Genomic DNA, 144,179 nt, shown 5'->3' with positions numbered 1-144,179 from the left:
GGGAAGGGCTCGCTAGAACGAGCTTTAACTGGTTGGCTGTAAACAGTTTCAGGCTAGTCTAAACCAAACAACCGAGAATCAACGCGGAGTTCCTGCAGGTTGAGAGAGTACCTGGCTGCGAATGTCCAGTAGTGATGGATTGCCTTGTAGGCCCCAGAGCAGTTGGGGAAGTTAGCATTCTTGTTCAAGAAGCTGCTGGGTCACTTAGAGCTATGAAAGAATGTTGTGAGTTTGGGATTTTCTTTCAAACGTTCAGGATTGAGGTTAGGGCTGGTGGTGAGGATCATGTAAAGAGGTTTGAGTGGCTGCCTTAGGTCCCGGTGTGGGAAGCTTATTCTTTTGGTGTCATCACGTGTCCATGGGAATTATTTAGAATGTGGTCTGCCCTCACGAGAGGAAAGGAGCTGTGAAGCCATTGCAGTTCTTCCTCCCTATGTGGAAAATCGAATTTCTGGAAACATCCTCTATATTGGAGATTTTGCCTACGTAAAGGCTATCCTTATTGGCTAGCGGCACTAATTACTTTAAAAGTAGTATGGAAGTACAGTATCTGAAGCATCACTGGGTTTTGAGCTCACTTCTGTGGAAAAGAATTTAAGGGAGGGGTCTAGACTTTCCAGGGAAGTTATTGCCTGGCTGTGTCCCTCTAGTCCTAATTTTATACTTAACTTTCCCCCACCTCCTTCAGCCTCATCTGTTTCAATGGTGCAACTCTCTTCATCCCCTTTTGGTTACCAGTCACCTTCAGGCCATTCAGAGGAGGAAAGAGAGGGGAATATGAAGTCAGCCAAGCCCCAAGTGAACCACAGTCAGCATGGGGAAAGCCAGCGGGCCTTGAGCCCCCTGCAGTCTACTCTGAGTTCTGCTGCATCTCCTTCCCAAGCATATGAGACCTATATTGAAAATGGACTCATATGCCTTAAACACAAAATTAGAAACATCGAGAAAAAGAAGGTAACTTTTTTTTTCTTCCAGTTCTGTATATGCGTGATCTTAAAAGATTAAGGAGCTGACAATTTTCTTTCAGAGCTCGTAGGTGTTCTTTACTAAAAATTTAACTAATCTTAGGTTTAGCTGCTTTAAACAAGCAGGCTACATGTTGGAAGTATTAAACATTTTCTGTTTCATTTGTCAAAACAACTGAATAAAAATATTCTTCATAGTAAAATTATTATGCATGCTGCTGTTGAAATACTTTAAGAGCTAGCTATTTTAGGTCAGATTAATTCCTTATGTAGTATTAATGTTTCTTTTCATAGATGTGTTAATAGCTGATTTTCTAGCTTGTTTTCCTTGTGACTTTCAGCAGCAGTTGATATTGCAGTATTACTGCTGCAGTCATTGGAAGGTTTAACCGTGGTAGAACTAGAAAATGTTTTACCACTTACTTTTGTGTTGTTAAGTGAGGATTTAAGATTGCTAGGTGAAAGCGTTGTAGTCAGCCTTGTAAAGAGACCCAGGAGTTAAGTCTAGCTACAGAAAATGCTGTTGTAAAGATCTAAATCGTTCCTCATTTCCTGAGTCATGTAGCCTGTGAAACAGACTGCACGTTGCTTTGCCGTATTATGATTCTCTTCTGCTTTTGGACAGGTGAGGTTGAGTAACTGTCTGGACCTATGGGCTCTTAAATACTTTTGTGCCAAGACCTAGTGAAACCTTAAAGTTGCTTTTAATGGAGGGGTGTGAAGAGACTCTTCAGAGTCTGGTTGACTCTATTTCTTTTCTTTTTTCTTTTTTTCTTTTCTTTTTTAAGCTAAGAAAGTAGTAAAAAGGGCAAGTTGCTAGTAGCTTCTCTGTGGCTCTCACCATTTGTCTTTTTAATGCATGCAGTTGATCACAAGTGTGATAAGGTGAGTGCCAGGTCAGCACAGATTCCCCATCAATATGATAAATGGTCAAAGCAGGATCTGTTGACAGAGCCTCCCTCAGGTGGAGGACCTACATATATGTATACGTATGCTCTCTAGCTTACCTGTAGTAGCTCTTTAATTTTGAATACCTATCTGATAGTACCAGTACTTCCTTCAACCTTCTGGGAAAGATTTTTGCCACTAAAGCCAATACAGGAGGAGCCTAAAAAGTGCTTTTAGAATACCATAGTGGGGCCGGGCCTGGTGGTGGATCATACCTGTAATCCCTGCGCTTGGGAGGCCAAGGCAGGTGGATCACCTGAGGTCAGGAGTTCGAGACCAACCTGGCCAACATCATGAAACCCCGTCTGTACTAAAAATACAAAAAAAATTAGCCAGGCATGGTCAGGGGTGCTTGTAATCCCACCTACTCAGGTGGCTGAGGCAGGAGAGTCGCTTGAACCCGGGAGGTGAAGGTTGCAGTGTGCCAAGATCGCGACACTGCACTCCAGCCTGGGCAACAGAGTGAGATTCCATCTCAAAAAAAAAAAAAAAAGAATACCTTAGTGGGTTTATGTCATTATTATGGGGCCAATAAATGCAATTTATTTTTCATAATTTCCTTAAGTATCAAATATAATATGAAAAATAACTTCAGGATGAGCCTACTGTAATGATAGAAAAGAATTCTTTTATGTTTCTGTACTTCCAATAGGAGTTTCCTTTTAGGAAAATGCCACATAATTCAACAGGTAACTGAACTAACAGTTTAAGCATGAGATTAGAGTAGGGCTTCTCAACCTCTACACCACTGACATTTGTACTGGATAATTCCTTGTTGTAAAGGACTGTCCTGTGCATTTTAAGATGCTTAGCAGCATCCCTGGCCTCTAACGACAAGATACCAGTAGCACTCTTCACCCCCCTCCCTCTCCCAAGTTGTGATAACCAAAAATATCCCCAGACATTGCCAGGTATCTTTGGGGGACATGATTGTCCCCTGTTGAGAAACTACTGTGTTGGGGACATATGATTTACTAGGTAAGTCCCCTTGGGTTAAGTAGTCTAGTTTGTTATTAATAGAGTCATTAGGAGAAAATAGTTTTATTACTGCTTAACTTTTGTAATTCTAGACTCATGTGATTCTGTGTATTTTTTCTCCCCTGACTGGAACTCATCTACAGTTGCCGCATGCCTTATAGTAAAATGGTAGTCTTGCAGATTGATAGCTTGCTTCAAGGACTTTGTTTTCCTAGAGACAAAGTCTGGCATTTAGTTTATTTGCTTCTGAATTTTATATCAGACTATAGTAGATACAAGTTTCTCTTTTGTAGCTCAAACTGGAAGATTATAAGGATCGCCTGAAAAGTGGAGAGCAACTTAATCCAGACCAGTTGGTAAGTGGCTTATGATCTTTTAGTAAGACTTGCTGGTTTTCTTTTCTTAATAAAACTCTACATGGATTTAGTGAGACCAGAGTCTTTATAGCACACACACACAGTTAAAATCCACAGTTTGTTCAAAACTGTTTCAGAAGCCTTTGTTGTTTCTACTGTTAGATCTCAGATATGACTTTCTTTTCTGTTGACTAGAAGACAGTATGCATGGGGGTGTAGATTGTTAAACAGGAGTGAAATTGTAGACTCTCACTAAGAGTTAACATACAGATTTAAATTAAACTTACGTGCCAGAGTGGACTGAAGGTGAAGAGAAGGGCATACTCTTTCAGCTCTTCACTGGTGTATTCTAAACCTGACATCTTTGTGCTCCAAAATGTGAAAGAATATTTACTGTAGCTTACCTTAGTTTTCTCTAGCTGCCTCACCTTAATTCCTTTCATGGTCTCTTCCTACTTTTCTATCCTGGATTTTCGTGTCGCCTCTCAGGAGACATGTTATCTGATAGATATCTGGCCTTTAAAAAAAAGAAAAACTTACTGTAAACATTAGGCTACTTGCATTTTTTCCATTGGTTAACTTGTCAATGATATACCTGGTAATTGCAAATTTTATGTAATTTGTGAAGGAGAGTTTGCAATGTGGAAAGGAAACAGTGCTTTGTGGATGTTTGCCATTTTGACTTGATCATGTCTCCTGGCTAAGAAGGGACACATTTAGTTGAAAATTATTTGATCTTGTTTGTGGGTCTTTTTGTCTTTATGTTTTTCAACTAAAATTTTTGGCTATACATCATAGATACTGGCATTCAAGGACTTTTCCCATTCCATAGTGGCTCCTCTTCACTGACCCAGAATTTTTGTGATGTAGTAAGTTATAATTTTGCTGAGACACATATTCGAATTGTGTGAGCTCTGCGAATGGTGTGCTCACTTAGCTGGGGAGAGGACCTAGCTGGACATGCAGCATTTCAGCGTGGCTTTGTTTTGAAGTCATGGTGTGTTCAGTAACTCTTAAAGTGATAAAACTTTTTTTTGTGTGTGTAAATATTCTTGAATAAAGTGTCCTGTTAGAGTTGTGTTCTTTATTTTTGAGAAACGTCGGGGAGAGGGGGTTGGAGATTGATCATTCCCATGGTAGCTCTCTAAGAAATGTTAAGAACATGCTATATTAATTGCTCCAGCCAGGCAACCTTCATTCTTAATATTTCATTACTGTCTTTATAGCCACATATTGCTTCTATAATAAATGTATGAACTTTGTTATCTGGAGTCATATGCTGACAACTGCCCAATTTATATTGCCAACAGATCAGTCTTCTGAACTCAGTATTTCTGTGTCCATTTGCCTATCTGACACTTTGTAATTTTTCCCTGTTCCCCAAAATCTGCTTCTCCTCTAATCTTAGCTGTGTGAGTTGATGGCTTGATCAACTAGAAGGAGTTGCCAAAAATCTTGGAGAATTTATCTCCTTTTTCCTCATAGCTCACGTCCAGCTCATCAGCAAGTCTGCTCACTTCTTCCTTTAAGGTAAATCAGGAAACTGACCATTTCTGCCATCTTCATCCAGGCTGTATAATCTTTCATCTGCATTACTTACTACAGTAGTAATTACTTCTTCCTCACAGGTTTTTCTATTTCTGCCCTCTCCAAGTCTGTTCAACGTAGTAAATTCAGTGATCCTGTTCTGATGTAAATCAAGATGGTTATTCCTCTGCTCAGAAGTCCCCATTTGTTCACATCTGGTGGTAAAATGTCCTTACTGTGTCTACAAAGCACTACAGAATATCCTTCCTACTTCCTTTGACATTTTGACTCCATTACCTGCTCCTCTTTCCCTCGCTAGCTCCAGTCTACCTACCCTAGCCTCCTTGCTGCCCCTCGGATATCCCAGGCACACTTCTGCAGGGCTTTTTGCACATGATCTTCCTACTGCTTGGGATGCTCTTTCTCCAGATGTTTCAATGGCTCAATTCCCAACCTCTTCCATCTTTTTATTTGAAGGTACCCACAGTGAGATCTGCTCTCACCTCACTACCACTTCCCCTTTCACACTTCTTAGCTCCTTTCCTTGCTTAATTTTTCTTAATAGAAGTTAGCACTTCTCTGACAAGCTATGAAGTTTTATTTTGTCTCTTTCCTACTGTTACAATGTAAGTTCCATGAAAGTAAGGATTTTGTCTGTTAGTTGCTGTATTCCTAGTGTGTAGAATATAGCATGTAGTAGGTATATAAAATATTTATTACATGTAGGTTTACTAAATATAAAATGAATGTTAGGTCTTTAGATGTAAGCATGTAGTTGGTGCTACTTTTGAGAAATCACACCTCAAAATTTAGAAAATGCAGGTAAGTCAGAAGGAAAAAAATAGATCTTCAGAGAACTGTTACCAGTATAGGCATACCTCAGAGATATTGTGGGTTCTGTTTCAGACCACCACGATAAAGTGAAGATTGCAAAAAGGAGGTCACACAAATTTTTTGGTTTCCCAGTGCACGTAAAAGTTATGTTTGTCCTATACTGTAGTCTCTTCAGTGTGCAGTAGCACTGTGTCAAAAAGAAAGTACACACCTTGATTAAAAATTATTGCTAAGAAATGCTAATAATCGTCTGAGCCTTCAGGGAGTTGTAATCTTTTTGCTGGTTGACGAGGGTGTTACCTCAGTGTTGATTACTGATGATAGATCAGGGTGGTGGTTGCTGAAGGTTGGAGTGGCTGTGGCAGTTTCTTAAAAGAAAACAACAGTAAAATTAGCCACGTTGATGGACTCTTTCTTCCATGAAAGATGTCTCTGTAGTGTGTGATGCTGTGAGATGGGATTTTACCCACAGTAGGACTTTTTTCAAAATTGGAGTCAGTCTTCTGAACCCTGCTGCTGCTGCTTTATCAACTATAAGTTTATGTAAAATTCTAAAGGTTTTGTTGTCATTTCAACAATGTTCATAATATCTTTACCAGTAGAGTCTATCTCAAGAAATCACTTTCTTTGCTCATTCATAAGAAGCAACTCGTCATCTATTAAAAGTTTATCCTGAGATTGCAGCAATTAGTCATATCTTCAGGCTCTACTTCTAGTTCTCTTGCTATTTTCACCACATGTGCAGTTACTTCCTCTGCTGAAGTTCTGAACCCCCTCAGAGTCATGTGTGAGTGTTAGAGTCAGCTTTTTCCAAACTCCTGTTCATGTTGATATTTTGACATCCTCCCATGAACCACAAATGTTCTTAATGACATCTAGAATGTGGGGAATCTTTTCCAGAAACTTTTCAATTTATTTTGCCCAGATCTGTTAGATGAATCACTATCTATGGCAGCTATAGCCTTCTCAAAATGTATTTCTTTCCTTTTTTTTTTCTGATAAGGAGTTTCGCTCTTGTTACCCAGGCTGGAGTACAATGGCACGATCTCGGCTCACCGCAGCCTCTGCCTCCCAGGTTCAAGCGATTCTCCTGCCTCAGCCTCCTGAGTAGCTAGGATTACAGGCATGCACCACCATGCCCAGCTAATTTTGTGTTTTTAGTAAAGACGGGGTTTCTCCATGTTGGTCAGGCTGGTCTTGAAATCCCGACCTCAGGTGATCTGCCTGCCTTGGCCTCCCAAAGTGCTGGGATTACAGGCATGAGCCACCACACCCGGACCAATGTATATCTTAAGACATGAAAGTCAAAATTACTCCTTGATCCATGGACCGTGGAATGTATGTTATGTTAATCAGACATGAAAACAACATTGATTCCTTTGTATATTTCCGTCACAGCTCTTGGGTGACAAGGTGCATTGTCAATGAGCAGTAATATTTTGAAAGAAATCTTCTTTTTCTGAACAGTAGGTCTCAACAGTGGGCTTAAAATATTCAGTCAACAGTGCTGTAAGAAGGTGTGCTATCATCCAGGCTTTGTTATTTTGTTTGTAAAGCACAGAGTAGACTTAGCATAATTCTTCAGGGTCCTAGGATTTTCAGAATTGTAAATGAGTATTGGCCTTAACTTAAAGTCATCAGCTGCATTAGACCCTAGCAAGAGAGTCAGCATGTCTTTTGAAGCTTTGAAGCCAGGCATTGACTTCTTATCTCTAGTTATGGAAGTCCTAGATGGCACCTTCTTCCAATAGAAGACTCTTGCGTCTACATTAAAACTCTGTTGTTTAGTGTAGTGAGCTTTTAGCTAGATTTTCTGGCTAACTTGATGCAGCTTCTACATTAGCCCTTGTTGCTTCATCTTGTTCTTTTATGTGATGGAGATGGCTTCTTTCCTTAAACCTCATTAACCAGCTTCCGCTAGCTCCCAATTTTTCTTCTGCAGCTTCCTCACTCTCTCAGCCTTCACCGAATAAAAGAGAGTTAGGGTCTTGTTCTCGACTAGGTTTTGACTTAAGGGAATACCACTCAAATCTTGTGCACATCAGCAATAGCATTTGTTTGCTTATTATTCATGCATTCACTGGAGTAGCACTTTCACCCCCCACAAGCTCAACCTCTTCCACTGTAAACATCTCTCATCAGAGAAATACATGTTTTACTTTCTATGAATCTACGTTGATGCATTATCATCATCACCCAAAGTTCGTAGTTTAGAGTTTACCTTAGGGTTCACTCTTGATGCTGTACATTCTGTGGTTTTTGTTGGTATGTGTTTGTTTTTAAGAGACAGGGTCTCTCTCTCACCAGACTGGAGTACAATGGCACAATCTCATAGCTCATTGCAGCCTTGAACTCTTGGGCTCAAGCGACCCTCTTAGCCTCCTGAGTAGCTGGGATTACAGGCGTGAGTCACAGCACCCAGCTCTATGGGTTTTGTTAAATGCAAATGGATCCACCATTGTAATGCCATACAGAATAGTTTCACTGCCCTAAAAATTCTCTGTGCTCCATCTCTTCACTCACCACTTCTTTCGTTGTTGTTTTAATACTGTGGCAGTGTTTCTACTATACATAGTCTTTAAAGTTTGGTTGGATTATTGTGTGAAACCGTCTGTGCCTGGTTCTCTTTGGGGAGGGAGCTCTTTGAAAATATTCTATATTTTTTTCTTTGGAAATTGATTTTGTTTAGATTTCTTTTGGCATCAGTTTTTAAAACTTCTCATTGAAAATCACCTGTTTTATTCAGTTTTTAAAATTCATTTGCATAGATTAGGGCCAAGTAGTTTTTAATAAAAGTGTAATACAGCCTGTTTCTGTTGTAATTTTCTAGTTTTGTGTGATTTTATTTCCTCAGTTTACTCTTATATTATCTAGGGGTATATTCCTCCCCGCCACCCAAAATCAGCTTTGGACTTTATTCCACTTTTTAAAAATGTTACTGCTTTTTTGTTTTTTGGTTATTTGCTTTTCAAATTGTGAAAATTTTCTAAAATTTCTTGAAGACTGAATTTTCCTTCAAGCACTGGTTCAGTCGTATTTGGTTTGATATTGTATTTTCAGTATTATTTGTGATAAGTTTTATAACTTTAGTTTGATTTGCTTTTTTAACTCAACAGGTACTTATAATAATATAAATAAAACTTGTAATGTTCTATATGGCTCTTGCAGGCTCTTTGAAGTAGTAACTCTTAAGGGATCTGTCAAGGCTAAGCTACATAAGGTTTATGTTAAATTGGTAACATAGGTTTCTCTTTTCAAATAATAGAAAGAATGTCTAATGAAGTTGTTTTTGGAGTCACTTTAACTTGTAATAATTTAATGTAACTTTATAATTTGAATGATTTAAATTGTTACATTTATAACTTCAGCATGTTTGGTTCAGATCTGGATTTGAAATGGAGAGCTGAGATTCAAGTGAATTCTCCAGCAATAGGCAAGGGGAACTTGATATCTCTGGTTCTGCTGAAGTTTTTATTGTTAAAGAGTTAGAATTTGGTATCCTTTTTTTTGTTGCTGAACTGTGATCCTGTGTTATATTTAATACATCTATAGTAAACTCAAGAAATAATATAGAATCTTCCCTCTTTTGTAATTCCATTGCTATTGGCCTAGTCAAGGCAAGCCACCTAAACTTTACATATGCTTCCTAGTTGATATCCTTGTCTTGAGATCCTACCTTCAATTCACCAGTCCTATTGTCTGTGGTGTCCTTTTCTTGAAACAGCTCTCAGTATATGATTTCTTTCAAACGTTTTAAATTGTTCAGAATCTTGAGCATATCTGATGCTCTCTAAGATCATCTGAACTATCTTTTATTCGTTCAACAAGATATATTATCTACTCTAGGAGGTGCTGTACTTAACATTAGGGTTATAATACCTAGGGGACAAATGTGATCATTACCACATGGAGTCTATAATGTAATGGGGAAGAGAGTGGGGAATAAGCAAATACAGATATGATGGATGTTAAGAAGGTGAAGTACAGGATGAAAAGAGATTGTAATGCAGGATCCATCCTAGTCTAGAGAGTTAAGGCCAGCTTCCGTAAGAAAGGAAGAACTTTAGTTAAGACCTAAAATATGAATGAGATTTAGCCAGTGAAAGGGGGGAGGGAGGAAGAAGAACAGAAGGCTAGGCAGATGCTTGCATGTGTAAAGGCTCTGAGAAGGAACAGATTTTTGGTTTTTTACAAAGAGCCTTTTTCAAAAACTGTAAAGGTCATGTGGATGGGTGATGAAGCTGGAGGGGGTAGGTCTTTGTGCACCATTTGAAAATTACTTTTTCCCAGAGACATCAGAAATGGTACAGATATATTTAAGCAGGGAACAACTACAGATTTTTAGTTAAAAAAATCACTTTGATTGCAGTGTGAAGTATGGTTTGGAGATGGCGTATGGATGTAAGGAAATTAGAAAAGAGTTGCCTGTAGTCTAGGTGAATGATTATGGGAGCCCTACTAAGGCAGTGGCAGAGGGACTTGAATCGAGTAGCTGGATTTGAGAGGTAAAATCAGCATGGCTTGGTAACTGGATGTAGGAGTAGAGGGTAGAGCTGAGAGTAGTTTCAGGTTTCTTGCTTGAACAATGGATGGATGGCAAAATCATTTATTAAACAAGGGACCACTGGGGCAGAAGGAGGTTTTGGGAGGATGGAGTAGGATGAAGAGCTCAATTTTGTACTGTTGGTTTTAATGTGCCTGGGAGACATCAGTGTCTGGTACCAGGTGTTAAGGTAAATGGGTCTGGAGCATGGAGAAGTTTAGCCAATAGAAATATCACCTGTATGACCACTACTTGGAACCATTAGAGGAGATGAGAGTATAGAAAGTATAGAAAGTGAGAGTATAGAAAGCAGAGTAGAGAAGCCTAGGACAGAATCCTGAGGAACTCTGACATTTAATGTTTGGAAAATAATGGCTAAAAATACGGTGTACTTACTAGAATCAGGCATCATTTGAGTGTTTTATACATATGCAATCATTTAGATTGTGCAGCATCTTTGTGAGGTAGATTCTATTACTCCTATTTTACAGGTGCTAAAAACAGGTGAGAGAAGCTAATGGAAAAATTGCTAGTAAATAAGCAGCTGGAAAAATGGAAGTTTAGTGTTAGGAAAAACAAGAAATGTCTGTAGAGCAGGAGTGTGCCTTCTTGTTGAAGGCTGCTGCTAAGTCAACCAAAATGAGAGCTATAAAAGATGTATAGCTTTAAAGGATGACACCGACAATTGCTAACTTCAGCTAAAACAGTTTTGGTGGAAATGGAATGCAGGTTGATGAGGTCTGAAGAACTGGAGACTGAAAACACATTTGAATTTGTGTAATGCTGGAGGGAAGTAGTTGTCACAGAAGAATTAATTTTTCTTGTTTAGATTGGGGATGACATGAACTTGTAAAATGATGACTTAAGCATCAATAGAGAGGGAGCAGCTCTCTGTTAGAAGACCTTAAAGGGGGAATCCTAAAGGAAAGTTTTGTATGAAGGCAGAGTTCAGTAGGATCCAGGGCACAGGTAGAAGTGGGGGTGGCAAGGGGATACCTTCTTCACTTAGTAAAGAAAGGAAAAATGAAAGGATAGGTCTACATTAGATGATGGAAAGTTGTAGTTCCCAGCTGATGCTGCTTTTCTTGAGTCAAAGTTAATAACATTTGGGAGTAGATATGGAGGAATATTTCTTTATAGTTTTACATCCCTCTGAGGACTGCATATCCTGGTAATGTTATCTGCTCATTCTTGTTTCTGTAGCAGGAAGACTTCTATACCTTTTTATTATAAAATATATGGCTGAAACAATATATTCCATGTAAGTTATAACACATAATAAAGCAAGCACCAGAACCCAACTCTCAACTCAAATAGTATGTTTCTAACAGTGTTGGGGCTCCTTTCTAGTGTGGTACTTCTGTTTCCTGTAACCATGACCCCATGACCCTGAAGTTTTCCCTTGCTTTTAAGAGCTTTTTTTTTTTTTTTTTGGCTGCCCTGTTAGAGTTGCTTTTTTTGTACGTTATAGTAAGTGGTATCATGCTATATGTTCTGCAGTTTGCTTTTTTCACTCATTATATTTAGTGTTTTATATCAATGCAAGTGCCTGTATTTTATTTGGTTCTCTCTACTTAATTTTAGTCTGTAAATAGATGGATGCTTGAGGTTTTTTTTTTTTTTTTTTTTGGTCGTCGCTATGAAGAATTTTACTTTGAGGAGTATTTTAGGTGTTACTGAGAATCAGGGGTAAGATTTTTTTTTTTCAGGGTATATCATTAGGCTGTAGGACATGCTTATGATTAACTTCATAGGTGAAAATACTGAACTGTTTTCCAAAATTATTGTACCAATTTATACTAATACTGGTATTATTACATAGGAAGGCCTATTCTATAGTTTTATAAAGACTTAATATTAGTCTATTTTTTCAACATTATTGAGGTATAATGTACTTAACACAAAGTAAACCCATTCTAAGCATACATTTGTTTATAGTAAATTTGTAGAGTTATCGAGCTTGTTAGCACAGTCTCATTGTAGAGTATTCCTATCATCCCCTCAAGGTTCTCTTTTGTGCTCTGATTTACTTTCTAGCTTTATAAATTTGTCTTTTCTGGACATTTCACGTAAAATAGTCTTCGGCATCTTGCTTCTTTTACTTAGCATAATATTTTTGAGGTTTATCCATGTTATATAGCATATACCAGTATTTCATTTTTTTCTGTTGCTGACTAGTATTCCATTGTATATGTGTACCCATTTTGTTTATCCACTTACCAGTTGCTGGATATTTGGATTGTTTTCATTTTGGGATATTACGCTGCTGTATACATTTATATACAAGTCTTTATGTGGACATGTTTTCATTTCTTTTGGGTAGATACCTTGGAGTGTAATACTTTACTATTTTAATTACTGAGGCTTTATAATATGTATCTGGTTGTGCAGGTTCTCCACCTTGTTCTGTTTCAGATTGGTCCTTTCTCTTTCCATATAGATTTGAGTTAAAGTCCCATGAAATGCCCCCCCTCTTTTCTGTCAGTGTTGCTCATCTGGGAAATCTTTAAAAAAATTTTTGCTCCTTTAAATTTCCTGTAGGACATTGCATATTGTTGGTTATAATATTTATTTTTGTCTGTTATAGGTAATTATTCTAAGTCTTTCCACCATATTATAAATGTCTTGAAGTTGGTTGTTCATCTGTTTGATACTCACTGTGCTATTTGTGTAATATGTTTGAGTAGTGAATGAATATTAACAGAGAAATCCTATTGGCTCAGTGCTATTAAAACCAACAGGCCTTTCTGATCTTAGACTTTATAGGGGTAAAATTGGGACTCATTTCTAATATAAAAATTGAATTTCTGGCATTAGAATTGAATTTTTAAATGCAACTTAATATAACTTGTATTAATACTCTTCTTTTTCTTTAGGCAAGTACTTTTTTGTGTATGTATAGTAAATAGCGATAAGGTCTTAAACCTCTTCTGTGTTTAAGAAACACTTATTTTCACATATTTATACTTAAACAGTCACAAAATTGATGTTTTCTTATCCTATTTGGTAGGAAGCAGTAGAGAAATATGAAGAAGTGCTGCATAATTTGGAATTTGCCAAGGAGCTTCAGAAAACCTTTTCTGGGTTGAGCCTAGATGTGAGTATGTTTTCTTTGCTTTTCCTGAAACCAGTTTTAACCATTGATCTTGGAGAAAATGTCAAGTGTGTCAGTGTCTAATAATGGTGTTTGGTTATTCTTCATCTAATTTCTGCTGATATTTTATTGGGATGGAGGGTTGAGGATAACTGTTGGAGAACTAGTTTTTTTTCAGATTTCTGTAGTCTCAAGGGAGAACACAAATGGCATCTGAATATGAGACATTGTGAATAAAGCATTAGTTATCTAATGTATGTTATTTAATTATAGAATTATAGAAATCATTGAGAAAGGGAATCAAACTTTTGACAAGGTATATTTATTAAAGATATTTTAGAATATAGGCTTGTAAATTTATATAAGATAGGCTTCTTTCACATTATTTAACATACGAGACGCCAGAGTTGGTAGTCTTGAAAGCATGAAAATTATTAATGGGAAAATTAATGACTCACATTAAATAGAGTTAAATCTGGCCCCACTACTTGTTAGGTTCTCTATGTTGGTAGTTCACACTTTTATCTCTGACAAATTTAATCAGTAATATGAAGTCTTAAACACTTCTCAATGAAGTATTCTTTACTTTTTCAAATCTTAGCATTAGAAGATCCTTTAAAGGTCATGTTCCAACAATTGCAGAAATCTTTAAATAAATTCATTCCTGGAGTGGAGAGCATGCCTCATAAGATAATCTCTTCTATTTTTTTGGATATTTTCATTTAAAAAAATTATATATGTTTTTTATTGTATTTTAGAGACAAGGTCTCGCTCTCTCACCCAGCCTGGATGCAGTGGTGTGATCGTAGTTCACTGCAGGCTTATAATCCTGGACTAAAGGGATCTTCCTGCCTTGGCCTCCCAAAATGCTGGGATTACAGATGTGAGCAATCGCCCTGGCCTATTTTTCTTTATAGTGAACTAAAATTCTCTTCTCCATTCCTCTGGAATCAAAAAAATTATTTTAGGCTGGAGACATTTACCATCTTAATTCTTGGCTAAGAAGGATTACAAATATAGTTAGAAGTATACTTTTATGATGTTTAAAATTTTCTGTCTTCTGTCTTTACTCAGAGTTACCCAATAACAATTTAGTTTTTCATTCAGGTCTGTATTTTTCTAATGTATTCTTTTCTTTTTAGATTAAAAATGTTTAAACGATGCCTACCTTGTACCAGGCACCTATGTGGTTCCACTTGATTTTTACAATAGTCTGGGAAGTTGCTGTAAATAGTCCGATTTTACACATCAGGAATCTTTTTTTTTTTTTTTTTCTTTTTTGAGACGGAGTCTCGTCCTGTCGCCCAAGCTGGAGTGCAATGGCGCAATCTCGGCTCACTGCAACCTCCGCCTTCTGGGTTCATGCGATTCTTCTGCCTCAGCCTCCCAAGTAGCTGGGATTACATGCGCGACTTATTCTTCTTTTTAAGAAAACTTTTATTTTAGGTTTAGGGGTATATGTGCAGGTTTGTTATAAAGGTAAACTCACGTCATGGGGATTTGTTGTTTAGATTATTTTGTCACCCAGGTACTAAGCCTTGTACCTAATAGTTATTTTTTCTAATCCTATCCCTCCTTTTACCTTCACCCTCAAGTGGCTCCAGTGTGTGTTGTTCCCCTATATGTGTCCATGTGTTCTCATTATTTAGCCCCCACTTATACATGAGAACATGTGGTATTTGGTTTCTATTCCTGTGTTAGTTTGCGAAGGATAATAGCCTCCAACTCCATCCATGTTCCTGGAAAGGACATGATCTTGTTCTTTTTTTATGACTGCATGGTATTCCATGGTGTATATGTACCACGTTTTCTTTATCTAGTCTATCATTGATGGGCATTTAGATTGATTCCATGTCTTTGCTATTGGGAATAGTGCTGTAATGAACATACGCGTGTATGGTAGAATGATTTATATTCCTTTGGATGTATACCCAGTAATGGGATTGTTGGGTCAAATGGTGGTTCTGGTTTTAGCTCTTTGAGGAATCGCCACACTGCTTTTCACAATGGTTGAACTAATTTACACTCTTATCAACATTATGTAAGCATTCCCTTTTCTCTGCAACCTTGCCAGCATCTGTCATTTTTAAATTTTTTAACAATAGCCATTCTGACTGGTGTGAGATGGCATCTCATTGTGGTTTTCATTTGCATTTTTCTAATGATCAGTGATGTTGAGCTTTTTTTCATATGCTTTTTGGCCACATGTATGTCTTCTTTTGAAAAGTATCTATTTATGTCCTTTACCCATTTTTTAATGTTTATTTTTCTTATAAATTTATTTAACTTCCTTATAGATACTGGATATTAGATCTTTGTCAGATGCATAGTTTGCAGAAGTTTTCTCCCGTTCTGTAGGTTGTCTGTTTACTCTGTTCATGGTTTCTTTTGTTGTATAGAAGTTCTTAAGTTTAATTAGATCTAACTTGTCAGTTTTTGCTTTTGTTGTGATTACTTTTGGCATATTTGTTACGAAATCTTTGCCAGTTCCTATATTCAGAGTGGTATTTTCTAGGTTATCTTACAGGGTTTTTATAGTTTCAGGTTTTACATTTAAGTAAAAGGAACTTATTCAAAGTCATATGGCCAGTAAGTGGTAGAGCCAAGATATGGCCCTAGGTACTTTTTCTCTATACCATGAAGATAGTGTCTTGTGTGTGTGTGTGTGTGTGTGTGTGTGTTTCTGCTGTAGTCTAGAGGTGGCTCCCAACTCACCAAATTTTGTTAATATCCATGAAATTATTTTTACTTGCCTGTGTTTGAGATTTACTTTCATTTTAGGTGACATGAGAAAGTACTTTGGAGGTTGTCTTACTGAATCAAGACCCTAAAAGGTGCTTGGCAGTACTTTTGAGTTTTTTTTTTTTTGTGGTAATTTTTGGGCTCCTCTTTTAAGTTTTTCTTTTGTCAGACATGTTCTATGATAGCCAGTTTTGCAGTTTGTGGAATGTTTTCTTTTTTCCCTTCAAAGTAAAGTTGGAAGTCCTTCTTTTCGACCTTGTCACATTCTGCTTTGTCCTCATGAGTTTTGTCCCCTGGTAGGGATTCATCATTCTGAGTCTTGATTAAGAAAACCAATTTTATTGGCCAGGCGCAGTGGCTCACGCCTGTAATCCCAGCACTTTGGGAGGCTGAGGCAGGAGGATCACGAAGTCAGGAGATCCAGACCATCCTGGCTAACATGGTGAAACCGTGACTCCACTAAAAATACAAAAAATTAGCTGGGCGTGGCGGTGGGCGCCTGTAGTCCCAGCTACTCGGGAGGCTGAGGCAGGAGAATGGCATGAACCCAGGAGGCAGAGCTTGCAGTGAGCTGAGATCGCGCCACTGCACTCTGGCCTGGGTGACAGAGTGAGACTCCGTCTCAAAAAAAAAACACACACACACACAGAAAACCAAGTTACCAGTTTTATCGTACTACTGATTAAGAGTGGTTTACTTCTGTTTTCCTTTCCAAACTGGTCCTTAACTGGAAAAAGAGAACAATGTAACTTACCTTTCTAATTTTCATCTAAAGAAGGAGAAATTGGCTCTCGTCCGTGGCTTTTCATGACACCTGATTGTGATCTGGGAGACTTTCTTGTTACTTGATTTTATTCAACAAAAATTTGAGGCCCTCATATTTGTCAGACTCTGTGCTGAGCATCAGTGAATATTGGTGAACAGTAGATGTAGTCCCTGTCATCGTGGACACAGATAAATAAAAAATAGCCAGGGATGGTGGCTTACGTCTGTAACCCTAGCCCTTTGGGAGGAGGATTGCTTGAGTTCAGGAGTTCGAGACCAGCCTGGGCAACATAGGGAGACTTCATCTCTATAAAAATAAAAAATAAAAAAAACAATTAGCCAGGTATGGTGACATGTACCTGTGGTTCCAGCTATTCAGGAGGCTGAGGTGGGAGGATTACTTGAGCACAAGAGGTCGAAGCTGCAGTGAACCTTGGTTGTGCCACTGCACCCCAGGCTGGATGGCATAATGACACTCTGTCTCAAAAACAAACAAAAAACCCAAAAATACTTTGATAGGGGAAGTTCAAGGTGGCATGAGCCCATACGACCACCCAGTCCTACCTTGGGAGACTGGCCAAAGATAAATCTGAGATAATCATGTGGTATAATTGTCTGAAGATGCCCTGCGAATCAGTTGCTTTTGCTTATACCATGATGAAACTCTGTCCAAGAGAATCCCAGTGTCTTGGAGAGCTAGGAGTGCCACCTCCATCCTCTTTCCTTCTCTCAAGCAGGATCAGAGAATCCTATAGTTTTGGTGTTATTGATGCAGTCTATACTGAGGTCTTGGAAAAAGCCTTACTGAGCCTTTCCCATCTGAGAAAATGTGCTTGCTCATGCAACCTTCAACCAGTCTATTTCTCATTCTCAAAATTTTATCTTCACTTACTATCTTTCTGCCCCTAGCAGTAGCACAAATCAAAAGTTGCTTCCACATCCCCTAGGAAGGGATTAATTATGCCACAGTGAATCTTTTTCATGAGATTTCCCCCCCTAATTTTAATGTGTTAGGATTTATGAACATCTCTTTTATGTAATTTAAAATATTGATGCTATATCAAAGTACTTTGACCCGTCTATAGAAAAAAATCTTAGTTTTTTTTTTTTTTTTTTTGTATTTTAATCTTCATACCTTGCGAAATATCCAATATGACGGAAACGTTACAATCAGAAAAACTATGGAGGGAAAAGACTTTTTAGGTTTCTTAATGGAAAGAGATAGTACTTTTTAGTTAAATGGCAAGTCCAGAATAGTACTTTTTAGTTAAATGGCAAGTCCTTTCTGGGACCCATGAACATTATGTCAGACTTCAAGGTGTTATAGTTCTAAGCTTTAGAGTAGATCTAGGGCTGCTCAATCTATATACACACATTGTTGGAGGGGAAACTTTTTTTTTTTTTTTTTTTGGTGGGGGACAGGATCTCACTTTGTTGCCCAGGCTGGAGTGTAGTAGCACCGTCACCGCTCACTGCAGCCTTGACCTCCTGGGCTCAAGCGATCTGTCTACCACAGCCTCCTGAGTAGCTGAGACTACAGACACACACCACCATGCCCAGATAATTTTTGTATTTTTTGTAGAGATGGGGTTTTGCCATGTTGCCCAGGCTGGTCTTGAATTCCTGGGGTCAAGTGATTCACCCTCCTCGGCCTCCCAAAGGGCTAGGATTACAGGTGTGTACCATTGTGCCTGGCCTGAGGGAAAACTTAAGCTCCATTTATTTTCTATATCTGTTTTGTCAGCTAAATATTGGAGGATATAGCTCGGTCCAGACTGACAGGGCAAATTATTATTTAAAAATTTTTTAATTTTACTTCTTAAACAAAAATAGCATGTTTGCTGTGGCTGATCTTTGGCATTACACTTGGAAGACATTTTATGTCCGTTAGCTTTTCAGTTCCTTATGCTTTAGCCAGTCGTCTTTGGTTGATTGAAAATTGACCTTTTTAGTTCAAATATATTTTCCCCTGGAATATGAAATGAAAATAAAAATCCTAAAAGATCCAAAAAGGACTGATATACATAAACGTGAAAGAGTAAAATGTTGAAATGAATATGGACGTCAGTGATTGGTACTTCACTGCTCATCATGGTGATATTAGCAGTACTAGACATATCCTGGATTTGGGAGTCAGATATTTGACCCCCTTGGCTCCAGTTACCTGAGACAAACCAGTTTATTACTCATTGACTTCTTTAGCTCAAAAAGGAGACAGACTAAACTGATAGTTTGACAGTCATAAGATTTATCATCTAATCTCAGCTATTTGGGTTTAGACTTTGTAGAACACGTATTTCTAACATGGGATGGTAGAGAATTGTTACCCTTAATTAGCCATTTGTTTTAACAGCTACTAAAAGCGCAGAAGAAGGCGCAGAGAAGGGAGCACATGCTAAAACTTGAGGCTGAGAAGAAAAAGCTTCGAACTATACTTCAAGTTCAGTATGTATTGCAGAACTTGACACAGGAACACGTACAAAAAGACTTCAAAGGGGGTTTGAATGGTGCAGTGTATTTGCCTTCAAAAGAACTTGACTACCTCATTAAGTTTTCAAAACTGACCTGCCCTGAAAGAAATGAAAGTCTGAGGTAAGCTAATGAAAAGATTTTCCTGAAATGAAGCGCTTGACACTTTAGCTTTTTAGCAGTGTGTGTGTGTGTGCGCGTGTGTTAGAGAGGGGGAGAGAGAAATTAAGAAAGTATTAATTTGATTCAATATGGAAACTTTGGCTGGCCCAGACTCTGACAGGGTTGACAGATTGTCTGAAAGGAAAGTGAATTTGAATGGTCTCATTAACATGCTTCTTTATTGTAATACTGATTTTTAAAAAAATGTCTGAGCATCAAATTTTAATCCTGTACAAGTATAATATTATATCTATTTCTAAAACTTTTAAAATAATTTTTTCAGAGTTGCCTTCTTTCTTCTGCTATACTTAAGTAGAGGTAAATAATATTTAATGTGGCCGGTATCATTAAACTTTCAAAGTAAGAATTATTTGGTGTTCTTATTATGCTGTGAATAACTAGTGAGAAATACATTTGATAGTTTAAAACATAAAGCCTGCAAATTGGGGCTGTCTGATTTTTTTCCCTCACAGTGATCCACTGCTCTTTTTGTTTTGATGGAGTAAATCAGCTAGGGGACAGATGCTTTGCTCTTGCTTTGTTAGATGCAGGCTATTCCAGCTTTGTATTTGTTAGCCATACTAAAGTACAGTCAGATTTCAACAGTTACTAGAAGTCAGTCTCTGATCAGAGAGAAACCTAATAGAACTCTTAATTGCCTATGTATAGCCATATATTTTTAAATTCTCATGCTGATAGTCTACTCCATCATCATCATCTGTACATTGCTTTCTTTGCTTTTGTGGGTTCAGGGAATGTAGCTTCACTTTAATATATGAAATGTAAGCAAAACATAACTTGTTAAATAAGCTGCTTTCTTTAAAAGTCAAATGTGGCTCTTAATATTTCTATTCCAGTGTTCTTTTATCTAGGGCATACACCTGAACTAATGATACTACATTGGCAGCTTTAAACTCTTTTTGGTCTATTCTTTAATAGTTTTATTTGCTAAAATCCATATTTTAGTTGTTTTAAGGAAAAATTTTCACATTTGAAATCCTTGAGCAGGCATTTAGTCACCGTGTATACATTTCAATTTTTTTTATTTCCAAAGAGCAAAAAGACAAAATTAACATTTGAATGTCTTGTCTGTTAATGGGTTATATTGCATAAATTGTGCTGCTCCATATATATGTACTTCTAAAGCCACTTTGTTCTGCTGCTGCTTTTCCTTGTCAGTGTTGAAGACCAGATGGAGCAGTCATCCTTGTACTTTTGGGACCTTTTGGAAGGTAGTGAGAAAGCAGTGGTAGGAACGACATGTGAGTTTTCTCTACTCTGGACTTATGCAGTAAATACTAAACTTTATGTCTAGAAGTTTAGTATGATATTGAGGGTCTAAACTGTGTCAGTCCATCAGAACTTACATGTCTGACAATAGTATATTCATTGGGAGAATGATCCCTTTGTTTAGTTCTGTTAAAAGCAGCTATTGTATAACCCTAGTCACTAAAATGGAATTCAGGGAGAGTTTTGAAGTGGCAAGTCAATATGATTTGGAAATAGAGCTAAGTGCTGGCTTCAACACTAGCTTGATCATTTTGGGGTTCAGTTTTCTATTCTGTGTGGTAGTACCTGTTCTATTTAAGAATCTTAAGTTCACACAGTGTTAATAATCGAGGCTTATCTACTAGATCAGCCTAAGAATGTATGAATGGTTTTATAGTCTATTGAAACATTGTTGTCTATTGATCCGGAAGTGGTCTGTGGAAAGACAGTTCTTTTGGCTTGCTAAATAGATTTTGGCCAAATGACCAAATACAAATGACTGGACATGAAGTACATAGCTTTGTGTACTAGCTTAGAGTAATGAAAACTCACTAGAAGGTAGTAAATATTTTTGTTACCAGTGATTGCTTCGTTGAAAAAAAAAAAATCCAAGTATCTGTAACTATCTTAAGATTTCTAAGTTCGTTCAAGTTTAAATCAAAATTAAAAGTTTATTTCTTGGTTAGAATGCAAAATGAGTTTAGAAAATAGTTTGGCAGTATTTTAATAAAATGAAGCACACACTTATAACACGAAGCAATTGGTCTTCTAGTACCTAAGATAAATGAAGACGTGTTCATGTAAGTACTTGTACATGAATGTTCATATTAGCTTTATTCAGCTGATAAATCGATAAAATGTGGTATACCCATACGGTGGAATCTACTCACCAATAAAAAAGGGACAGAGCTGTTGATACATGTAACAACATGGATGAATCTCAAAATAATTATGCTGAGTGAAAGAAGCCAGACATAAAATGAGTGCATATTGTATGATTTCACTTATATGAAATTCTAAAAAAGACATAATGGAATGATAGCAGGTTATTGGTTTTCAGGGGGTCAGGGGAGGAGATTAATTGCAAAAGGGGTAGTAAGGAACTTCTTGGGTTGATGAAAATCCTCTGTATCATGATTCTGGTGGTAACACAACTAAATATCTGTTAAAACTGTACAGTTAAGATAGGATAATTTTGCCTGTAAATTATATCTGAAAGCTGATTTTTTTTTTAAAGACAAAATCTATGTCATAGTACTCCTATGAAAGGAATAATATACTCAAATGAAGTACGGAAACTCTGCTTAGTTTGGGATTATGTTTTTAATGGATATTCAAATAAAATGACTTTAGACCTATTTGTAGTGTAGTGACTTCAGCATCATTTTAAGGTTTTTCTTGATCATCAAATGGTCAGGTGGTAGGAATGACAAACAGCGTAACTCGAGTAAAATCTTCATGATGGAATTTTGTAGTTTAAAAATACTTCAGAGTTTGTACAAGATAGGGTTTTCTAAAATAGATGAATAATATTAGTAATCTAATAGAGATTGTCCAATATAGGACTTTCTAACCCAACCTAATAGATAGATTTTGAGGAACTGACTTTTACTTCTCTAAAGCCTTAATTATTTGGGGAAGATAGAGTGGTTGCTAGTTGTGATGTCTTGAGAGCAGATAGGAAAAATGATTTATTTCTCATCTCAGAGAATAGATGTATGCTTTTGTGACATATTGGATTAGGGTCTCTGATTTTTAGTCATTTTTCAAATGGTGGAAATGGAGGTCCAGAGAAACTAAAGTGACTTGCTGAACTTTTGAGATTCTGATCTTGTTAAAATTCGTATTGATTCAGCATAAAATAAAGATGGACTGCATATTTACTTTTCACGGTACTGATAAGTTCTCCAGTCAGTACCATGAAAATGTAAACTGTTGTAAACTATTGTAACGATGTATTGTGTACATCAATGTAAACTATTGTAACGATGTACTACAACTAGGATAAAATTAGGATTTCCCAGTAATTTTCAGTGAGGTCATGTGACAACTAAGTCTTAATCACTCTTTCTTAGACAAACACTTGAAAGATCTACTGTCTAAATTGCTGAACTCAGGCTATTTTGAAAGTATCCCAGTTCCCAAAAATGCCAAGGAAAAGGAAGTACCACTGGAGGATGAAATGCTAATACAATCAGAGAAAAAAACACAATTATCGAAGACTGAATCTGTCAAAGAGTCAGGTTTGTTGTGACCTCTGAAAATCCTTATAGTGGTTGCATTTTTTAATACCCCAAATGAGTCACATATTGTACAATGATTGCCTTATTTTAATTTGTAAGGTTCTACATGCATGGAAATCTTTACTTACTGCAGGATAAACCTAGGTTTATAAAACACCTGTAGGCTTTATCACCATAATTTACAGAGTGAATCTTATTAGAAATATTAGTTTGTACTTTGTCCCAAAAGAATACATTGGTTAAAAGGAGGCATTTATGGAATTTCAGTAAACTTCTCTGTTAAACTACTAGTGGGATAATTCTGTTTAAAATTGTTTACAGTGAAAGTTATGGTAGAATCCAATACTGTAGTAGAATGAGGATGTAATTAACCTAAGGTTGAAATATCGATTCAGGGGAAAAAAGTGCTAAAGTCAGTAAAGAAAATATACTTTTAAAATTACCATTTGCCTGGGGAATAAATATTTTGAGCAAATGGCACTTTTGCTTTTGTTTACCAAACTTGGATTTATTAACTATCTCTTCTAAGGAGGTAGTCCAGGCAGGGTTCTGGTAGCCATAAGCAAGAGTCAAACCATTTTCCATGTTTATTTCCCCTTAGTTCTTAATACAAAGTCCAGTACTTAAGTATCTCCACTCTCTTATCCCCTCCTAACCTTAAGCTGGCTTGTAAGAGGTTTTTAAGGGCTCTATTTCAAGCTGAGATGACCAATTTTTACCCCATGGGACATGAGCTATAATGCTAACTTGAAAAAACTGTGTTTTAGGGTAAGAGGAAATAGTCTTATTTTCAATCAGATATCAGTTTGAAACTGAAACTTGACTGTTGTGAAGTGTCTTACATAAGGAGAGCTACTAGTTTGAACTAGCCTTAGACCACATGCTTTGGACTAACAAGCAATAGAATTCCTCTTGCCATCAATATACTTGATCGTATTGCCCTTTTTCTGTTATGAGTCTTCTGAAATATGTTTCTAGAATGAATTATAGTTGTAATCTGTCTAAAAACTTAAAGTTCCCGTAGTGTTTATTCGAATTCTTTTTTTCATCCCAGAGTCTCTAATGGAATTTGCCCAGCCAGAGATACAACCACAAGAGGTAAGATACTGAAGGACAATTTGCTGATGTTGATTTTTCAGCCTTTTGTATAGGGTTGTGGTTGGAAGCTAAGGCTCTAGAGCCAGACTGCCCGAGCTTGAACCCTGGTTCTGCAGTTTACTAGCTTAGGGACTTTGGGCAAGAAGTCTGGTCCAGCTGTGTCTGTTATTCCTCATATGTAAAATAGGGATAATGATAATGACTAATTCATGGGGTTATTGTGAGGATTAAAGAGGTTGATCTAAATTCTAAATTACTTAGAATTTGACCTGGCACACTGACTGCCCAAGTGTTAGCTATTTTTGGCTCCTGTGTTAGAGGAACTTTAAGATGCACAGGACTTTGCCGTCTCCAGAATTTACTCACATTGGTAGCAGAAAAGGGTATTTATTCTCTTTCTGAAGTGACATTGAAATTCATGGGAAGCTGAAAAGAACGGGAGATTCAAAAACAGTGTAATTGATGTATAGGGGAAATAAAGAAAACACTGGTAGCTTAGGAAATGTAAGGTTTAAGGTTACGTAATTTAACTTTGAAGTTGAACTATCGTCTGCCTTTTAATGTTTGAGGGAGTCACCTCAGGAGAAGGGTCCTAAGGCTGGCAAAGGCAGAACAGCCTTGGTAGAAGAGTCCGAATCAAGCAATTGTTGCCAGTCTTAGGCAAGTCAAACAGAAATTGCTACTTTTGAAGTAGCGAAGTCTGTATTTCTGTTAATTGAGGAAAAAAGAATGGACAGAAAAGTAGGAAAGAGAAGTAGGAAAGTCTTTTCAAGTAGAATAAGGACAGAAATTTCATATTAGTGCAACAACTTAGATCAGTGGACATAGCAATACTAATAGAGTTGAATATTTGCTTCAAGGTCTTCTATGAATTTTGTGACTTAAGTGCATTGTTTCTCTATCTAGTTTCTTAACAGACGCTATATGACAGAAGTAGATTATTCAAACAAACAAGGCGAGGAGCAACCTTGGGAAGCAGATTATGCTAGAAAACCAAATCTCCCAAAACGTTGGGATATGCTTACTGAACCAGATGGTCAAGAGAAGAAACAGGAATCCTTTAAGTCCTGGGAATCTCCTGGTAAGCACCAGGAGGTATCCAAGCCTGCAGTTTCCTTAGAACAGAGGAAACAAGACACCTCAAAACTCAGGTCTACTCTGCCAGAAGAGCAGAAGAAGCAGGAGATCTCCAAATCCAAGCCATCTCCTAGCCAGTGGAAGCAAGAAACACCTAAATCCAAAGCAGGATATGTTCAAGAGGAACAAAAGAAGCAGGAGACACCAAAGCTGTGGCCAGCTCAGCTGCAGAAAGAACAAGATCCAAAGAAGCAAACTCCAAAGTCTTGGACACCTTCTGTGCAGAGTGAACAGAACACCACCAAGTCATGGACCACTCCCATGTGTGAAGAACAGGATTCAAAACAGCCAGAGACTCCAAAATCCTGGGAAAACAATGTTGAGAGTCAAAAACACTCTTTAACATCACAGTCACAGATTTCTCCAAAGTCCTGGGGAGTAGCTACAGCAAGCCTCATACCAAATGACCAGCTCCTGCCCAGGAAGTTTAACACAGAACCCAAAGATGTGAGTTGATCTGTATCATTCTGCTTCTGTCAGTGTAGGCATAAATAAGGTGTTGTGGTAATGACTTTTTAGTTCTCTCTCTTTTTTTTTTTTTTTTTCGAGATGGAGAATCACTCTGTCACCCCGACTGGAGTGCAGTGGCACAACCTCCGCCTCCCGAGTTCAGGCAATTCTTCTGCCTCAGCCTCCTGAGTAGCTGGGACTACAGATGCAGGCCACCATGCCTGGCTAATTTTTTGTATTTTTAGTAGAGACGGGGTTTCACCTCGTTAGCCAGGATGGCCTGTATCTCCTGATCTCGTGATCCACCCACTTCACCCTCCCAAAGTGCTTGAGATTACAGGCGTGAGCCACTGCGCCCGGCCTTAGTTCTCTTCAAAACCCATGTGAAGTTAATGTATGAAAGATTTCACCCTCTTTAGTGGGTAGATTTATTATTTTCCCTTGAAAACTGGTAGTTAATCTAGTCTGTCTTTGAGCCTAATCTGAGATGAAATTTCTGCAATTATAAAATGTTGTTTTAATGCCAAAATTTTAACAACATAACATGATATGAAAATAGTAGATAGTTTAGACAAGACCATAGTGTGAACAAGTGAGTAATGTAAATGCTTGTCACAGGATGGGAGATACTGTATTTCATTTGTTGTCATTTACCTGCTATATGAGTAACTTTTCCTGACAAGTTATATTTTTCTATATTCTCTTGCTTCTCTTCTGCTCTTTTATGGTCACTCAGTTTAGCCCAGGTCTTTATGAAGGTGGTTTATAAAGACCTAGGGTGGTTGCGGATACTTCAGTGTTGGGGGAAGGATTTGAATTAGTTCTCTATTTCCATTTCAAAAATGAGAATTTTTCCAAAGATAGGAAGAGTGTTGGCATTAAATATTTTGTAGTTAGGTTTTGGAGTACAAGATTCAGTTAAAATATAAGGCCACATTCTTTTAAGCATAAATAACCTATTTCAGGTAGATAAAACTTACATTGAATAATTCTTGGGTACAGTACTATGTTAGGGTTGCCTTTTATTGTAAATTACTTATTTACTACTATTTATAACGTAAACTTGTTACCACGTCATTTGCTGAGATGTATGAACTTGTGCTTCCACTGATCTCTTATCTCTGTGGAGTAGTCTTCCTTGCACTTTTTTGCCATTTTAGCTAAAGGCTTTCTAATAAACCATTGGCCGTCTAATAATGTGAAAAACATTTTGCTTGGGGAAAGCAAAGCATTGCATTTTATAAGTAAATTACCCTTGGCTTAATTCTGCTATGGAAACAAAATTTTAGAGTTATGTGGCTGTTTTGCTCTCCTTTCTCCTTTCAAGTTGCTAATATTAATTTTAGCTTTTCCTGACCCTGCGGAAGATTAGCAGCTTTATTTTATTAACCAAATGTCACACAACCGTAACTGTAATATAACTATTTTGAAAAACATATTTTAAAACCCAATTTAATATCTCAATAAAGCTGCTTTTAAAAACGTGGTTTAAAATTCCAGTAGGTATAGCAATGCAGAACCTTTATCATACCAGAATATTATCATGCTATTTGATGAATTGCATTTAAAATCAGGGTTGCATATTTGGAAAGGTCAAAACATATTTAATTTGCTTTTGTGGCACAGATAGCATTATATTGAAGTTGCAGGGTTTTTCATTTACTGAGAGGAGAGGATACTTCTATGTGTAATATAGTATTTTTCTGTCTGTCTTGGAATCTGAGCTGTCTAGAATATTGACTAAGTACAGTCAAATGCAGAATAGAGTTCAAAGCCAAAAGACTAGATAACATGAAATTAATCACTAATGTTCATACCTTCCTCCTGAAAGAGTCTCATATGTATTCACTTACGGTCTCTTAACTCTATTTTATCTGGTACCTTTGACAAACTTAGCTGTGTATCTTCTTTGAGAATTAGAAGGTGGAGAAGAGGAGCTAGTGGAGACTGGCATGTTGACAGCTTTAAAAAGTAACTGTAAATTGGTCTAATTCAGGATGTGTAGCAATTTTAAGCAATTTAGGATGAATATCAGTAGCCCCCAAGAGTGTACTTACTTTATAACAAAATATAGTGTATCCCCCTCAATTTTAGGGTATGTGCATGTATGTATTTATATATGTATTTACATTTTGATTTCTGAAATCAGATACATCTTAAAAATGGGATGTATATTTAATGTGGTAGTAGTAATTTTTGCCCTGGAAAAAAAAAATCATTGGTATGTCTCATAGTCATTGGTGTGTTATACTAGAGGACATATGGTAACTCGTGTCCATAATGAAAACACTCGTAACAAGGAGGTTCTGCTGGATCTTAATTTTGTGTTTTAGAAAGAGTTCCATGAAAATTGTGAAGGGGAAAAATCTGTTTAAAGTTTGCTTATTTAGAAACAGTATTTATGAGAAAATTCTTTATCTGTGATAAATGAACATTGCTGTTTTTTCTTTTCCTTTAAGATGTAGTGATAAGCTGTTTCCTAGACTAGGCTCTTGAATTTGAATTTCACTCTTACACATTATGGGTTTATCTTGTAGGTGCCTAAGCCTATGCATCAGCCTGTAGGTTCTTCCTCTACCCTTCCGAAGGATCCAGTATTGAGGAAAGAAAAACTGCAGGATCTGATGACCCAGATTCAAGGAACTTGTAACTTTATGCAAGTATGAGTCATTTACAAAATCTTAAATGATATTCATGGGGATTCTAATTGGAAATATTACAGTGAAATTATTGTTAAGGGCATTGATTATTCTGTCAAGTCCTGGCTCTGCTGCCTCCTAGCTCTCCTAGCCTGGAGTTTAGGCAAATTACTTGATTCTGCCTCAGTTTCTTTATTTGAAAAATGAGGATTATTGTTCCTACTTCCTAAGTTTGTTAGAACAAAAAAAAATGAAGTAAGCATGTGAAAAGCTTAACTTGCACAAGTATCATTACTGCTATAGATCATCAGTACTGAGAACTGTGAGAACCTACTCTATGCTTGGTATTGTTAGGTACCATTGTAGTATAGATACAGAAAATAAGACATTCATTGCCTTCAAGGAATTTATATTCCAGTTGTAGAAGATTGTAAATTTCTGTTAAATCAACAGTTAAATGATAAATTGTGTTATACAATATATTTATGTTGTGAGAAACACAGAATTTGAGAATAGTGTGAGATTACTGAGGGCTAAAGTAGTCAAATAAGTATTTTTGTTTAGTAAAAGATCCTGAGCTTTGAATATAGACATGGGTTTAAATTCTGTTACTTACCAGCTGTTTAACTGACCTCCAACACTTATTTGCAAAATGTAGGAATTGCCTATACCATCAGATTACTTGAAGATGAAAGAACTAAAATGCTCCCTGCAAATGTGTAGCTTAAGTGTGCAAAATACTGGAAACTTTTCTGGGAGAACCGAGATAGGCAGAAGAGAGTGATTTCTCATCATGGAAGTGTTTTAACAGCATGAGCTAGTAAATGGTTGAGATAAATAGGTGCTCTTTGGTTGGGTGTAATAAAAATGGGGGTTCTGATTAGACTAGGATTGATGGCTATGTGTAGGACCTTAGTAAGGTCAAGAATTTCTTTTCCAACTTAGTCCTTAGATTTACTGTTGTAGTTTTTTTGTTTTGTTTTGTTTTGTTTAAAGACAGGGTCTCACTCTGCTGGCCGAGGTTGGGGTGCAGTGGTGTGATCAAAGCTCATTGCAGCCTCGAACTCCTGGGCTCAAGCGATCCTCTTGTCTCAGCCTCCTGAGCATCTGGGACTACAGGCACATACCACCATGCCTAACTAATTCTTTAAAAAATTTTTAGTAGCAGCAAGGTCTCGCTTTGTGCCCATGCTGGTCTCAAACTCCTGAGCTCAAGCGATCCTCCTACCTAAGCCTCCCAAAGTGCTGGGGTTGCAGGTGTGAGCCACTGTGCACAGCCTACTCTTGTGGGTTTAGCACTCTACACAGCCTTAAGGTATGGCAGTTACTTTAGATTTTAATTTTAATTCTTAATTTCTTTTTCTATGGAGACTATTTTTGGCATCTTGAGATAGTGATTAGCTAGATACCTATAGCTTTAGCTAGATATCTGTAGCTAATAGACTATAGGCAGCATCATGAATAATTTAGTGGTAATAGCTTTTAAATGAGTAATCTCTGTTTCTACTCTATTTAAAATTGTATCTTTAGGAGTCTGTTCTGGACTTTGACAAACCTTCAAGTGCAATTCCATCGTCACAACCGCCTTCAGCTACTCCAGGTAGCCCCGTAGGTATGTAATCATTCTAAAGACTTGGAGCAAACGTCTTGAGCTAACAGCTGTTCGTTGTTGTTGTTGTTGTCTTTTCAAATGATTTTATTTTAGATGTCCTAATATGTTGGTGTATTAATTTATTCTAACTGTATACATCTGTTACCAGTTATACGTGGGTAAATTACCGTTAGGACATTAGTGTACTTAACTGGCTTGTTTTCACTTTTTGGAGAAAGGCTCTGGATGGGTGAATGGAAATACTCAATAGCTGTTTTTGTAATTTATGTTGTTGTTGGAGTGAATTCTGACCAGAACTTGCTTGACTCCTTTGGACTCTAAATCTAGTGTTGAGGCTTTTAGGTCTTAACTACGGGTGCGATTACCACAATGAAGTGTAGAACAGTGATTAACACAGTAACTAACAAAGGAGCCTACATTAGAATTTGGCCCGATGCTTCAAAGCTTAGGCTTTTCGCTCCACATTTGTTTTTCTCCAGAGAGGAGTGACATAAAGCTAGTTCAGCTGTAGTGAGCAGTATACACCAGCTTGAAGATTGATGCAGCAATTCCTGGGTGAAGTAAGAGTAAATAGAGAGTAATTAATAAAAGTGATGGATATTAACAAGAAACAAACTATATAATTGAAAAGTATATTAATATATATAATCAGAAAAAAACTGAACAGATGATCCAGATAAGATTGACTTTGAAATTTGTGAAACTTAAGTTTATCAGTTAATTACTATGCATGGTAGCTCGGGTCTTATCTTCCAGGTCACTATTATCAGTTATTTTTTAATGTCTTAGTTCTTTTCTTTTGGAAGTCTTGAAATGCTATTTTTGCCCATTTAACCTTAAAACATCACTCTGTGTCACCGATGGAACTAGTATTTTCTATTCTTCTACAGTTCTCTCTCTTTAAAACTCTAATAGAAAGTGCGTAATGAACTTGAAACCTAGTCCTTCCAGCTAATGCCTTTTTTTGTGAAGTGTAAGCTTTAGTTTCCTCCTAGTTGATACGCATAAGCTTTTGTCTTCCCTCAGTAGTTACTGTTTGTTTTACTCCTTGCAGCATCTAAAGAACAAAATCTGTCCAGTCAAAGTGATTTTCTTCAAGAGCCATTACAGGTAACTTTCCAAATTAATCTTTTATTCTTTGTTACTCAAGGAAGAAGCTCTTGCTTTGGAAAGAATAATCAGACTTACTGATTCTAATGTACCTAATGAAATTACTAAAAGTATTCTAAGCATTATCTAGTTTAGTAGATTAAATACAACTTGACCTAAAATGATTCCCTGATGGCTATGCTGAAAACATCTAATACAGGTTTGCTGACTTTAGTAAGGAGAGAGCAAGCCTGAAGAAATCAGAGGGTACCTTATCTAAGAATATTATGTTCTCTTGAGCTACTTAAGTCATTTAGTTTATTAACATAGTAAAGTATCTGAAGAAAGAAATTATTATTAAAAAAATTTTTTTGTTGTTGAGACAGAGTCTTGCTCTGTCACCCAGGCTGGAGTGCAGTGGCATGATCTCAGCTCACTGCTATTTCTGCCTCACGGGTTCAAGCAGTTCTCTGCCTCAGCCTCCCAAGTAGCTAGGATTACAGGCGCCCACCACCACACCTGCCTAATTTTTTTGTATTTTTAGTAGAGACGGGGTTTCACCATCTTGGCCAGGCTGGTCTTGAACTCCTGACCTCGTGATCCACGCACCTCAGCCTCCCAAAGTGCTGGGATTACAGATGTGAGCTGCTGCACCCAGCCTTAATTTTCAAACTGTATTTATTGAGCAGGGTATATTGACGTTTTTCCTACTTTCCTCCAATTCACTCACTGCTTTTACTAAAGCAGTTAAATTTTATCTGTTCCAGCTGTTTAGGGTTCTCCATAAGGCTTTCAATTGACAAATAAATTTTTTGAAAAGCACTGGTCTAGTTTAGTAGTTCTCTGGTGGAGGCTGTGGGATGGCTGCATCAGAAGCCCCTGGTCACTTTAATAAGGTATACATTTCTAGATAAGACCTTAGACCTGTTAGAGCAGAATTTTGTAGGGTGTTACCTATATTTTTAAAAACTTCCTGGTTGAATCTTCATACCCATTTTTTGGAACATTAGTTTCAAACATCATGTTTATTTACCAGTAACCCACCTCCAACTGGTCCACTTAAAAAGCACTAATTTGGAAGCAGGAACTGCCATCACTTCTAAATAAATACTAATATAAATGTCTTTGTTATTAAATGAACCTTTTAACTGAAATTCAAGCCATTTTAAGATTAACTATCAAGTGGCCTAAGATGCCTTAACTTAGCATCTGTGAATCTTCCCTTAGCAACAGAGTTAGTTATTTCCTCACAACAGCCAGTTCTACTTTTCTTGGGCACTTGTCTCATTACTTTAATGACAGAGCAGAAGAAAGACCTAGTTTTAGAAACACTCTAATCTCATAATGGTTCTAATATTTTGGCCAGATCTAAGTTATGCCTATTTATTTGGGTAATATAAGATGTTCTAAAGGATTTCCAATATTTTTTTCCATAAGATCTTGAAACTTAATCCCCAGTCTCCTTCCTAAAAAGCAACATATCATAATGCCTCCTTCAAGAAGGTCACTGAAACATAATTTCTCTGTTTTGTTACCCTTCATTAGTTTCCAGTTCACCTATTTTATTACTTGGGGTCCTCAGAACCACATGGAAGCATTTAGATAAAAGGAGTGGATTCACTGAAACTTTAGACCTTGCTCTTGCCAGATTTTTATGAGTGTCTCTCTGCTATTTTTGAATACTTGTTGTGTGATAGAATTCTTTCCTAGCCACTCTTTTCATTTTCTGTTGGTTACAGTTGTCACAACTTTTGTTCCTAATGTACTGTCTCCCAATTTTTATTTTACATATGCTATCAGCTTTGATTTTTCACTGGCATTTTTGGTGCCATTCTGATTTATGTAGAGCTTATTCTATTTATACTTTAGCCTGCCTCTTTAGGACGCTGATAGCACTTAGCATGAAAGCATAGTTACTATGATCTCTGGCAGAGCTGTGCCTACAGTGTTAAATATGCCCAGAGCTCACCTTCCCATGGATGCTATCTACTGCAGGGCCAAGAATCAGTGAAAATGGGATGAGATGTGTAGTTTTGGTGACCAGGCCTGGAAAGGCAGTGTAGCAGGCTGCTTGTGTTTGAATCTCAGCTCTGCCACTTAATTGTAGTATGATTTTGGGCAAATTTCTTAACCTTTCTTTGTCACTGCTTCATTGCCAATAAAATGAGAATAGTACCTACCTCACAGATTATCATTAGGATTAAATATATTAACATGTGTAAAGTGTTTAGTAGAGTGCTTCTTGACACATGTGCCTGTTCAGTAAGAGTAACATATTAGGAAGGCCAGGGCCCAAGAAATATAAAGTTAACAAAATGTGCCTTTTACAATATTTTGTATTTTCCTGTGTCTAGGCTACTTCTACTCCAGTTACTTGTAGCTCAAATGCTTGCTTGGTTACTACCGATCAGGCTTCTTCTGGATCTGAAACAGAGTTTATGACCTCAGAGACTCCTGAGGTAAAAGACCAATTGTCTTAATTTCTTTTGTGTCTGAAAGAATAGCAGAACCAGTTTATCTTATGAATTACAGGCATGATTAGTTGAATGATGTACCATTTATACTTTATTAATGTATTGCTTTCTATAGATATTGTGATCTTAGAACTTATACAGGTAACTTCATTGTGGCTTTGCCATATAAATAGATTTAATATGGTATTGCCTTATCTAGTGCAATAAATGTCAATTTTTAATCTAAAAAAATGAAAAGTGTAGGTAGCATTAAGTCAAGTTTCTCACTATATTTACACTGGAGGACTTTTAGGAGAAAAGTTTCTTATTTGTATAACTGAAAGCTCAATAACTTTATATTTTTAATATTAGCACTTACTGAGTTGGAATGAGTTACAATCTTATTTTGGCTAACTTTGTCAAAAATATTTTGGGTCAGGTGCAGTGGCTCATGCCTGCAATCCCAGCGCTTTGGGAGGCCAAGGCAGGTGGATCACTTGAGGTCAGGAGTTCAAGACCAGCCTGGCCAACATGGTGAAGCCCCGTCGCTCCTAAAAATACAAAAATTAGCTGTGCACGGTGGCGTGTGCTTCTAGTCCCAGGTACTCAGAAGGCTGAGGCCGGAGAATTGCTTGAACCTGGGAGGCGGAGTTTGCAGAGATTGTGTGCCACTGCACTTTAGCCTGGGTGACAAAGTGAGACTCTGTCTCAAAAAAAAAAAAAGGCATTTTAACGGTATTATGTTTGTGCTTTCAATTTCAATTCTAAGTTACAGTTTTTACTAAGTTTGAGTAAATTCTTAAGATGGACATAGTAGGATGAATTTTGAGTGGTAATTTAGCAACTATCAGGTATTTTTTTGTTAACTATTATATAAGAATATGTATTCATTATAGAATATAAGAAAATATAGATAATCCTTAGTTTTTATGGTGCTGAGACTTGATCTGAATTTAAATTAACTCATTCCTCATTTTAAGAAGAGGAAGAAGTGATTGTTACCAAGTAACTCATAGCTGTCTGCCTCACAGTCTAGTTGAGATTGGTTTTTGGTATTTTTTTAAGCCTTTGGATTTATAATCTGTTATGTCAAGAACTTGTGGCTTCCTTAGGTAAGGATTACTTAAATCGGATCAGAGTTGTTTTCTGTTTTAGGTAGCTGACTTAGAAACCCACTAATAAGTCTTTAGAGAAAAATTAACACTAAACAACTAACCCAAGTTTTTTCTGAAATCCAATTCTGATGTATACATTTTGAATAATACTAGGTTCTTAACCGGAAATTACCATTTCAGGGTTTGAAAAGAATGAGGTGCATAAAAAAAGTTCAGCCCCTCATCTGTTAGACTGATTATTGGTAAGACTCTTTCACTTAGTCAGCAAGCTGTGCAAAGCAAATACTGGTATGCATCCTCAGCAACTGAGATTTGAAGTTGTAAGCAAAAGCTATTCTTTTGCATTCCTGTGTCCAAATGTCATCCTAAAGAACTTGCTGACTTATGCCAGTTTGGGTTTTAGAGTAAGTTAACTGCTTGTTATATGGCAGGTGATTGGCTGATGCTGCATTTCTCCTCCCCAGGCAGCAATTCCCCCAGGCAAGCAACCGTCTTCACTAGCTTCTCCAAATCCTCCCATGGCAAAGGGCTCTGAACAGGGCCTGCAGTCACCTCCAGCAAGTAGTAGTTCAGTAACCATTAACACAGCACCCTTTCAAGCCATGCAGACAGTGAGTATGAAACAATGAATGATGATTACAGTTCATTATTCCTGTTAAAAGCCATTGTTTCTCTTACATAATTATTGGGTACTATGTGAAAAGTTTGCCTTTTGTAAAATTTGAGTTCGTAGAATTATATTTGGCCAATGGCAATACTGTTGTGGTAGAAGAGTAGGAAATCCGCAGGCTCTAGAATTTTAAATGGGTGTTTTATCAGAACATTATTCCCTCTTTCAGAATTAGTAGCAGGCAAAGTCGAGGACCCATATTAAACAAACACAATGTGTGGGTGAGAAACAGAATTTCTAGCAACAGCTTAATAATACTAACCATTACTAATATCAGTACTAGTGTTATTCCCTAACATCAGTAACCTGAAATACTGGACACATACTTGGGTGTTCTGTCATTGCTAAAACTTTCATTTTATTTTATCCTGATCTCAAGATGGTTTTTGGAGATTTGTTCAGATTTGTGTGGTGTTTTGAATTATGTATTTTTCTACAAATTGTAGTTAGGGCTTTTTTTTTTTTTAAATAATATTACAGCTAGTTTGGTATGTTTATTCTCTAAACACAGACTAGTCTAAAACAGTTCTTCGGGGGGAAAAAAGCCTTAGTGAGCCAGTAAGTACCCTTCCTGTTGGTGGTTAGTGTCCCACTCCAAGCACTTTGGTGGTGGTAGTGGGGCCAGTGGAGTAGCATGGAAAGCAGGCATCACCCGGGGAGATTGGCTGGTGAGTCCAGACAGTTGAATTCACTCACCTTATCACTTAGAATATCTTATTTCTAGACAGAATAGTTTTCTTGCTTTCACTCTTTTCCTGTCAGTTCATCCTGCACAGTATAGCCACATTGGTTTTACCTTTTCTTTTGTCTAATTAAAAGCAAGCAGTGTTCCATTACAGAATGAAATTTAGTCCTCTGATACTCAGTACCTTTTCAAGTCTGGTATACCTGCCACACTGGTCTCCTGGGCTTGCCTTATATATTCTTGTCACAATACCTTTTGCTCATGCCAATCTGTTTTATCTGCCTGTTTGAATCCTACCCAGTACACATTGGTTCTTACTCATTTATTGATTAAAGAATAGTTACAAAACCAGGCACTGTTCTTAATCACTGAGGTTGTAGCAGTGAAAAAAAGTAAAATATGCTCAGGAAACTTAACATTTTATTATGGAGGTAGGAGGGCTGGGGAGACAGATACCTGTATATCAGGTGCTGTGTGATGTAAGGAAAAATGGAGCAGAATCAGGGAGCTAGAGAGTCATAGAAGGACAGATCATTGCTTGCCACATGGTAAAGATTCAGTAAACGGTGAAATGTTTCATTCATCTTTAGTTTTTGAAAAAAGACCCCTTTCCCTTATAGCCTTTATTCTCAGGAAGCATTATTATGATAGCATAGTAGCAGGAAGATTAACTTTTGCTCTTAGGTGTAAATTCTGTCAGGAATCAAGTAGGAGTGTTTTTTTGTTGTGTTTTTTACTGTGGTAAAATATGTGTAACAGAATTTACCATTTTAACCTTTTTAAAGTATACAATTCAGTGGTATTATAATAGTACATTCATAATGTGCAGTCATCATCACTACTTTTAGAATTTTGTCATTATTCCAAACAGAAACTCAGTATCCATTAAACAATAACTTCTATTTGTAACCCCCTCCACAGCTCTGCTAATCTCTATTCTACTTTGTTTCTATGAATTTACCTATTCTACCTCATATAAGTGGTATCCTACAACATTTTTGCTCTTGTATCTGGCTTACTGCACTTTGCAGAATGTTTTCAGAGTTCATTCACGTTATAGAGTGTATCAGAATTTCATTTTTATATGGCTGAATAATCCATTTTATGTATGTACTTCATTTCGCTTATTCATTCATCTGTTGGGAAGTTGAGTTGTTTGTACCTTTTGACTATTCTGAATAATGCTGCTATGAACATAGGTGTATAAATACCTGTTTGAGTCCTGCTTTCAATTATTTGGGGTATATACCTAGAGATGGAATTAGTGGATCATATGTTAATTCTATACTTTTTGAGGAGGCAGCATACTGTTTTCCACAGGGTGGCTGCGCCATTTTGCATTCCCACTGGCAATGCATGAGGGTTCCAGTTCCTCTGCATCCTTGCCAACACTTATTTTCTGTCCTTTTGATAATAGCCTAATGGGTATACTCCTAATGGGTATAAATTTGTATTGCATTATGGTTTGGATTTATATTTCCCTAATGATGATGAGCATGTTTTCATGTGCTTATTTACCATTTATCTTCTTTGGAGAGATGTCTATTCAAGTCCTTTGCCTGCAAAATAGAAGTTTTTGAATGTACGATTTTTCTGGATACCACCCTTAAGAATTTTCTTTGAAAATTCCCAAATGACTCAGCGTGTCCTTGTCTTTTAAGGTATTTAATGTTAATGCACCTCTGCCTCCACGGAAAGAACAAGAAATAAAAGAATCCTCTTATTCATCTGGCTACAATCAAAGTTTTACCACAGCAAGTACACAAACACCACCCCAGTGCCAACTGCCATCTATACATGTAGAACAAACTGTCCATTCTCAAGAGACTGGTAAGATCTTTGCATATGATATTTGGAAGACTTAGATGGACCGCCAATTGAATGGAAAGCAAGTCTAGCAAGTCTGTAGTGACACTTTAGAAGTATTTTCCTGACTAGTAAGCATTATTTCTTCACATGTTCCTCCAGTGTTGAGAAAAACCTAATGCCCTTTCCTGTGTTGAGTTTACCTATTTTAATTTTTGTAGAGATAGAACTTAGAAGACTGATTTAACCTTGAAGTGGGTTTGTATTTTCAAATCTATTTGCTTTGATTACCACAGACAGTGATTGAGGTAGATGGGCACTATCTGGCTGCTTATATGAAGGTTTTGAAACCATTCTGTTAACCCTTTTAACACAAATGGTTATCTGTCCTTTTCTTTTTATCTTATAACAAAAGATTGAAGACTGTGAAGATATGACTTAGTATGCTCATTGTACAGTTTGCTTAGAGATGGGAGGCTATTTTGATCTTTCATGCTGTTCTAAATCATGAATAGGTAACTTTGTACTCATTTCTTAGTTTAAATTTAAGAAGCACTTGTAGATTTTTCATATTGGTATTTCAGATCCCTATTGAGTTTTTTAACTGAAGTCGGAGCAAATGAATTGAGCATTCTGAGTACTTGGCTAATCAAGTGATGAAGAGGTAGTAATATAAATTCTGGGACCTAGGCACAGATGACCCAATTCTATTCTCCCCTCTACTGTTAAAAGACAGGGCAGGTGACTTACGTAAATGATATTTTTGTCATGTGCCTTCTCAGATACAGTATTAATTAGAATCCATTTTCTTTTACTCCCTCATCTGGAGTATTTAGCCTGCTTTTTAAAAATTGTCATAAAATATACATAACATAAAAATTACCATTTTAATCATTTTTAACTATATAGATATTCTGTGGCATTAAGTACAACCAAATTGTTGTGTAATTATTACCACTGTCCACTTCCAGAACTTTTCATCTTCCCCCAACTGAAACTTTGTAATCATTTAATACTAACTCCTCCTCCTCCTCTCCCCCTAGCCCCTGGCAACCACCATTCTACTTTCTGATTCTGAAAATGACTGCTCTAGGTACCTCATATAAGTGGTATACAATATTTGTGCTTTTGAAACTAGCTTATTTTAGTTGGCATGTCTTAAGGGTTCATTCGCGTTGTAGCATGGGTCAAAATTTTCTTCCTTTTTTAGGCTGAATAATATTCCATTATATATGAATTATGTATTTGAATCATGTAGATGAACTGTATACATGAATATATATCTCCTATTTGTTTTTAAAGGGAGCAAATTGTATTAATGATTTTGATATATACTGGCTTTTAAGTATAAAGATTATTACCATTTAACTCTTGGACTCCAAAACCGTTTTTCTTAAGCAGCAAATTATCATCCTGATGGAACTATTCAAGTAAGCAATGGTAGCCTTGCCTTTTACCCAGCACAGACGAATGTATTTCCCAGACCTACTCAGCCATTTGTCAATAGCCGGGGATCTGTTAGAGGATGTACTCGTGGTGGGAGATTAATAACCAATTCCTATCGGTCCCCTGGTGGTTATAAAGGTATGCCCTGAATAAAATTTAATTATACTGAATTATTTTGTCTGTGTGTTTACTTGACTCAAACCATTTTTACTTAACCTTGCTTTTACCTAACCTTTTGTCATTTATAATGTAGTAGAGAATTTCCTGTTTGTGAATAATAAAGTATTTTTAATATACCTATTCTCCATAACAGAGGAACTAATTTTCTGTATGAAAAGCAGATTGATTTTGTGACTTACTGAAGTGGAAGGTTTCACCGTATTGTTTTACAGAGGATGAATTTTCATATTTGAGTGATGTTTTTCTTTTGTTGACTTAATTCTGCTAAAAGTGTATCATATTTACAAAATGCCCATTATCTAGTTATTTGTTAGATTATGTCACAAAGAATATAGAATTTGAGACTATAATAATGGTATTCTCTTAAATTTTTGTTATGGTTCCAAGTATCCTAGTCACTACTTATTACTAACAAAATACTCTAGACAGGCTGGGTGCAGTGGCTCACGCCTGTCATCCCATGACTTTGGGATGCTGAGGTAGGAGGATCATTGAGGCCAGGAGTTTGCGACCAGCCTGGGCAACATAGTGAGACCCCGTCTCTACAAAGAATTTTTAAAAATTAGCTGGGCATGGTGATGTGCACTTTAGTCCCAGCTACTTGGGAGGCTCAACTGGAAAGAATGCTTGAGTCCAAGAGGTTACGGTGAGCTGTGATCTCACTACTGTGCTCCAGCCTGAATAACAGAGCGAGGCACTGCCTATTAAAAAGCAAACAACAAGAAAATAACCCTTGACAGAGGCCCTGAGTAGCTAACTGCCCTACCACCACGCTTTCCCAACCCCAACCGGCATTTTAGCAGTAGTAAATTTATAAACCTGGCTTATTTGAAGACATCATTGTTCTATAAATGTATGTTTTACTGTGGAAGCAATATTATTAGAGTTTGCTTAAAGAGGGCATAATTCTAATGGTGGCGTAATACAATCAATTTAACTTTTAAAGCAATATAGAATTAGACTGTTTAAAAGTTTAATGATTTTGTACATAATCTTATGTAAGTGTGTTTATTTATTAGGTTTTGATACTTACAGAGGACTTCCTTCAATTTCCAATGGAAATTATAGCCAGCTGCAGTTCCAAGCTAGAGAGTATTCTGGATCACCTTATTCCCAAAGGGTAAGTAAGAATAGTTGTCATAGTTGAATAATGGTACAGTTGTTGATGTTAAGCTGGTGATTGAAGTATATAGCAGAGTCATAATTTGTTTTCTAAAAGTGCACTCTTAGTTTTAAAACTACTTGTAAGTCCTGTGGAGAAGAGTTGAGTTGGAAGCTTTTTCCAATTACTCAAGAAAGATAAATGATAGATAACTGCTTGTTATGTGGAACTTAGAAGGTGTTAAGGACATTATTAATCATGTTGTTTGCATTAACTCATTTGCTCTTCCACCTTACAGGAGAAACTGGTTCAGAGGTTAAATAACTTATCTAAGGTCACTCATCAAGGAAATGGTAAACTAAGATTAGAACGTGACTTTCTTATTCCAGAGCCCATGATTTTAACTTTACTACATTGCCTTTGACTTAACTTGCCTAAATAGCAAATGTAGCAAAGCCCTTTTTTGTAAGATTTTTTTTTTGTTTTGTTTTTTTGTTTTTTTGAGACGGAGTCTCGCTCTGTCGCCCAGGCTGGAGTGCAGTGGCCGGATCTCAGCTCACTGCAAGCTCCGCCTCCTGGGTTCACGCCATTCTCCTGCCTCAGCCTCCCGAGTAGCTGGGACTACAGGCGCCCGCCACCTCACCCGGCTAGTTTTTTGTATTTTTTTTAGTAGAGACGGGGTTTCACCGTGTTAGCCAGGATGGTCTCGATCTCCTGACCTCGTGATCCGCCCGTCTCGGCCTCCCAAAGTGCTGGGATTACAGGCTTGAGCCACCGCGCCCGGCCAAGATTTTTGTTGTTGTTTATTCTTATTTGAAGAACCCAGCATATTTTCTTTACTACATATGATAAAAGACTCATAAGAGTATGTTAGAAATTCCACTTTAACAAACCTTGAGAACTTACAGATTTGAATCTATAATACATCAGCATATTCAGTTTTGAAGTTTTACAAGCCTTTGAGTATGTGTATGGTATCATACTGAGTTCTGTTGGTAATATATAAAATACCTATCCTTGGAGTTTACAGTTACATGGGGTAAGATGGATGTCCACACAGAGGCAGTATTGAAAAGGGTGAAGGCCGGGCGTGGTGACTCACGCCTGTAATCCCAGCACTTTGGGAAGCCGAGGCGGGTGGATCACTTGAGGTCAGGAGTTTGAGACCAGCCTGACCAACATGGTGAAACCCCCTCTCTACTAAAAATACAAAATTAGCTGGACGTGGTGGTGCACACCTGTAATCCCAGCTACTTGAGAGGCTGAGGCAGGAGAATTGCTTGAACCTGGGAGGTAGGGGTTGTAGTAAGCAGAGATAGCGCCATTGCACTCCACCCTGAGCAAGAAGAGCGAGACTCCATCTCAAAAAAAAAAAGAGTGAAAAACACCTTGGAATCTAAATGCCTTGGGTCTGACCCCTCATTTATCACTTCTTTTGCCACGTGACCTTAGATATGTTAGTGAAACTTTTTGAGCTCTAGTTCCTCATCTGTTAGTTTTTCATCTAACACTGAGGGGTAGTGAGGTTTTCTCCATGAGATATTCTGAGAATTAAATGAACTAAAGCACCTAAGTGCTTAGCACTACAGAGCCAGGTGTGTATATCAGTCATACAAATACTAGATGTTATTACGTGATCCTCATGGAATGTATGTGAGGGGAGGATGTTGATTAATATAGACTTAAGTAAAAGAACGGTCTCTTCTTAATACCACTATTACAGTATTTTGTGTGCTCTTTTACATTTCTTCCTGAGGAACAAGAAATTGATAATGCTAGTTGCTATTGCAGAGAGGGGACAGGGAGTATGGAGTAAGAGGCTTTATTATTTTTATTGTATACCTTCTTGTCCTGTTTCAATTTTTTATTGCATATAATAATTACACCACTAATTATTCTTTTCATGAGTTGTATGAAGTTTGGCTTCCTTCATACTTGAGTTTGTTTGAAGTACTGTCCCTGGAACATTTTTTCTTAATATATTGGATTATATTTCTAGGCACTAAATATATTTATACAATATACTTTTTTATCAATTTCTTTAAAAAAAATTCCCAAATCCCAACATAGTTGGTATTAGTCTTCCCAGTTTGGTGTATAAATAGAGCAAGGTTGAGAAAAATCTGTGTTCTTGCTTTATGATGTCCTTTTATACTGAGATGAGGGACAGAGGACCATGCCACATGTAAAAGTTTATCTCATTACTCAGCATTGTATCTTTTACATAGTGTTCTCCAAGTGCTTTATTGTTTTTCGTGTATTAACAGATCTAATTGGTCAGATTAATTAACAGATGAAGCAAGTAATGCCACTGTTGCCCTTGCTTTGTTTTTCTTAGTGTTTGGAAACATCTGAGCCTCTTTGGTTGCTGGGGAAGGCCAGGTAAAGAACTAAAGGGACAATATTACAGATTTGCCAGCCAGTAGTCCTGTGTAATAACCAATTGTAGTCCTGCATTTTTAATGCCAAGATAAATATTATATGTTCACTTTAGGATAATTTCCAGCAGTGTTATAAGCGAGGAGGGACATCTGGTGGTCCACGAGCAAATTCGAGAGGTAAGAGTAATTAGCTGAATAGTTTTTTTTACCCAAAACATGTCTCTAGTTCTTTCTGCATCCTCTACCAAGTTCTTCCCAAAGCGCATTGCTTTTTAGCATTTGTCTTGTTGAGGTTTTCAATTGCTTGAATGTAGTACTAAAGTACTAAGGGAGATATTAGACTACTCAGATAGGCTATGGAAACCAATTGCAAATTGAATTAAAAGGGTGGGTGTTTTTTAAAAATCTACTTGACACTAGAGCATATTTAATCTTATATATTCACTATGCTGATTTCAAATATTTTTCATATGATGATTCAGGATGGTGGTTTTTGTAATAATGGGTACTTCTACTTTAATGTCACTGCATTAATAGATTCAAATAAGCAACAATTAAGACACAGTGACTTGAAACAAAAGCAGCATACTTATAACACTTTTTAAAATGTGAAGGAACTATTGAAAGTTTGTATAAGGGAGAAAAAAAATCATCGAAGAGTAACTTTGTCAGAAAAGCAATGTTTTCCTTCTGAAAAAAATAGCGAGTATTCAGTTTCCTTTGCCTTAGTCTGAGCAGTGTTTTTGTATGGCACTGAAAACATTAAAAGTGTATGACTTGGAAACAAAAAAAACCAAGCATTCATCATGGGACTTAGTTTCATATCAGTCTATCTCTGAATGGCTAGTAGCTAGTAGTTCTAAAAATTGGTTCTTTTATGTAGTCTCCATTTTCTTGAGACCTTCTACATTAGCTGCTTTGTAGAATGATCTCTGAGAAATTAAGAATTATGGGAGGAAGATGAAGTAAAAAGTGTTCAGACCTGAGTTTTAGACTTTGCTAAGTTATCTAGCCTTTTGGGGGCTACATTTTCTTAATCTTTAAAAAGGATCAATTAGACAAGATTATCTTGGAGCTTTCTGGCGTTAGAAGAGTATTGTAAAAACCTATTGCCAGAAAAATCTAGAAAAGTATAATCTAGCTATATATTGCTTTTGTTTTGGAATTTACTGTAAAATGTATCTTTGTCTGTTTCAGTAGCCGACTAATGTTAAATATTGTGTTCAAAGCTAACTGCTTCATTATGAGAAACTCACTGTTGCTAATAAAACAGCAGGGTGGAGTGATTCTTCTCAGGTGAGCAGCCCAGAAAGAGACAACGAAACCTTTAACAGTGGTGACTCTGGACAAGGCGACTCCCGTAGCATGACCCCTGTGGATGTGCCAGTGACAAATCCAGCAGCCACCATACTGCCAGTACACGTCTACCCCCTGCCTCAGCAGATGCGAGTTGCCTTCTCAGCAGCCAGAACCTCTAATCTGGCCCCTGGAACTTTAGACCAACCTATTGTGTTTGATCTTCTTCTGAACAACTTAGGAGAAACTTTTGATCTTCAGCTTGGTAGATTTAATTGCCCAGTGAATGGCACTTATGTTTTCATTTTTCACATGCTAAAGCTGGCAGTGAATGTGCCACTGTATGTCAACCTCATGAAGAACGAAGAGGTCTTGGTATCAGCCTATGCCAATGATGGTGCTCCAGACCATGAAACTGCTAGCAATCATGCAATTCTTCAGCTGTTCCAGGGAGACCAGATATGGTTACGTCTGCACAGGGGAGCAATTTATGGAAGTAGCTGGAAATATTCTACGTTTTCAGGCTATCTTCTTTATCAAGATTGAAAGTCAGTATAATATTGACAGTAAAAGGATGATGTTCTAATTAGTGGGATTGAAGGAAAAGTAGTCCTTGCCTTCATGACTGGTTGGTTTAGGAAAATGTTTTTGTTCCTAGAGGAAGGAGGAGGTCCTTACTTTTTTGTTTTCCTTCCTAAGGTGAAAAATCAAGCTGAATGACAATTAGCACTAATCTGGCACTTTATAAATTGTGATGTAGCCTCGCTAGTCAAGCTGTGAATGTATATTGTTTGCACTTAATCCTTAACTGTATTAACGTTCAGCTTACTAAACTGACTGCCTCAAGTCCAGGCAAGTTACAATGCCTTGTTGTGCCTCAATAAAAAAGTTACATGCACCTTCAGTGTTCCTGTTTGATTAAACATTTAGTTGAGAGGTAAAATATCTGCTTTTTAATATTCATCACTGATAACTCTTGAATGGTTATTTCTTCATGGGCTCCTATTATTTTAAAATAAGACATATATAACAGTTCCTTCCAGGGTTACTTTTCTCTGATATTATACATGCCATTCATCAAAACATTTGATCTGTTTTCCATGGGCCAAATCATGCATTCTTCTTGAAGCTATTCTATTTTGCAGTAGGGCGTGGGTTTCCTTTAGTTAGCTATCTTTTGGTAGCTACTGCATGTGTAGTAATATACAATAGGAGATACACAGGAAATACTACTGGCCCACCATCAATAAGACTTACAGTTTCTAGTGGATTCTCAATTTAATTTGAGCAGGCAAAATGCTAAGACATTAAAAAGCAGAGGCTCTGTGGTCAGGCAATGCTGTGTTTCAGAGTCCTGATTTTGCCACTTAGTAGCTAATCTTAGAGAAGTTATGTTACCTCTAAGATCGATCTCTCTCTCTCTCTCTTTTAAATACTGTTTCTCAGATGTAAAATGTGAATGGTAGATTACCATCAGGACAGCTGTGAAGTTTAAAAATATATCTAAAAGACTTAACATAATGCCTGGCACATACACATTTAAGAAATGCAGTAAAGTTTAGTGTTCATTCTAGCCATATAATACTTTCTCACACTTAAAACTTGTATGTCCTCTTCAGTAATACGTTTTTTATTTCTCAGTTTAAATAATTTTTGGCTGGGCGCGGTGGCTCACACCTGTAATCCCAGCACTTTGGGAGGCTGAGGTGGGCAGATCACCTGAGGTCAGGAGTTCAAGACCAGCCTGGCCAACATGGTGAAACCCTGTCTCTACTAAAAATACAAAAATTAGCCAGGTGTGATGGCGGGCTCCTGTAATCCCAGCTACTCGGGAGGTTGAGGCAGGAGAATGTCTTGAGCCTGGGAGGGGGAGGTTGCAGTGAGCCGAGATTATGCCACTGCACTCCAGCCTGGGTGACTGAGCAAGACTCTGTCTCAAAAAAAATATCTATCTATTTTTTTAAAGTGAGCATTTTAGTTGCATTTTCAGGACTATATTAAGGGTTGGAGAAGGGCGTTATTACACATCAACTAAAGCAAGTAATCTGCTGAGGCAGAAAATAATTTGCCGGGTCTGACCCACAGACCCTGGCTGAACAACGGATGAAAAAATGTATGCTGACACAGGTGTTTTGCCTGACAGCACGAATAGAGGACTTCACTGCTCGGCACCACTGACAAGAGAGTCCAGCAAGAGTGAAGCCCCGATAAGCTGGCATTGCTTGTGTTTATTTAGTACAGATTTAATGACAAAGGCTTTGAGTCAACACACTTTTGGGTAATTAGCATGCCCGCTCCCCTCCCCTGCCCACCAAGAGAGCAGTCCTGTGCGCAAATGATTAAAGGCCAGGTTCCGAGGCCTAAGTAAACTAATCTAGACCAATTCCTTTACATCCCCTTGTTATCTAACCTAATTTTTAAAGAAAATTCAGCTGTCTTCAGCCAAATTTTCTTTTGAAGCTTTTGCAAAACCTGGCCTTCCAACAAGGTTTGCTTCTTTCTATAATTTCCTCTTATAATTTCTCCCACCACCCTGTCTGAACTCCTACAATAATTGTTTTGATCCTCCTCTCTGAGGTGTTGAGTAATCTCAGGAAAATGGTATAAGAGCATTACGTTTATTACAGTTAATATTTTTGAGCTGGGTGTGGGTTCAGCAGTTACACCCTGAAGCCATGTTTATCTCTCCATGGTGTTAAATGCTAGTATAGTGTTCTCAAGATACAAGATGTGATTTGATTCAGTACTTCACAGAACTTTTTCAGCTTATGGTAGGAAATTTGTAGGGTAGGGATAATAGTATTCCAGTTAAAAAAAATTAGCTCATGGCTTTTATGTCCACAACACAACTAAAACGCATGTAGAAAAGTGGTAATATGATTGAATGATGGAGGGGGAAACGTGATGATTAAGAACAGCAGGTGATCAAGTTCAGTAGGGCCTTTCTGTAGCGATGATTTTCCTACTGCATTAAGGCCTTCAGCGTAGTCTTTTTCTTATACACACAATGTTTATTTAAAATATTTTGGGCAACTCTTTATATTTTTTTTAAGGTAAGTGTCCAACATCAAGAGATTCATCACTTAGGGTATCCTCCTATGATAAGAGTCATATTATAGGAGAGTATTTGAAATGTTACTTGGCTAGGTATAAAGATAATGAAGTAGACATATTTTGACTTAATGAATGGACAAGATCATTCTGAAGCAGTGTAACTTTTTGAAGCTAGTTCTGGAAGCTATAACTAAAAGACGTCTTTACAGAAAGATGTGCACATACACAGAATTTACATACATTTGTGAGAGAGAGTAGGAATCCAGAGATATCTAAAGTCCATTTATGGACCTGGTGGAAAGAACTTCTATTTTGCTGGGAAGATCTTATTGTAGATATGGCTGACATGGAGAGACATTCCATATAATTATTCCATATAATTTTCTGAATATACAAATACTTAGTTGTTTTACTAAAAGCAGAGATGAGGGAGGTAAAATAAGTTTTCTGTTTACTCGATTCTCCTCAGAGTTTTTTCTTTAAGTTTTTTAGTCCTTTATTAAGTGATGTCTCCTCCCTACATCCAAAGTTGTAAGCCGCTGACTCTTACCTCCTCTAAAATGATTTGAGTAAATGCAGGCATTTAAAGCAGGATGTTTTTTGAGAGGTTTGCTTACTTGTTTCCTGTACTAGTTATCTGTCAACCATCCCATTTTTGTTTACCTTTCTCAATTCCATAATAGCTTTATTTTTACAATCCTATGACATCACATACTGTGTTTTTATACTCTTAATCTTTCCTGTTTGCACAGCTAAATTCTTTAGCTTTAATGATCAGTGTTCCACTGTGAGCCTTATGATAACTATGATGTTATTTTATGTATTTTAAAGGTGAAACAATTGTTAGCATATACACAGGTATGGTGACTTATCCCTGTAATCACAGCACTTTGGGAATCCGAGGTGGGTGGATCACTTGAGCGCAGGAGCTAGACCAACCTGGGCAACATGGTGAAGCCTGGTCTCTACAAAAAGATACAAGAAATAAGCTGGGTGTGGTGTCGTGCCCCTGTAGTCCCAGCTACTCAGGAGGCTGAGGTGGGAGTATCACCTGAGCCTGGGCATTGAGGCTGCAGTGAGCTGTAATTGTGCCGTTGCACGCCAGCCTGGGCGGCAGAGTGAGACCCTGTCTCAAAGAAAATAAAACGTTTGTATCACTTCTCTGCCAAATACTTACAAATAATTTTGATGAAAATTTTAGCTCTCTAGTTGCTCTATTTGCTACTCTATATCAGGGGTGTTCTTACTGACAACTTTTTGATTAGGCCACAGTAGCTTGGTTCTCATTTTTCAGCTTTTGGGCAAGTGGTGACAGCTTCCAGGTACAGCTCACTTGCTACCAGTGCAAGATACTAAATGCTAGATTATAAAATATTTGTATTCAATATTAATACTAAGAGGACTTAGCCTTACTAATTCTGTTTCTCAAGCATTATTCCTTTATTCATTTTATTTCAAAGACCCCAAACTTTGGTAATGATTAGTCTTTCAAATATTTGGGTTATCTGATTTGTATCTGACTCTGGGACTACAAAGATGAATGACATTCAAATATTCAGACACCTCAGGTATGTCCATTTCACCGAGAGCAAGTCTCTTCTTTAATTATTCATTTAATTTTTATCACACTTTTCCTGCTCTCTGTCTGAAAGTGTTACTAAACTAGATTTTTGGATCACTTCTTTAACTTTCTTATCTTTTCTCTTGTTTCTGATTTTTATTGGGAGATTTCCTTGACTTTATCTTCCTACCTTTTTATGAAGTTTTAAATTTTCATTAACATTCAAAATCTCTAAGACCTGTTACCCGAATGTTCATTACATACAGTTGTCCCTCAGCATCTATGGGGGATTGTTTCCAGGATCCCTACAGATACTAAAATCTGCAAATGCTTAAGTCCCTGATACAAAAGGGAGTAGTGTTTGCCAAAAACCTCCACACATCCTCCTGTATACTTTAGATCATTTCTAGATTATTTATAATATCTAATGCTGTGTAAATGCTATGTAAATAGTTGTTATACTGGATTGTTTAGGGAATCATGACAAGAAAAAATGGTTTGTACATGTTCTGTATAGAAGCAAGCATCCTGTTTCTCTGAATATTTTCTATCTGTGGATGTGGGCAACCTGTGGCTATGGAGGGCCAACTGTGTATGTATTCTGTTCTTGTTTCATGATTGTGTTATTTTCTCATTACTCTAAGGATAGGTTTTTAAAAGATTTTTTGCCCTAAGTAGTCCATTTACTACACTTTTTCTATTCCATTCACTTATCTGCATTGTTCTATTTGCTCAGAATCTTGTGATAATTGGCTGACTGTTTAAGAATGGAGTACCAACCCCACACCTATTGGGGGTCATCCTGGAAGGGTGTCCAAGAAAGTTGGAGACCCCAACTCTGATGTGGGGTGTGGGGTGAAAAGCAGGTCAAATTCAGGTTTCAAGACAGCCCAAGCTCAGTACATTTTCCTGTCCACTGCCTCAGTTTACCTACATTCAGAAGATGGTCCAGGAAGAGTTGAGCAGAGTTGGCTCCAAAACATTAGGGTGCTAAGAGCGAAACAGTTCCAAGCCTTCATCTTGCTGTTTGCCAAAATCATTTATGTGTATCTTGAGAGATGGGGATGAGTGGATAGTGGGTGCGTGGTGGAGCTCTGAGGGGCCCTGTCCAGAACCCCATCTTAGCTAACAATTGTTTCACCTTTAAAATACATAAAATAACATCATAGTTATCATAAGGCTCACAATGGAACACTGATCATTAAAGCTAAATAGGAGGACGTCCTGCCTGCCCATGGCCCCCTCTGGCCCTCACTTGGCATGCACAGGTCACCGTCCATAGCAGTAATGCTTCATTGGTCCCAAGGTCTAGGTGAAGGGGAGAATTGACCATCCTATCCTAACCTCCTGGGGCCTTCATGCTTATGTTCTTGTTGAAGAAACACAAAGCCCTCGAGATTCATGTAACTGTATGATGGAGAGAAAAAAGTACCTAATGTTTCCCCCAAAAGACAGTATATTTTGTACTTTGTAAAGTGTTTATTAAAATGAAGGGGAAAAACAGGAAGAAAAAAAAAAAAAGAATGGGTCACCAAAAAAGATGACTGGAAGCTTGAATGTAAAAGGTAAGGCTTACTCATTTGGGGCTTCATGATAGCATTATTTTTTGTCAGGGTAGGGAACACCAATGTAGGGGTATGGAAGAGCATTATAAGTGGGACACAAAACGCAGAGGCCATAAGGATAAATTAAACACACAGAATTTATTCCCACAAGACTTTTGATTGGAGGAAAATATCAACGTCAAAAGACAAAATGGCCACCTGCAGTGGGAGGAAATCAATAAAAAAGGGCAATGGATGTGAAGAGGCAGTTAACACATGAAAACATTTTCAGTAAGCATATGTAAGGTTTTAAGGCACATACTTTGGCAAGCATGTGGGGAAATGGGCATTCATGCTTTAGTTTGGAATAAGTATATTTTTGGAGAGTAAATTGGTGATGACTGTTAAGGTAAAATACACACACACACACTTTTGAGCCAGAAAACACACACACACACACTTGACCTAGAAATTCCACTGCTAGGAATTTGCGCTACAAAATAGTAGAACAGAATTGATAACATCTCATTTGTCTGAAAAATCTTAAAAGCATATATCTGATTGCTTTAACTTTTTTCTGGTAGGAGGTACAAGAAATTTGAAGGTGTTGGCTTTAAGGAAAGGGTTTGGGACTTGTTGCGGGAGGAAGACTTGCTTTTCATTCTGAACTTTACTGTAGAACTTAAAAGGTATATATCACTTTTTTGTTAAAAATTTTAAACTAAGAGATAAAATGGTAGATTGCTATGATACCTACTCTTCCTGTCTTTCTTTGGATAGAGTTTGAGGGTTTTTTAAATTATCAAGTCTGAGATAATACTTAAAAAAAAAAAGCCTAAGTATTTAAAAGCCTAAGTATTATCCACATTACACTAATTTTTGCATTTCACTTAATACTTTACAAAGTACTGCCATATATGTAACTTTTTTGTTGTTTGTTTTTTGAGATAGGGTCTCACTCTCCCCCCAGGCTGGAGTGCAGTAGTGTGATCATGGCTCACTGCAGCCTTGACCTCCTGGGCTCAAGTGAGCCTCCTGCCCCAGCCTCCTGTGTAGCTAGGATTACAGGTGCACACTACCACACCCAGTTAATTTTTGGGAAATTGTTTTTGTTTTCATTTTTTTTGAGACAGAGTCTTGCTCTGTCACCCAGGCTGGAGTGCAGTGGTGTGATCTTGGCTCACTGCAACCTCTACCTCCTGGGTTTGTGCAATTCTGTCACAGCCTCTCAAGTAGCTGGGATTACAGGCATGCACCACCATGCTCAGCTAAGTTTTTGTATTTTTAGTAGCGATGGGGTTTCGCCATGTTGGCCAGGCTGGTCTTGAACTCCTGACCTCAACTGATCCATCTACCTCAGCCTCCCAAAGAGCTAGGGTTACAGACATGAGCTACCACGCCCAGCTGTTTGGGGGGTTTTTTAGAGATGAGGTTTCACTATGTTGCCCAGGCGGGTCTTGAATTCCTGGGCTCAAGCGATCCACCAGCTTCAGCCTTCCAAATTGCTGGGATTATAAGCATGAGCCACCAGGCCTGGCCCATATGTGTAAGCTTATTTTTTCCTGACAGTGGCCCTGGTGAGGTGGATATTGTTTTAGGGGATAAGAAAATGGAAACTCTTGGAGATTGACTTTCTAAGGCCATTATCAGAAGTGCTGAGTTAGAGTTAGCTCTCTCAAGTCCAAATACAGTGCAACATTCTCTGCAGTATCTCCTTTAGCTCTCTAGTGCTGCAGCTGTTAACATATTTTCCACTGCTGTCTCACTCATATGCTTTTGGTGCACTATGGCAAAGTAGACACTTTGTGAACTATACGAACCATTCAGTTGAGGTTGTCTTAAGTCATAGTTTCTCAAGAGGTCCTGAAGCTGAGGAAGAGGATAGCCTCTTTTTCAATATGAAAAGTGGAAAGCCCGAGGAGATGAAGAAACATCTTGAAGACAAATTTACTTGAAAGTAAATATTTTTTCTTCTGTCCTAGTTAATACTACTATTTGTACCTTGCATCCTTTCCCAACACTGCTATCATTGTAGCCTCTGGAGAAGAAAGTTGCTAGCTTCTGTTTAGAAACTTTGTAACACTGCTGTAACTCCTATTACTTTAGCTTATGTATCACTGATTTTTTGTTTTTTAAAAATTCCTCAACAATTTCTATGTATTTTATATTCTCTCTATATTATATATATAAATTCATATATATATGTGTGTATGTATACTCTCTCACATTTACAGCTGACTCTTGAACAACATGGATTTGAACTGCGCAGGTCCACTTAACATGTAATTTCAACCAAATGCCAATAGAAAATACAATTTTCGCAGGATATGGAATCCAAATATAAAGGAGGCTTGACTTTTTGTATCCTGGGGTTCTGCAGGGCTGACTAGAGGACTTGAGTATACACGGATTTGGGTATACATGGATGTCTTGGAACCAATCCCTTGGGCATACAAGCAGCTGTATTTCACGTGCTTATGATATAGACCTCTGCCAGTATAGATTTTTTTTTTTTTTTTTTTTTTTTGAGACAGCATCTCACTCTGTCACTTAGGCTGGAGCCCAGTGGCATGATCTCAGCTAACTGCAATCTCTGCCTTCTGGGTTCAAGTGGTTCTCCTGCCTCAGCCTCCCAAGTAGTTGGGATTATAGGCATGTGTCCCCACACCTGGCTAAGTTTTTGAATTTTTAGTAGAGACGGGGTTTCACCATGTTGACTAGGCTGGTCTTGAACCCATGACCTCAAGTGATCCACCTGCCTTGGTCTCCCAAAGTGCTAGAATTCCGGGTGTAAGCCACTCACCCGGCTGCTCAGTATAGACACTTGGAGCAGAGGTTTTTAATGATAAACTTTATAGTATTTAAGAGATGCATTATTAAACTTACAGATAGGATTTTTAAGTGTTGGTTTTTAACTCTCATTTTCTCTTTATGGATTAGATTCAAGCTTGTTAACACACACCAACAGATGAGCGGCTGCCAACAGATGGGGAGGACAGCTGTGTGATATTCCATTTAGATGACTAAAATGTTAAATCTCAAAAAAGTCCACAGTATCAGCGCTTGGAGTAAAATTTACTTGCTGTAATTTGAGCTGTAATCATGCCAGTTATTCTGTATGCTTTATTTCTAGAGTAATGCCATCCACTTCTATGATGTCAACTGCCCTATGTGCACATAAGACTTACAGCTCTCTTAACTCCATCCCTTTATTTCTTCCTCTTCCACTGGCCACAGCTTCCTGCCTCCTCACTCAGCTCATTGATGAGTTGTTCACTGGAAATCTCTAGCCATGTAAACTATAAGCACTTCTAGTTCAACACATCCAAAGGCTAACTCATCTTTCCTCCAAAATCTAGTTATGTTTTCCCTCGTTAATGACTTCCATAGGTCATAAAAGCTTGAAACTTTAAAATTGTTCTTGACTTACCTTAGTTACCTTTTATACCTAACCCATCACAAATTACTGTTGATTCTTCCTGTGAAATGGCTTATATCTTTTGACCTTCATGCCTACTGTGGATATCCTGTTTTGGACCCCTTCTCTCTCACGTGTATTCACGTACTTATTCAGCCAGTACTGATGGATTGTTTATTATGTGTGAGATGATGTCTGATTTGGCAATTTTCGATAGGTCCTCTCTTCTCTTAAATAGACTACAACGATGTATTTATTGCACATATCCCATGGGTTTATCTCATCTAGTCCCCACAACAGTTCTTGGAAGCAGATGAGGAAACAGGCACAGAGAGGGGAGGCATATTTCAAACCATGATAATACAAGACAATATCACTGGTTCAAATCCTACCTGAAACGAGCTGAGGGCATCAATAAGTATAGAAATCCTCTCCTTATGCAAAGTGAAAAAAATGATTCAAACAATGAGTCATATGTAAGTTGAACATAAATTATAGTTTAGGGAAAGCCATTTTAAGACAATTGCCAAGAAATCTGAGAGCAAAATCTGAGAGCTCATGGCTTTTTCTGATCTTTCCTATTTTCTTGGCCACCCCTAATTTGATGGCGTTGTATTTGAATAACTTGTCTTCAGTGAGTCTGTCCAAAACATTCAAAGTTTTCATGGGAATATGAGCTCTTTTTAATCACGTACTTTGGGTAAAATTTTTATTTTGATATAATTGTAGATTCACATGAAGTTGTAAGAAATGATACAGATAGATCCTATGTACCATTTTTCCAGTTTCCTTCAACAGTAACATCTTGTAAAACTATAGTACAACATCACAACTGGGATATGGACATTGATACAGTCAAGCTACAGAACATTTCCATCATCAGAATTCCTCATATTGCCCTTTTATAGTCACACCCACTTCCCCCTTGCCACCACCTCCACTTTAACCCTTAGCAACCATAGATCGTTCTATATTTTTTTAGTTTTAAGAAAGTTATATAAATGGTGTTCAACAAGATGCATCCTTTGGGATTGGCTTCTTTCCCTCAGCATAATTCTCAGAAGATTCGTCAATGTTGTTGCACGCATCATTCCTTTTTGTTGCTCAGTAGTATCCCATGGTATAGATGTACCATGTTTATTTAACCATTCACCCACTGAAGGATATCTGGATTGTTTCCAGATTTGGGTTATGATGAATAAAGCTGCATATACACTCACAAAGTTTTTTTTTTATGAGCACAAGTCTTCATTTGTCTAGGACAAGTGCTCTGGAGTACAATTGCTGGGTCATATGGTAGTTGCATATTCAGTTTTTTAAAGAAACAGCCCAATTGTTTTCAGAATGGCTGTACCACTGTACATGTTACCACCAACATATAAGTGATCCAGTTTCTGTACATCCTCACCAGCATTCGCTGGTGTCACTGTTTTTGATCTCTCCTTTTATGTTATTGGAATAACTGCTTTAAGTCTCTCCCTTCTCCAAACTATCATCTTTAGTGCTATCTGAGTTCAGTTTTAGACATGTGCCTTAAGTGATTTGGGGGATAGATATTGGTAGAAATGTAATAGGCATTTGGATATATTTAGTTTAAGGGAAGAGATAGATCTGATAACCAGTTTTGTAAGCTGTCTTTGTTTAGTTGATGGTTACAGTTATATAAGTGGATGAAATGACTGAAGAATGGGTAGACGAGAAAGAGAAGATGGCTGAGGACAGAGTCCTGAGAAGCGTCAAAGAGTTGGGTGATTGAGTAAACAAAGGATTAGGAATGTATTCTGTAAGAGAAAACAAGAAAAGAGGTAATTTAAAAATATTACGAAATATGATACCAGATATTAGAGGCTGGGTGTGGTGGCTCACACCTGTAATCCCAACACTTTGGGAGGCTGAGGCTGCCAGATTGCTTGTGCCTAGCAGTTCAAGACCAGTCTGAGAAATGTGGTAAAACCCTGTCTCTACTAAAAATAAAGCCAGGCGTGGTGGCATGCGCCTGTAGTCCCAACTATTCGGGAGGCTGAAGTGGGAGAATTACCTGATCCCAGGAGGTTGAGGCTGCAGTGAGCAGTGATCATGCCTCTGCACTACAGCCTAGGCAATGGAAGTGAGACACCCTCCCCCAATCTCTCAATCTCTCTCGATCTCTCTCTGTCTCTCTCTCTCTCTCTCTCTCTCTACACACACACACACACACACACACACACGAGAAAGAGAGAGAGAGAGAGAGAGAGAGAGAGAGAGAGAATTTAAGATGAGAACTAAAAATGTCTCTTGCATTTGGTATGCCCCTAAAGGGGTCGGTGTTCATCTTTGCTTGGCAGTTTTAGTGGGAAATGATGGGGAGAAACCTGGGGATAGGTGGTTGACGCATAAATAGGAAGTAAGCTGACACAATGAATGAAGACCATTCTTTGGAATGAAGAGGAAAAGAATGAGCAATCATTAGCATTACTGAAGATTATTTTTTTGCTAGGGGAAATGTTTTTAGGCCAAGGTTGAATCAGTGGAGGGAAAGAGGCTGAAAAGGTAGGAAAAAAACTTACACATTGTCAACAATGAGCACATTATAATGACTAAACTTTATTTTAGTGAAAAAATGTATTTAAGAGAGGAGAGATTTATGGAACAGGGTCCTGGAGGAGATGGGAGAGAATTGGGTTCAGACTGGAGAGATGAGAGGGGTAAGCAGAGATGAATTTGTTGTTGAGTTGAGCCTGAGGGCTTTGCTCATCTTTGCAGGGTTCGGTGAGAAGGCGTAGGGAGCTTGAGAAGAGTTCTGAGAGTTGAAACACCACTGAGGGAATGGAAAATGGTGCTGATTAAAGGCAAGGAATAGGATGCTTGTGTCTGATTAAAGAACACATATTTGTAGTGATGTCAGTTTGCACAGTGGGTCAAGGCTAGAGTTAAGAAGCTGAATTGGGGGCTTAATAGCAGAAAATGATGTGTAGTGAGTAATGGATAGACTAAGAACTGAAATAGTGATTGAATTAGAATATAAGCTTAGAATTTTTGAGGAAGAGAGAAATGGAAGAATTGGTTCTAATTATAAAAGAGGATATTGGAGTTAAGATTTTCAGAGGTAAAAAAAAATTTTAGACAATCATGATGTCCAAGAGAGTGGTTTAGTGAAATAGTGTTTGTTCATAAGACTCTGTAGTGCTAAGGAGTTTCTATTTTATCTTGAAATTGATGAGAAATCAAGGAAGAGACATAGCAATATTAACATTTCAGAAACTTTCTTTTGATGACAGTGTGAATAATGGATTAAAGAGGGGCAATACTGGAAGCAATTAGACATGTTAAATTCACTGCGAAGCACTTTTGCATCCAACTGAGGGGGAAGCTTTCAAGCCACCAAGTTTTCAGCCACATGTTTTCTATTCTGTCGATTGAACTCAGTTAATTGACCCAATCTATCTTAATTACCTGCTCCAGAAAAGATCATGTCCCCTCAGCTGTGTTTTGCCCACATCATCATCTTTACTAAATATAATTAGAACCCTCGCTTCTGGCTTAACCTCAGGAAAAACTAGCTCCTTAATATTTTCATGCCATTGAAATTGTGGCGCCAGATATGGCCACAGTGGATAGAAATAGTATAACTTTTCTCCTTACCTTTCACTACATTTTTGAGAAGGTCTGAACATTTTTCATAAAACTCTCAGGCATGTAATTTTCAGTTTCTGTGACCTTTATCTTTCTGAAATGGGAGAGGTTCCCTTGTCCCCCTCACAGGGCGTGCATGGGGGGTGTGGCTCGCTTCTTCAGTGCCCCGCTGTTCAGACCTCTAGAGGCACATACAGACGGGAAGGCTGTGGAGCTCCGACCCCTTGGCAGTGTCTACGGGTGAATGTTTACAGCTCCTGAAGCCCCAGTGGGTGTGTGTTACAGGCTGCTCCTTTAGTTTGTCTAGAGGGAGCTTGTGTTAACCAGCTCTATTAGACCTTCTACCTTGTCGCAAGGACAGCAAGCTTTATGTATCCTGGGTTCTTGCCTTGGTATACCAGAAGAATTGGATCACACGTGGGCTTGGAGAATGAGTGCAAAGTTTTATTGAGTGGAAGTAGCTCTCAGCAGATGAGGGGCCCAGAAAGGAAATGGTTTTCCTCGGGCTCTTTTCCGACAGCCCGGGCCAAACTCCGCATCGTTCTGCCCGTGGATGGTCTGCGAATGTGCCAGCGAGCTCCTCTTCTTCCACCCTTATGCTCCTCTGGACGTCTGGCTGCCTGTGTGCCTGCCTGCTAGGGTCTGGGGTTTTCATAGGCACAGGATGGGGGAGTGGCAGGCCAGGGTGGTCTTGGGAAATGCAACATTTGGGCCCGAAGGCTGGAGTGCCAGTCCTCACCTAGGTCGGTGGGGGTGGAAACCTAGCCAGGGACCACACTCTCCTCTACCCAGCACTTCACTTCCCCCATCCCTATTATTTAAAGGGACCACGCTCTTCTATTCCCAGCACTCCCCTATCATTTCTACACTGTAAATTTTTTTTGTTTATATTTGTCTCATCTCTCAGGTTGTGAGTTCCTTCACATTAACTTGCATGGAATTCATCTTGTTATAATGTGGTACCTAAAAATCCTAGTACTCTGGTTCAAAAATAAATGTTTAACAAATGTTCAGTGAAAGCAAATGAATGAATGATGACTCCCACACACGGAGGAACCCTGCTCACCTGTAAGGTACATGATTTGAAGGTTCCAACAAGTCTGTCTTGAAACAGGCCCAGTTGCGATGCCCATACAGTTCTCGGACTAACAGAAAGTGTCACACCATCCAGATATGCTTAATTTGGAAGCAGCTGTAAGGAGACTCCCGGCCAGCTCAAGTTTCCTCATCTGGGAAGAGGCGGGAGGCTGCTAATAGTACGGAAGCATGGCGGCCGCCTGCCTGAGTTCGGGAGCGCAGGTTCTTCCTCGGGAAAGAAGCCGAGGCCGCTTTCCGTACAGCAGCATGGCGGCCGCCAAGGGAAGCCGGTCATACCATCACGCCAGGGGGAAGAGGCCGCCGTAAAGGAAGCTCTGCTTCCTCTTCTTCCTTCTCCCGCCTCCCACCGGCTGTCGTAAAAGGGTGAATGGAGAGCGAGTTGTGGGGGGGAAAAAGGGAGGACAGGGGGCGCGGAGTCAGAGTGGCGCAGCAAGTGGCCGCAGGTGGCGACGGTGGCGGGGATTGGGGTGTGAGGTAATCCAGGGGTCGCGGAAGAGGAGGCTGAGAGGGTCAAAAGAAAACTAAAGCTGCAGTCCGGCCTACTGGTCCGGGGGCCGCGGAGCCCCCACCCGGGGAGATGGACCTCAACCGGATCATCCAGGCGCTGAAGGGCACCATCGACCCGAAGTTGCGGATTGCAGCCGAGAACGAACTCAACCAGGTGAGGAGAGGGCCTTCGGCGCCCCTCTTCCGCCTGAGCGGCGCCCCTGCCGGCTGGCCGGGCTCCCCCTCCCCGGCGCCCCTCGTCCTCACCCCCACCAGGCTGGGGCTGACGCCTCACGGCGGGTCCCGCCCTCCGCCCCCACTGACCCCCCCGGTCCAGTGGAGCAGGGCTCCCAGGATCTTTGCGGAGCAGCTCGCGCACCTGTTGGCCACCTTTGCACCTTTTCGTGTCGTCTTCCTTCTCCAGTGCAGTTTGTTCAGCCCACTTGGTCCGCAAGAAGCAGTTTTTGCAACCTGTGCTAGTGTTTTCAGGATGTGATTTCTTTTCCTTAAGTGCGCTGACTTGGGGAGCAGGTGGGAATTTTACTTACAATTCAAATCTGAGTTCATCTTTTCTCCAAACCCAGCCCTTTTTAGGTGTTGCTGTGGAGCACTCTGCCCACCGCCTCCTCCTGTCGGGTTGGCAGGACTGTTTTGACACTGATTGGCCGAGTTTTGCGGAGCGCTGGGCAGTGCTGTTGGGAGAGTGCTCTGGGGAGAATAGGCAGTTTTCATGGTGGTACTGCTTTATCTAAGACACATTAAACCAAGATGTGTATGGAGAAATTTCTTATAAATGCTAAAATGTGTAAGACTTTTCTTTTTTCCTCCGTCTCTTGTTCTTCCTGATTAGCCTTGACGTTTTTCCAGCGTTACCCCCACACTTCAAAATTTTAATGACCCCAAACTCTAGCTTATCTCTTCTTCCCTACCGGTACTTGAGAATCATAGACCCCTTACTAAAAAGTAGGAATTAAGAACTACCCCTGGGATGGAGCAATAGCTGTTTTAGGTTGTGATAACCTGTAAAATGTAAATATTCCAAAATCAGCGTTCTCAAAGAGTTGCCCAGGACCTGGAGCTTCAGCATCACCTGAGAACTTACAAATTATGCAAATTATGGGGCTTCAGTCCAGACTTAAAGAATCAGAAACTGTGGGGGTGGGGCCAGTTGTATTTTAACTAGCTCCCCCAGGTGATTCTGTGCCTCCGGAAGTGTGACTACAGTGTGATTGTCCTAAGTAAATGTTTCTGTTGGAATTGACTTTAAAAGGCAGCTGCATGTTGGGAATCTTTGAAAGGGATTATTTTAATAGGTAATCTAGGTGGAGTTTGGAGTAGGTGTGAATGCAGGATTCCCCATAGATAAAAAGGAGAGTGAAAACACTGCCAATGGAGAGGAGGCTGGGTTGAACTAATGCCCTAAGATGATGTATTGGTGCCTCAAAAAGAAATGGACTGTCACTTAGAATAGCGGGAAGTTAAAGTCAGTACCTGTCACAGACTTTGCAGAGTAAAAGTACTGTATGTTGGCTGGCTGGAAGAATAGTAATCCAGGGGTTAGTTAGGAAGAACAAAACGAGCTGAATTTGCAGTCTACTAGTATGAACAGGGGAGTTGGCCTGTTTATGACCCCCTTCTCACAATGAGGCCAGGTGTTCCTTTGATATCAGGTTACACTTCCCTGTCCTTCACCTAACCTTCATTTCTTTCTGATTCATCAGTATATAAGTACAGTTGATGTTATAGAAGTGGAAAAAGTACCTTAGAAAGCCGGCAGAACTAGGAAACATTTAAGACCCAGTCCTATTTTTTTCCCATGGTATTTCAGACAAAAGCAGGCACATTCAGGGTGGTATGGCCATAGACTCTTGATGGTAGTTCAGTCCAAATCCATTCCATCATCACTCTGCCCTGCCCCATAGTGTCCCACCTCATCACAGACCGTGATTTCCCCAGCAATTTCTAAAGGTAGCTTATTGCTATAACACTCTTTCAGCATTTATATTTTACATAAAGCATAGTGAAATGCTTTAAGGTTTTTTGAATTGGCTGTAAGTAGAACAAAATACAATGTCACCTAACCATGTAGTAAAACATGCTTATAATCATGGGTTTTGCATGCTTGTCCTTTGCCACCACTGTAACATCCGACTTTGTTGGATAAATGGGTGGGTAAATCACCATAAGTGGTTACGGTCCACCTCTTTGACTTTAGTCTAGATCTCCCCTTAGCAGTATGCTCTGCATAGGGAATGGGAGCAGCTTCCGCCGTATACTGATGGATCTGTCAATTGCCATTTAGAAAAGTAAGCAGCTTCTGCACAATAGCCTGTGTTCCAATGAATAAATTCTCATTTGGAGCTATATATTTTTTTCAGGCCAGCATTTTTCTGTTACTAGTGACTAGTTTTCTGACTGCTATTTGTGATATTGTTTCTATGGGAAAATGTAGTTTTAGTTTTATCTCAGGATATTAAGAGTGAACCCTTTACGTCTTTCTCATTTTCTATAGACCAGAAGTCCCATTAGTGGCAGCAGAGAGGAATAGGAATGGGTAGGTACCTTGCTGAAGTAATTCATCCAGAAAGGTGTCGTCTTTTAATAAATTATCCTTCCCATGGCCTCGGTAGGGAAATGAGTTTTTACTTTCATCGCCAAGCTTTGGAATATCTGCTTTCCATGCATGTGTACGTGCCATTTGCATTACCCTTTATTAAGATAATTTGTTTATATAATAGCACAGATATATTTATTGAGTTAATATATTGCAGATATTGGTATAAGAGTTTGTTCCCATGGAGCTGGGGATACAGACAAGTAACTTATATAATTTCAGGTCATAAGTGCTGTAAAGCCCAAGCAGGAGTGTTGGGATGTATAGCCATTCTCTGAAGAATGGCATTGAGTAGAGAGTTGGATGTTGTGAAGGAATGGGCCAGGCAAAGAACTGAGAGGAACAACGGTTCAGAAAAGGCCCTCAACTTGGCGTGCTGGAGGACTAGAAAGGTTAATGTAGCAGAGCAGTGAGTCAGAGGATGGGAGGAGACATCAGTTTTTTGCTTTGAGTTCTCATAAATGCAGCATTTAGTTAAGCAAACTGCTTATTTGCAGAAAACTTCACAGATACAAAATATCCTCAGGAAATCATTGAGAAATTAGTCTTGTTTATTTTTTAGAAACCCGAAGCCTGAAGAGGCACAAAGAAATTGGGTAACTATTTCTGAGTAAAGTAGTATGAAAATATATCTGATTTTATCTCTGAATGTTTTAGCTGGCCAAGCTAACATAGAATGAATCAATGCTGAAAGAAGACAAGGTTTCTGACATTTTAAAAAATGGCAGACAGTTGCAAAAAGGGGAGTTTCAAAATATGTACAATGGTAACAGTGTTGAAATAAAAGTAGGCTCTGCAATAGGTATATTACTTTCAAATAAGTAGCATTTATTTAGGAGTAAAGGTTATTTTGTATGTGTGGAATAAGATTTTTAAACAAATAACGGAAGTCAGTTTTTTTATGATTAGAATAAACTATATAGATGTTTTAATCTTAGATTCATGACAAGATCTTTCAGTATTTAGAAAGTTGTAAACATGAGTTATAATGCATATGTAGAAGGTGAAGGCTGGGTGAATCTGTATTAATTTTGCCTCCTATCAACTGTTGTTGGAACAAATCTGTTTTCTTAAAAACTGCTTTAAAATTCTGATGGTTTGAATTATGGATAAAAAAGAATTTGCATGCCACAGATTTGAGATCTGAAGACTACACAGGATGAAAGGAAGAACAATTATCATTCAAATGTTTTTGAAGGATATAGAAAGATTTGAGAAGCACAATGTTCTTGGATGAAAAGGATTAATACTTTAAAAATGCCAGTTGTCTCCAAATTAATTTTGTAATCAAACATTTACCTTCATAGATGCTATCCTAATTTAAAAAATGAGTAGTATGCCCAAACCTAGCTGTGTATTGAAAGGGATGCCCCCGTAGATCCAGGCTCTGAGGAGAGGGGTGGGCTAAACAGACTCTCTGGGCCATTGTCTGGTTTGGCCTCACTGGAATTTGAGTCTTTTCAAATGAATGTCAGTGGACAAAGGCATATGTGGACTCTGGAATGTGACAGGACTGTAATATAGTCCAGGTACTGTACATCTGGATATAATGTGATCAGAAGGAGTGGATGCTCTGCATTTTTTTTGCTTTGAAGGTCCCAAACTCAGGAGCAGATCAAAGTAGAGCACACCTGTGGGGTGAAGTGACTCAGGCCACAGGGCAGAGCAGGAACTTCATCCCCACAGACTCACTTAGGCATTAAGTTTAAAAGATAGTACAACAGTAGAGGGCAGCTGGTGATGACGGAGCGCTCAACACCGTCTCGTGAGTCACACTGTTCCAATCTGGACTGGCTTCTCTCCATTGCTCATGCTCAACTATGTAACATTATCTACTCTGTTTTGTTCTATTAGGTCTCCTATTTCCTGTAGCCTTTGTTTTTTTGTTTTCTGTTTGTCAAAAATACCATAAACAAAATTGAAGCCCAAATGATCTAGGAAGAAATACTTGCCGTGTATAGGTCAAATAAAAGATTGAGATTTTAAATTCATAAATAGCTCTTAGCATTTCTTAAGAATAAAGCAAATACTCCATTTACAAAAAGATAAAGGGAGTAAGGAATTTGTAGAAAAAACAGCCAACAAAGAGGGAAACATCTAACCTCCTTAGTAATAGAGAAAATGCAATTGAGAATATTAATAAAACATTAAAGTTTCAAAGGGATGATGATACCTGTGTTAGATAGATGGACATTATCATATGCTGCTGTTGGGAGCGTAAATTGGTATACTCCTTCTGGAGACCATTCTGACAATATGTTAAAAAAAATCATAAAAGTGTTCATATTCTTTTATTCCTCAGTTTCTGCTCAGGAAAATTTTTTGACTTGAAGTATTTTAGTAATCTTCATTTTGCCTTGAAGGGTTTGTCTCAGTTTAAAAGTTTTTCTTCTATTTGGACAGTAATGTATTCAGTAACTGGTGCTAACTTATAAGCTACTCACTTATATTGCACTATTTTATAAAACATTTCTTTGTAATTTCAGTCCTACAAGATTATCAATTTTGCCCCCAGTTTACTTCGGATTATAGTCTCTGACCATGTGGAATTCCCGGTACGACAGGCAGGTGAGTTGGTTTTTTATCCTTTATAAATTTATTTGTAGGTGACAGTAGAATGAGAGTTTTATTTTAATTTTAAATATCTGTAATTTATTGAAATATTCGGAAGCACTCATGAAGTATTTCTAGTGACTTAAAAATTTACTTTCTTTTCCCTCAGAAATTTAGAGGTAGATACTGAGCTCTCAAATATCCTCTAGCTCTTTTTTTCCCCCTCCTTTCCCTTCCACCCACCAATTCCTTGCCTCTGTAACTTTGCCCTTATTTTTGTTAGCTTTCTCAATTTTAATAGCTAATCTTCCTAATGTTTTATGATTTCTGGTAGCCTAGTCTCTGGGCCCATAGATTAAGACCATGAATTTATATATGTGAATTCAAGCTCTGTTACGTGGCAAATCGTGGAGGTAATGTGTTGCCCAGATGTTCCTAACCCAGGTGACTGCGGAGCAGGACTGTTTTAAATATGAAACTTACTTTTAAGTCTGTGGGATCTTATGTTGTTTCATGATGTTGTATATTGTTCTTTTGTCTTGTTTTTTTATGGACTGGTCATTAGAGCCCAGAAGGTTAAAAATTAGAGCCTTAGAGTGTCATGAATTTTCAGAAGATAATAATCAAAAGCTAAAGGAGGTAAACGACAATAGCTAATTAAAAATATTTAAAAAGACTTGTTATGTAAGTGACATATATGCATAAGTAATTTGGACAATTTAGAAGAATACAAAGAAGGAAGTAAAATTACCCAACATTCATCACTCAGAAATGGCCATCACTACTCAAAAATGACCATCACTACTCAGAAATGACCATCATTAATGTTAGGTGAACATTAGCCTTTCCATGTGTTCAGGTAGAAGGATCAATGAACAGTTCTATAGAAATGGGGTCATAATCTACATGCTGATGAAAGTATTTAATTTTATTTGAACATAGAATAAAAAGATAAATATTAAGCTTTGGGAAGATTTGTAACACTATATATGATTTCCTAAAAGATCCCTTTGTGGTTAACATAAAAAAGAAAATCCTATGGAAAAACACTGATGTTGGAATTATTTTTTGCTTTTATAAGGTTTACAAGACTTCTGTGTAAATTTTTGAAACCATAATTTGCACTTGTTTCATCTTTGTTTTATAAAATAGGGCTGTTCTGAAACAACATTTTGTTGAATGGAACCTATTTTAAAAACCTAAGTGTTTATAGGGCCATTGTAAAGTTCCTATGAAGCATTTAAGAAATAACATTTTAAAAGATCTTAAAACAAGTTATTACATTAATGCCTTCCTTTAATGACATGGAAACATTAGAGAAACATAGTTTATATCTTACATTGTTCTTCACACACCCAAAGATGACTGCCATCAGCTTTGATGCATGGTTCTCCAATTCTTTTGTTTATATTACACATGCTATTTTACAGTTTCCTTTTTTTCATTTAACCATGTACCCTTGAAGATTGCTCCAAGTCAGTGCATATACATACTTCATTCTTTATAACAGCTGTGCAGTATTTCTTTATATAAGAATTACCATGGTTTACTTAAACAATTTGATATTGATGGATATTTCCGTTATTGTCGTTTTTTTTTTTTTCATCGTTGATAGAAGCAGTGCTAAATGAGTATCATTGGATGTGTATCTAGGTACTTGTGGGAATATTTTTATAGAATAAATTATAAAAAGGGGGAAATGCTAGGCTAATGGATATTTATGACATTTAGAATTTAGAATCTTCTCACTAAGTTGCTTTTGCTTACATTTTCTACCAGCAGTGCATTAGAATGCTAGGTTCCCCAAATCCTCACCAACTCTGTACAACTTAATGAAGTTTTGATGTAAAATGTAAACAGCATTGAAAGGCATTTTTTTCTTCATAATTTGTTTTTTTCGTAATTTAGATTTCAAATCTGTTAACTACCTCATAAAGTTTATCTTGGTGATTATTTCCTAACTTATTAGGACAACCTTCTTAGGGCAGCCATTTTTGTCATAGAATCTGAAATACATTTAAAAATTCTACATTATAACCTAAATTTAAGTGGTATTTATAAATTTTCTGCTCTGTTTAATCTATTATTAAAATATAAGGATGCTTCAAGACACCCAGACAATTTATCATCTTTAGCATGACACTTAAAAAAGAATGTTGTGATTTTTGCTTTAAAAGAAAGCCTGTATAAAGCTGTAAAAAAAATTATGCTAATGTTAAGTGGAAATACATCTGCAAAATACTTTTTCTCTTTTGTTTGTGGGCAATATAAAGTGTTCTTGCTACCATCAAGCGTGCTCACTGGTGAATGTCCTTTCTTACCTTACTGTGAGTTTTTAAGAAACAGGAAAAATTCAGTATTTTGATGTTGCCAAGCAAAACGAAAAAATTTGAATGTTTGGTCTGCTGCTTTTTTTTGAGGTGTTGATAAGCATAATAGCATTATTAATATTATGTTCAGTGAAGGAAGCCTATCTTAAATTTAGGATAGTTATGATCTGGAATGTCAAGTCACTTTTGTTTCTAATTTTTTACTCCTTACCTCTGAAGAGAAGAGACTCTTTAGTAAAATTTCTCTAATATATGTAAATTTAGGCTCAGAAATGTACTTTCTTCAGTGCATTTTGGACTTGCTATGAGAAGCAGAGAGTAGTTTGGATTTAAAAGTGGTGGCTGAGAGGTATTAGACCTGAAGAGGTCATCAGTGGTGACAGATGTGGGACTGTCATTTAAAAAAATAGCATGGTTTTTGATTTCTATAAGTTTGCCTCCTTCTTGTTCTTTCTTTTTGTTTGTGTTTCCAAAGGATGGGCAGGGAGAAGATACAACAATTCATTCTGCGGTTATTTGTTCAGAGGTTATTTGTTAAGATTGACCTTAACATTATAGAGTGCAGAACCTAGAAATAAACAGAAAGATGCGTCTGTTTCTGATCAGCCCAGAAGCACTTTAAGAAACTTTGATTAACATTCATGCATTTTATTTGTAGAAAGCTTTGTAGTTTGTACTTAGACTCTATTTAATATTATTTTGATATAATTGACACATTTGTTGTCCAATCTAGCCTTTCACAGAGTAATAAGGGAGAGAAGGGCTACAAAATTACAATGGAAAACAGCCAGACTTAGAAACATCAACTCAAAAGCATGACATTCTGCCCACTGAGATAACAGTACTTTCTTCACTTTGAGGTTATGAAACCCAGTTGACCTCTGTAGTTGTGTTTCTGGGTCCAGAGCTTAAGTGATGATTCGTTGTGCTGAAGGAGAAAAGTGTGTTTGTGTTTTAGAAAGTTAATTTCAACTTATGATGCTTAAAATGGTGAGTGGATTTTGTAGGAAAACTATCTTAGAGCAGCCATTTTTATCATAGAATCTGAAATACATTTGTAAAATTCTATATTACAACTATCCTAAATTTAAGTGCCATTTATAAATTTTCTTCTCTTTTTAATCTATTATTAAAATACAAGGATGCTCCAAGACACCCAGAGAGATAAGTAAGTTTAATACTTCCTTTATGAATTGGATTAAGATGACATTAGTCCTTTGTTTCTTAGTTCTGGCAAATGGTTTGTTGTTACGTACTTGAATTAAATGATTAAAGGGAGGTTTTTAGACTATTGATTGATATGGTAACAGTTATCTTTGGTATTTTTCCTTTATCTTTAGTAATCCATAATTATCCATAATAGTAATTTAAATTTTCTTTTTAATATATTTTCAATTTTATTTTACCTAATTGTACATTTATTTAGGCATATATAAATTAGTCAGTGTGCTTTTTTTTAAAACCTATCTTGTTTGATGCACCATAATTTTTAAATTAAAACTTCTCAGCTGTAAAATTAATATTAATAGTATTTAATGACTAAATCATAAATAAGCCCATGATTTTACCATGTCTGTATCTTTACTGTCTAAAGGTTGCTTTTTGTTTTCAAGACTAGTTCTATAGGGATCAAAATGATTTTGTGAATAATATAGTTGATTTTTCTTTTTGCAAAGATTAATCCTGTGAAATCAGGCTAGGTGTTCATGCCTGTAATCCCAGCACTTGGGGAGGCTAAGGTGGGTGGATCACTTGAGCCCAGGAGTTCAAGACCAGCCTGGGCAGTATGACAAAACCCTGTCTCTACAAAAATACAAAAAATTAACTGGCATGGTGGTGCACGCCTGTATTCCCAACTACTTGGGAGACTGAGGTGGGAGGATCACCTAAGCCCTGGAGGTGGAGACTGCAGTGAGCTGTGATTGTGTCCCTGTACTCCAGCCTGGGCGATAGAGTGAGACCCTGTCTCAAAAAAACCCCCAAATCCTGTGAAATCAGTTTGAACTGCTGACACGTTGGTTCATATCCTTAGATCATTCATTCATTATTTTTTGAATAGTCTATACATTTTTATTGAATAGATATTATTTGCCAGTCACTATTACATAATATAATGACTATACCCAATAAAACATGGTACTTAGTCTAGAGCCTGTGTGGTCTGAATTAAAAACAAGTAAGGGAAGAAAGAAAACCCTAACACACATCCCCCTTTATATAATTTTTGTTTTTACCCGAATAAATTGAAATCATAGATGGAACAGTTTTTCAAAACTTTAGCTACTCAAAACTAATGAAAGAGGAGCTTACAGGATGTCAAGTTCATAATTTCACTAAATTTCTTTTATGTTTTAGTTAATGTAGAACGTATTGGTGTATTCTTCATGGTATAGTGCTTTTACTACCCGATTTAGCTTTTTTTTTTTTTTTTTTTGATGGAGTCTTGCTCTGTTGCCCTGGCTGCAGTGCTGTGGCATGATCTCGGCTCACTGCAACCTCCGCCTCCTGGGTTTACAGGTACCTGCCACCATGCTTGGCTAATTTTTGTATTTTTAGTAGAGACAGGGTTTCACCGTGTTGGCCAGGGTGGTCTCGAACTCCTGACCTAAGTTGATCCACCCGCCTCCGCCTCCCAAAGGGCTGGGATTACAGATGTGAGCCACCTAACCGGGTCACCAATATAGTTTTATGTTAAAAGTTGGGTGAAGAAAGAGTTGGGTGGGGAAAGAAGAGAAGCTTAAGGGAAGAAAGTTATGCTGCTTTCCAAATCACGTATCTTTATTCTTTATACACACACACACACACACACACACACACACGACATTGTAAGTATTTACTTACATTCACTGTTCAACTGGGATGGTTAGAAAGCTTCACATTCTGGCCAGGTGCCCTGGCTTCTGAGGTCAGGCTTCTGAGGTAAGGAGTTCGAGACCAGCCTGGCCAATATGGTGAAACCTTGTCTAACTAAAAATACAAAAATTAGCTGGGTGTGGTGGCACACGCCTGTAATCCCAGGTACTTGGGAGGCTGAGGCAGGATAATCGTTTGAACCCGGGAGGCAGAGGTTGCAGTGAGCCAAGATCTTGCCACTGCACTACAGCCTAGATGACACAGCAAGACTCCGTCTCAAAGAAAAAAAAAGAAAAGAAAGCTTCACATCCTTCTTAAAATGCTGTAGCAATATGTCAGCCTGTTTCTTTCAGAAGGCTTTTGTTAAAAGTTGAAAACAATTAAAAAGAATAGAACAAAATCAGATTATGTATTTTGATAGATGAGAACATATAAAAATTTCTTGAGTTTTCCAAAAATTTTTGAAGACTGATGTTCATTTCCTTATTATATTTACAAGTAGTAAATATTTCAAAAAGGTTGGAGGAAAATTACCAATACTATAAAAAGCAGAGATACTCCAAAATGCTAGTGTTTGATAGTAGCCAGTGGGAAAACAAAAAACCAAAAAAGCCACCTTCATGAAGGAAAGTAGAACTTTACCTGTTGTCACCTCAGAATTAGGCATTGCAAAAAGTGTGATTTTATGATCTCAAAGTATGTTTACTATGCATGATTTCTAGATAATTTTCCTGTCCTGTAAGCTCTGGATCTTGACTTAATGAAATATTTTCTGCTTAGACTAGCTGAAGTGAAACCTTTAAATTCTTATCCACTTGCCCTTCCTGATTTTGCTGTTTATACCTGGAAGAGTATCCATTTTTGCTGGGTTTCATGTTTAACATTGAAGGGTTTGGACTTTCATGCTCTGTAAGGCTGAATTAAAGCCATTCTTTTTGGTACTGCTACATTAGCATTTTTTCTCAAACTCAGCTGCCATTTACCTGAAGAACATGGTGACACAATACTGGCCAGATCGAGAACCTCCACCAGGAGAAGCAATATTTCCATTCAATATTCACGAAAACGATCGCCAGCAAATACGTGATAACATTGTGGAAGGAATAATTCGGTCTCCAGATTTAGTGAGGTATGTGGTGTTATATCTTTAGGATTACTAGAAAGCATGAAATGCTTAGATCTGAGGGTAGGTGCTGTTGGATCTAATCCTCAGACTCATGTTTCTTTTTCTAAAGAGGTAAAGTAATAAAGAGGGACACTCAAAGAATATTATTTTACTTAGTGGTCTTTGCATTTGTAATTCTTTGCCTCAAGATATTTTGGAAAAGATTTTGTTGCCATATGTTGCCACAAAAAGAGGTAAGATTAAAAAAAAAATCATACTTAACCAAAACAATTGTGTAAATCTTGCTACTTAAATGACCTTTATTCTTAGTAATGATCGCTTGACTTTTTTTACTACCTGCTTTTCTTTTCTTTGATACAGAGAGATTGATTCTGGGAATTTTTACCTACCACCTATCTTAATCTTTCCCTGTATTTTTATTCACATTTATGAATTGAGCATGTTTTCCTTCAGAGAAGACAGGATAGAGTAGGTATTAACTAGAAGAATTGTCTCCAGTTTTTGAAAATCATAGATTAGATGCCATAGAGCAGTAGTGTCCGTCAGAACTTTCTGCAGTGACAGTGTTCTATGTCAGTGCTGTCTAATATTAGCCACATGGCATCAATGACTGTTGAGCACTTGAAATGTTGCTAGTGTAACTGAGGAACGGAATTTTTAATTCCATTTACTTTTGATTCATTTAAAGTGTGCATATATAACTAGCAGCTGCTCTATTGGACAGAGCAGCTGTACAGTCAAAAATTTTGCAGTCTTAAAATTGGAGAAACAAATTCTTTTCAACACACAAGATAGTAATTAGGTATCTTTTGAAAATGCAGGGACAAACAGGTGAAAACAGTGGTAGAGGAATGAAACTTTTTAATGTCAAGAAGTTGAATATAACGTTAGCCCTGAGTATCTAATAGCCATCATGACATAAGCAGTGGAAAAGAAAGAAAGTACCATGGGTAACAGGAAGGAGAACAAGCATTGAACTCTTAAAGCAATTAATTTGTTAAGAGCACAAAATAGGTGTACTGGTTAAAAATAAATCACTATTATTCTCATTGGTTGCCCAAATGCCAGTCATGGGACTGATACCCCTGTGGTACCATCATATATCCATTTATTTTCAAAATCTTACATTTTCAGATCTCCCTTAATCTTCGAGTGGTTCTACACAGTAATGCATGAAGGATGGCCTTTCATAACCATCCTTTGCTTGGAATGAGAAAGGACTGGGAGGATCAACCTGAAAATGAGATTTAAAAAAATGAAAAGCTTCAGTGTTATTGTATACAAATATGACATTTATTGTTTAAAGGAGCAGCTACTACTGGCACTAGAGGAGATTTTTGTCTTTATTGTGGGACAGTTCTCTGTGGCTTTGCCCCTTTTATGTCCTTAAGGCTTAACTATAATCATTGTTGAAAGTTCTTCCGCCTATTCTCAAAGTTTAGGAGTATTACAAAGGGATTTTTCAAATAGATTTGATAGTGTGAAGAAAAGGCATCATTTTGTTTAATTTTACGAGTTTAAGTGAATCTGAGTTACTGGTTGTTCAACTGAAAATGCTTTCTTTTTTTTAGTTGCGTTGTGGAATCCTAATTTTGCTTCTTAACTATTTGAAAATGTCATGTAAGGTCATATTTGGTGATATCATTGAATTGATAGTTTGTAGAAAAGAAATTTTTGCCCCTGTTTTCTTTTCAGTTTCAGTTAAAGTGGAAATCTCATTGAGGAAATGATTACTGATCTATGTTATCAGATAACATATTTTAGCATTTAACTTTGTGGTTTTATTGAAGGAATATTTTCTTCCTCTGTTTTATGTATCTTCTGTTGGCTTTTTCATTTATTTCTTTGGAAGTAGCTCTTAGGTCTCCCCTTCAGGAATTGCCTCGCTAATACATGTTTCTTTCTTATACTCGGGATACACAAATTAGTATCTCAGACTGCTTTGGATAGATTCAACATACGGTGTTGGGTTTTAACTGATAAAGGATGAGTTCAAGGTTTTGGCCCATAGAGAAGCTTCCACAATTATGTAGGCCTTCTTTGTACTTACTTGTACCATCTTTAGACTAAGTTTGTCTGTTTGAAGTGTTATTTTCTTCCCCATTTAGGATATGGTAACCAAAATATGAGATATAATAAGCTGGGAAATTTTACAGAGCGGAGGTAGATTCTTTGCAGTTTTTTGAAAATTTTAAACTATTTAAAAATTGTTTTGAACTGTATTTAGGATAAGATAGCTTGAAAGGTTTCATTCATTTTAGGAACTCACCCATTCTGTTTATTTTCAGCAAGTTGAGCCACTAAAGATGTTTTTTTAGATATGTCTTTTCCCCTATCCCATGTATACAATTATATAATACAGGTAAATAGGAGATAACAAACTTTTATGTAAAATATTAGAAGGCTTTGAAACATAGTATTTATAACTACTTAGATTTTGGACTTTTCTTCCCTACCTTGTAGAGTCCAGTTAACAATGTGTCTCCGTGCCATCATAAAACATGATTTTCCTGGTCACTGGCCAGCAGTAGTCGACAAGATAGACTATTACTTGCAATCACAGAGCAGTGGAAGCTGGCTTGGCAGTTTATTATGTCTGTATCAACTGGTGAAGACATATGAGTAAGTTGGTTTCCATTGGCTGAAGAAAGCAGCCTTGTGTAACTTAGAAATAATTAAGTTGCATAGAGTGGTCTGTTGTGGATGTTCTGCACAGGTGATCAGATTAGTCTGGGAAATGTTGAGTTAAACATGCTTAAATGTGTTTATTTGCTGCAGTTATTGAAAGAAACTTTAATGTGCTGATGGATATTGCTAACCTCTGAGACAGTGATATAATATGAAGCACTTCAAAAACTTTTTAGTTGCACAGGACCATTTATTAACAGCTTCCTTGGAAACTCTGATACAGAGATACCTTAATACTTGTCTTCTAGGGAGTATGTTAAATAAACCAAAACATGTACTTTTTTGGATGCAAGATAGAAAATGTTGACGTTTCTTTGCTAATGACATTCTTTTCCATAAAAGCAGTTTGGGTAGGTGGAGGACTAATATCACACTTAATAGTATTGCTTTCTGGTTTCTAGGAAGATTGCTACATGTGCATATAAAGTCTTGTAGTTCTCCTTTTAAACTGGTTAGTTCCTACCTACTCTACTTACGGAATTTTTGAAAATATTTCAGATTTATAGCAATTAAAGCGATCTAAGAGCAACTAAATTTTAAACTACTTTAACTGCTCAATTTAGGGTAATATAAGAAAAAAACATTTTCTCCCATATTTGTTACGTTATTTGTCTATTTAAAATAGCATAGCAACTTGTATTTTATAGTACGAATTTTGGCTTGATGAAAATTAATTTAAATACTAGAAACATTCATGTAGGAAAAATGCAAAATAGTCTTGAATTGCTTTAAACTAGTCTAAACTGTGCCTAAAACAGGATGTGTTATTTTAAATTTCTTTTCAACTTAATTCTAGCAATTCAAACAGAAACTGTAAGCCAATGTTAATGATTTTGTTTTGTTAGTTTTATGTATTTAAAAATATTTTCTAATTTATTATTGATAGTTCTTTGGGTGGGAAAAATTACTTTTCTCTTTTTGTCTTTGCTCATGTAGATATAAGAAAGCAGAAGAGAGAGAACCTCTTATAATAGCAATGCAGATATTCCTGCCTCGTATTCAGCAACAAATCGTGCAGCTCCTTCCTGATTCCTCCTATTATTCTGTATTACTGCAGAAACAAATTCTGAAAATCTTTTATGCACTTGTTCAGGTAGGTTTCTGTTGCAGAAAACAAATATGGAGTCCTGTATTTCTGCCTGACACATGGAAAGTGCTCAGTAAGTATCACTTATTATTAAAAATTATTATATATTCTCCCATATATTTCTTTAAAAAATGCTTTTGAGGAACAGGTTCACAGAAATTAATTGCCCAAGATCATCTCAATGGCAGATCTGCCCCTGTGTGCATTTCACTCCAGTGTCTGAAATCATGGGTAAAGCACAACCAGGGTAGGTAAACCTACCTGCTCTAAAACCTGATTACTTGACTTATCTGTTCTATAGCATTCCTGCCTGTAGATTAGTTATGAGAGAAGAAGAAGGTAAAGAAGAAGAGAGTCCCTCTTCTATTGGGAAATCATATTGATGGTAGTTTCTTTGCATTTGACTCAAAGCTAACAGAAGATTTAAGGCTCATTTTCCTTGGTTTAAAATACTGCCTAAAAAAAAAAAAATCTGAATGCTATAAGGGATACCAACATGGGAATCCAGAAAGATGGAATATGTTTGAAATATAAAAATATTTAACATCAAATCCTTGAAAGGCTTGGGTACATTATTTAGATCTGATTGGAGGAAGAATAATTGTTTTCAGTCTTAACTGTTTGATGAATGAATTAAACTCTGTTACATGCTTTCTAGTTGAATTTGTCATGAGAAGAGGATGGTTTTGTTGAGCTCAAAAACCAAGATAGTTTGGATCTGTCTTTGGCTTTTTATTGACTTAGATACTTAAACTGTTTCAGAATATTTTACTTTTTCTTTTTTCTTTCTCTCTCTCTCTTTCTTTCTTTCTTTCTCTTTCTTTCTTTCTTTCTTTTCTTTTCTTTTCTTTTCTTTTCTTTTCTTTTCTTTTCTTTTCTTTTCTTTCTCTCCTTCCTTCCTTCCTTCCTTCCTTCCTTCCTTCCTTCCTTCCTTCCTTCCTTCCTTCCTTCCTTCCTTCCTTCCCTCCCTCCCTCCCTCCGTCCCTCCCTCCCTCCCTCCTTCCCTCTTTCCCTCCTTCCTTCCTTCCTTCTTTCGTTCTTTTTTCTTTCGTTCTTTTTTCTTTCGTTCTTTCTGTCTTTCTGTCTTTCGAGTCCGAGTCTCGCTCTGTTGCCCAGGCTGGAGTGCAGTGGCGCGATCTCGGCTCACTGCAAGCTCCACCCCCCGGGTTCACGCCATTCTCCTGCTTCAGCCTCCCGAGTAGCTGGGACTACAGGTGCCTGCCAGCACACCTGGCTCTTTTTTTGTATTTTTAGTAGACACAGGGTTTCACCATGTTAGCCAGGATGGTCGCCATCTCCTGACCTCGTGATCTGCCCACCTCGGCCTCCCAAAGTGCTGGGATTACAGGCGTGATCCACCGCGCCTGCTCCAGAATATTTTACTTTAATAAAGATTTATATTTTTATTAAAGCCTCATCTTTTAAACTTTTAATAGGCGTAGTCTGAGGCAGCGTTTTTTTTTTCCCCCAGAGCAGACTTTTTGCAGGGAAAGAGAAGGGGGAAGGAGTCAAATGTGAGAGGAGGAGAAACTAGAATACTAGGAAAATATGTTCTCACTTGTTTTGAAATAATATTCAGAGGCCAGACTTCCCTTTTTTATTGAGAGAAACAGCTAGAAATTGGGAAGTAAGACAAAGGCTGATGAAATAATTTTTCTAAAGCCTCTACCTCTAATTGGTTTGCTAAGAGGACAGAATCTACATATTTTTCTCAGTCTATACTTGTTAAAAACCTGAAAAACCTCAATATTTTTAACCATTTTGGTAATCTATTATGTACTAATACATTAATATTCTCCTCTGGGAAATAGAAATTTAGAAGGCATTAGGAGCCACTATTATAATGCTGACATAAGTAAAAAGCGATAATATGAGAAGGGGCAGACAATTTTGTTTTTAAAAGTATGAGCAGCTGGGTGTGGTGGCTCAAGTCTGTAATCCCAGCACTTTGGGAGGCTGAGATGGGCGGATCACCTGAGGTCTGGAGTTCAAGACCAGCCTGGCCAACATGGTGAAACCCCATCTCTAGAAAAATACAAAAATTAGCCGGGAATGATGGTGAGTGCCTCTAATTCCAGCTATTCCAGAGGCTGAGGTTGGAGAATCGCTCCAACCCAGGAGGCGGAGGTTGCTGTGATCCAAGATTGCACCATTGCACTCCAGTGTGGGTGACAGAGTGAGACTCCGCCTCAAATAAAATAAAATTGTAATACAACAGATGTTGTCTAAGTAGCATTTATAATATTTGTACAGGGCACGTGGATATTCTATACAGAAGCTCATCCTAACCCTCAGCCTACTTCTCCTCTGTTCCCTATATCAAATCCAAATGGCTCCCAAATACACTTAGAATAAAGTGTGAACTTCTTAATATAGCCCATAAAGCCCTTCATCTCTCCCACCTTCTTCTCTTATTCCTACCTTTGTACATGTACAGTCATGTGTTACTTAACTCTGGGGATACATTCTGAGAAATGCCTTGTTAGGTAATTTTTGTCCCTGTGTGAACATTGTAGAGTGTACTTACACAAATGTAGACGCTATAGCCTACTACATACCTAGGCTATGTGTTGCTCCTCGGCTGCAAACCTGTACATGTTACTGTACCAAATACTGAAAGCAACTGTAACTCAATGGTAAGTAATAGAAAAGATACGCTAAAAATACAGCATAAGATATTTTTTTAAAGGCACACCTGTATAGGGTACTTACCATGAATGGAACTTGTAGGACTGGAAGTTGCTGTGGGTGAGGTAGTGATGAGTGAATGTGAAGGCCTAGGATGTTAGTCTGTGCTTACAAATGTTGAACATTTAGGCAACACTAAATTTATAAAATTTATCTGCAATAATAAATTACCCCTAGCTTACTGTAACTTTTTTACTTCATAAACTTTAATTTTTTTTTTTTTTTTTTTGAGACAGAGTCTCACACTGTCATCTGGGCTGGAGTACAATGGCATAATCTTGGCTCACTGCCACCTCTGCCTCCTGGTTCAAGCAATTCTCCTGCCTCAGCCTCCTGAGTAGGTGGGATTACAGGCACTTGCCACCACACCTGGCTAATTTTTTGTATTTTTAGTAGAGATGGGGTTTCACTATGTTGGCCAGGCTGGTCTCAAACTCCTGACCTCGTGTTCCGCCTGCCTCGGCCTCCCAAAGTGCTGGGATTACAGGCGTGAGCCACCGCGCCCAGTCAAACTTTAAAATTTTCAACTTTTTGACTCTGTTATACTAACACTTAGTTTAAAATATTAACGTGTTGTACAACTGTACAAAAATATTTTGTTTATATCCATATTTTAAAAGGTTTTATATTTTAGAATTTTTCTTTTTTCAAAGTTTTTCATTAAAAACTAAGACACGCACGTGTTAGCCTAGGCCTATGCAGGGTTGGGATCATCAATATCACTGTGTTCCACTTCTATATTTGTCCCACTGGAGTGTCTTCATTTCAGGGGCAATATGGAGCTGTCATCTATGATAATAATGCCTTCTGGAATACCTCCTGAAGGACCTATTGGAGGCTGTTTTAGAGAACTTAAAAAGAATAAAAGTAGAAGGAGTACACTCTAAACTAATGATAAAAAGTATTGTATAGTAAATATATAAACTAGTAGCATAGTTGTCATTACCAATTAGGTACTGTATAAAATTGCTATACTTTATACAGCTGGCAATGCAGTTGGTTTGTTTACACCAGCATCACCACAAATATTTGAGTAATGCATTGTGCTATGACTTTAAGATGGTTACTATGTCACTAGGTGATAGAAATCTTTCAGCTCTGTTCTAATCTTACGGGACCATTGTTGTATATGCAGTCTGTCACTGACCGAAACATTGTTATGTCGTGCATGACTATATATATTTTTTCCAGTTTGAGTGTAAGCTTTGTGGGGGCAAAGATTGTCTATTTTATTGTCTGTAGTATGTAGCGTGTTTTGTACTGAATGGATGTGGAGACAATATCCCTCTTCTGCACCTCACAGTACAGCAGAAGTGAGCCACATATCTGTGTAGTACAAAGTGGACTGTAATTATTATGCTACAGTGTAGAGGAAAGTAATTTAAAAAAAGTTTCATATAATGAGATAAAGATTTTCATCAAGGTAGTTAAAATGGAAAGTTTGACCCTCAAAGGGGTAAGTCATAACAATCACTCACCTAGAGTCTCATGCTGAATAAATGAGACCTCGGTGTATTCATTTTTTTTTTTCCTTTTAAAAAGGAGACCCAAGAAACAACTCATGGCAGGTAGTCTTCTAAATTTAAAAATTTAAGTTCTATATATGCATATGAATCTATTTTAAGTTAGGTTGAACCATATAAGATTGCTGTTTTCATTCTCAAATGTTAGCCCTTTCATATATTTTAACCTTACAATATACATAAAATTGTTGTTCTTTTTGGATGGGAAGAATTATTGTTCATGTTGTTGTTCTTCTGTTTTCCAGTATGCATTGCCTCTTCAGCTAGTGAATAACCAAACCATGACAACGTGGATGGAGATCTTCCGAACTATTATCGACAGGACCGTTCCTCCTGTAAGAAAAAGCTTTTCCCAAGAAAAATAGGGGTGACGAGTTTGGAATATTTCTGGTAGACTAATTCATTATCCATGCCTGCTCTTTGAAAAAATTTACTACTATAATAAAATAAATTATTAAAATAATTCATAATACCATTTTTAGAAAGCTTAGATAAGCAATTTAAATCCTACCAAAAATGAAAACTGTTTTTAAAACTTTATATTTATTCCTCTAGTCTTTTTTTTTCCCTCTGCGTCTATACACAACATATTTAATTTATAAAAGTAGCGTATATTGGCTGGGCATGGTGTCTCACACATGTAATCCTAGCACTTTGGGAGGCCAAGCTGGGAGGATCACTTGGGGCTAGGAGTTCAAGACCAGTCTGTGCAACATAGTGGAACCTTGACTCTACAAAATGAAAAAAAAAAAAAAAAAGCTAAATGTGGTAGCATGTGCCTGTAGTCCTAGCTACTTGGGAAGTTGAGGTGGGAGGATCACTGGTAGTTTGAGGCTGCAGTAAACTATGCTTGGGGAACAGAGCAAGACCCTATCTCAAAAAGGAAAAAAAAAAAAAGAAGTATTTATTGATACTATTTTGAAATTCAGTTTTCACTTAAAACTTATAAATATTTTTATGATTATCAATGCTTTTATACTTTTTTTTTTTTTGAGACAGGGTCTTGCTCTGTTGCCCAGGCTGGAGTGCACTGGTGCAATCTCGGCTCACAGCAAGCTCCGCCTCATGGGTTCATGCCATCCTCCTGCCTCAGCCTCCCGAGTAGCTGGGACTACAGGTGCCCACCACCACGCCCGGCTAATTTTTGTTTTTGTATTTTTTTTAAGTGGAGATGGGGTGTCACCGTGTTGACCAGGATGGTCTCGATCTCCTGACCTCATGATCTGCCCGCCTTGGCCTCCCAAAGTGCTGGGATTACAGGCTTGAGCCACCGTGCCCAGCCTATACTGTCATTTTTTGTTGAATGTTTTACTTGCTGGATGTTTAGGCTTTAATTTTTTAGTGTTTTAAGAATGTACTTAAATTTTTATGCACATACATGATTATTTTCTTTGGATAAACTAGAAGCATGTAAGGCTTTTCACTAATCTTGCAGAGTGTTCTTCAAGAAAGTGTGCCCTCAGTTACACTTTAAGAAGCAGTGATTGAGAATGCCTGTTATGGGTACACACTTAATTCTATGTTTTTCCATTTGATAGGGAAAAGATGGTGTTTCATTTTGATCTGCAATAATACTATTTTTAATTTATCACATTAGTTCTTGTATCTATTAAAATTTTGGTTTGTCTTAAAATGTGCAGCATTGTGTCTGTTGTCCATATTGTGAGACAAAGTATTTTGACGTTTAACTTACATACATAAATGCACAGAACTTAATGACTAGTTCAGTGAATTTTGACATACACTTGTGTTATCACCCAGATAAAAATGTAGAACCTCTTCATCATCTCAGAGTTTCCTGAAGGAACCATGGTGTTTTGTATTTTGTCCTCTGCTTATTTAGGCCTTTCGAAGATAGGAGGTAAATGTGAACAGCGGCATTGGTTAGTTGAAATTTACTTTGCTTATTTAATTCCTACCTAGCAATCTATAAAGTAAGAATTTTCATTTATATAGCAATCTAACTTCACGTTTAATATGACTTAACCTATATCAAGATTTATCCTGCCTTTGTTATTCGCATAAATCCTTTTATTATGCAGAACTTTAATCTGGGTAATTTTGTCCTGTTAGGAGACTCTGCACATTGATGAGGATGATAGACCAGAACTGGTATGGTGGAAGTGTAAGAAGTGGGCACTGCATATCGTAGCTCGGCTCTTTGAACGGTAATTATCTGTTTATTACATTGATGATCATACAGCCAGTATCTCAGTATCAGATATGATTATTTGTCTTTAGAGCCACCGAGAACCAAGAGTCACTCTGTTTAAAGCAGCTTAATTTTAATTATTGGCTTTGAGATCGTAATGAAGTGGGTGGTCTTTTCTGGATCTTTTCTATTCTTCTGTGAAAAACTTGGAAAAATAACATTGTTCAGCCCATTGGTAATATCTAAGAATTATGCAAGAAGCTGCATGGTCACTCAACTCCGTAATAATGTCAAATTTAATTTTAAAAGCATTTATTGAAAAAATGTATGTCAGTTGTAACATTTTGATTTCGAATATTCACCCTTTAGGAGCTTTTGGTTTAGCAAGTGAAAGCTTCTGTCTAAAACTTTACAGTATGGCCCATGGTCTAAGTACAGGTTATCTTGATTTCATTTTGTGGCTTGTGGGAAAAAAAGGCAGTGTTAGTTTTCTGTCCCAATAGAATCCATCTTTGAATAAGGGCCTATATTTAAACTAGCAAGCATGCTGTTTGTAAAATTCACGGTATTTGTACATTGTCTTTTTGTATTTTAAGATATGGAAGCCCAGGAAATGTCACAAAAGAATACTTTGAATTTTCTGAATTCTTTTTGAAAACCTATGCGGTGGGCATTCAGCAGGTAATAAACTTATGCTTTTAAAATAGAAGAAGGGTTACTTCTGAAAGTAAAGTCATTTCTATTGGAAGTAGGTTACAAACATACTAATTCATTACATATTTATAGAGGATGAAAGGACAGTTCTGGGAATCTATTATAGTGCAATTAGTTTTAAAACCGAGTTTCCAGTGCAATTAGTTTTAGAACCAAATGTCCCAAGACAGCCACCACCAGAACTGAATCCTAGATTCTGGACTCAAACCTTTTAAGTTGATAGCGGTGTAGCAGTCACCAGTATTAGATTGGGCTCTTTTATTAATTCTCTGACCTCTTTGGAGTTTTTTGATCTTCATTTCTTCACCTCTTTGTTCTAAGTTTTTATTTTAGAAGACTTATATAATATGAATTGGTATAGGAAGAGTAGTTGAGCTTATTAGACGTCAAGATTCTTAGCTGAGAACTTAAACATTTCTATGGAAGTTTGGGAACCATCCTGTATAGTGAAAATTATTTCCTGAAACAATCCAAGTTGATACAATGTTTAAAAATTTTAAAAGCTACAAAGGACAAGTGGTGGACGAAGACTGGTTGATCAGTGTTACCATTTAAATCATATTTTTGTTTATGTTTCAATAAAATTTATTAATTATTGACCACTGGCTGTGTCAGGAGCATATTGAGGAAGCAAAGACTAATTAGACATAGGAAAAAGCTTTAATGACATAGAGGGTGTTGCTAGATTTTTTTTTTTTGAGATGGAGTTTTGCTCTGTCGCCCAGGCTGGAGTGCAGTGGCACAATCTCAGCTCACTGCAACTTCTGCCTCCTGGGTTCAAGCGATTCTCCTGCCTCAGCCTCCCAAGTAGCTGGGATTAAAGGCACACACCACCACACCTCGCTAATTTTTTATATTTTTGGGTAGAGGTGGAGTTTTACCATGTTGGCCAGGCTGATCTTGAACTCCTGATCTCAAGTGATCCACCCAACTTGGATTCCCAAAGTGCTGGTATTACATGCGTGAATCACCGTGCCCGGCTCTAGGGGTTTTTTTTAAAAATAGCTCTTTATTGTCAGCATTATAGTGTTAAGTACTTAGAACCTGTCGTCTTGAGATGGAGTACTCCCTTTTATGGATTATCATTTTGCCTAGTAAAATGCTTTCTAAAAAGTACAGTGCAACAATTCAGGAAGGCTGTAGTTATATAGTTGAATTTCTCACAAGTTTTTTGTTCGCTGGTGAGACAATCTATAGGGAAAATTAGTGAATAAAACCAGGACAACCAGGAAACTGGTCAGCTGTCTTCTGCCCCTTTCACTGCTGTCCACTACTGTTAAACTCCTTCAAGTATCTTAAAGTTAATTTCCACTTGAAGAGTGGTGAGTCGATTTTTTTTCAGTGTCATAAACATGTATGTGTGTGTATACATGTATACACACATATAAAAATGCCATTATATCCGTGTTATAAACTCTTGGTACCATGGTTATTTAAGGTATATATTCCTGATACTTAAAAATAGTTGTCTTATCAGGGACTCTTCTCTCCCCCACTGTTGTGTGGGGAGATAATCTCCCATTTCCCATCTCCCATCACCCCTACTTTGTATGAGCCACATCTGTATTAGAAAGAATCATGTTCAGTATCATCCATTTCTAGCTTGCATCACAGAAAGGGTTTCTACATGATGATAGGACTTCTGATAAATTTGGTAAACCTGAGTTTTAGGAAACTTGAATAAAATCCATATTCTGGATTTATAAATTCTGTACCTATTTTGAAAGAATGCTTTTTATTTATTCAGCAACTCACTTATAAGCTTGATATGGTGAAGAGCTCTGGAGACCAGGAATTGGAAGGCAACTTTCTGTAGTGAAGAAAGTTGACTAAAGGTCCTTGAGCCAGTCAGAGCTGCTTTGGTGTGGTTCTTTCCTTCTAAATAATTTTTTAAATCAGTTTTTAAAAAATAACTTCTCAGTTGTGTTGTGTTTACAAAGACCTTCTGTGATCTGAGATTATAAAAGAAAATTCTCCCACGTTTTCTTGAAGGAATCCTGTGCTATCGTTTTTTGTCATTGTTAAAATATTTCCCCATCTGAGGTTTATTTCGGTATGAAGTTTAGGGAGTTAATTTAAATTTTTTCAAAGGGCTAATCAGTTGTGTCAAAACTATTTTTTGAACAACTTTTCTCTTCCAATTTGAAGGAGTCTTTATCAGATAATGAAACATCTTTGTGCTGTGTCTTGTTATATGGAAGTTTTTAATGTTTATTTAGTCAGATCTGTTATTGTAATTTTTTAAACAGGAGTTTTAACTTGTTTTGAAGAGCTAGCAGTGCAATAGAAATTTAGACTTTGCCTGGCACTTACAATGAGACACTGTTTAGTTCAATATAACATAGATCTGTCTAATAATTAAAACTGTTTATCTGAGCTTTCTTACAAAACATTAATTTTTCTCCCAAATCTGTTAATTTTTCTCTCTATGGATTTTGAATTTGAGGTCATGCCAAAAATGCCACCTCCCCCTTTTAACCTTAAAATTGTTTATGTTCTTCTATATTTTCTATTTTCTTATAGGTGCTACTAAAAATTTTAGATCAATATAGACAGAAAGAATACGTAGCTCCCCGTGTTCTCCAGCAAGCATTCAACTATCTCAACCAAGGGGTGGTTCATTCTATAACCTGGAAGCAGATGAAGCCACACATACAGGTTAGTGTCAGAGAGCAGCTCTCCAAAATTATTCTCTGGTTAAATTAGGTTTTCTAGACAAAGTTAGTATTACTACTCCTATATTTTACATGTTGTATATACATTTTACCATTAATAATTTCTAATGAGTGAAGTCCTATGTCAGATATAAAGGGCTTAGAAATTTAAGCATTTGAGAAAAGTGAAGCCTTCAAGTTTTATGAGTTGGGAGACCTGGATTCACTTGATCTTGCTTAATCTCATTAAGCCTTATTTTCTCCTCTGTTAAGGCAGATACTGTTTTTCTGTCCTTATCTAAAAGTTGCTAGGATCAAATGAGGTATTTTGTGTGAAAGCATTTTGAAAACTTACCAGGGCTCTACTAAGGTAGTGTTATTTTGCAGGAATTGAAGACTGATATGTGACTGTTTTTATTTTGTAGGTATGAGCAAGGTTTTTATTTCTTTTCTTGGATTGTTAAGTTTCAATAGCATCATTGTTTCTATATCAATTGTTTGCCTAAAGGTAGAATTCAGCATTGTTATTTAGCTAAAGAACAAATGAGAATGGAAAATTATAGGCCACGAATAAATAAATACTTATTTGTATACAAATAATTGGATAATTCAAGAATGTTAGGAACTGAATACCTACTGTCTCCCAAACTGTAAATTCTTAAATGTTATAAATGACATGTGAAAAGAAAAATCTTTCACTTTGCTGTTTGCTGTCCAGGATAGAATTTTAGTGTTATTACCCGTCTTACCAACAGATATCTTTTCTTTGTTTTATGTAGACATCTTAATAACTATTTGCCTAATCACTTTGATCAAATAGTGATAATTTCTTTGCAATTAATATACTGATTTCATTTGCTGTGTTCCTGTAAAGTAAGGGTGAGTTGTGATAGCATTTATTCTCTACTTCATACCTTTGGCTTTATTTTTATATAGCTGTAAAGTAGGAATAAGAAAATGCTGATCCTTAGGCTGAATTTTTTCTCTTAGAATTATTTAATTTGGATTAAGTGATAAGAGATGATCCTGTTTTTATATAAATTGTTAGCATAAAAGGGCTTAATAGAGCATTAGTAGCAGTGCACAGAGAGGCTAATAAATACGACTTTTCTCTAACTAAAACCTACATTTGTAGAGTAGGAAATTAGTTTTTTTGTTGAAATAGAAGTAAAGAAAATTTAATTTTTTTTTTTTTTTTGAGCTAGAGTCTCACTCTTTTGCACAGGCTGGACTGCAGTGGCATGATCATGGCTCACTGCAGCCTGGAGCTCCTGGGCTCAAGAGACCCTCCAAGATGCATGCCACCATGCTTGGCTACATTTATATATATATATTTTTGGAGATGGGGTCTCTCTATAGTACCCAGGCTGGTCTTGAACTCCTGGCCTCAAGCGATCCTTCTGCCCTTGGGCTTCCAAAGAGGTAGGACTACAGACGTGAGCCACCATGCCTGGCCCTTTAATATTGTTAATACATGGACATTTAGGACCAAAATGGAAATGTTAAAAAAATTTCAAAATAAGAACCATAATAGTAAATATAACCTTGACTTGACATTTTATACACACAGAGTTTGGAAAACTAACATCATAAAGGCTGTCAACAAATACATTATTAGTATTCCTCAAACTTGAATAGCCTATACACATTTGTTACTTTTTTTTTTCTCTCATTTTAGAATATCTCTGAAGATGTGATTTTTTCTGTGATGTGTTATAAAGATGAGGATGAAGAGCTGTGGCAAGAAGATCCATATGAGTATATAAGGATGAAATTTGGTAATTGAGATGGTTTTATTTCTCATCCGTTCCTGCATATGTAAAGTAGTATAACTAAATTTATATTTTTAAGCAAATTTTATTACTTTGTTAAATCTCCCACGTTCTGCTTTGCATGATAAAATCTGAAACTTTGAGAGTTTGATGTTATTTTGTTGAACTAGAGAACTTGAGATTGTCGGATGTGGGGGATGAAAAGCCACCTCATTCATCTCTCTTACGGGTGCTGAAGTTCCCATGGAGCCCTCTGTTACTTACGCTGTTGTGATGCTGATCTGCAGGGATTATCCCTTTTTGTGCCTTTTGGGAGACTCATTTATAGATTGGGTTGTACTCATGTGGGAAATACTTTGGATTTCTGCATATTTTAGGGTACCCCAATTTGTTTTGCTTGCTTATCTGAGAGACTAAGTGTTCCACAAGGGAAAGAAATTTCATATGGGGGCCCCACTGTGTATGGCCCAGTTCTTTGGGTGTCCTTTTAACTTGGATCTTCGTGGAAACTGTTGAATTGTGTAGGTGGCCTGATTTATTCCCTTTTATTCCCAGTTTGTATTAATTGCTTCATGGACCACTCAAGCACTTAACATAGCAAAATATTAATTTGCATACCTATCTCCCACAACTTAGAAGCTGAGGACAGGAATTTTATCTTATTTATTTGCTTTATTTTACATTTTCTATCTCTTCTACACCTCTGCATTCCTCCACTAGTGCTTGGCCTCCAGTATGCCTTCAAGCACTAGTGGAGGAATGCAGAGGTGTAGAAGAGATAGAAAATGCAAAATAAAGGCCAAGCACTAGTGTTTTTGCAAAACTTTGTGTTTATATTATTTGATTCAGTAAGTGAGGACCCCGTTTTCTCTTGGAGACAAAGTATAAGAAAAGCAAATGAATGAGAAACATTTATCATCTACTTGATTTCTTTGTTCTTTTTCTTTTGAAAATCATTATTCATATGTGTAACTTATTATTTCCCTATTCTTATGCCTTTGTTTTTCTAGTTAGTTTTGAGTGATTAGCCAACCATTCTTCTCTCTTTTTTTTTTTTTTTTTTTGAGACAGGGTCTTGCTCTGTTGATTAGGCTGTAGTGCACTGGTACAATCGGAGCTCACTACAGCCTTGACCTCCCAGGCTCTAGTGATCCTCCCACCTCAGCCTCCAAGTATTGGGGCCACAGGTGTGTGCCACCACACCTGGCTAATTATTTTTTGCAGAGACAAGGTCTCCTTATATTTCCCAGGCTGGTTTCAAACTCCTGGCTCAAGTGATCCTCCTGCCTTGCAAGGCATTCTTTTATTCTTTTAGTGTTTACTTCTTTTATAATACCTATGTGTTTTTGTGATGTACAGAGTATTTGTTTAGCTTTCAGAAAGTTACCATGATTTTATGTATTCTTCATATCTGGTAAGATAGGTATTAATATCCCAGTTTTTAGAAAATAAGAACTCTGTGTCTGTTGATTAACAGTGGGAATTTACATTTTATTGTTTAAAAGCGGATATGGGTAACTCAAGACTGACTAGCTGAAGTGAGTTTTCTTTAATTTTTCTTTCTGTAGACTGGAATGCAGTGGCTTTGATTTGATATGTGTGTTTTACTTTTGGGTAACCATAGGGAAGAACAGTTACTGTATTTTCTTTTTATATGTTTGTCACTTGGAATTATTTATGTGTAACAAAGCATTCCTATCTAAATGTATTGACTGATTAATAATAATGTTTTAGTTTCTTTTTATCTACTCTTTAACCAACATCTCCCCATTTCCCCCAATAATGTTTTTTGATTTGGTAAAAACTAACAAGAGCTCAGGCTTTGATGTTAAGATAGCGTGGGTATGAATGCTGGTTTAGTCACTTACCTGTTGTGTGACTGTGGACAGGTTACTTAACCTCTCTAAAATTCAGTGATTTCAGCTGTCAAACGGGTGATGATAATAGTTCTGGGAGGATTAAATGGGATAATACACATGAACTGACTGCTTAGCATAGAATACTAGATGCTTCTAAAACTGTAGCATATGGCCTGGCACAGAGTAAGTACAGTACTCCAAAAATGTTCTTATTATGTTTGTATTTTATATTTTGAGGTAGACTTAGATTTGATTTTATCTTTTATATTTAAACAAGGACATATCAGATACCTTTCAAGATTTCAGTTTATTATGTAAAACTGCCTATTCTGAAATTTGTGAAAATGTTCATGGTATTAAGTGATATGTTAAGTTTTAGATAGGTGTATATTCAACAAATATCCATTGATGACCTGGTGAACCTACGTATCGACAGAGCGAGGCATGGTCCTAGCAGTCCCTCAAGGCTTTTATACTTGCTGTTTCCCCTGCTTGGAGTGCTTTATCCATGGATTGCTTTCTCCCTCATTTCATTCAATTTCTGCTTAAACGTTACCTTAACAGAGTTGGAGAGGCTTTCCCTAACACCTTATTTAAACTAGCACCCCATGCTCTGTCACTCTGTCTTTTTATCCTATTTTACATTTGTTTTTAACCTGACTTATTATGTGTGTATATATGTACACTCTGTTTCTTTGTCTCACAACGTAAGCTCCATAAGAACCTTTTTGTTTGATCTTTGTATCCCAGGGTCTAGAATAGTGCCTGGCACATAGTAAGAACTGAGTACATTTTTGTTGTTTTTTGATAGAGATAAAGCACTTTTTCTGTTCTCAGTGAAACATATGTGCAAATGCATTGTTTTCTTCAATATAATAGTTTAAAAGGACAACCTGTAGAGTTTGAGGAACATTGTTTTGTGCAGGAGACAACAATGTTGTGGTGCCACTGTATATCCTTAGCTTTTTAGTGCTGTCAACCAGTGTCATATGTGGATGGTTTTATATTTTTGGTTTGGAATAGCAGCCAGTCAGGTTTAAAATCTAGAATAAGTAATTATATTTTTGCTAACATAGTTTTAACCTTTTAAAATCTCAGATATTTTTGAAGACTATGCGTCTCCCACCACAGCAGCCCAGACTCTCTTATATACTGCTGCAAAGAAAAGAAAAGAGGTATTTCATTTTTCTTTTTAAATCCAAAACAAAAGTGGCCTGTGTTGATTTGATACTCTAGTATATCCCTGGTGTTTGAGAAATTATGTTGTTATTCATTATAACTTGTCACCTTAAGAATTTTTTTTTTTTTTTCTGTCCTGGTGAGGGGAAAGGGTATCATGGTTATTTTGTTTTCTTAATAAATTGTACTTTTCTTATTGAGCTTATAGTTGCTTGATAGAACATAATAAAATGGCTTTATTTTTAAAAATTTGTGCATCACAGTTAATACTATAGTAAGACGAAGTTCATGTAGACTAAAATGGATTCTTCTATTTCTTTAGGTGTTGCCAAAAATGATGGCATTCTGTTATCAAATCCTAACAGACCCGAACTTTGACCCTAGGAAGAAAGATGGAGCCCTGCATGTGATTGGTTCCCTAGCTGAGATTTTACTGAAGGTTAAGATAATCAAAATTTAATTTACTTAATAACATTGTAAAGCACAGGCAAATGAGAGAATATGAAAGTTATGGTTAATTTAAAGCTGGTGACTACTTCTGGATAATTGAGTTGACAAATATCCTCCTTTCTGTCACCTATTTCTTTAATTAAAAAGAAAATTTGACTAACATTTTCAGTATGAAACTGTTGCTATGTGAAGGGGATACAAAATATCTTATTTCTACAAAATCAATATCAAACTGATCTAAGGTAGTATTTGTCTTGTTTTAAAACATGCAACATATAGGTCAAATAATTTCACAATATTATAAGTAGAAGTATATTAAATGCAAGTCGTAGTAAACATACTTGATTAGGAAGTGATTCTTACATATGAAAAAGAAACTGATAAGTTGAAATTTGTTTCCTAATAGAAGAGTTTATTCAAGGACCAAATGGAGTTGTTTCTACAAAATCATGTATTTCCATTATTATTGTCTAACCTGGGATATCTTCGAGCTAGAGTAAGTGTTTCATATTTCTGTTAAATAAGTTTCTCATATTTCTGTTATGTATCTTAAATCTTCATAAGATAATTATTCAAATAAATGTTTTTGGATAAATTGACCTTTTACCACATATTGAGATGAAATAAAGTCAATTAGAATGTCTGCCTATGGTCACATCAGCTGAATAAAGGACAGACTATTAAAGAAAAAGATTTATGGGCCGGACGCAGTGGCTCATGCCTGTAATCCCAGCACTTTGAGAGGCTGAGGCGGGCGGATCACTTGAGATGGGGAGTTTGAGACCAGCCTGGCCAACATGGTGAAACCCCATCTCTACAAAAATACACAAAATTAGCTGGACTTTGTGGCGGGTACATGTAATCCCAGCTACTAGGGAAGCTGAGCCAGGAGAATTGCTTGAACCCGGGAGGCGGACGTTGTGGTGAGCAGAGATTGTGCCACTGCACTGCGGCCTGGGCGACAGTGAGATCCTATCTCAAAAAAAAAAAGGAAAAGATTTATGGATTTTATTTCCTGCTGGTTTTATTTCATTTGTCACCCTAGCCTCACTTGTTGCATATGTAAAACATGCAATGAGAAAGGTGATTTTATAGCAGTCATACAATTTAAATTCACAAATGGATTTATTTTGTGTATAAAATGACGTGAAATTCTGGATTAGCTAAGAACTTGAATTTGATTTTCAGTATATTAGGTAGATTTGCCTTAGTAAAATGGAGAGATTAATAATGCATGTGAAATTGTGCTCTATGTGTATATTCTTTTAGAATCAATATATTTTATGGAGAAATAGAAACAGGACTTTTATTCAAGAGCCTAGTATTTCTCTTTGTAAATATATCAGCACAAAAAATGTCTTGCTTAAAACAACATATATTAACAATGCCTTGTACGCTAGTAAGCATTTTATAAAATAATAGTTACTAGCGAGATATCTGGACAAATGTGGAGTAGGGACGCTGAGAGCCCATGAGCATTTTTACAGTTGGGCTCCTACCTTTGAGAAGTTGTATGAATTGTGATTCTCTTGCTAAAAGTCTTTAGTAACTAAAATTAATTTCTGTTGATTGTGTTTGATGCACACAGAGAGTAAAATATAATAATGATTCTGTGGTCTAATAGTTAAAATGTGATCATCTATACCAGGTTTAAAATTTTTGGTACCTATGTGACTGAAAAAAAGGAAGTTTGCTAAACCAGTTAGTGTAAGGGAGAATAATGTTTTACCTAAGTGTGACAAATGAATTTCACATACTGGTTTAGAGTTGCTTTTACATATAATACATTAATTATGAGTTATAATATTTATTAAAAGCATAAATAGATTTTTTTTCAAAGACATATTTGGCTTCTTTTTCTCTTTCCCATGAAAAACATTATTGCATATGGGTAATTTAGAAGTAATGAAAATGCCTTACTTGTAAAAAGGGGGATGTAGAAATTAGAAACTAAGGCTACTATATTACCCCAAAAGCAAACATTTCTTCATAGAATTGATGATATGTCACTAAGAAGTTCCTATATCTGTGGCATTATTACAGAATGCTATAATCCTAATAGCTCCCTACTTACCTTTTTTAATAATACAGTCTTGCTGGGTACTTCATGCATTTAGTTCTTTGAAGTTCCATAATGAGCTCAATCTAAGAAATGCAGTTGAATTAGCGAAGAAGAGCCTGATTGAGGATAAAGAGATGCCTGTCAAAGTTGAAGCTGCCCTTGCTCTTCAGTCCTTAATTTCTAACCAGATACAAGGTAAAGCCAAAATACCTTTCAGACGTTTTCTCAAATAATTTCATTTACTTTCTTCCCTAATGAGGATGCATCTCCATGTCTGAGGGTTCAGGGTTTGGAATTCTGAGTTTGCCCTCTCAGAATTTTGTAGTTTATTCTTGTCCTTTTTAGGTGTTGCTGTTGACTGTAGTTTTCAAAATTTTAGATTAGGAAGCATGTTAATCATTGTGGGGCGCTAGGATAGGCTGGGTGTAAAGTGACCTGGGCCCAGTTTTGATTTTGCTACTAACTTGCCATGGAAACCTGGGCAAGGTGCGTGATCTGTCAAGGCTCAGGTTTCCACATATTTAAGTTTAGGGGAGTTGGACTGGATGACTTCATGATTCCTTTCACCTCTAGGATTCTGATTCCCCTAGTTTTGAAAGTAGCAAGTAGTATTTCTCATGAGTGATAACAGAGTCTCATTTGTTCAGAGTGTTCTGATGAAAGTTCAAATAAACCTTTGAAAGTAAGTTCAGCTTTACAAAGAACATGAACCTAGTTTGCCTCTATTCAACAGTGTTTCAGTGGGAGGATTGGATATTGTATACATGGCAAAGGAGGGTGGTAGAGATGGCCTGGGGCAGGGAAGGGGCCCCATCAGTGTTCTGGATAGTCTTCAAGTACATGATTTTTTTATAACTTGTCCTGAGAACTGATTCATGTTTTCCAAGTCATTCTGATGACCAAGTGTATGTATAATTAGAATTTCTCAGTGGGGACTATTAGTATTTTGGGATAGTTTCTGCACAGGACAGTTCTCTCCTGTGCAGAACTTCTTATCCTTATATTACTCTTGGGGAATTGATATATTGGTGAACATTATTTTGGTACAGCTTTGTAACTTACCACAGAGCAAGTGTGTATCTAGAACCTAATTTAGGTATTACCCTGGGTCACTTGACCTTGTGACCAAATTAATTCCTTTTATCATCTGGGCATGGTAATTTTTATTACTTTTGTTTGTTTTATTGAATTAGCTAAGGAATATATGAAGCCACATGTGAGGCCTATTATGCAGGAACTGTTGCACATTGTTAGAGAGACAGAAAATGATGATGTTACTAATGTCATCCAGAAGATGATATGTGAATACAGTCAAGAGGTAGCCTCAATTGCTGTTGATATGACCCAACACTTGGTAAGACTGGGCAGTTTTATGTTAATTTGGTTTAGAAACCTTGAGTAATCTAAATAAACTCCAAAATATGGAGTTCAGTTCTATTTGTACAGTCATGTGCTGCATAACAACATTTCAGTCAATGACAGATTGCGTATACGATGGTACACTCATAAGATTATAATACTGTAGTTTTACTGTACCTTTTCTATGTTTAGATACAGATATTCCATTGTGTCATGATTGCCTGAGTATTCACTACAATAACAAACTGTACAGGTTTGTGGCCATGGAGCAGTAGGCTATGCCATCTAGATTTGCCTAAGTACACTCAATGATGTTCAAGCAAGGATGAAATTGCCTAACGACACATTTCTCAAAATATATCCATGTTAAGCGATGCATGACTGTAACTGAAATATTGATAAAAAAATTATTCTGATATTTCTATAGTTAATTAGACTTTAATAATTAGGATAATTTCTTTCATCTAGAATATTCTGAAATTTTATGATGTGCCTTCTAAATTTTTAATTTCTGGGCTTTGAATGAGGAAGTTCATTTCCTTCAGTTTGGGGCAATTTATTGTTTTACTTTTTTGATAAATTTCTCGTTACTATTTTTTTTTCTGTTCTGTATTTCCTGATGTGGAGAATTACATCTGGACTGTGTCTCTAATTCTTTTTAAAACTTTTCCTCCTGTTTTCTATGTCTGTTTTTTTTGTTTCATTTTCTAAGTGATTCCTTGACTTCTCAATCTTCTATTGCATTTTTCTTTTTAGTATTACTTGATTTCACTTGTCCTTGATTGTGATTTTACTTGCTTAGTGACAACTAGAAGTTAAATATTAGCTCTCTGGATATAATAGCTAATGTAAATAGCTATACTTAAAACATGATAGGTTCTGTTATTTTAAGAAGAGAGATGATTCAGTCAGCAAAGTGCAGACTTCAAAGTTTGAGCAATGTAGACTTTAGATGTGTGACACTGCCATTTTGCTTTTATAAAGGGGGAGCATAACAGTACTAATGGAATACTTTAATGTTATTTTCATAGGCTGAGATATTTGGCAAAGTTCTTCAAAGTGATGAATATGAAGAAGTCGAAGACAAAACAGTAATGGCTATGGGAATTTTACATACCATTGATACTATCTTAACAGTTGTAGAAGATCATAAAGAGGTGAGATTTCTTTGTGGTTTATGATACAGTAGTGGCATTTAACTGAAATTTATGTGATCAGTGGGCATGAATTTTGAAGTCTCCACTTTTAAACTGCTACTTAGTTATCTTGCTAGGCTTTAAAAATTGCCCTCACGTTTTAAAGAAACATATTTAAATGGCTAACATTATAATATTATATTGTAATATTTGTAATATAATGTAAATATTATAAAGTATATAGTGTATTCCTTTATATTAATTTGAGTTCAGTTAAGCATATCTGCTATGTACCAGGCTAGGTTCTTGGGGAATACCAAATTGAATAAGAAATGAGCCCAGCTTTCTGGGAACCAACAATCTAGAATTCTTGGTAGAGAGTGACAGACAGCAGTCCAATCACAGTGGCAAGTGTTAGGTGATGGAACAGAATTCTGGTATAACAAGTACTGTAAAAATGGAAAGGAATAAGTGAAAGAGCTGAAAAGCATACTCAACTAAATTCCAGAATGTTATTGGGATAAGGCTTTATACAGTTATTTATCTAGTGCTTTCACATCCATCAGCTGATATGATCTTACTAATGCCACCACGACATAGATAGCACAGGTAATGGTAGTCTGTTTTGCAGAAGCAGAAACAAAGTTCAGGTGGATTTAAGAAACTTGCTCATGGTCCCAGAGCTAGTAAGTTGTACATTTGGGTTTGTAGTCAGATCATTTTGATAATGTATCAGTTTATCCCCATTTAAAACCTCCAGCTTCTTCCCAAGTATCCCATGGCCTCTCCTTAACTCAAATTAGATTTTTGTTCATTGCTTCTGTGAGTGCAAGTTGACTTGTTTGGCACTGATGGCAATTATTGTTTTATAAGGTGAACACTTAGGAAGCAGGTGCTAGTACTACTTTATTTATTTATTTATTTCTTTATTTGAGACAGTCTCACTCTGTCACCCAGGCTGGCGTGCAGTGACATGATCTTGGCTCACTGCAACTTCCACCTTCCAGGTTCAAGCAATTCTCCTGCCTCAGCCTCCCGAATAGCTGGGACTACAGGTGTGCACCATCACACCCAGCTACTGTTTATATTTTCAATAGAGATGTGGTTTCACCATGTTGGCCAGGCTGATCTTGAACTCCTGACCTCAGGTGATCCACCTGCTCCAGCCTCCCAAAGTGCTGGGATTATAGGCGTGAGCTGCCATGCCTGGCTGCTACCACTACTTTAAATAGCATTGTTAAGCCATGTAGCTGTTGGTTTATCCTGTGTTTATCACGTGCCAATGGAAGATGACTTGGTTTTTATTTATTTGTTTGAGACAAGTCTTGCTCTGTTGCCCAGGCCAGAGTGCAGTGGCATGATCTCAGCTCACTTCAACCTCAGCCTCCCGGTTCAAGTGATTCTCCTGCCTCAGCCTCCCGAGTAGCTGCCTGCCACCCCCCAGGCTAATTTTTGTATTGTTAGTGGAGAAGGGGTTTCACCATGTTGGCCTGGCAGGCCTGGAACTGCTGACCTCAAGTGATATGCCCGCCTTGGCTTCTCAAGGTGCTGGGATTATAGGCATGAGCCACTGTGCCTGGCTGACTTGGTTCTTAAAAATGGCTTGATGCTCTTCTAGACTAGTCTTCATATGCCTAAAGGGCTTAATTTTTATTTTCATTTTCATTATTTTATTTTTGCGTCCTTCTGTATTGAAACTAGGTGGTCCTCTTGGTAACAGTGAGATGTTCCAAATTAAATTACAAAATTACAAGTAAATTTAAGGGATCGTTCTTTTATCTTATACTTAGAACTTGTATTTTAAATTTGAAGAAACCTTAGAAATAACCTCGTCCAGTTTTCACAAGTGTGTGTGGGGCATGGAAGAATGAGCTGCAGGGATAGTTTAAAAACAAAACAGCATCATTTTGTTTTTATTTTTTCTCTTGATATTAAGTTTATTTTGAATTCCAAATAATATTAAAGGGACATGTGAACTTATTGTAATTATCAAGAGAGGCATGGGTGAAAATTGAGACACACTAATACAGCATCCTTACCTAAAGACAAAAAAAAAACCACCTAAAGCCTTCAGCTAAATGGCTTTACCAAGGCCATGAATAATTACAGGCAAAACCAACTGGCATCTTGGTCTCCTGACCAAGATTTTGAGCTTTAACTTATTAAAAGCAAACTTTGAAAAAAATATATCCTTAAAAGGAAAAAGCACATTTATGAAACACTGACAAATAGTGTATGAAACACAAGATTGTGAATCTAAAATAGGTGCTTAAGCATATGCATTTTTGTTTAATGATTTTAACCTTATTGACAGTTTTTTTAAACTGGGAAATTTTGGATCATTTGAACCTTAAGACAGTGGTTTAAGTTGAATATTAGAATATACTTGACAGTTGAAATAGGACGTTTACATGAAAAATGTAACCCGCCATGGATTTTAACTTATTTTAAAATATTTGATACAAACATATGTTGAAAAATTAAAAAGATGTGAAAAGAAAATTCATTGAAATTTTACCTTCTCACTCAACTCCCCAGCTATCTAATTCTCCTCTCTGAAGTAGCTATGTTTTTCCTTTTTTTTTTTTAAACCAGGTTTTTGTGCCCTTCTAGAGACTTTTCTGTTAACATATAAGCAAAAAGTGAACGTGTATATTTTTCTTTTATGAAAATGCTAGCATGCTATACACAGTTTTTATTTGCCATTTTTTACTTAATATATCTTGGTGATCCCTCCATGTCAATAAAGTTATATATTTTTAATGGTTGCTTAATATTCCCTTGTATGATGTGTCAAATTTATTTCACCAGTCTCTGTTTAGTGGATATAATTTAACTGTCTCTTGTTTAAATGGACATTTGATTGCTAGTAATCACAAACATTGCTGAAACGAATGAATGGCTTTTTACGTGTTGTTTTGCACACATAATATGTGTAAAGGGTAAATCCCTTCAAGTGGAATTGCTGGGTTGCATCGTGATTTGTATGGGTAAGTTTGAAGGATGTTGCCAACTTGTCCTTCATTGTATGTACCGTTTACACTCCACAAATCAATATACAAACAGGGTCTTTCTTCCCAGCCCCATAATTGTGATCATTGCCAGTTTTAAAAGGTCAAAATTGTTAATGTTGCACTTGGAATTTGTACCCTTACCGTGTATTATAATGAACATCTTTTTATAAACACAGGCAAAGATTATTAAAAAAAACACACATTTTCTATTGTATTTCAATTTTAAAAAATTAATTTTATATAAGGGGAATTTGATCTTTGTGATACCATTTGAAAATATTTCACTTATTTTTTTGACTTCCCAATGCCCCATGCAAAAGTTTTTAATTTTTTAGTTAGATGATTTCATTTTTTTTTAAATTATTTCTGGGCTTTGAGTCACTTTCCCTTTTCAGGATTATACAAGAATTGTTTTTATTATTTTTTTTTATGGTTTATTTCTTCACACTGAAATATTTTATCCATTAGGAATTTATTTTGGTATAAAATACATGGTAAGGAACTAAATCGTTAAGTTTGTTATGGATTTAACCCCCATTTCTGTCATTAGTCTATTTTTCAAAATTTTCTGAGTATTCTTGCATGTTTACTTTTTCACATGAAGTTTAGAATTAACTTGTCAGGTTACCGTCTGAAAAATGTCCTGTTGATATTTTTATTGGCACGATATTAAATTTATATATTATGATAATTTTAAGCTTAATATTTAAAATTTATCTTTAGATTACGCAGCAGTTAGAGAATATCTGTCTACGGATCATTGATCTTGTTCTGCAGAAACATGTAATTGGTAAGTTCAAAGGTTAAATAAAAAGATAAATTGAAAAAATTTTAAAAATTTGAACTCAAAGTATAATTTTAGCCCTTCAGATTTAACAAGATTGACAATTTGAGAAAGAGAAGCATAATCACTTTAATTTTTGGATGTCCTTTCTAGTGTTAAATATCTGTATTTTCATTTAGAGCTAAAAAAATTATGCATCCAATGAAAAATTTTTGGTTTTGGAACTTTAAAGGACAGTAATTTTAAATTGTACATTGCTAGAAATGAACTGTGATGAGGTTTAGGTGAGGTTACTTTAATCTTGGATCGAAAAATGTTTAATAGGCATTTTTTAAAATCAGAAATGTGAAATGGCTGGGCACCATGGCTCACACCTGTAATCTTAGTAGTTTGGGAGGCTGAGGTGGGTGAACTGCTTGAGCCCAGAAGTTCACGACCAGCCAGTGCAACATGGTGAAACACTGTCTCTACAAAAAATTAGCTGAGTGTGGTGGCATGTGTTTGTGGTGCCAGCTACTCAGTAGGCTGAGGTGGGGAGGATCACATAAGCCTGGCAGGTAGAGGCTGCCATGAATTGTGATTGTGCCCCTGCACTCCCCTTGGACAACAGAGTGGGATCCTGTCTCAAATAAAGTATGAGTTAATTGTCCTGTTGTCTATTATGGTGTCTGACTTCTGAGTAGAATCAGTAACCAATGTTAGATGTTACAAGCTGATGGGAATTTTGTAGAGGAGGTGAGTCTTCCATTGTATTCAAGCATATTGAAGATGCTAGCCCCACGTCATGTGGGTGTGAGAGAGATGCAAGCTGTGTAGTACTCAGATAGAAGGATGCAGGAAAACCATGTCTCTGATTAAGAGCAGTTGTCTCCAGGCTTTTTATTGTTCACTCTGTTAGTAAAAAGTTGAGCATGCACTGCTAATATATGTGAATAATATTTTAAGAGTACTTGAATACAACATGGTAGATATAAACAGTGGAATACTATTCAGCCTTAAAAAGGAAATCCTGTCATTTGTGACAACATGGGTGAATCTGGAGGACTTTATGCTAAGTGAAATAAGCCAGGCACAGAAAGACAGATACCACAAGATCCCAAACTCATAGAAAGAACAGAATTTAGTTAGCAGGAAGTGGAGGGAGGGGAGATGCTGGTCAAAATGGTGACCATAGTTAATAACAATGTATTATATAGTTGAAAATTGCTAAGAGTAGATTTTAAGTGGTGTCACCACGAAAAGCTATGTGAAGTAATGGATGCCAGATTTAGTCATTCCACAAAATATACGTATTTCAAAATGGTGTATACTTCATATGTACAATTTTTATTTGTCAATTCAAGGTATTTTTAAAAAGTACATCTTTCAATAAAAAGACCAGTGGTTGCCAGGGTTTGGGGATGGGGGAGAGGGCAGGATGAATAGTTAGAGCACAGAAGTTTTAGGCAGTGAAACTACTCTGTATGATACAATAATGATGAACAAATGTCACTATACATTTGTCAAAACCCTTAGAATGAACAATGCAAAGAGTGAACCTTAATGTAAACTATGGCCTTTAATTAATAATAAAAGAATTTCTGAAAGTTCTGTTTTGGCTTATTTCGCTTAGCATAGTGTGTCCATCTCTGTTGTTGCAAATAACAGGATTTTCTTTTTTTTAAGGTGGACTAGTACTCTATCATGTATAAATACGACATTTTCTTTATCTGTTCATCTGTCAGTGGACACTTAAGTATTTTCATATCTTGGTTATTGTGAAACATGCTTCAGTGAACATAGGAGGGCACATTATCTCTTCAAGATCCTGATTTTAATTCCTTTGTATATATACCCAGTACTAGGATGACTTGATCATATGGTAGTTCTATTTTTAATTTTTTGAGGAACCTCCATACTGCTGTCCACAGTGGCTATTTTTACTCTCTCACCAAGAGTATACAACAGTTTCCTTTTTCTCTACATCCCCTTCAGCATTTAACTTTTGTCTTTTTGATAATAGACATCCTCGTAGATATGAGGTGGTATCTCGTTGTGGTTTTGATTTGCATTTCCCCCATGATTAGTGATTTAAAATATTTTTTTATATACGTTGGCCGTTTTTATATAATCTTTTGAGAAATATCCATTCAGTTCCTTTGCCCATTTTTAAGCTGGGTTATTTTCTTTCTACTGAATGATTTGAGTTCCTTATATGTTTTGGATACTAAATCTTCATTTGATACAGGTTTTAAATATTTTCTCTCATTTTGGAGGTTGTCTCTTCATTCTGTGAATTGTTTTCTTTGCTATGCAAAAGTCTTTTAGTTTGATGTAATCCTATTTTTCTGTTTTTGCTTTTGTTGTGTGTGCTTTGGGATCATATCCTCATATCAAAAAAAAAAAAAAAAAAAATCATTCCCCAGACCAGTGTTCCAAGTTTCCATGAAGCTTTTCCCCTATGTTTTTATCTAGTAGTTTTATCATGTCAGGTCTTAAAGCTTAAGTATTTAATTAATATCAAGTAGATTTTTGTATATGGTATAAGATGAGGGTCTAATTTGATTTTTTGCAAATGGATATTTAGTTTTCCCAGTGCCATTTATTGAAGAGACTGTCCTGTCTCCATTGTGTGTTTTTGGCATCTTTGTTGAAAATTAATTGACCCTAAATGGGTAGATTTACTTTTGGGCTTTGTAATTGGTTCCATTGGTCTGTGTGTCTGTTTTTATACCAGTGCCATGCTAGAACTTTTAGAAATTCTGTATTTAGATAATTTATTTTTCAAATGATTTCCTTACGTAAATTATTTCTCAATATTTGTAATTTCCATTTTATTTTGCTAGCTTTTGAAAATATCAAGTTTTAAGTAATATTAGAGAAACTTTAATCAAGTTTCCAGGGTGAATGCTGGTTTTTATAAGAGAAAAACCTTTCAAGTTAGACTTTTTTTTTTTTTTTTTTGAGGCGGAGTCTCACTCTGTCGCCCAGGCTGGAGTGCAGTGGCGGGATCTCAGCTCACTGCAAGCTCCGCCTCCCGGGTTTACGCCATTCTCCTGCCTCAGCCTCCCGAGTAGCTGGGACTACAGGCGCCCACCACCTCGCCCGGCTAGTTTTTTATATTTTTTAGTAGAGACGGGGTTTCACTGTGTTAGCCGGAATGGTCTCGATCTCCTGACCTCGTGATCCGCCCGTCTCGGCCTCCCAAAGTGCTGGGATTACAGGCTTGAGCCACCGCGCCCGGCTAGACTTCTTTGCTCAGTGATGTGGTAGGAGCTATTTGAAATTTTTGTTGAGGTTTGTGTTTCCTGGTTGTACGTGTAGATATAATTTACTTTTGACTGAGAATAATATTTGTGAGTATAAGAACATTTCCTTTGAACTCTTCTACTTTATAGTGGGTCTTATTGTCTTGATTAACTTGAAGAATACTGTATGTTTTACAGGTTTTGTAAATTGACAGGATACTGCCTGGTGTATAGTTGTTAGTAAAAGTATAAATTTGAGATAGGTAGATACTTTAGTCTGATATAATTAAGCTCTCCAAAGAATATTATTAATTATTTGTACATTTTAAATCCTCGACATGAAAGAGGAATGATAATCTATTCCTTCTTGTATCTATTTCTAATACAGTTTTGTAAATATATATAATAAAGCAGAAACAACTTTATTTTTTCAATAGTATAAGAAAGTTTAGTGAAAACATTTTTGCCTTGCCTTATTGAACAGAGGGGCAGATCTTGGTAAGAAATGGAAGCTGGCAGATACATAGCCGAAGATACAAATACTGAGAAAGGGAAGTTTATGAGTACATTGGATAGAGGAGGACTATGTGTGCGTAGGTAGTCTAAACCCTCCTCTGTGTGGTCTTTGTTTTAACTTTTGCTATTTCCTAGCATTCTAACTAGAGATTTTCTTCCAGAATTCTATGAAGAAATTCTTTCCCTGGCATACAGTTTAACCTGCCACAGTATTTCCCCTCAAATGTGGCAGCTTCTAGGTATACTATATGAAGTGTTTCAGCAGGATTGCTTTGAATACTTTACAGGTATGGCTTTGACCATATAAAATTTTTGCTTTTCTGTGTCTAGATATTACTTCCTGTCGACACCTGAAATAAAAACACATACGATTCCAATATTGACCAGAAAATGTGTTTATTTCCTGGTCACATGAAAGCTGGGGCTATTGTAGCAGTGTTTTTCAGACCTAGGTATATAGGCAGAGGAGATAGGCTGTATTTCTTATGGAGTCTTAAGTTAGTTTATGACCAGAACATATATCCATATGTTAATTTAATAAGTATCTTATGGACACCAAGTATATTCCAAGCCCTATTTTAAGCTCAGTAATCCAGTAGTGAGCAAAATAAACAGCCTTGTCCCTTGTGAAGCTTACATTCTAATGGAGATGATGGGAGGGTAGGGAATCACTCAGACAAATGAGCAAGAAAATATAAAATATGTCAGATAGGGATGAGTGTGCAGTGGAGAAAGGGAAAAAATTCAGCTCAATTGCTTCATAAATGATGAGCATCTTAGTCTTTCTGCTTTACATTTTCCCCATCTATAAATATACAGCAGACTTATTACTTTCATTTCTAGCCTTTTGTGCTTGCATGGGAAGATACTAATGTGTGGGTGCTACAGAAATGTGGTTTCAGTGGGAATAATTTATTTCTATTCCTGTCACTCAAGTCTCATTTGAATTTTTGATTTTTTTTCAGACATGATGCCTCTCCTCCATAATTATGTGACAATAGATACAGATACCTTATTATCAAATCCAAAACATTTAGAAATTCTTTTTACAATGTGTAGGAAGGTAAGCATGTCCTTATCTATTGTTGCAGTGGTTCTTGCTAATGTTTGCCTGTTTTGCTTCAGGATACTTTTTCAGTTTGTTTCTTATACATTTAGTTCTGCATTATCTTCATCAACATATATTCTTTCATTTGTATTTTCAAAAGGATCTTTGGGATTTGAAAGTTTCATATTGTGTGTCGTGCTTATGAATGTTTGCCACTTTTATATCTGCTTTTTACTTTGTGTTTTTTTCTTTTGGAAATGAATTTTCTACTTGATTAAAGAAAAGTGCTAGGAAAATTAACCACACATTTTGTTAATCAGTGACAAATGGAATGATCTTTTTTATTTTTTAATTTAATATATATATTGGAAGCCACTAGATGTAGGTAACCTGAGCATAAACAACTTAAGATAAAAATTATAATAGTTGGAAAAGCATCATTTAACAAGAATCTATACTGTACAACGTACATAATGGCTACTGTTATCCTTATACACAAACATGATTGTCTACCATGTTGTCTTTGCCACAAGATAGATTTGGCCCACTATTGGTTATATTTTGGGATCTTTGGCAAATAACGTTTTTCTTCTCCTTTAGGTAAATAAATAAATAAATAAATGTCTGTATACACACACACACATAAATGTGAAACTGAAATTATATTGCATAAAGCTGGCAGGCAGATTTTATAAAGCTGGGATAACCAGACACCAAGAAGTTTGGCCATAGAGTTGGGAGTAAAATAGCTAGTGTACAACCCCCACAACACATTTTTTTTTCCTCACTAGAAGGGGTGTACCCAAAATCTGGTAAGAGCTCTGTACTGATAATCAGTATATCTGGTTTAGGTCTAGGTCTTAGTTTAGTTCTAAAGAGTCAGGGAAATTTTGGGAAGTCAGTAAGCTTCTTCAGGTATAAAGTGAAGGGGCTGAACTGTGAGTTGTAATGATTCATTTACCTCTGTGAATAACCCATGTTGTTAAATCATAATCACGTGGCAATCTTCAGTTTTCCCTGTTAGAGAGGTAGCTGATAGAGAAAGAGGGAAAGAAAACAAGTATAACAGTTCTGTGTATTCCATTAGTAATTCACAGCTTCCCTGTATGTTTGCAGATACAGTAAAATTGATACAATGATTTCCTTATACTTATCAAATAGTTGTAATATATTTAATATTTTGTGAATATGAAATACTAGTTTTAATGCTAGCTAATATTTGAATTCTTATTATATATACCAGACATTTTCTAAGTACTCCCTACAATATTAACTTAACCTTTTGAGAGCATGAGGAAGGTACCACATTTGTATCAAAAGGAAACTATGACATAATTTCTTGCACTGTGCCTGAGGTTAGGAAATAGTTGTAATCACATAGCTACTATGTGTTGGAGGCAGATTTGAACCTAGTCTGACTCCAGAGCCCATTTTAAAAATTACAAGATACATTTTTGTTTTCTTTCCTTTTGGCAAACCAAAACGAAAGGCCCCCAAGTAAATGCAATTTTGGGAAAAGGGAGTAATTCTTTTTCTTTCTGTATCATACAACCCCGTGAAGTAGGTTCTTTTATTCCCATTTTATAGATGGGGACAGTCAAACAAAGAGGTTAAGTAACTTTTCTAAAAACACAGCTAATCTGTGGAAGAGCTGCGGTTTGAACCTAAGCAGCCTGGTTCCAGAGTCCATTCACATTTGGAAGCTAGACTGTGATACACTGTCATAGAGATAGCATTTTAAATTTATGTAAATATAGTTGATTCTTGGCTTTGCCTGATATCTGCTTATGATTCAGCTATTTTCCAGCTTCCAAAATGTTTATTGCTATTACCTCTACTTTTTTTCTTTGTATATGTACATCTTTAAAATCTCTTTACTGTCATTTTGATAGCATTTTGGGAGAGAATGAAATTAAATGGGAATGTTAAATCTGTCAGAATTATCTGGAATTTCTTAATTCATTTTTCTTAAATTTTATTTTTCTAGAAAAGTATCGAATCTAAGCTTTTAAATGTAAAGAATACAGTATTCTTTATAGTCTTATTTCTAATCCTTCTTTGTCTGTATTTGTGTCTCTTTCCTAGTATTTTTAACATTTTGCTTTTTTTTTCCTTAAAAATAACTTACACAAAAGTTGCATACTTCAGTAAGTCTTTTTTCAATGAATATGTGTTTGGTTTCTCTCTGTTACGTCTTTTTGTCTATATTTTAAATTTCTGGCCCACGCTTATTTCTTTAAGTCTATTCTTTTTCATCTGAAACAATTTTTAATAGAAGCATGCTCTACTCTAGGAACTTTTTTGAGAATCTTATTATAAGGCAGTCATATTCCACATTTTATGTATGAACATGTACATTTTGGAATTGTTTATAGTAGTGAAAATACAGAATTAATAATAGGGAAACTGTCTGGTAACCTTGTTATATTCGCCTACTGTCATATTGTATAGTTGTAAATGGTTACAATGTCCATGAAAAATATTCCTAATTATGAAGTTCATGTTGGAGAACTGAAAGGTATATAACATGAAATTATGGTAGTTATGAAAAAAATGGGTTCATATGGACCAGGATTCAAAAGGAACAGAAAAATAGTTTCATTGATAAGATTATTTTGTTTTGTTTCGATTTCATTTTATAATTTTGGTGCCTTTAAAGGGAAGCTTCATTTATCTGGAAAATTAGCTTATGTAGTCTACTTTATTAATCTAAGGTCAAATAGTGAATTATTGCTCCTTATAAGAAATGAGATGATAGATGGAATTTATTTTGGCCATTCTTCTTTGGGTTGGTGAGGTAAACTTGCACAGCAAGCAAAGCTATGGTTCCTATGGCTGAATTTATGTGGGACATTTGTGCATGTGGACTTGATTAACTTCTACGCAGTGCCATTTACTGCTGAGCTAAATTGTAATTACTGCAGGTACTGTGTGGAGATGCAGGAGAAGATGCAGAGTGTCATGCAGCTAAACTTCTGGAAGTCATCATTCTTCAGTGCAAAGGAAGGGGAATTGATCAGGTAATGTATGTCTGGAAAGCACCTTACTTGATGGTTACATTTGAAGTTTACATGCCTGCTTGACTTTTCGTTTATGATGAAAAATGGAAAGGACAGCCTATAGATTGTGCTTTCTGGTACAAATCCTGTTTAAATGACAAAAAGAGCCAGGTAGTTTGGAAACTGTACCTTGCATTGTAGCTGAGAAAGGCATGCACAGAAAAATATGTAATAATGTAAGGGGCTATCAAAAAAAAAATGAAGTGTGTAAATGCTACTCAGTTGGAGTCTCAGAGATTTTCATGTTCCCTTTGTTTTTGTGTATTCTATTTAAATATTCCTAGGTACCTTTTCTAACCAGAAATTAAGGTACTCTAGAAAAAAGTATTTCTTGACCATTTTAAAAGGCTAAAATTTATACTTTATATTTTTCATAAGTTATACATTTTTAATCTTGTTTTCAACAAGATTAATGCAATTTTTGATACTATTGTGATAAGTTGTTCAATAACTAAGAAAAATGTTGAAATATTCAAGTAAAATTGTGAATTTTTCTTTTCTATAAGTTTTGCTTTATGTATTTCTTATAATAGTTTTGAGATATAATTCACATTCCATACAGTTCACCCGTTTAAAGTATATACATACGTGGTTTTTAGTGTATTCACAGAATTGTGCAACTGTTATCACAATTTTAGAACACTTCATCACCCCTCTCCCAAAAAACTTATTAACAGTCACTTGCCCCAAGCTCTGGGCGACCACTATGTCTCCATAGATTTGCTTATTCTGGGCATTTGATGTAAATGGAATCATCTTATATGTGGTCCTTTGTGACTGGCTTCTTTCACTTGGCATAGGTTTTCAAGGTTCATCTGTGTGGTAGTGTGGATTGGTACTTTATTTCTTTTAATGCCAAATAATATTTCATTGTTAAATCGCATTTTATCCATTCATCAGTTGTTGGTCATTTGGGTTATTTTTACTTTTTGGCTATTATGAATAATGCTGTTAGGAACTTTTGTGTCCAAGTTTTTGTGTGAATATGTTTTCATTTCCTAGGAGTGGAATATGGTCATTCTGTGTTTAATCATTTGAGGGACTGTCAAACTGTTTTTAAAGCAGCTGCACCATTTTCCATTCCTACAGCAATGATAGAGGGTTCCAATTTCTTTGTGTTTTTGCCAGCACTTATTTCATTTGTGAAGTAGTGTCTCATTGTGGTTTTTATTTGCATTTTTATGATGGCTAATGATCTTGAGCATGTTTCATGTACTGATTGGCCTTTTGTATATCTTTTTTTGGAGAAATGTCTAATCAGATCATTTTCTCATTTGTAATTACTTGTCTATTTATTGAGTTGTTGGACTTCATTATATATTCTACATTGAAGCCTGTTATCTGGTATCATTTGCAAAATTTTCTCCCAATTTGTCTTGATGGTGTCCTTTGAAGCACAAATGTTTTTAATTTTGATGATGTCTTTTTTTTTTTTTTTTTAAAAGTGGTGTTTGATATTCTTTTTTTTTTTTTTTTAATTTATTTATTATTATTATACTTTAAGTTGTAGGGTACATGTGCATAACGTGCAGGTTTGTTACATATGTATACTTGTGCCATGTTGCTGTGCTGCACCCATCAACTCGTCATTTACATCAGGTATTTTTTTAATTGCTTGTGGTTGGTGTCTTTTTTTTGTTTTTTTTTTTTTGGAGACAGGGTCTCATTCTATCACCTGGGCTGGAGTGAAGTGGCACAATCTTGGCTCACTGTAGCCTTGACATCCAAATCCACCCACCTCAGCCTCCTGAGTAGCTGGGACTGCAGGCACGTGCTGCTACACCTGGCTAATTTTCGTAGAAAAATGCTGCGACTACAGGCATAAGCCACTGTGCCCGGCCGTTGCCGTATTTAAGGAACATTGCTAGCTCCAGTGTCATGAAGATTTATCCTCTTTTGTTCTAAGAGTTTTATAGTTTTTTTCTTACATTTAGAGACTCTTGATCTATTTTGAGTTAGTTTTTGTACATAGTGTGAGGAGGGGTCTGCATTTTAATTCTTTTGCATGTAGTTATGAAGTTGTTTCAGCACCATTTGTGGAAAAGACTATTTTTTCCCCCATTGAATTGTCTTGGCATTCTTGTCAAATCAGTTGACCACAATGTGAAGGTTTTTTCTGTACTCATTCTATTTGATTTATGTACTTATCTGTTCTTATTTCAGTACTGCATTGTCTTTATTACTTTAGTTTTGTAGTAAGTTTTGAAGTCAGGAGGTTTGAGTCCTGTAACTGCATTCTTTTGTGAGATTGTTTTGGCTAGTCAGGGTCCGTTAAATTTTCATACGAGTTTTAGGATCTGTTTGTCAATTTCAGTAAATAAGCCAGCTGGGATTGTAACAGGCATTGTGCTGAATCTATAGATTAGTTTGAGAAGTATTTCTGTTTTAAAAATAGTCTTTCAATCCCTGAACATGGGGTGACTTTCTTTTATTTAGGTTTTCTTTAATTTCTTTCAACAATGTTTGGTTGTTATCAGAGTACAAGTTTTTCAATTCTATTCCTAAACTATTTTTATATATTTTCTTTTTGATGCTATTGTAAATAGAGTTGTTTTATTTTCAGGTTTGTTGCGAGTGTATAGAAATATAATTGTTTTTGCATGTTTATCTTGTATCCTGAAACCTTGCTGAACTATTTTAATAGTGTTTTAGTGGATTCTTTAGGATTTTCTATAAACAGGATCGTATTATCTACAAATAAGTTTTACCTTTCCAGTTTGGGTGCCCCTTATTTTTCTTGACTAATTGCCCTGGCTAGAATCTGGAGTGCAATGTTGAATAGCTATGATGAAAAGAGACATCTCATCTTGTTCCTGGTCTTAGGAGGGAACACGTTCAGTCTTTCACCATTAAGTCTGATGTTACCTGTGGGCTTTTCATATATGCACTTTGTCAGGTTCAGTTCTTGACTGTTGCTAACTTGTTGCTTTTATCATGAAAGGGTGTTGAATTTTGCAGAATGCTTTTTTCTGCATCTACTGAGATGATCATGTGGTTTTTGTCCTTTTAGAATAGAAATGTATTGCCTTAATTGATTTTCAGATTTTAAATCAAACTTGCATTCCTGGTGTAAATCATACTTACCAAATATGATCTCTGTATATATTTCTAGATTAAATTTCCTGGTAGTTTTTAAAAAGTATTTATGTGCATAAATACTATTGATACATAAGATATTGATCTCTAACGTTCTTTTCTTATGATGTTTGTTGTCTGGCTTTGGTATCAGTATTGTTGGACTCATTGAGTTGGGAAGTGTTCATCCTTTCTCTTTGTTCAAAGAGTTGTGAAGGACTGCTCTTCTTTTTTAAATGTTTGGTAGAATTTAGCAGCGAAATTATCTGGGCCTATTTTTGTCTGTGTTTTGTTTTGTTTTGTTTTGTTTTTGGTGGGTAGTTTTAAATGGCCAATTCAGTCTCTTTATTTGTTATAGATCTATTTGTAGTTTACATTTCTTTTTAAATTCATTTCAATAGTTTGCATCTTGGAATTTTTCAATGTAATTTATCTAATTCGTTGCATGTGGTTCATAGTATTTCCTTATGTCTTTTTGTTTCTGTAGGGTCCATAGTAATGACCCTGTTTTGTTCCTGGGTTTAGTTATTAGAGTCTTCTCTATTTTTTTCTTAGTTGAGTTAAAAGTTTATCAATTTTGATTTTTTCAAAGAGCTAACTTTTGGTTTTGTTCTCTATTTTTCTGTTTTCCATTTCATTAGTTTCCACTTTAATCCTTATTTTTTTCTGTCTGCTTGCTTTTCATTTAGTTGTTCTTTTTCCAGTGTTTTAAAGTAACAGGTTAGATTATTGATTTGAGATGTTTGCATACTTCTTAAGTCCAGAATTTCTATTTGGTTTTGGTTCTCTCTCTCTCTCTCTGTTTTTTTTTTTTTTTTTTGAGATGAAGTCTTGCTCTGTCACCCAGGCTAGGGTGCAGTGGTGCAATCTTGGCTCACTGCAACCTCCACCTCCTGGGTTCAAGTGATTCTTGAGCTTCAGCCTCCCAAGTAGCTGGGATTACAGGCGTGCACCACCACACCAGCTAATTTTCGTTTTTTCTTAGTAGAGACGGGGTTTCGCTATGTTGGCCAGGCTGATCTCGAACTCCTGACCTCAGGTAATCCACCCACCTAGGTCTCCCAAAATGCTGGGATTACAGGCGTGAGCCACCACACCTGGCCTGGTTCTTTTTTACAATGCCTGTATCTTTACTGAAATTTTATCTTTGAGATATTGTCTCATAGCTTTCTTTAACAGTAGTTTCTTTTATTCTTTAAGCATTATGATGGCTGATTTGCTGTTTTCAAAGTTCATTTTTGTGGTGGGGTGCTGTGGCTCACACCTTTATTCCTAGCACTTTGGGAGGCTGAGGTTGGTGGATCGCCGGAGGTTAGGAGTTCAAAACCAGCCTGGCCAACATAGTGAAACCCTGTCTCCATTAAAAATATAAAAATTACCTGGGCGTGGTGGCATGCGCCTGTAATCCCAGCTACTTGGGAGGCTGAGGCAGGAGAATCACTTGAACCCAGAGGCGGAGTTTGCAGTGAGCCGAGATCGTGCCATTGTACTCCAGCCTGGGTAACAAGAGCAAAATTTCTCCATCTCCAAAAAAAAAAAAAAAAAAACACCAAAAAGCAAAGTTCCTCTTTGAGGTTTGTTTGGACCCAAGGGGCCTTGCTTTGACTGTCTCTTTTCTTGGCCATCTCTGGTGAACTGCTGGCCCATCTTTTTGCTCTCAATAGAGCTTCCTCTTATTTACTTACCACCAAAATCTTCATTATTTTTGAGGATGACTTCTCCCTACCCCCAAGCTTTATTGGGGTATTAGTGACAAAAAAATTATGACCTTTCTAAAAAATCATAAAGTATTACTGATATTTATTTAAAAACTTTTTTTAATGGAGATTGGATCTCACTCTGTTGCCTAGGCTGGAGTGCAATGGTGCAATCATATCTCACTGTAACCTCAAATTCCTGGGCCCAAGTGATCCTCCCATCTTACCTCCTGAGTAGCTAGGACTGACTGCAGGCATATGCTACCAAGCCCAGCTCATTTTCAAATTTTTTGTAGAGATGGGGTCTCACTATGTGGTTTAGGCCGCTCTCTAACTCCTGGCTTCAAGTGATCCTGCCTAAGCTTCCCAACGTTCTGGGATTACAGGTGTGAACTACCACCTGTCCCCAACAGGCTCTTTTCCCCCTTTGTTATTATGTACTTTTTAGGTGTTACAGTGGAGGTGAAAAGAAATTATGATGTTAACAAAATAAGAAGGTAGTAAAGCACAAGACATGAACAGGGCTAAAGAAGGATTTAGTTCTGTTTACTGGATTTTGGAGGGTTCTGAGCAATAGGATTTAATAATGGAAACATAGGTTGGGGAGAGGTTCAGAAGGCTATAGAATAAATCCACGCCAAAGACTTTAGAATCCTTTAGAATCCATTCTGTACACCAGAAGCTGGCAAGATATGGCCTGTGCTGTATCACAATGTGGTGGAAGGTCAAAGGGGAAGTGGATACATGCGAAGGGGCAAAACCCAGGGGTGACCTTGCTTTATAACAACCTACTGTCATGGGAACTAGTTCTTTCCCACAAAAAGTAATTCAGTTGTGCCAGAATGATAGTGAGAACTCGCTCATTACATCAGAACGGGAGAATGGCCCCAAGGCATTCATGAGGGGTCGACCACTACCATGACTCAAACACTTCCCACTAGGCCCCACTTCCCAAAACCTGCCACATTGGGAATCAAATTTCAACATGAGTTTCGGGAGGACAAACCATATTGAGACCATAGCAGTATTCAAGAATTTGTGTATCAGAAAGTTAAGGACACAAGGTGATCGCTACGTTAGTGAGGTTACCATTACAGTGCACTCAAGTATAGCTGAAGGACTGTGTTGATTGGCATTCCATTCCTCTAAATTTCCTGTAAATTGGTGATTACATGTAGTGTTGATGGCGCAGTCTCAGCTCATGTACTTCATGGCTGATGGTGTGTAATTTTACTCGGAGGCACAGTATGTCTGGTGGTCTCTCATGATGTTAGTGTTGCTGATGGTGATCTTCTAATTCTGTCATTTCTTCTTTATTAGCTGAAATATTCCTATAAAGAGAAATGTTTTCTGATAAATTATCAGGTTACTCTGAGAAACAGCTTGAGTATTTCCCTTTATTTACCATTATTCAAGATAAGTTTCTTACCTAGCATTCTCCAAAGATGATCAGTAAAATGTTATGTTATGTTGTTTGGTTTTTAAAAATATTTAGAATCCTTATGAATGTATAGATCCAAATTTACTCTATATGTTTCAGTGTATTTTAAGTATACATAGTTTTATTTTTGTCCAGTGGGAGCCTCTTAAATTTGTCTTGAGAGCCCTTTTAACCTGATTTTAATAGTCTTTGGTAGTTTCCTTGCTGTCTTGGTATGACTAGATATTCCAGGCTTATCTTATAGATGTCTTGTTCTAGCCTGGGAAATGGTATTCAAGACTATGAGCTGGGTACAAGGGATATTCATTGCTATACATATATATCTAAAATATATATGTATGTATAATATATGTGTGTATATATATATAATATGCATATAATATATACTATTTATATGTCATATTAATAAGTTGATAATTAGCTACATATATACTAATGCATATTAATGTATGTAACTAATATATCACTATATATATATTCATTGATATTGGATTGGTCTGTGTTTCTACAAAATAGAGCCAAGAAATATGTTGTTTGGCTTTTTTAGTCAATAAAGCATTAATGTACACAGATAAATCTTTTTTTTTTTTATTTTAGATGTGGGGGGTACATGTGCAGGTTTGTTACCTGGATATATTGTGTGATGCTGAAGTTTGGGTTTCTGTTGAACCTGTTGCCCAGATAGTGAACACAGTACCCAACAGGTCATTTTTCAACCCTCTTCCACTCTCTTCTTTACCTCTTTGGAGTCCCCGTGCCTATTGTTTCCATCTAATACACACAGATTTTTTTTTTTTTTTTTTTTTTTGGAGATGAAGTCTCGCTCTTGTACTCCAGGCTGGAGTGGAGTGCAAATGGTGTGATCTCGGCTCACTGCAACCACTGCCTCCTGGGTTCAAGTGATTCTCCTGCCTCAGCCTCCCGAGTAGCTGGGGTTACAGGCGCCTGCCACCACACCCGGCTAAGTTTTATATTTTTAGTAGAGATGGGGTTTCACCATGTTGGCCGGGCAGGTCTCAAACTCCTGATCTTGGGTGATCCTTCCGCCTCAGCCTCCCAAAGTGCTGGGATTACAATCGTGAACCACCGTGCCCTGCCACACACAGATGTTTCTAATTCAAATTCATGACTACATTCTTTATCCTTAACCTACTTGATACTGTTCTATATCTCCCACACCAAAAATTCTGGTTCTCATCTTAATTACTTGCTTGCTTTATCCCACTAATGGATACATTTACCCTCAGACTAATTATACCAACTTTGTTACCAAGAAAGGGTTACTATTATTTGTTTTTTTAGTAGTTGTTTTTATCTCTAAGCTATATTCATACACTAGCAATATACAGTGAAAATACAGTCAAATAATTAAAATTTAAAGTTACTAAAATAATCCTCGTTTGGTTGATTCACTTACTTCATTTTATCTTAATTTTTAGAAATAGCTTAATTTGCACTCTAGCCTTGCACTCTAGCAAGACTTTGTCTCCAAAACAAACAAACAAAGAAATAGCTTAAGTTTTTGGTAATGGATATGTAAAGCATAGACACAGTTCTAAGGTCAAATTTATAAGACAAGGTATATTCAGAGAAGTCCAGCTTCCACCCTATTCCTCTACCCTTCTTCTCCTGTTTCTTCCCCTAGTTTTAGTTCATCCTTTCATTAAAAAACAAAACAAAAACAAAAAATAGATATTCTCGCCTTGCCTTCTTAGGTAAATGGTAGCATACTATACATTTCCTGTGTTGCCTTCTACACTGAGTAACATATCCTGCAGATCACTTCGTAGTAGCATGTAGAGATATTCTGCATTCCTTCTGCAGCTGCACAGTACTCTAATTGTGCGTTTACGTAGTTGTCCAACCAGCCTCCATAATCGATTTTGTTTTAATATAATGGAATTCTTTTACTACTTCTAAAACTTCACAATTCCTTTATGTTCTTATGGCTTTGTGTATAAGAGTAAATATTTGTGAAAATGAAACTTTATTTTCTATTTATTTAAATTGACATAATTGTATGTTTATAGAATACATAGTGATGTTTTGATACAATGTGCAGTGATCTGATCAGGGTAATTAGCATATCCATTGTCTCAAACATTTATCATTTCTTTGTGTTGGGAACATTCAATGTCCTCCTCCTAGCTATTTGAAACTATGTATTACTGTTAACTATAGTCATCTCATAGTGCTATAGAACACCAGAACTTATTTCTCCCATGTAGCTGTAATTTTGAAACTTTAGTTTTAAAACATCTAGTTTTAAAAGAGCTTTTCAAACTTAATTTATATTTTCTTGTGGCTGCGTTTATCCACACCTAATTATTTGACCATGGTAATAATTTTTAACATAGCTTATATGTGTTATCTCAAATTAGAACACAGAATATGTTGTATCAGCATAAGTAGACGTAGAGTTAAACTAGTTATCTTTGTAAAGAGCTTTATAGTCTTAAAAGTATGTGTAGTCATGTATTTTGATTCAATATGTTATCCTAAACCAGACTAATAGTCTGCTGACCCAGATATATATGCCTTTTGGCCTACTAAAAAGAAAATAATAAATATAACTCTTAAATTTCTACACAAAACCTTGATTTTTTTAAAGTTTATTTTAAAAAGGGGCTTATAGTAAGACCTCAGATTTTATTTTATACAAATCATTTCAGCTCATCCCCTTTAACTGAAAGTAACTATTGTGAAATCGTTCCAGTAAAATTAGTTCATCAATATTGCACTTTAGAATTGGAGTCAGGTATTTTTTTAATGTTCAGGCTCCACCATTTTTTCTTCAGCCTTTTTCATCTTATACCAACAGGAATTTTCTTTCTCAAAAACAATCTGATTACATCATAATTATTTTCAGTCCCATTTATTTCTTTCCAATTTAATTTGTCAAAGAAAATGACATGCAGTGATTTCACCTTAGATGTGCAAGTGGCTGTGTCCACATAGGGATTATTGACACCATTTGAGCGTGGACTCTTACAGGACAATCTTCAGCTGACTTTAATTTACTTAAGAAGGAAGGAGATTTTCTGGCACTGCTATAGGACTTGTTTTTGTCTAGTTAGTCTCTCTAGGTTTTTATAATATAAATATTTTAAATAACTCTAAAATGATTTAGTCAAAAGTCTCATTGCCATTAAGACTGTCTTATTTATTGAGGACACTCTGCCAATATACAGCTTTCTATAAAAGTTACTTGGGCTATCTGTGTGGTTGACTCTCTTTTTCTTTTTGTCTTCTAGTGCATTCCACTCTTCGTTCAACTTGTTTTGGAGAGATTAACTCGAGGGGTCAAAACTAGTGAGCTTCGTACCATGTGTCTTCAGGTTGCAATTGCTGCCTTGTACTACAACCCTGATTTGCTGCTACATACTTTAGAACGAATTCAGTTGCCTCACAACCCTGGACCTATCACTGTACAGTTTATAAATCAATGGATGAATGATACAGATTGTTTTCTTGGGTATGTGTCTTTTGGGTTTTACACTTCTTTTCTGTTTCTGGAAAGTTTGCTTTTTAATATTTGCATATAATAGCATGTACAAAGATAATTTTCATGTCTTAGGAATTATTTTTAGTGTATTGTCAATATTTAATTTTTAGAGGATTAAGAATCCTTTTCAGCAGGGTAATCTAGTGGAAACAATGCAGGCTCTGAAAATTAGATGTAGCCCTTTCCTGCCTTTTTTTTTTTTTTTTTTTTTTTTTAACATGAGTGTATCATTGTATCTCTAGGCAACAAGAATTAATTGTCTGTCTGGGTTCCATGATTAAGTGTCAGTGGGTAAAAACATTCTAAATGGAGTCGGATTTCTAAGGAAGGTACCCCTCTGGCAAAGATATAATGTAATGTCACAGAATGTTTAACTCTTTGCAGATCTCAAGGATGCCTGTTCTCAAAAGTGGGGTCAGAAGGCTTGTTATTTGTATCTCAGGTGCTGCGCCAGTAGGAGAATTTGGTTTTATGTGAAGCACTCTCGTAATTGTCAAAAATAGAAGAGTGAGGCCGGGCACAGTGGCTCACGCCTGTAATCTCAGCACTTTGGGAGGCCGAAGTGGGTGGATCACGAGATCAGGAGATCGAGACCATCCTGGCTAACACGGTGAAACCCCGTCTCTACTTAAAAAATACAAAAAAAAAAAATTAGCCGGGCATGGTGGCAGGTGTGTGCCTATAGTCCCAGTTACTCGGGAGGCTGAGGCAGGAGAATGGCGTGAACCCGGGAAGCAGAGCTTGCAGTGAGCCAAGATCGCGCCACTGCACTCCAACCTGGCTGACAGAGCAAGACTCCGTCTCAAAAAAATAGGAAGAGTGAGATTCCAATTAGTGTTATGTGCCCACCTCAGGTCACCCAACACAGATTAGTGATTGTGTTATGCTAGAAATTGAGCTAGCTGTCTAATTTGTTTTAAAACACTATCTAATATTTAACTGGAAATGAATAGTATTGTTTTGTGAGAGATCATTTAGAAAAATTTCCTGAGAGGAACAGACTCCCCGAAGTAGTTAAGACATTGCTGCCACAGGCAGGAGAAGATGGAGGCCTGGATTAGGATGGGGCGATAGGAATGGGGGAACATATTTACAAGCTGCTATGTGTGTTCTAATTTTTCTACTTGCAGGACACTGGAATTTATCCCTTATTGAGATTTGTTATTAAAACCTTGAAGGGAAGAACATACTTTCAAAGAAATTGTTCTTAAAGTTATCTCTGAGAAAGATTTAGGGAATAGAGATTTGGTCATTTAAAGTTAAGCAGTTAGTCCTCTTATGTCTTTATTAGCACTGGAAGCAATTTCCCTGCTATTGTGTAGACTGGGAGTCCTTGGGTTGTGCTTCCTTGGATTCTTTAGAGCCCTGCTTGATAATCATCTTTTCTGCTGTGATCCATGTGGTCTGTATTTAGGGGCTGCATGGATGAGAAGGTCTTCAGGTTAAGCACAGTTCTGTTTTAGCATAGTACTTGGGCATTAGTGACTTGAATCAATCAAGAAATGCAAATAATGAAGAATAACAGAAGCTTGTAGAATATTCATTATTGGATTTGTTATATTATTCTCACTTTAAACAAATTGAATCGCTGCAAGTGAATTTTTTATTCACACAATTTTAAGAATGTTTTGCCAATGTTATCTTTTAATTCTTAATTTTTTAGTTTTAAACAACTTAGGGGAAACATTTAGGAGAAAAATGTCTAATGTTTATTGGTCAAACTTTTTTCTTTCTGAATTTTCCTTATCCTTATTTTTTTCTTATGCTATTTTATAGCATAGGACTTTAGTAGACTATTTACATTAAGTTCAGCTGACTATCTTACTAGATGCTGAGTTTTTGAACCATCTTTCACCTCTTAGGGTTTGGGTAGATTATGTGTGCTGAGAAACTTTGTAGATCAATCTAATGTTGGAAGAGTCTAAGAAACTCTTCCTTCCCCCCGCCCCCATTGTATAGGACTTTTATGCTGTCAAATATAGGTATTTCTGCTTTATTAAAACTCCTTATGCTGAGGCCCATATATAACATTTATATTAATTATAAATTGATATTGTGGCAAGATTCACCATGTTAATTGCAGACTCCCAATAGGTCTTTGAAAATAATTGGTTTACAAAATTTGATTTACATAGGGTTTCATACAGTACAAAATGGGGAATGTTTCTGTATAATATCAACAGATGAACCTTAGAGTATGCCTTGGACATTTCTTTTTTTAGTTTCTCCAGAATTTGTTCTTTATTCCACTTCTCATGTCTACATTTTTTTTTTCTTCAAAATTTGCAGACATCATGACCGGAAGATGTGTATAATAGGACTGAGTATCCTTCTGGAATTGCAAAATCGACCTCCTGCAGTAGACGCTGTGGTGGGACAGATTGTTCCCTCAATTCTTTTCCTTTTCCTTGGCCTAAAGCAGGTCTGTGCTACTAGACAACTGGTAAACCGGGAAGATCGTTCAAAAGCAGAGAAAGCTGATATGGAAGAAAATGGTAAAGTCTTCTAATTGAAATGAATGTTGCAATTGATTTTGATTTGTGTATGCACTTTATTTGAATACTATTCTATGTGGAGACATTAAACAGATTTACATTCTTCGGTCTGCTGCACATATAAGAAATATTTTGGGCTTGGTTGACTTGCTATTAATTTTTTTTTTTTTTTTTTTTGAGACGGAGTCTCGCTCTGTCGCCCAGGCTGGAGTGCAGTGGCGCGATCTCGGCTCACTGCAAGCTCCGCCTCCCGGGTTCACGCCATTCTCCTGCCTCAGCCTCCCGAGTAGCTGGGACTACAGGCGCCCACAACCGCGCCCGGCTAATTTTTTGTATTTTTAGTAGAGACGGGGTTTCACCGTGGTCTCGATCTCCTGACCTTGTGATCCGCCCGCCTCGGCCTCCCAAAGTGCTGGGATTACAGGCGTGAGCCACCGCGCCCGGCGACTTGCTATTAATTGTATCATGTGATATAAGTTTAGATTTGTGCACCTTCTGACCCCTAATATACTCAGTGATTTTTTTTTTATGGAGCCTAATAGATGTTGTTACACATTAGGAAACACATTTATAACAATCAAATGGTCTTGACTAAAAGTTAGCAATCTAGTATCTAATGTTCTTGTTTGTGCTAACAGCCTCATCAAGACAGCAGCCATGAGTTAAATGAATCATTAGATTAAGAGCTGAAGTGTTAGTACCACAGATTAGTAGAGAGTGTCTTTTTTTTCTTTTTTGTAACGGTTCTTAGGTGACTCATTATCAACATTATATTTGAGAGATATATTTGCGATTTAAATATAAATTAAGGGAAAGTACCTAAATGAAGTGGATTTACTTAGTTGAGAATCAGAGTAAGATTGTTCGAGTTGAATATTAGACCTTTGTTTTGTTTAATGATGAGATTGCAGAGCTACTTGCTAGAGAGTAGGAAGTAGCATTCTCCAATTCCAGGTGGAGTTTTTCCTCTCCTGGTTAAAAACAGAGACCTCGTTAGCTGAGAAAGATCAGAACTCTTCCTGGTAAACATATAGCTCTATTTTCGATGCTAAATTCTGTGATTTTAGCATGTATAGATTTAAAACACTTTTAACTGGCATCATCCCAGTTTGTTCATATACCAGGGATTATAAACTACCCTTTCTCCACTCCCCAGCACAAAATACAGCTTCTAATTTGTTTTTCTAAAATCTATGTAGGTCTTTTGAAGAAATGCTTCTTTATTAGAAGTGTTGCATGTGTGACTTTTGTTTTGTTTTGTTTTTAGCTAACTATGTGTCAGCAGTTGTAGAATTCTTTTGTTTTTTCAGGTGTGTTATCTCTAATTTCTTGGTTTGGTAACTCTTTATTGGCTTATACTATATGGCTTGAGGGAAAATTTTCTAGTAATATCCCAGACTTTCTTGTATTTCCTACTAAAGTATGGAATGATTAACTCCTGGAGGTATTTCTCAGTCTTTTTGTATTAATAGTTATAATTTGCCATGCATTTTTTCGTGTATTTGGTCCAAACTATGGTTAAGTGCCTTATTCCTAAAACTACCTAGTTCAATCTACCTGCTTCAGTATGATGTGTATAATAGAACTAGTTTTAGGTTAATATTACCTGGTTTGGGTTTACTCCAGGATTTCTCTCTTATCTTGATTTTTGTTCCGCATTGACTGCCTTCCTGTTCCAGTATTTCAGTTACAATCTAACTGCTAGGAACAGATTGATACTGAAAATAGATACAGAATCCATGGTGATACATAATGTAGTTCAAGTTTTTAACTTTTCAAGCCACATGTAGCTAACTATTTTTCTTTATATTTTTGCTATTTCTTTTTATTATAAATTATCAAATTATATATTTGTGGAGTACAAAGTGATGTTATGATTTGTGAATATAATGTGGAATGATTAAATCAAACTAATATATCCATCACCTTAAATAGCCTTTTTAATGGTGGGAACATTTGAAATTTACAGTCTTGCCAATTTTGAAATGTACGATATACTATTAACTCTATTCACCATGCTGTACAATAGATACCAAAAACAAAACAAAACAAAACAAAAACCTAATTCTTCCTGTCTGAGACTTTGTACCCTTTTACTAACATTCCCTCATTCCCACCACCTCCAGCCTCTGGTAGCCACCATTCTACTTTCTACTTCTATGAGTTTGATTGTTTTAGATTCTATGTATAAGTGAGAACAGGCAGTATGTGTCTTTCTGTGCCTGACTTATTTTGCTTATCATAATGTCCAAGTTCATCCATGTTGTTGGAAATGACAGAATTACCTTTTTAAAAGCTGAATAGTGTTTCATTTTAAAGAATCCACATTTTCTTTATTCATCTGTTGTTGACTTAGGTTGATTCTGTAACTTGGCTATTGTGAATAATGCTGATAATGCTGCAGTGAACACAGGGCTGCTGACATCTGTTCTACATACTGATTTCAAATATTTTAGATATGTACCCTGAAGTGGGATGGCTGGATCTGTATTTTTACTGTTTCTACTAGCAGAAATGATCTAATTTGGGCATTTCTAAGCAGTTCATAATCAACTCAGTTAATTAAGAGGACTGAATTCTCAATAGGAAGCCATTGTTTAAAACACATGCACAGACTGTACAGTCACTTTTGTTTTAAACAAAGGTAATTTTGAAATATGCAATTGAATAATATTCTTGTATTAATGAACGTGCATAGCCTAACAGTAGTAATGTTCATCTGGATAACAGGTTTAGGGAACTTGTTTTCAGTGAGGAAGATAAGGACATTCTCAACTTAGCAAACTCTACAGTAAAGATAAGGTTTATTTATTTTATTTTTTATTTTTATTTTTTGATTCTCCTCTTTACACCAGAGATAAGATTTATTTTTATTAAAATTTTGTGGAAGATCTTTTTCCTTTCCAGAGTATAGTTTTATAGTCTTTGGTTTTTGTCACGAAATTTTATATTTTGTCCGTATGTGTTTTGATTCTTTTTAAATAATTAATGGGTTCACAGAGGAGATTTCAAGTGATGAAGAGGAGACGAATGTAACTGCTCAAGCGATGCAGTCAAATAATGGAAGAGGCGAAGATGAGGAGGAGGAAGATGATGATTGGGATGAAGAAGTATTGGAAGAAACCGCGCTTGAGGGGTTCAGTACTCCACTTGACCTTGACAATAGTGTGGATGAATATCAGTTTTTTACACAAGCTCTGATAAGTATGTCTTTATTCCCCACATCTTCTGATATTTTTTTTTTTTCTAAACTCTTTCTTCACTTCTTCCTGTTTTGATATCTGCCCAAGATTGGTCTAGATTCTTTAAAAAATTTTTTTGTTTATTCCTTATGATAGAAATCCCCAAACAAACATATATGAAATGATAGAAATTAAAATAATGAACACCTATCCCCCAATCCTAGCAATTTTCATCATTGAGAAGTAGCAGGGTGAACCTGTAGGTTGTCCTTGCAAAAGTAATATATGGAGTATCTGTGTATGTTGTTCATCCTTTAGGCATAAATGGGCAAGCATTTTTATAGCAAAGAATGAAGTGCTTCAGGCATGTGTTGCTTAAAAGTTGTAGCTAACAACCTATTAGTTATTCACAATCTGTAGAATGCAATTGCTAGCATAAGACAGTGACTTTTTACTATGTGAGTAATTTGCCAATTTTAAACAACAAAGGACAGTTTAATTACAGTTACAGGACTCATAAATGATTGGGGGGAGAAAATATTTGCCACATATGCATAATAGGCATAACGTACACAGTGTACAGACGCCATCCTCAAATGCGTAAGACCAGTAACCTAGTGGAAAAATGGAAATGGAAAATTTACAGAATAAAAACAAGCCAATGAGGCTATTTAGAAAGTTATTAATCAAATAAATTATTTAAAATCTCATTAATATAGATTATTTGTTTTATGGTTACATAGTATTTCCATAGTTATATTTAGTTCCATATAATTTAGTTCCACTGTGGGACATTTAAGATTGTTTCCAATGTTTTTGCCATTATGAGGGTTATTAAAATGAACATCCTTATGCGTAAATGTTGTTACTAATAAGGCAATATTAGTAACAATTTTGTAGTGTTGCTACAAATAACATTAATGAAGAAAAAACTACCTAGATGTGTTTATTGAAATTCACAGGAATTGGAGGCAGAGAGCACAGGAAACTATATTCCAAAGCATGGCAAATATAACAGCATAAACGTGGAGATGGAAATATGGAAGCTGTGCCCTAGTGTAGTTCCAGACATGGGTGTGTCATAATCACCAAGAAAGCTTTTAGATCTTGAGTAGGATCTCAGGAGATGTATTTTTAAAGATGCTTCTCAAGTGACAAGCAGCTTTAAACCAGCATGTAGGGGCCACTGCTTAAACACTGAAGGAATACAGTTGGACTGGGCTATAGTGGCCTTGAATTCTGGACTGAGGTGGTCCATCCCATTGCCCATTGGAGTAGTGTTGAAAGTTGTGTTCTGAGGCGGTGACCTTGTAGATGTGGTAAGTCATTTCAGGGGAGTTATCCGGTGATGGATTATGTGCAGAAAAAAACTGGGAAGGACTAGATGTGGGAGCCAAAGGAGATCACTTTATTAATTTAGGTGTATAGAGACCTGGAATGGGGAGAGTGACATTTGATGGAAAGCAGCATATAGATGAAAGACAGTAAGAAAGAAGCAGAGCTTTGGGTGTGGAGAGGGCATGCTCAGAGATGTTAAAGAATGGACAGTAGTTGACTGGGAGACTAATAGAACTGGTGAGATAAATGGAGAGATAGAAGGTTTGGGAGGAAATTGTTAAATTTGGTTTTAGTTGTGTTGAGTTTGAGATGAGCTATTCAAATGGAACCGTCCAGGAGGCTTAGGGGAAGATTTTTGCTAGAGGTACAGATTTGGGTCCTTGGGGTGGTAGCAATGCTGAAGCTGCAGGTAGTATGACAATTCCAGAGGAAAATGGTAATAAGTGAGTACAGGTGTTCTGGATTTTAGAGAACATCCATAGAAGACAGCAAAGGAGACAGAGAACTAGGCAGACTAGAGATTTGCAGTATCGTTACCTTCCTTTGATATCCCACATAGCTGGGTACGAAGTGGGTACTCAGAAATAATCCTTTGTTGGCATAAGTTTCATTACCTTGTGTGTATTGTAGTACTGTACTCTTTGTTACTGTCTGGGATAATTTCTTTGTAATTTGATCATGTTACTACTTGTTCTCTAAATTAATAGTCACTGTACCCTCCTGTCTTTTCCTCCCCAATTGCAACAGCTGTGCAGAGTCGAGATGCTGCCTGGTACCAGCTGCTGATGGCACCACTCAGCGAGGATCAGCGGACAGCACTGCAGGAGGTGTACACACTGGCAGAGCACCGACGGACGGTGGCAGGTCAGCCAGAGTAACCTCCAGAGTGAAGTGCATGTGTCACAGTGCCAACAGTCAGCCTTATTTGATGAGCCAGGTGGCACCTAAACACTGTTTTTAAAATTGTTAGAGACTCACCCTTTAAGATAATAAGGAATTGTCATTATTGTATGATTGTTTTAATCACTCATGATGTCTTAACTTTGCAAAAACCTGCACATTAATATGTATCTCCTAGTGGTGTTCTCATTCACATTCATATCGTATGTTGGAGGTAAAGGTACAAAGTAAGGGTTGGGATAAGTCTTGCCGAGGGAAACTTAATCAGCTGGATCGCTCCCCTAAACATTTCAGCCGTGGGCCAAAGGCACTTGATGAATTCTTCCTAGGAGCTTGTATTCCTGGAAATGGAATGTCCTCCATTTCTCATTGTTGGGCTTTATTTGACATTGTTTCTTGTTGTTAATTTTCAGTTTTTAAGCTGGAGGAATTATTTTATGTTGATTATTATAGTTACTTGTAGATTGTCGTTGGAAACGATTTTGTAGTTACAAAAAAATTTTAGTAGGAAACATTGCAAACTAGACATCTAGAGTTTAGAATGCTGGTTCTTCTGCATGGACTTAGATCTTCAGTTCTGTGCAGATTCTCGATCAGCCCTCCTGATATGAGAAATCTGGGCCCTCTTTCAGCAGTAGAGACAGTGAAGTAGAATCCAACTCTGAGATGTGTTTTCTTTTTACTCGTTTTTTTTGCAGATGTTCCGATGGTAGTGAACATACCACCTTATTGACATGGGTCTGTTATTCTTAGTTCTTCTTTGGCAGAATAACTAATACTACGAGTCACATTCTTTCACAGTTCTAAGCATATAAACAATCTGGCTCCTTTGGGTCATCTCCAACTTCGTCACCTTAAGCATTCTTTTTTTTTTCTTCTCCCCTTTTCTTTTGAAAAATGCTAGAAGCAAAGAAGAAGATTGAACAACAGGGAGGCTTCACCTTTGAAAACAAAGGAGTCCTCTCCGCATTTAACTTTGGGACTGTGCCCAGCAACAACTGAAGGAAAGAACATCAGCTGACCAATTGTCATCACTGCATTTTATTTCACAAAAGGAGTGTGAGGGTCAAGGGGATGAAATGAGGGGGCTGCTTTCAGGGCCCTCCTGCTGTACCAGCTACCATTTGGCATTAGGCAGCACTTTTATCTACTCTTTCCCCTTTGACCTTTGTCACCCTGAAATATATATTTAAACAGCTACTGTAAGTATGAAATGAAAGAAAAACAATCATTGGACTGAAAAGGACAAACCATATGTTCCAAAGGCTGAATGCCCAAGGTCGTTTTAGAGGATTGGATCGACTTGCACGTCTCAGGTTTTTGCCATGCAGAATCAATGGATTTATACGGATAACAGTGCCTTCTGTTGTACATGAATTATCAGAAAAAAATTTTTGGAGTGCATTGCAATTTTTTTTAAAGCATAAAACATATTTCTAGATACAACATAAACCTTGGTTATATGTCGACTATTCTGCGTTTTACTCTGTGAATTTATTGTTAGGCAGTTACTGCAAGTCACTCTGGTTTCCAAATCTTCACTGCTCCCTCTGCTCACCCTGCTGCTGGGGGCTGTTTTCAGGGGTTGTATTATAAAATATGCACTGGCTCTGGTTTTTCATAAGATGTTTCGTGGCTTTTTAAAGAAGTGTCTTACTCCCTCTTCTCTCATTTTTTTCTGCCTTGAAAAGGGGTGGTATTTCTTTTGGGGTCAACAAATACACATACCAATTTCACTCCTAACCTTGTAAGTTCAGGACTCAATTTCTTGGCAGCAAGTGGCAGGGGCTCTTTAGTCAGTGGAGTCAGCAGTAAGTCGGAGTATATTCTGAATAATGTAATTATGCAATTAATTGATAATCATACCTAAAGCACATTGAACTTCTAAGAGAAAGGTGCTACATAAGCACACTGTCTTTCTGGATGGGGACTTGTATGTTAAATAACTTGTCATTCCAGCTGTGTTGGACCACGGTTCAAAGCATTTTATAATGATGTATTTTTTTTTTTAATCTAGGAAAAAGACCCAAACAAATCTAACTTCTCGCTTTCTCACATCTTTGGATTTTCTCCTACCTGATTTGTTTGTGTCTTTATTATAGCTCAGTTTGACTTCTCAAAATTTTCAATGGTTGGGGTGGCTGCACTCTTAGGTGGCCTATAGGAAATATTACAGATGGAGATTACATTGTTTTTCTGACCTGGTTCAAGACCAGAACATGGATCATAGGGTTTTTATTCAGCCAAATGAAAAATGTATCTTCAGAACTTAACATATTACTAGATGTGATACAGATTTTCCTTTCTGTGAAATTGAAAATTCACAAAAATTCACAGCTTAAATTTCCCATCAGTGACTGGAGGAATTTTTTTCAGGTGCTTCCTATATTACCATCCCTCATGCATATTAACTCTTTAGAATTTTAGGTTAAGTAATCTCTATAGAAGTAGCCTGGAAAACCATGAGTTTTGGAGTTCTGTGACCCCCTGCTTTCCTCTGCCCCTCCCTTCCCAAGGCATTGAAGCTGAACATGCCAACTGGCATTAGAAGCGAAAGATGGCATTGGGAGAAATTTTAGAGAGCTTTCAAACTCTTTATTTTCATGTTCCACATGGTCTAATTTTAACATAAATGGTATGCCTTCACACTGGATTGTAAAAGGCATGTGATTTTTGAGATTTTATTTTGTGATGTATTGTCTTCTGCAGTATCAAAGGGAAAGAGGTATTAATGTGCATCACCCTATCTTGTTTTTGAAGCCAGGGTAGTTGTATGATTTTGTTACCAGCAGTGCTAACCTGAATGTGACCTGGTTACCTTGGAAATACAGGAACTTATATGAATGTACTATAAAATAAAATGCGGACTGATTCCCAGGATTCTGAACTCTTCTGTGTGAAATGTTTTCTGAAATGTGGAGGTGCTTTAAGCAGTTGATAATAACCCATCAATATGTTTTCCTGACATCTGGGGACCTGAAGCACAGTGGACTGTAGGTCTGGGAGGGTAACCAGGGCTTATCAGGAACAGCTAATACATGGAGAGAAGTAGGGAGTGAGAGCCCATCTCATGAACCAGGAGGTCTGCACAAGGGTGTCAGAGCTCTCTGGAAAGGGACAGAGCGTTCAACCACAGCGGGACCTGGAAGGAAAGGAAGATATCACTAAAATGGTGCAATTTTCTGATGGGTCTACTACCAAATTATTACTGGTCAAAACTGGACTGGTAATACGGTCATGTGTCAATAATGGATATGTTCTTATAAATGCTTCATGGGCATTTTGTTATTGTGTGAGCATCCTAGAGTCTACTTACACAAACCTAGATGGTGTAGTTTACTACACACCTAGGCTGTATGGGATAGCCTATTGCTCCTTGACTACAAACCTGTACAGCATGTTACTGTACTATACTGAATACTATAGGCAATTGTAACACAATGGTAAGTAATTATGTATCTAAACACAAAAGGTACACTAGAAATGTGATATAAAAGATAAAAATGTATGAATGGAGTTTGCAGGACTGAGAGCTGCTTTGCGTGGTGAGTGAACATGAATGTTTAGGACATTGCTGCACACTACTGTAGACTTTATAAAACTGTACACTTAGGCTACACTAAATTTATAAAACAATTTTCTTCAATAATCTTAGTTTACTGTAACTTTTTGTGAACTTTTAACTTTTTAGCTCTTTTGTAATAACACTTAGCTTAAATCACATTGTACAGCTGTACAAAAACATTTTCCTTTTTAATATCCTTATTCTATGAGCTTTTGTCTATTTTTAAAATGTGTTTACTTTTTAAACTTTGTTAGTGACTAAGACACAGACACATTAGTGTAGGCCTACCTAGAGTCAGGATCACCAATATCCCTTTCTTCCACCTCCACATCTTGTCCCACTGGAAGGACTTCATGGGCAATAACATGTACGGAGTGGTCATCTCCTATGTAGCAATGCCTCCTTCTGGAACACCTACTGAAGGACCTGCCTGAGGCTGTTTCACAGTTAACTTTTTTAGTAAGTAGGAGTATGCACTAAAATAGCAAGTATAGTAAGTACTAGGTGATAGGAATTCTCCAGCTCCATTCACTTATGGGTCCACTGTCATTTATGTAGTCCATTATTGACTGAAGGGTCATGGAGCACATACTTGTACTTGCATGATGATAAGACCCATTACATTGTTAATCAGTGAAAATTCCTAAGAAAACAGTTATTTTAAATTGTCATTAAGTAATATAATGAATTATAGTACAGTTTGCTGTTTAGCAAGGGAGACTGAATAATCCAGGCATAAAAGGGAAACTTGGCCATGTTAGGACCATGTATGTGCATGTGTGTGTATGCATGAATGTTTCATGCATTAAAAATTAGTTGAGCCTTAAATAGCAATCTTTTCTGTCCCACCTTACTCTCTCCATTGAAACTGCTGTACAAATGCTGCCTGGGTGGGTTGGGAACTTTCTAGGCAGTCTGCTAGCAAGAAAGGCTGCAAAATCAATAAATAAAGAGATGGCTTATACTCTGTAGTTAGACTAGGTTTGAGGAAGAAGCACAAAGGGCAACTATGGCTGATCCTGTAGCCAAGAAAGGTGTGTCGGTGACAGAAGGCATGTGTCTGGGTAGTCTGAGAGTCCAGGCCAGACAGCAGTGCAGCTAGAGGAAGGAAAGGGCTGTCTTGTTAAGAAGAGGGAGTGCAAGCCCAAACATCAAGGAGGAAGAGAAGAGGATGCACATGCTCCCTGCCGGACACATGGGAAGAAGCTCATCTTGGAGGTCATCCAACTTGAAAAAGATTTTCACAAGTAGATGGATGCCCCTCAAGAGCTGGAAATTGGAAACTTTCTTTAGTCTATGGAATATGCAGGGGCTGAGAGCAACTCGGGCAGGAGTGACCTTATGGAGACTTTCCCCACTGGACCTCCCTACCTATGAAGGGAAAACCTGGGGAGAAACGGCACTACACAGTAGGGCCTCACAGGCACCTGTCCACTGTGGCCCAGTGTCCCAACACATCACTCTTAAGTTTAGAGTGACCCACCATTCCTACTGCCTAGTGAGTGTGGGCAGTACCCTCAGTTTCTCTTCCTTGCCAGTCATTTCTCTCCTGAGAACTGCCAGCAGCTGGACCCTCATCCCTCCTGATTTCCATACAGTTTATTTCCATACAGTTTGACATACAGCATGCCAATGAACTAGAATTCCTTCACATGTGGGTAATCCCTGCCATCGGAATGAGCTCTTTCCTCTTTTCCACACCACTGGTATGTGTTTTGTTTGGCCTTGAATTGCTCACACCATTGATTATAGACTTGAGGGCAGAGATTGTGCTTTATGTGGTATTAATATTTTGTAGGCATGTTTTGTTGTCTTTCTAATGCCCTGCATCTGGTGGCTAAGCGTGGTCAATAGAATGAACACATGAACAAATGGATGATTGACGTTCTGCCAATGAGTTTGGATCTTAGAGGCATCTCGGAGGCCACAAATAAGATCTTGGAGATAGGTTCCTGTGGAGAAAACAAGTGTGCAACAGCAGCTGGATGGTGAAGTAGATGTATGCCGCTGGAAGGGAGCTGTTGTCTGTGGGTCACTGTGCCCCCTGCTTTCTGTTCCTAAATCTAGTGCACAGTTTCTATGTGCAGCAGCATTCCAGGTAGGTTATTTTTTTCAGACCTCTCTTTCTGTAGTCTGCATGGCAAAGCACCTTCTTCTAACTCCAGCTGTTCTTTTCCTTTCCTTTCCCCTTATGGCCTCATTCTTCTCTATTTAATTTTTAAGCTTGTTCATCTTCACTCCACTTCCTCACTCCCCAGACCCAAACACTTAAAACACTTACTATGTCTCACTGATTCGCTCTTCAAAATATATTTTGAGTCTCTGCTGCTCTCGATGTCACCTTAGTGTAAGCTACAACCATTGCTTTGCTAGAATATTCTAGAATCTTCAAATATTAGCTCTTACATCTGCTCTTCTGTCCCATAGCACCATTCTTAACCTATTCACACAATAGAGTGATTTATTCAAAATGCAAAATATTGATTGTATCAAAAACCTGATTAAGATCCCTTAATGGCGTTAGGATAAAGAGAAAATCCTTAACATGGGTCATAATGCCTTAAGTTTATTTTACTCCATTGGTCTATATCTCTGTTTTGGTACCAGTACTATGCTGTTTTGGTTACTGTAGCCTTGTAGTATAGTTTGAAGTCAGGTAGCGTGATGCCTCCAGCTTTGTTCTTTTGACTTAGGATTGTCTTGGAGATGCGGGCTCCTTTTTGGTTCCATATGAACTTTAAAGCAGCTTTTTCCAATTCTGTGAAGAAACTCATTGGTAGCTTGATGGGGATGGCATTGAATCTATAAATAACCTTGGGCGGTATGGCCATTTTCACGATATTGATTCTTCCTATCCATGAGCATGGTATGTTCTTCCATTTGTTTGTGTCCTCTTTTATTTCACTGGGCAGTGGTTTGTAGTTCTCCTTGAAGAGGTCCTTTACATCCCTTGTAAGTTGGATTCCTAGGTATTTTATTCTCTTTGAAGCAATTATGAATGGGAGTTCATTCATGATTTGGCTCTCTGTTTGTCTGTTACTGGTGTATAAGAATGCTTGTGATTTTTGCACATTGATTTTGTATCCTGAGACTTTGCTGAGTTGCTTATTAGCTTAAGGAGATTGTGGGCTGAGATGATGGGGTTTTCTAAATATACAATCATGTCATCTGCAAAGAGGGACAATTTGACTTCTTCTTTTCCTAACTGAATACCCTTGATTTCTTTCTCTTGCCTGATTGCCCTAGCCAGAACTTCCAACACTATGTTGAATAGGAGTTAGCCACATCTTTGATTTAGCTTTGGTCATCTCTTATTTTGATGGTATTTTGCCGATTGGAGATATTAGAAATACTAAACAGTTTTCTTTGCTGATCTAGAACACCGTAGCTCTTCTATATTTTCTCTAAATTTGACTTGCAAACTGAATAATTCTTTTGTTTATCTTTTTCTTTCCATGCTGCATCATACACAGCTTAAAAAAAAAAAAAAAACCAACTGATTCTCCCAAATTTTGCTTTTAAATCCCCTTTGCCTGACTCACAAATTTATTAGGTGGCTTTCTTAACCTTCTGAGTTACAATGGGCAACAGTTTTACTGATTTTTCTTCTCCTACAGAACATGGGTCATCCTCTCTCCAGTTTCTAATAGTTACCTAATACCACATGTTTAGTTTCTTATTTGGTATAATAGCACCCCACCCCATCTCAGCCTTTGTTGCATAACCACTCCAAAATTTAAGGCTTAAAACAGCAATGATTTATTATTTCTTAGGGTTTTGTGGGTTGGTTGGATACTGCTGCTGGGCTTGCCTGTGGTCATTCATGTGGCTGCAGTCAACTGGCAAGTTGATGGAGGACTGGGCTTAGCTTGCATGCTGGGCCTCACTATTTGAATATTCATCTTCAAGGAAGCTAGGCTGGACTCCTTCACCCGGCAATGAGTGTGTTCCAAGAAAGCAGACATGGATGCTTGTAGGGGGCTTCTCCATAGCCCAGCTTCAAGTCACACAATGCCAATTATGCATCCTGTTGGCCAAGATGAGTCACAAGGCCATCCCAAATTCAAAAGGAGGGGACACAGACCACCTCTTGATGAGAGATAGCATCTTCCTTTTTTTTTTCTTTTTGGCAGAGTCTCGCTCTGTCGCCCAGGCTGGATAGAGTACAATGGTGCAATCTTAGCTTACTGCAACCTCCACCTCCTGGGTTCAAGCTATTCTCCTGCCTTAGCCTCCTGAGTAACTGGGATTACAGGCTCACACCACCATGCCCGGCTAATTTTTGCATTTTTAGTAGAGATAGGGTTTTTGCCATGTTGGCTGGCTGGTCTCGAACACCTGAGCTCAAGCGATATTTCCGCCTCAGCGTCCCAAAGTGCTGGGATTACAGGTGTGAGCCACCATGCCAGGCCTGAGAAAGCATCTTCCTGAGGAGCCTGGGAAGATAGAGTTTACAGTCTGCTAAAATCATACATCTTGTGGGTATAGAAATCATCTCGGGGTCAGATGGTTCAATCAGCTCATGAAAAACAGCTTTCTAATTTCAGGGAAGCCCCTTTTAACTTCCCTTCTTCTTTTCTTTTCTTGTCTTTTCTTTCTTTTCTGTTTTTTTTTTTTTTTTTCTTTTGAGACAGCGTCTCACTCTGTATCCCAAGCTGGAGTGCAGTGGCATGATCTCAGCTCACTGCAACCTTTGCCTCTGGGGCTCAAGCGATTCTCCTGCCTCAGCCTCCCAAGTAGCTGAGACTAGAGGCGTACACCACCACACTCGTTTTTTGTTTTTTTTTGTGTGTGTATTTTTAGTAGAGATGGGGTTTCACCATGTTGCCCTGGGTGGTCTCAAACTCCTGAGCTCAGGCCATCCACCTGCCTTGGCCTCCCAAAGTGCTGGGATTACAGGCGTGAGCCACCGCACCCAGCCTGCTTCCCCTCTCTTTTCTAAGGGAGAAGTCTGCCAGCAAATAAAAGTTGACATGCCTTCTAACATCATTTCTTTCTCTTGTTACTGTTTATTTATCTTTGAAAGTGGCTGGCTTAAAGATACATATTCCATTTTAAAAAGCTATGATTTGGGGTAAAATAGCACACAAAGCTCAGAAAGCTCCAATATTTAGTAACTTGTGAAAATGTAGAAACTGTCAGAAATATCGAGTAAAGACATAGTGAATAAGAGAGCAAGGGAAAGGTCATTAAAAATAGAGATTGAACAGAAAACACAGGATAAATATGATTTCCAGCATGAGTGTGAAAACACTGGTTTCTCATCTTGACAAGTGAGGCAGAAGCCTTTACTTCTGTTTATTTGGGGGCTACATAATGGAGTGTTTGTGTTATCTGAAATAGTTTCTTTCTTCTAACCTAGGTTCCCATATGCTCTCCTATGCTTTGCAATATAAATAAAGGCAATACATACTGAGCTGCTAGGAGAACAATAAGGCATTGTCCATACAAGAACACTGGAGAGGCAATGCAGACCTCTCATGCGAAGCAGAACTAGGCAATCTCCAACACCCCTCCTCACCCCAAAATTCAATGATAGGGTAAAATTCAAAAGTGAATGTAACTGAGTTTTCCTAAAATGGTCTTGGTTGTCTACTTTCAAACTAAGCTACATTTAAAAGCAGATATGACAATCTGTAGCTCAGATTCAGTCTGCACTGTTTACAGATGTTATGCCTTTGTTCTCAGGGACTATCATTTTTATTTTTAGCCAGCTTTATTTTTTTAATATGTAAAACTTTCTACAAATGAAAAGGCATGATCTAATTTATAGATTATATTTATATGGTCATAAAATCCCATTTGCAGCTGTGGCTGAATGAATTTCTCACATATTCAGGCATTATCTTGAGTTATACTTGTTAATACGCTCATTTGCAGTAACGGATGTGTCTGTTACTCAGTGGGTCAGCTCTACTAACTCACGCAACTGAGACAGTTCAATAGATCAGTTTAAAGTGCACGATAAACTTGCACTGCTGCAAAGCTTTCTCAGAATCATTTGGGAGTATTCGTAAGCCTGGCATGCCTTCTGCCCTTGGGTTCAATTTTTGCCATCTCATGTTTATATTCAACTTAGAAATCTGCTTTTCAGAGACATCTGGGTTTAGAATTCACTGTGGGCTTTAAAGACAAGAAGAGAATTGCTCATATAGTAACACAGGCTTTTGGCTCCTCAGATCTTCTGTTGAGCTGCGGCTTGGTGATGGTGACACCGTTAATTTTATTTTATGGAGAGAACCAGTAAGTTAGAGTAATGGGTTGTGCTGTCAATCGGGTTTAACAGAACCTCTACGAGGTTTTGCAAGGGAATGAAATCAACATGGTCCAGTTGTACCATACCATGATTAACAGTATATACCTTAATTAAGGAAACATGTCTTTTTTAAATGCTGTAAAGTGCATTTCTTTATGGTGAATGTATTTTCCACTGCATGCTTTATATACAATTGTAAATATGGTCCTTTGGGTATTAATTTACGGCCCTTTTAAAGCAAAGTTTAAGTATAGAATTTAAAAACATATATATATGAGAGAAAGAGAATGTCTTAAAAATGGAGTGAATTGCCTTTGCATAATTTCCTCTTTTGAGAGCGATAGAAATGTGCAGAAGTCACCAGAAATTGAGAAGAAAGAACGTCTAAAAGTCACCACAGAAGAATATGACTGTGAGCAGGGCCGTGGCCAGCTTCTGCCTTGGCCGTGCACACTGGGCAACAGGGGAGGGGGGTTGGGCTGTTTGTCTTCATCCGGGGGCCACCTTCATTCTCTGTTATTAATTCTGGACAGATCAATTCTTGTCTCCAGTATTTCAAAAAAGTATTTTTGCCCATACACATTTCTTGATACTCTGTAAAACATTGTGGAATTTTAAACCGTTGTTATATTGTTTCTTGCCTTTAAAAAGAGTATTTGTGAACCAGCATGCCTTTTAATGGTCCTTGATACCATTTTTAACAAGTTTTGTGCTTTATCATTCTCATTTATCTTCCATTTTCTAATTTTTCTTTCAATACCTCTTTATTTCCTTTTACTCCTATCTGAAAATTTAGTTTATATTAGAAACACACTAGCTACACATGCTAAGCTCATTAAATATCTACTAGAGTTTTAGAGATGGAATAATTCTTAGTGTGGTTCACCCTGAGTATTTTGACTATCTGATATAAAAGAAGGAACAGATAGAAGGAGAAGAGTAGATATGGAAACAGAGTGGATAATGGCATAAGTCATGCTGTCATCAATGGGAAGGCTGGGAACAAAGTCAAATCCTACCAACGAAAAACTCTCCTAACCTACACACTCCCAAAGGCTTTGTGTGTATGCGCATATTGGGAGGTAGGAGTGGTGGTCACTGTGGTGGGACTGATGCCAGAGATGCCATATTTTTCCTTTGCACTTCTCCCCACCCCACTCTTGCCCCAGTGCTCTGCTTTGTGCTGAACACGCAGTAGGTGGGACTTGTTGTGAGCACTTGTAGTCAGTACTTGTTATTTTCTGACTTGATTATCCATCACTTTTCTCAGTAACTACAGAACATAGCCAATAGGAGATCATCCTTACAGCCCTGAAGGGCAGAAAATGAAGTTGACTTAATCATTCACTTGTTAGTGCACCTTACTCTATGAACTCTAAATGCAGTGGAGAGAAAAGGGATAGAAGAAATCTGTTCATAATGAGCAAGCTAGGAGGACTGCTGCAAGGTGACTTGAATTTTTTAATTTAAATATTTTAGACATAAAAAAGTATTAGAGGGGTTGATAGCTTTGGAAGCTAAAGGCCGCTATCAGCCTGAGAGAGCAGTTCAAAAAAATAGCTAGAGAACACCAATCATTTGCTTATCTTTATTTTAGTTTCCAAAATTTCAGATGGACTTTGTGAATTGAGACTCTTAGAAAACTGCCAGTTTCTATGTTTTGATTTTCGTGAAAATCAGAACCAAAGAGGAGAAGGTAAGTGATGATATTTCTGGTTTAAGAAATTAAACCAAAGTGTCACGGTAGCACCGTGTACAGTTTCACATTCTTTTTTCAGAACATTAGCCAATAAAAAAATGACTCTGTTTTATAGAATATTATTTTCAGTATTAGATATTACTAATTAAGTATTAGACAACGCTGTTTAGCAGAAAAAATGTGATTTTTCAGACAGCAGAAGTTGAGGAAATCTGAGTTTCTGCGTTTTGACACTGACTGGGTAGGAGTTTCTTTGTCTGCAGAATGGGGATTTGTAGAGGAAGACCTGGTTGCCTTGGTGAGTTACACCCTCTAATCATGAGCGTGACGTTGTAGAAAAGGAAAATTATCTTTATTTTCGGTTTTCTTTTCTCTTTTACCTTGTAATTTAGCATTAAAAACAGGGAGAGAGCACGCCAGTCAGAATGCCTTTATTAAAATGTCAAAAAGCAACAGAGGCTGGTGAGGTTGCAGAGAAAAAGGAACACTTTTACACTGGTGGAGGGAGCATAAATTAGTTCAGCCATTGTGGAAGACAGTGTGGCAATTCCTCAAAGACCTAAAGACAGAAATATCAATGGGATCAACCCAGCAATACCATTACTGGGTATATACCCCAAGGAATATAAATCATCCTATTATAAAGACACATGCATGCCTATGCTCATTGCAGCACTATTCACAATAGTAAAGACATGGAATCAACCCAAATACCCATCAATGGTAGACTGGATAAAGAAGATGTGGTACATATACACCATGGAATACTATGCAGCCATAAAAAGGAAGGAGATCACATCCTTTGCAGGGACATGGATGGAGTTGGAAAATGTTATCCTCAGCAAACTAATGCAGGAACAGAAAACTAACACTACATGTTATCACTTATAAGTGGGAGTTGAATGATGAGGGGAGCAACCACACACACTGGGGCCTGTCGGAGGGAGGAGTGGGGGAAGGAGAGCATCAGAAAGAATGGCTAATGGATGCTGGGCTTAATACCTAGGTGATGGGATGATCTGTGCAGCAAACCACCATGGCACTGGTTTACCTGTGTAACAAACCTGCACACCTGGCACATGTACTCCTGAACTTAAAAGTTGAAAAAACAAAACAAACAAACAAACATTTTATATTTATAAAAATGCTCTATTCTTCAAAGGGAGCTCCGTTCTTGAAAAATAGTGCAGCTGTGCCTCAGGCTACGCTATAACATTTTCAGAAAACCACAATCAAGAAAGTGTTGAAAAACAGGGCACTTAGATGTCTCCTCAGTAGGTAAAGGAAAGTTAAAAACGTTGAAACTAGTTGCCTGGGAAATTGCTGATTGGGGTGGGGATGACCATTAATGGGATTTTGAACTAGGCTTCTTTTTAGTCCCTAAGCCTCTATCACTTCCTACTGTGAATATAATTTTTTCCCCTTCTGCTAGGCTATGAAGGAAAGCAATTTAGAAGGGCAAAGTGGGTGTTGTCCCTGGGAGGTGGGAAGCTACAAGTAGCCAGCACTTAGTGTGTGTCCCTTCAGAGTTTTTAGTTCAGAGATAGGTGGGTCTTTGTTGTCTCAGCACCAATGGACTGTGGGAATTTCTGTCCTGTCTCAGAGGTTTTCGCTTAGCACTTGAAACTCCCACTGTGTACATCTTTGGAATTAGCTGAATGCCTTGAGAAGGGAGACCCGCTCTCAGGTTTCCAATTTTGTCAAACCAGGTTTTAAATGACCACCCAAAGCTGTGTTAGTTTTTCTGTCTCTCCAGCAGAGACCCTCTGTCCGGACCAAGACCAGATCCTCTGACTCTAGCCAGTGCCCAGAATTGGCAAATATCTCCTGGAGAAGGCAGCTGCAGATTCTCAACTCATTTATAAAAGGTTTGCTCTCTTCTTAGTCCCTGGAATTTCAGTCCCTCTAGTACCATTTACTTTTGCAGCTCTCTGATACATTAGAAGATACGATTTTAAAAAATTTATCAGGGTTTTGTAATTGTTCTCAGTGTGAGCAGTTTGCTGCTATGAATTCCATCATGTCCAGAAGCAGAAATATACCTAATTTATTATATCGTTTGTCTTTTTATGTGTGTTCTTATTTTTGCCCATTTGGTCTGAGTTGGACTTGGAGAAGTGAAATAAAGTCTCCTACTGCTGTTTCCATCTGCTTCTCCTTGTGCCTCCTGTGATTTCTGTTTCATTAACATTGCTGCCACATTGTTTAGTATAGAGATATTTATCACTGTTATATCTTTGTTTTGGTTTGTATTCATTAGCATTATAAAGTGCCTTTATATATTTATTATGTCTTGTTAGCTTGAATTCTGCCTTCCCTCATACTGTATTATAAACACCACTTTCTTTTTGTTTTGTACTTTTCTCATATGTCTTGGTTCATCTTTTTATTTTTAACTTTTTTGAATAATTTTGCTTTCAAGGTGTGACTCTAAAAAACAGCTTTATTGTGATACAAATGATGTACAAAAAATTGTACATATTTAAATACAATTTGATGAGTTTGGACATATGCATACACCCATGAAACCACCACCACAATCAAGGTAATAGACATTTGTATCACCTCAAAGTTCCCTTGTGCCTATCTTTTTTTTTAGTGGATTTTGTATGAATGCTTAACATGAAATCTACCTTCAGCAAATTTTTAAGTGCACAATACATCAAAGTGAATCGTGAATAGCATAGGAATTGGGTTTGCGACAGAGATTTGTGACTCAATCTGAAAAATGTCTTTTCTTTTACTAGGTAAAAAACTTACCTACATTCATTGGCATGGTCAATTATAGTTCTATAGTATTACATGTGTAACATTTAAAAAGTCTCTCCTCTGTGGCCTCTCTCTTTTTTGTTCTAGTGGCTGCATATTACACCTCGTCCTACTCCTCCTCCACCTCCTCCTCTTGCTCCTCCTCCTGCTCGTCCTCCTCCTCTTCTTTCTTCCTCTTCTTGTGTGAATCTGTCTGTTTCTGGACTTTTTTGGTTGGTAGGCTATTAATTACTGCCTCAATTTCAGAAGTTGTTATTGGTCTATTGAAGGATTCGACTTCTTCCTGGTTTAGACTTGGGAGGGTATATGTGTCCAGCAATTCATCCATTTCTTCTAGGTTTTCTAGTTTATTTGCATAGAGGTGTTAGTATTCTCTCATGGTAGTTTGTATTTCTGTGGGATCAGTGGTGACATCCCCTATATCATTTTTTTATTGCATCTATTTGATTCTTTTCTCTTTTCTTCTTGATTAGTCTGGCCAGTGGTCTATCAATTTTGTTGATCTTTTCAAAAAATCAGCTCCTGGATTCATTGATTTTTTGAAGGGTTTTTCATGTCTCTATCTCCTTCAGTTCTGCTCCGACCTTAGTTATTTCTTGTCTTCTGCTAGCTTTTGAATTTGTTTGCATTACTTCTCTAGTTCTTTTAATTGTGATGTTAGGGTGTCAATTTTAGATCTTTCCTGCTTTCTCTTGTGGGCTTTTAGCGCTTAAATTTTCCTCTACATATTGATTGCTTTAAATGCGTCCCAGAGATTATGGTACGTGGTGTCTTCATTCTCATTGGTTTCAAATAATATCTTTATTTCTGCCTTCATTTCATTATTTACCTGTAGTCATTCAGGAGCAGGTTGTTCAGTTTCCATATAGTTTTGCAGTTTTGAGTGAGTTTCTTAATCCTGAGTTCTAATTTGATTTGCCCTATGGTCCGAGAGACTGTTTCTTATGATTTCCATTCTTTTGCATTTGCTGAGGAGTGTTTTACTTCCAATTATGTGGTCAATTTTAGAATAAGTACAATAAGGTGCTGAGAAGAATGTATATTCTGTTGATTTGGGGTGGAGAGTTCTGTAGATGTCTATTAGGTCCACTTGGTGCAGAGCTAAGTTCAAGTCCTGGATATCCTTGTTAACCTTCTGTCTCATTGATCTGTCTAATATGGACAGTGGGGTGTTAAAGTCTCCCATTATTGTTGTGTGGTAGTCTAAGTCTCTCTGTAGGTCTCTAAGGACTTGCTTTATGAATCTGGGTGCTCCTGTATTGGGTGCATATATATTTAGGGTAGTTAGCTATTTTTGTTGAATTGATCCCTTTACCATTATTTAATGGCCTTCTTTGTCTCTTTTGATCTTTGTTGTTATAAAGTCTGTTTTATCAGAGACTAGGATTGCAACCTCTGCTTTTTTTGCTTTCCATTTGCTTGGTAGATCTTCCTCTATCCCTTTATTTTGAGCCTATGTGTGTCTCTGCACATGAGATGGGTCTCCTGAATACAGCACACTGATGGGTCTTGACCCTTTATCCAATTTGCCAGTCTGTGTCTTTTAATTGGGGCATTTAGCCCATTTACATTTAAGGTTAATATTGTTATGTGTGAATTTGATCCCGTCATTATAATGTTAGCTGGTTATTTTGCCCATTAATTGATGCAGTTTCTTCATAGCATCAATGGTCTTTACAATTTGGCATGTTTTTGCAGTGGCTGGTACTAGTTGTTCCTTTCCATATTTAGTGCTTCCTTCAGGAGCTCTTGTAAGGCAGGCCTGGTGGTGACACAATCTCTCAGCATTTGCTTGTCTGTAAAGGATTTTATTTCTCCTTCACTTATGAAGCTTAGTTTGGCTGGATATGAAATTCTGGGTTGAAAATTCCTTTCTTTAAGAATGTCGAATGTCGAATATTGGCCCCCACTCTCTTCTGGCTTGTAGGGTTTCTGCCGAGAGATGTGCTTTTAGTCTGATGGGCTTCCCTTTGTGGGTAACTCGACTTTTCTCTCTGGCTGCCCTTGACATTTTTTCCTTCATTTCAACCTTGGTGACTCTGACAATTATGTGTCTTGGGGTTGTTCTTCTCAAGGAGTATCTTTGCGGTGTTCTCTGTATTTCCTGAATTTGAATGTTGGCCTGCCTTGCTGGGTTGGGGAAGTTCTCCTGGATAGTATCCTGAAGAGTGTTTTCCAGCTTGGTTCCATTCTCCCTGTCACTTTCAGGTATACCAATCAAACGTAGATTTGGTCTTTTCACCTAGTCCCATATTTCTTGGAGGCTTTGTTTATTTCTTTTTACTCTTTTTTCTCTAATCTTGTGTTCTCACTTTATTTCATTAATTTGATCTTTGATCACTAATATCCTTTCTTCCACTTGATCAAATCAGCTGTTGAAGCTTGTGCATGTGCCATGAAGTTCTCATGCCATGTTTTTCAGCTCCATCAGGTCATTTAAGGACTTCTCTATACTGTTTATTCTAGTTAGTCATTCGTCTAACCTTTTTTCAAGGTTTTTAGCTTCCTTGCGATGGGTTAGAACGTGCTCCTTTAGCTCAGAGAAGTTTGTTATTACCGACCGCCTGAAGCCTACTTCTGTTAACTCATCAAGGTCATTCTCCATCCAGCTTTGTTCTGTTGCTGGCGAGGAGCTGAGATCCTTTGGAGGGGAAGAGGTGCTCTGGTTTTTAAAATTTTCAGTTTTTCTGCTCTGGTTTCTCCCACGGTTTTATCTACCTTTGGTCTTTGATGTTGGTGACCTACAGATGGGGTTTTGGTGTGGATGTCTTTTTTGTTGATGCTGATGCTATTCCTTTCTGTTTGTTAGTTTTCCTTCTAACAGTCAGGTCCCTCAGCTGCAGGTCTGTTGGAGTTTGCTGGAGGTCCACTCCAGACCCTGTTTACCTGGGTATCACCAGTGGAAGCTGCAGAACAGCGAATATTGCAGGATAGCAAACATAGATGCCTGATCCTTCCTCTGGAAGCTTTGTCCCAGAGGGGCATCTGCCTGTATGAGGTGTCAGTTGGCCCCTACTTGGAGGTTTCTCCCAGTTAGGCTACACAGTCTGCTGAAGCTGCACCCAAAGCTTCCCCTTCCCCCAGGTGCTCTGTCCCAGGGAGATGGGGGTTTTATCTATAAGTCCCTGACTTGGGCTACTGCCTTTATTTCAGAGATGCCCTGCCCAGAGAGGAGAAATCTGGCAGTCTGGCCACAGTAGCCTTGCTGAGCTGCAGTGGGCTCCACCCAGTTGGAACTTCCTGGCTGCTTTGTTTACAGTGTGAGCATAAAACTGCCTACTCAAGCCTCAGCAATGGTGGACGCCCCTCCCCCCACCAAGCTCAAGCATCTCAGGTCAATCTCAGACTGCTGCTGTAATGGCATTGAGAATTTCAAGCCAGTGGATCTTAGTTTGCTGGGCTCCATGGGGATGGGGCCTGCTGATCCAGACCACTTGGCTCCCTGGGGCTTCAGCACCCCTTTCCAGGTGAGTGAACAGCTCTGTCTCGCTGGCGTTCCAGGCACCACTGGTGTATGGAAAAAAAAACTCCTGCAGCTAGCTCTGTGTCTGCCCAAGTGGCCACCCAGTTTTGTGCTTGAAACACAGGGCTCTGGTGGGGTAGGCACCAGAGGGAATCTCCTGGCCTGCAGGTTGTGAAGACCACGGGACAAGCACAATATCTGGGCTGGAGTGTGCATTGTTCCTCGGGTTCAATCCCTTAAGGCTTCCCTTGGGTAGGGGAGAAAATCCCCCAACCCCTTGCACTTCCCAGATGAGGCAATGCCCCACCCTGCTTCGACTTGCCCTCTGTGGGCTGCACCCGTTGTCCAACCAGTCCCAATGAGATGAACCAGGTACCTCAATTGGAAATGCAGAAATCACCTGCCTTCTGCATCAGTCTCGCTGGGAGCTGCAGACCGGAGCTGTTCCTATTCGGTCATCTTGCCAGCAGTTGACTGATAGTTTCTTCTACTGTGCGGAAGCTCTTTAGTTTTATTAGGTCCTGGTTTTTAATATTTTGGTTGCAGTTGCTGTTGTGGTCTTAGTTGTAATTTCTTTCCCAAACCTGATATTCTCTAGGTTTTCTTCTAGGATTTTTATATATAGTCTGAGGTCTTACCTTTAAATCTCTAATTAATCTTGAGTTAACTTTTGTATATGGTGACAGGTAGGGGTCCTGATTTATTCTCCTGCATGTGGCTAGCCAACTATCCTGCACAATTTATTGAATAGGGAGTCTTTTCTCTTTTGCTTGTTTTTGGCAACTTTGTTGAAGAGCAGATGGCTGTAGGTGTGTGGCTTTATTTCTGCATTCTTTATTCTGTTCCACTGGTCTAGGTGTCTGTTTTTGTACCAGTACCATGGTGTTTTGGTTACTGTAGCCTTACAGTATAGTTTGAAATCAGGTAATGTGATGCCTCTGGCTTTGTTCCTTCTGCTTAGGATTGCTTTGGCAATTTAAAGAATGCTAAAAATAGGCCCCCAATCTCTCCTGACTTATAAGGTTTCTGCTAAGACGTCTGCTGTTAGCCTAATGGGGTTCCCTTTGTATGTGATCTGACCTTTTTTTGCTACCTGCCTTTAAATTTTTTTCTTTAGTGTTCACTTTGGACAGTCTGGTGACTATATGCCTTGGTGATGTTGTTTTGCATAGTATCTTGCAGGTGTTCTCTGGATTTCTTGTATCTTGATGTCTATCTTTCTAGCAAGATTAGGAAACTTTTCTTGAGTTATTCCCTCAAAAATATATTTTCCAGATTGTTAACTTTTTCTTCCTCTCAAGAATGTTAATAATTTGTAGATTTTTTCACTTTATGTAATTACATATTTCTTGAAGACTATTCATTTTTTTACATTCATTTTCCTTTATTTTTGTTTGGCTGGGTTAGCTTGAAAGACTGGTCTTCAAGCTCTGTAATTCTTTCTTCTGCTTGGCCCAATGTATTGATAAAGCTTTTAATTGTATTTTGAAACTCCTTAGGTAAGTTTTTCAATTCCAGAAGGTCTGACTGATTTCTTTCTTTCCTCCTTTCTTTCTTTCTTTTTTTTTTTTTTTTTTTTTTTTTTTTTGAGACAGAGACTCTGTCGCCCAGGCTGGAGTACAGTGGCAAGATCTCGACTCACTGCAACCTCTGCCTCCTGGGTTCAAGCTATTCTCCTGCCTCAGCCTCCTGAGTAGCTGGGATTACAGACATGTGCCACCACACCCAGCTAATTTTTGTGTTTTTAGTAGAGATGGGGTTTCACCATGTTAGCCAGGCTGGCCTCGAACTTCTGACCTCAAATGATCTGCCCACCTTGGCCTCCCAAAGTGCTGGGATTACAGGCGTGAGCCACCACACCCAGCCCTGATTAATTTCTTTTTAGGATGTTTATCTCTCATTCGTTTCCTGGACATTGCTTTAGAAGTTTCTTTGTGTTTATTTTTAACCTTGTCTTGGATATCATTAAGTTTTTTTTTTTTTTTTTCTAGTCCATGAATACTTTATCTGTCATTTCTTAGTTTCAATTTTGGTTAGAGACCATTGCTGGAGAGCTAGTGTAATCCTTTGATGGCATCACTACGTTCATATTTTTTATGGTACCAGAATTCTTGCCCTGGTTCCTTCTCATCTGAGATGCTGGTACTTACAATTTATGTAGTTATTTTCTGGCAGGTAGAACTTTTCTTTTCATTTCTTTTCCTATATTATTATTATTTTCTCTTTCCTTTTTTTCCATCTCTCCAGCAGGTATAACTATAGAGAATGTTGAGTAGGGTTGTTTGGCTTTGCTTCTATAGCTGTGTGCACTTCTGATGGCAAATTTTATATTGGGCTGTGCAGTTCAAACTCTAAGCCTGTTGATGGCACTTATAGGTATGAGTTGGCTGCAACCAATTTGGGGATATACTTGATCCTTGTTTACTGGGAGAAGCTCCCTGTTGCTTCAGGCAAATAGGCTGATCCATGGAGTGCCGTGTGCTCTGACCTTCCTGTTCAGCCCGTGGTGAGTAGGGGACAAGATGGATGGAGCTGGACCAGGTGAGCCTGCCTACAGGCTTCAGGAACAAGCACAAGTGCTGAGGGAGAATTCAGTGGGCAGCCATCAAGTACCTAGAGGTGCACCTAGGCATGGAGCTGGGAAACCTCTTCAGCTCCAAGTTCACTGTACAGGGATGGGGGATAGTCTAAACTCCTTATCCAGGAGAGAGGGCACTCCAGGTGCCTGGAGATCTGCCTGGGTGTGGGGTGAGGAGGTCCCTGCTTCACCAGGATCTCAATATAGGAAGGGTGGCATAGGTCAGAATGCCAATCCAGGTGAGTGGGTACTTTGAATACCTGGAGATCTGCCTATTGTGGAGCAGAGAGAACCCTGTTCCACCACAATCTATGCCCAGGAAGAGCGAGGTGGCTCAAGCTGCTGAACTAGGCAAATGGATCCTCCAAATGCCTGGAGATCTGTCTGGGCATGGAGCAGAAAGGGCCCCACTGTATCTTGATCTATGTCTATGAAGGGTGGGGCAGCTCAGGTTGCTGGTCCAGGCAAACAGGTACTCCAAATGCCTGGATTTCTGCCTGTGGGTAGAGTGGATAGGGCCCCACTGCACCATGATCTCAGGGGAGCAGGATGGGGCACCCAGATATGGCATGCACAGACTGGTTCCAAGTCACTAAACTGACCCTGGCTGCAGGTCTTGCTGCTCAGGACAAACTGCAGTGGTAGCAGCTCCCATCCCACCCTAGTCTTGCAATGGGGAAGAACACAATTCCAGTGCCTACTGCTGAGGTACTTTTCATAGTTCTAGCCCTGGAGACCCCTACCCCACTCTAGAGCAGGCACTCCAGTCTCTGACCTGAGACTAAAATGCCTGCATGGCTATACTGCCAGGTTGCTAAAGAATGGCTGACTTTATGTTCCTGGGTTAAAAACACATTCTGCTCTCGGTCACAGGTCTGGGAAAATGCCTGCAGTGTTCTCCACTGTCTTTTTCTCATAGAATCTCCAAGCTCCTCCCCAGGC

The 144,179-nt window shown here is 37.3% G+C and overlaps 2 protein-coding genes and 1 long non-coding RNA gene across 53 annotated transcripts in view; 2 read left to right on the top strand and 1 right to left on the bottom strand.

Moving 5' to 3' along the window:
* CAPRIN2 (caprin family member 2) overlaps positions 1 to 44,952 on the top strand; it is a 45,605-nt gene extending 653 nt beyond the window's left edge. Inside the window, exons 2-20 of one of the 50 annotated variants that reach the window (XM_074006532.1) lie at positions 739 to 954; positions 3,185 to 3,247; positions 13,162 to 13,248; positions 19,106 to 19,344; positions 20,563 to 20,645; positions 22,728 to 22,895; positions 23,950 to 23,993; positions 24,900 to 25,577; positions 28,118 to 28,240; positions 29,750 to 29,831; positions 30,886 to 30,941; positions 33,275 to 33,379; positions 34,953 to 35,099; positions 37,505 to 37,673; positions 39,051 to 39,233; positions 40,295 to 40,395; positions 42,716 to 42,759; positions 42,872 to 42,935; positions 43,988 to 44,952. In XM_074006532.1, coding sequence (XP_073862633.1) covers positions 778 to 954; positions 3,185 to 3,247; positions 13,162 to 13,248; positions 19,106 to 19,344; positions 20,563 to 20,645; positions 22,728 to 22,895; positions 23,950 to 23,993; positions 24,900 to 25,577; positions 28,118 to 28,240; positions 29,750 to 29,831; positions 30,886 to 30,941; positions 33,275 to 33,379; positions 34,953 to 35,099; positions 37,505 to 37,673; positions 39,051 to 39,233; positions 40,295 to 40,395; positions 42,716 to 42,759; positions 42,872 to 42,935; positions 43,988 to 44,005 — 2,631 coding nt within the window. In that variant the 5' untranslated portion in view covers positions 739 to 777 and the 3' untranslated portion in view covers positions 44,006 to 44,952. Of the gene's footprint in view, positions 1 to 688; positions 955 to 3,184; positions 3,248 to 13,161; positions 13,249 to 19,105; positions 19,345 to 20,562; positions 20,646 to 22,727; positions 22,896 to 23,949; positions 23,994 to 24,899; positions 25,578 to 28,117; positions 28,241 to 29,749; positions 29,832 to 30,885; positions 30,942 to 33,274; positions 33,380 to 34,952; positions 35,100 to 37,504; positions 37,674 to 39,047; positions 39,234 to 40,294; positions 40,396 to 42,715; positions 42,760 to 42,871; positions 42,936 to 43,987 lie in introns of all 50 variants that reach the window. The other 49 variants (XM_074006531.1, XM_074006530.1, XM_074006527.1 and 46 more) reach the window with 49 other exon arrangements.
* Positions 44,953 to 57,666: 12,714 nt separating this feature from the next.
* On the bottom strand, positions 57,667 to 58,552 carry LOC135966199 (uncharacterized). Its single transcript, XR_012420104.1, has 2 exons — positions 58,310 to 58,552; positions 57,667 to 57,885 (listed from the first exon to the last, which is right to left on the bottom strand). It is a non-coding gene; the product is annotated as an uncharacterized lncRNA (long non-coding RNA).
* Positions 58,553 to 58,696: 144 nt separating this feature from the next.
* On the top strand, positions 58,697 to 125,787 carry IPO8 (importin 8). Of its 2 annotated transcripts, XM_005570475.4 has the most exons (25): positions 58,697 to 59,002; positions 63,928 to 64,009; positions 70,150 to 70,306; positions 72,767 to 72,925; positions 73,928 to 74,084; positions 78,535 to 78,624; positions 80,363 to 80,457; positions 81,038 to 81,122; positions 83,679 to 83,813; positions 85,488 to 85,587; positions 88,539 to 88,615; positions 88,942 to 89,058; positions 89,476 to 89,565; positions 91,161 to 91,326; positions 92,325 to 92,485; positions 93,522 to 93,647; positions 97,364 to 97,430; positions 101,329 to 101,454; positions 102,133 to 102,230; positions 105,140 to 105,235; positions 114,742 to 114,962; positions 117,282 to 117,487; positions 120,488 to 120,691; positions 122,755 to 122,871; positions 123,812 to 125,787. In XM_005570475.4, the coding sequence occupies exons 1-25, from the start codon at positions 58,919 to 58,921 to the stop codon at positions 123,907 to 123,909; spliced, it is 3,114 nt and encodes a 1,037-aa protein (XP_005570532.1). In that variant the 5' UTR covers positions 58,697 to 58,918; the 3' UTR covers positions 123,910 to 125,787. The 2 variants fall into 2 exon arrangements, 1 of the variants encoding a protein (XP_005570532.1); XR_012420103.1 differs by lacking the exon at positions 92,325 to 92,485.
* The last annotated feature ends 18,392 nt before the right edge of the window (positions 125,788 to 144,179 follow it).

Source organism: Macaca fascicularis, chromosome 11, assembly GCF_037993035.2.
Source record: "Macaca fascicularis isolate 582-1 chromosome 11, T2T-MFA8v1.1".
Classification (NCBI taxonomy): Eukaryota; Metazoa; Chordata; class Mammalia; order Primates; family Cercopithecidae; genus Macaca; species Macaca fascicularis.
This window is presented reverse-complemented; position numbering and strand designations above follow the sequence as displayed.

What these genes read in the sequence shown, in the direction of transcription:
- IPO8 (XM_005570475.4), top strand. Translation starts at nt 58,919, where the DNA reads ATGGACCTCAACCGGATCATCCAGGCGCTGAAGGGCACCATCGACCCG. An exon ending in ATTCCCGGTACGACAGGCAG is followed by an intron (nt 64,010 to 70,149) that starts GTGAGTTGGTTT and finishes TCTCAAACTCAG; the next exon opens with CTGCCATTTACCTGAAGAAC. An exon ending in ATGCGGTGGGCATTCAGCAG is followed by an intron (nt 81,123 to 83,678) that starts GTAATAAACTTA and finishes ATTTTCTTATAG; the next exon opens with GTGCTACTAAAAATTTTAGA.